The sequence below is a fragment of the Lissotriton helveticus genome, chromosome 3_2, assembly GCF_964261635.1.
Source record: "Lissotriton helveticus chromosome 3_2, aLisHel1.1, whole genome shotgun sequence".
NCBI classification, from domain to species: Eukaryota; Metazoa; Chordata; class Amphibia; order Caudata; family Salamandridae; genus Lissotriton; species Lissotriton helveticus.
Window position 1 is genome coordinate 370,855,210 of NC_136062.1, and position 144,179 is coordinate 370,999,388.

A 144,179-nucleotide genomic window follows, 5' to 3' on the forward strand; every position below is an offset into this window, starting at 1 on the left:
AACAGTGGAATTAAAGGACGAATGCAGTGGCCGTCTTTCTGGGTATGAATATAGACAGACTCGTATTTGTACAGACTTCAGGTCATGACAATATTCATGGGGATTCCATTTGTACACGAGTAACTCAGTAGTTTTAAAGCGTTCATAGTCAAGGAGGTTTTAGCCCATAGCTGTGTTCCAGGGGATGTTATCATTTAGGCCGATTTTGTGGGTAGAAAGTCTATAGACCCACCTCTGTTCCTTTTCAAAGAGACGTTGATTCAAATTAGCTCCTGGTTGGACTTGTTCAATGATGGTCCATTGTATTTGATCTGAGTTGTGGCCAGCCAACAGGTAATGTTCCGTTAGCTTGGTGTTGGTCTTTTTACACCTAATGGTGCTTCTATGTTCACCAATGCGTATTTTTATCTTCCTGCTGGTCATACCTATGTAATGTAGGTTGCAGGGACATGTCAATCTGTACACAACGTTCTCGCTATTACAGTTTGTGTGTCCTCTTATCGTCCAGGTTTTCGTAGCTTCCAGCTGTAGGGTCTTAGTGTTGGAAATGAACGGGCAAACACTGCAACTACCACATTTGTAGTGGCCAGTCACGTTGGGTAGCCCCCAGGCATTGAGGACCGTGTCATTTTGTACTGCATTTTTCTTTGGTCTGGTATTCACTACCGCATCTTTTATGCTGCGTGCCCTTTTATATGAGAAAAGAGTTTTTTTCCCATCTCAGGTTGCCAGTATTGAGTATACTCCAGTGTTTCCCTAATATTTTAGTTACTTCGTTAGAGATGGTGTTATACGTGATAACACAGGTTAGGGGGATATTATTCTCCACAGGTTTTGGCTTACACTCCAAAAGAACAGCTCTCTGTTGATTTCGAGCGTGTTTCTGGCTTTTCTATAGAATCTTGTTAGGATATCCCCGGGTCTTTAGTTTCTGAGTTAGATCTTGGGCCTGTTGTTTATAATCATCAAGCTCGCTACAGTTTCTGCGAACCCGTAGGTATTGTCCATATGGTAGGTTTTCACGCAGTGGTCTTGGGTGAAAGCTTTCAAAGCGCAGTAAATTGTTTTTAGCAGTTGGTTTATAGTGAGGGACCGTTGACAGTTTCCCGTTAGCTTTTGTTATGGTAAGATCTAGGAAGACCAAAGAGTTATGGTCCATCACGTAGGTAAACTTCAGGTGATCATCAAGTGTGTTGATCCAATTGAAGAAAGCTAGTAGAGTGTCTTCAGTGCCTTTCCAAATGGTGAGCACGTCGTCTATATATCTTCTCCACAGTAGGATATTAGAACTGTAAGGGTTCGTGTTGCTTAGGATATGTTTTTCTTCAAAGTCGTGCACATACAATCCCGCTACACTTGGAGCAAAAGTACTGCCCATCGATGTACCCCCAGTCTGGAGGAAGATCATGTAATCAAACTGGAAATAGTTCCTTTTAAGAGCCAGTCTCGCACACTCCAGAATGAATTCTCTTGGTGTTCTCGATGTCCATTCTTCTTTTTCAAGGGCCATTTTGAGAACTTCTAGAGTGGCGTCTTGGGGAATGCTGGTGTATAAGCTCTCAATATCAAAACTCACCAGTATGATATCATCATCTATGGTGAGTTGGTCCAAAAGTCGTAGCACACTTTTGGTGTCCTGTAGGTAGGGGCTCATTTTTTGTACCATAGCTTTAAAGAACACGTCACAGAAACAGGACAGGGGTTCCAAAAGGGAACCTAGACCTGAGACAATCGGTCTGCCGGGTGGGGGTATCTTGTTCTTATGCATTTTCAGGAGCGTGTAAAAGTAGGGGATCCTCCCCTCACTTTTATATAAGAAATCCACCTCTTGTTTAGAGAGGTATCCTTCTGCTTCTCCATGTTCCACCAGTGAAATATTCTCATTTCGGAGATCTTCTGTGGGATCCATTGGTAGTTGCCGATAGTTTCTATGATCTGTAAGCAGTCTGAGGCATTCAGTTTGATATGCTGATTTGTCAAGTTGACTATCCCGCCGCCTTTGTCTGCGGGTTTGATTATGATGGTACCAGACTTTTGTAGATTGTCAAGTGCGGTTCTTTCACATTTAGTGAGGTTCATGTACGGTTTTTTAAGGGAGGCATTTTCAACTTCATTGAAGACCGCTTGTTCAAATGTAGAACTTTCAACAGGGACCATGTGCGTTGGTGGTGTGAATGTAGATTTAGTCCGTAACCCAGTTTCATTTGTATCTGGGTTCTCCTCCATGATAGTCCTTTTTTCAAAAAAGGCCTTTAGTCTTAATTTCCGAAAGAAAGAGGCTAATTCGCAGTGGAGTTTGAATCTGTCCAATTTCGCGGTTGGTACGAAACCTAACCCTTTGTTAAGGACAGATTCCTCATCCTTGCTAAGGGGTCTAGTGGAAAGATTAGTTACTAGATTTTCCGATTGCTCGGTCCTGCCTGTTGCGGTTTGTTTTTGTTCTTGTTCAAGCTGGTGCTCGGATCTTCCGGTGCCCAGTGTACTTGGTTGCCTTGATTGGCTTGATTTTTTCTCCTTTCCGGCCTCTCCCTCCCCGGTTTAAAAAAGGGGGGCCATAGGTGTTTTGGGGAAAAAAAATTTGTTGAAAGGGTGGTTGCCACCCATACATCGGGAAGTTAGGTGGATGGTTGTATACATCCTGGAAAGTTTGCATGGGCATTGGATTAAAAGCCGGCCAGTTACCTTTTCCCCTGCCTCGTCCTTTACCTTTCTGTTTCATACTTCCACTACTGGAATTACTACTGGAATTGGAGGTGTTGCTCGATGCATTGCTTGAGGCATCAGAGTTATCGTCTCCTTTGGATGGTGGAGCATAATCAGGGTCTGAATGCCACTCTATGGCAGCCCAATCTTTTCGAAAGAGTTCATCTTCTAAAAAGATACGGGGAGCGTTAGAGACCAAAAGTCCTTTTGGTGCCATGTTGTTGCTCAGATACTGTTTAAGAATTGTCTAATGCAGAATCGTCCTGATTCTGTTCCTTTTGAGTTCTGTCAGGTTTTCCCAATCTTTAGTTGCAGAAATGCTTTGAGCTATGTCAACATCCGCAAAAATAGAAAGGTCACTCATCACCTCCTCGACCTCCTCCGAGGTGTAGGAAAGTCCTTGGTTTTCCACCATGGTTGTGAGTAAAACTATGTGTCGCTCTCGCAGCTGTGCGCTGCCTAATGTATATATATCAATAGAGAGAGTGAGGGAATTACACTAGCTATGTATGGAGGGAACTCCTGGTCCCCGGGGTTAGTAATAAGCAACAATGGAGGAGTACCCCTAGGAGAAAAACCAGAAAAGAGTATTTTCTGTGTCTAGAGCGTAAAGCTCAGGTTAGCACAGTCTGCCCCAACCCGTTCAAGGACAAAGCCTGTCCTTGAAGACACCACATGACACATCATGACACATGACACAACATGACAACATATGACACCACATGACACATTACACCACATGGCACCACATGACACATGACACCACATGACACATAACACCACATGACACCACATGATATGACACCACATGACACCACATTACACATGACACCACATGACACATGATGTCACATGACGACACATGACACATGATGACACATGGCACATGATACCACATAACACATGACAAATGATGGCACATGGCACCACATGATAATACATGACACATGACACATGACACCACATGAAACCACATGACAACATATGACAATACATGATACATGACTCCACATGATGACACATGATACATGATGACACATGACTGACAACACATGACACATGATGGCACATGATGACACATGATGACATATGCCACCACATGAAACATGATGACACATGATACCACATGATACCGCATGATGACACATGATGACACATGATGACACATGACACCACATGACTGACAACAGATGACACATGACGACACATGATGACACATGGCACCACATGAAACATGATGACACATGACACCACATGACACATGACACCACATGACAAATGACACCACATGACACCACTTGACACCATATGACACCACATGACATATAACTCCACATGACACCACATGACACATGACACATGACATCACATGACACATGACACATGACCATGTGACACCACATGACATGACACCACATGACACCACATGATACCACATGATACCACATGACACATGATGACAAATCACACCACATGACACATGATGACACATAACAACACATGATAACACATGACACATGATGACACATGGCACATGACACCACATGACACAGCATGACACATGACGACACATGACACCACATGACAGCATATGACACCACATGACACAAGACACCACATGACACATGACACCACATGACACATGATGTCACATGATGACACATGACACATGGTAACACATGGCACATGACACCACATGACATCACATGACACCACATGACACATAACACCAAATGACACCACATGACGCATGATGGCACATGACACCACATGACACCACATGACACATATTGACACATGACACCACATGACACCACATGACATATGACAACACATGACAACACATGATGACACACGATGACCATGGCACATGACACCATATGATACCTCATGACACCACATGACATACTACACCACATGACACCACATGACACCACATGACACATGACACCACATGACACATGACACATGACCATGTGACACCACATGACACCACATGATACCACATGACACATGATCATAAATCACACCACATGACATATGATGACATATAACAACACATGATAACACATGACACATGATGACACATGGCACATGACACCACATGACACATGATGACACATGACACCACATGACACCACATGACACAAGACACCACATGACACATGACACCACATGACACATGACACGTAACACCACATGACACCTGTGAGAAGTTGGCCTGATATATGATGTTTCCAATTCTGGAACCACCTTGTATCAGTCCAAACAACCCTTATGGTGTCTGGTTGTAAGTCAACCTTATTAGACAAGCTATCCTAGGGGTAGCATGGACTAAGCAGCCTTAAAGGCTTAACTTAAGAGGTCGTGTTAAGCGAGCTGTTTTACCACATACAATCCTGTAATATCAAATGAAAGGACACCACACAAGTATATATTATAAAAATATATGTATTTATTACTAAAAACGATCCCCAGTATTCTTTATGAATAAAGGGGCACAAGCGTTAAATCAAAAGCACAGTATAACATAAAAAGTTGCACAATTTGGATGAGGCCAAGGGGCCACTCAAACCATATACTAAAAAAATGGTATAAGAGGGACCATTCGATCAGTGGTTAGGCCTAGGGCCTAGGGAATCGCTGGGAGCAGTCGGGACAAGCAATGCTGAAGTCGGGAAAAGCCCGTGGGATTCGGGTGCAGTGCAGAAAGTACACACATGCATCAATGTTAACCAATGGTGCATAAAAGTTACAAAGTTAGAGTTTAAGGACACTTCCGCTGAACCTAGAGGAACAAAACTTAAGACACAGACCCTAGAGGTGTGTACCAGTGTGGGAACACCGGTGTTGCAATGTTACCTCACCCACAGGAAGTGGGTGCACCACCCACAGGAAGTGGGTGCACAGGGTCGAAGTTGAGTCAGATTTCGTCACGCAGGTTCTTGGTGCTTGAAGCTGAAAGGGCTGCAGGCGAGGTGAAGGAGAAGTGTCCGGTGGAGTCCAAGGGTGGACTCAAGTCGAAAAGCACCTGAAAGAAGAGGGGACAGAGTCTGGGTCACTCAGCAGTGACCAGGGTGGAACCAGGATGGAACCAGGCAATGTCAGGCGCAATCAGGTGGTTGTTGAGGAGTTTCTCTCTGCTGTCACGTGGGCTCTGGGGCATCTACGAAGTCCAGGAGCAGGTCACGATCTGTCCCACGCAGGCTCTCATTGTCGGCGCTGTCGGCTTCAAGATTGGAGCAAATAACACTTGGCAAAAGCAACCCACGCGGAACTGGAAGATTGATTCTCACTCGGACCAGGAGGATCAGAGTGGGGGCTCCTTTTTAGGGGAGCTGGTGCAAATCTGGAGCAACCAGAATCACAAGTCGAATTTCAAGTTTCATTGGCACAGGGGCCACAAGCCAGCTGGCAAGGGACTGGCCAACGCATTGAGCCAAAAGAAGCAGAAGGGCCCCACGCAGCACTCGTCAAGTGTGGAGGGCTGACCTTCGGTGCAAGAGTGTCTCAGGGTTGGGGCTTCTCAAACCCCATTGTACAGCTTCGAGGGTCACTCATGGGCTGCACAGTCAGTATCTTGTGGTCTTTCCAAGATGGCGTGCCTCACGCTTCCGGTCACCTCCACGGGTCTCAGCTCTGCAGGGACTGTGGATCGGGCTGTTAGAAGGCAGGAAAGCTTGATCTCGTTGATCTCTGTCGCTCGAGTTCTGGCGGGAACTGCGACAAAGCAGATGTCGAGGTGCTGGATGGTGCCTGTTTGCACAGGGTGGTCACTCCTTGACCACAAGGGAGATTCTTCAGTCTTCTACGTTGAGTAGGATGTCGAAGAGTCTAGAGTTTTGTTTCTTATGTTTCATCAGGATAATCTGAAGTGCATTGGCACTGCTCCCACTCTTATTCGAATCTGGGGGGCTGGATTACCTGCTAGGTCCCCTCCTATGGGTGGGACCCAGGAAGTGGGTGGATACACCCCCTTCCTTTGATCCTGGCCACGTTGGGACGGGGGCTGGAGTGCCCCAGAACCGGTTTGGCCGGATTATGCAAGGGGCAGCCTTGTGCTTCCCATGCAGTGTCTGGTTTCTTTCACACCTCCCTGCTACAATCCACTATCTCCTGTCTGGGGGGTTGTAACACCGCCCTGTGACAGAAACCCTTTGTCCAGGCCCCCATGGCTGAGTTTCAGTCAGCTGCAGGGGGTCAGACCTGTGTCTGTGTGCAGAAGCAACCATTTTGTGGATCTGAGGCCCTTTTAGAAATTAACCGCATTTAAGTAAAGTAACATGTCTTACCCCTCTAGAGGGGTGGAATGCTATCCCCGTCACCAGAACTGGCGAGGGGATAGTATTCCAAATAGTATGACACCTTACACGACATGTTTTGATAAAGCCAAACCAAAGTTGCTATATAACCGCGAGGATTATAATGCACTTAATAGTATATGGTATGGCATTATCCTGAAACAGCTTAGGGATTTGTTCCCGACGGCTGCAGACAGGCTCAGCTCATGCTAGAGCTCCATCTCACATTAAACCACGCACTCTGCCTCCAGGATTGATAAGGCCTTCCATAGGAGTGGCTCACAGGTTTATATGTGTGCTGATATAGGTTTAGATATAGGTATACTATATCTAAGCAAGGGGTGGTTACACCACCTTGCCACAGCTGAGTGAAAAGCCAGTTGTGTCAATTTAAGAACCAGCCAGGGGTGGCAAAAGATATGCTGCAGCCCCTGGTAGGCCTTGGTGGCACCTATGCCCTGAGCACCTATAGTGCATGGTACAGGGGCTAACAAGGAGTCCATTTCCAATTATGGTATGTACCTAGGGTACATGGAATCCATTTTACAGAGAGAGCAGATAGCCTGGGGCCCTGATTAGCAGGGAACCAGGCCAACTAAGTCAAAAACCAGCTAAACACAAGGCAAAAGATGTGTGGTAACCATAGTCAGGAAGCCACCTTCCTACATAACCCCACCCCCCAAATGAAAGGAGATAAGGCTATCCTTGGCCAGGTAAGCCTATATTGCCTGAGTGGCCATATAAGGAAGTACCTGCACTAGGATGGGTACCCCCTGTCTCATGGTCCACTAAGCAGTCCCTCACCCTTGGGGTATTAGAGGGTCTCCACCATAGGGAATCACTACCTTGGGTGTGTTTAGGCAAAGTTAAAGGCTGGTTTGGATATGGAGTATTGAAGTGAGGCTCCACTAATTTAGGGCTCAGCTTCCTCCAATTATCTTCCACCATGTGTGCCTTTCTTTCTTTAACTGAGTTGCACTGTGCTGTCAGGGTCAACCTCTGGCTACCTAAAGCTGGAGGCTGGGTCCCTCTGTTTGGCTTGCTGGAGGGACAGTTCAGGTTTGGGCCCTTTGGGTCCCAGGTTTGGCTGTGCCCAACAGAATCCATCTGTGGGAGGTCCCTAACTGTTTTTAAGGGGGCTCCCTCAGGAGTTTTTAAAGTTTTCACCTCACTAGGGCTACTAGTTTTGGTGCCCCTAATCTGTTGATGGGGGTGCTTTATTTGACAGGGGGACCTCTGGGTCTCACTTTCCTTCTTGTCCTCTGTAGCCCTGGGCTGGCTAAGGCAAGGGAGAGAGGGGCAGGTTACCTGCTCCAGACTGGGCCCACCTGAGAAGGGTCCACTGCCATCAGAGGCTCTGTCAGGCCAGGCCTAACAACCTCTGGGGCAGTTCCTTCATCAGGGGTAGGATCAGTTCCCTGAGGAGGCTGATCCTGTCCTAATGTCTGGTGAGGGGAAGATTTCTCTTCCTCCTCCATGCTCTCAGTTTGTGTGGAGTTATCCATCTTTTCAGGCTTCACAACACACATATCAGTTTGAGTTTGGACTGTGGCCATCACAGCCCCACCAACCTTTTCAGGAGGGGACTCAGTTTGGGTTTCTGCTGTTATCATAACAGCTTTGCTATTCTGTTCAGGAAGAGCTTTTGCTAAAGATGGGGCAGAGAGTTGCTCAGCCCTACCAACCTTTTCAGGAAGGACATCTTGAATTGGGGCTGTAGCCATTACAGCCCCACTAACCTTTCCATTGGAATTTACCATTCTAGAATGGGTTTCCTGTTCAACCTCAGCCCAGGCTGAGATTTCCAAATCATTACCAAGTAGGCAGTCTACAGGCAAGTTTGATGACACTGCCACTCTCTTTGGGCCAGTGACACCTCCCCAGCTGAGACTTACTACTGCCATGGGATGATTTGTTTGGATTCCTTCAATGTTTGTTACCTGGTATGTGGCACCTGGTAAAAGTTGCTTAGAGGGGACTATACAGTCAGCCACCATGGTGATGCTAGCCCCTGTGTCTCTAAAGGCTTCAACTTTCAAACCATTGATGATGGGTTCTTGTCTACATTTGCTCAAAGTATTTGGGCAATCAGAGAAGTTGGCAAACCCTATGCCAGTCTCATAAACAAGATTATTGGGTGATGGGGACCTGGATAGGCCAGGGTCCACCTGTGCTCCAAAAGTAAACCCACCCAGATTCCTGTGTGTGCTCCCACTTCCTGGGGGATTACTGCTGACAGTAACAGGAGGTGTTGGAACTGGCTTTGGATGTATATTTTCTTTATTGCCATTATGGGGACAACAGTTGTCTGTTTTGTAATGCCCAACCTGTTTACAGACATGGCAATAAGGCTTTCTCTGAGTTGAAGAAGTGTCTTGGGACCCACCCCCATTCTTGGAGTTTTGGGGCCCTGGGGAAGTCTTTTCCTTACTTTTATCATCACCCTTTTCTTGAGGCTTGGTTGACTCCTTCTTCTGGTTACTGTCCTGATTCTTAGGCCTAATCCTGGTTCTGACCCATTTATCTGCCCTCTTTCCCAATTCTTGGGGAGAGGTCAAATCTGAGTCCACCAGGTGCTGGTGTAAGAGCTGGTTCTGACAATTACTTAGGATCTGCTCCCTCATATTCAAATTATACAATCCTGTGAAGTCATGTACTTTGCTGCCATGTAGCCAACCCTCCAGAGCCTTAGTAGCACAATCTACAAAATCAGTCCAGTCCTGTGTCTGTGTCTTCTGGGTGTCTCTGAACATCAACCTGTACTGTTCAGTGGTTAAGCCAAACCCATCTATTAGGACACTCCTCAGGACTTTGTAATTGTTTGCATCCTCATGTCTAACAGTGAGGAGCTTATCTCTTCCTTTCTCTGAAAAGGAGTACCATAGGATTGCTGCCCACTGTTCCTCAGGAACCTGCTTTACCATGCAGGCTCTCTCAAGAGCAGTTATCCACTTGTGGATGTCATCCCCTTCTTTGTAGGGGGGCACCATCTTGGTCAGGTTTCTACTATCATAGGACCTGGGTTTCTCTTTAGGAATATTGCTGCCACCAGTGGCATCTAAGCCACACATTTTCTGTTCTCTTGCCAAGGCAAGTCTAGCTTGAGCCAGGGCTACCTCCTCCCTCTCTATCTGGAGTTTGACAGCCCTCATTCTTGCCTTATTGTGAGAAGTTGGCCTGATATATAATGTTTCCAATTCTGGATCCACTCTGTATCAGTCCAAACAACCCTTATGGTGTCTGGTTGTAAGTCAACCTTATTAGACAAGCTATCCTAGGGGTAGCATGGACTAAGCAGCCATAAAGGCTTAACTTAAGAGGTCGTGTTAAGCGAGCTGTTTTACCACATACAATCCTGTAATATCAAATGAAAGGACACCACACAAGTATATATTATAAAAATATATGTATTTATTACTAAAAACAATCCCCAGTATTCTTTATGAATAAAGGGGCACAAGCGTTAAATCAAAAGCACAGTATAACATACAAAGTTGCACAATTTTGGATGAGGCCAATGGGCCACTCAAACCATATACTAAAAAAATGGTATAAGAGATACCAATCGATCAGTGGTTAGGCCTAGGGCATAGGGAATCGCTGGGAGCAGTCGGGACAAGCAATGCTGAAGTCGGGAAAAGCCCGCGGGATTCGGGTGCAGTGCAGAAAGTGCACGCATGCATCAATGTTAACCAATGGTGCGTAAAAGTTACAAAGTTAGAGTTTAAGGACACTTCCGCTGAACCTAGAGGAACAAAACTTAAGACACAGACCCTAGAGTTGTGTACCAGTGTGGGAACACCGGCGTTGCAATGTTACCTCACCCACAGGAAGCGGGTGCACAGGGTCGAAGTTGAGTCGGGTTTCGTCACGCAGACTCTTGGTGCTTGGAGCTGAAAGGGCTGCAGGTGAGGTGAAGGAGAAGTGTCCGGTGGAGTCCAATGGTGGACTCGAGTTGAAAAGTACCTGAAAGCAGAGGGGACAGAGTCTGGGTCACTCAGCAGTGACCAGGGTGGAACCAGGACGGAACCAGGCAACGTCTGGCGCAATCAGGTGGTTGTCGAGGAGCTTCCCTCCACTGTCACATGGGCTCTGGGGCATCTAAGAAGTCCAGGAGCAGGTCAGGATCTGTACCATGCAGGCTCTCGCCGTCGGCGCTGTCGGCTTCAGGATTGGATCAAACAACACTTGGCAAAAGCAATCTACGCGGAACTGGAAGACTGCTTCTCACTCGGACCAGGATGGTCAGAGTGGGGCCTCCTTTTCAGGGGAGCTGGTGCAAATCTGGAGCAACCAAAATCACAAGTCGTATTTCAAGTTTCATCGGCACAGGGGCCACAAGCCAGCTGGCAAGGGACTGGCCAATGTGGTGAGCCAAAAGAAGCAGAAGGGGCCCTCGCAGCACTCGTCGAGTGTAGGGGGCTGAACTTCGGTGTAAGAGTGGCTCAGGGTTAAGGCTTCTCAAACCCCGTTGTACAGCTTCGAGGGTCATTTATGGGCTGCACGGTCAGCGTCTCGTGGTCTTTTCAAGATGGCGTGCCCCACGCTTCCGGTCACCTCCACGGGTCTCAGCTCTGCAGGGACTGTGGATCGTGCTGTTAGAAGGCAGGCAAGCTTGATCTCGTCGATCTCTGTCGCTCGAGTTCCAGCAGGAACTGCAACAAAGCAGGCGTCGAGGGCTGGATGGTGCCTGTTTGCACAGGGTGGTCACTCCTTGACCACAAGGGAGATTCTTCAGTCTTCTACATTGAGTAGGATGTCGAAGGGTCCAGAGTTTTGTTTCTTATGTTTCATCAGGATAATCTGAAGTGCATTGGCACTGATCCCACTCTTCTTCGAATCTGAGGGGCTGGATTACCTGCTAGGTCCCCTCCTATGGGTGGGACCCAGGAAGTGGGTGGATACACCCCCTTCCTTTGATCCTGGCCGCGCTGGGACGGGGGCTGGAGTGCCCCAGAACCGGTTTGGCCGGATTATGCAAGGGGCAGCCTTGTGCTCCCCAGGCACTGTCTGGTTTCTTTCAAACCTCCCTGCTACAATCCACTATCTCCTGTCTGGGGGGTTGTAACACCGCCCTGCGACAGAAAACCCTTTGTCCAGGCCCCTTGGGCTGAGTTTCGGTCAGCTTCAGGGGGTCAGACTCGTGTCTGTGGCAGAAGCATCCATTTTATGGATCTGAGGCCCTTTTAGAAATTAACCGCATTTAAGTAAAGTAACATGTCTTACCCCTCTAGATGGGTGGAATGCTATCCCTGTCACCAGAACTGGCGAGGGGATAGTATTCCAAATCGTATGACACCTTACACGACATGTTTTGATAAAGCCAAACCAGAGTTGCTATATAACCGCGAGGATTATAATGCACTTAAGAGTATATGGTATGGCATTATCCTGAAACAGCTTAGGGATTTGTTCCCGACGTCTGCAGACAGGCTCAGCTCATGCTAGAGCTCCATCTCACATTAAACCACGCACTCTGCCTCCAGGATTGCTAAGGCCTACCATAGGAGTGGCTCACAGGTTTATATGTGTCCAGATATAGGTTCAGATATAGGTATACTATATCTAAGCAAGGGGTGATTACACCACCTTGCCCCAGCTGAGTGATCAGCCAGTTGTGTCAATTTAAGAACCAGCCAGGGGTGGCAAAAGATATGCTGCAGCCCCTGGTAGGCCTTGGTGGCACCTATGCCCTGGGCACCTATAGTGCATAGTACGGGGGCTGACAAGGAGTCCATTTCCAATTGTGGTATGTACCTATAGCACATGTATCAGTAATTTAGAGAGAGAACAGCAGGCTGGGGGTCTGATTAGCAGGCACACAGCCTCAGTAGTCACCTTTCTGCACCTCTGTTCTTTTGCGCCTTATTTCTGCCCATTTCCCTTTCTCTCCCTCTGCTCCTTCACTCGTTTTTCCCCCTTTCTATCTTTCACCTTTCTGCACCTCTGCTCTTTTGTGCCTTATTCTTGCCCTTTTTCCCTTTCTCTCCCTCTGCTCCTTCTCTCGTTTTCACTCGTTTTTTTTACACTTTCTATCTTTCACCTTTCTGCTCTTTTCTGCATCTCTGTTCTTTTGTGCCTTATTTCTGCCTATTTTCCCTTTTTTCTTTATCCCTTCTTTCCTCCCTTTACCTTTCCCTGCCGCTGCTGCCCCCACGGCCCCTCCCCCCCCAGCACGACCGGCCCAATCCAGCTCCCCTCCCCGCTCCCGCCTCCCAGCTGTCCAGCCCTCCCCGACCCCTACTTAATGGCGGCCACTGCGGGGACAGGCGAGCAAGACCACTGACTCATTGTCAGTGAAATTGCTCTCCCACCCTCGCAGCTCCACCATTAAGTGAGGTGCCCCTGCACTCTTGAGTGTTGGTGATCGAGGCCCTCCTCCACCCGCAGGTTTCCCTGCGCCTCATCCCTGGTGGTCCAGTGGACCTCTGTCTCCTTTCTTTCTTTCTGCTCCTTCACTCGTTTTTCTCCCCTTTCTATCTTTCACCTTTCTGCACCTCTGTTCTTTTGCGCCTTATTTCTGCCCATTTCCCTTTCTCTCCCTCTGCTCCTTCACTCGTTTTCACTCGGTTTTTTTCCCCTTTCTATCTTTCACCTTTTTGCACCTCTGCTCTTTTGTGCCTTATTCTTGCCCTTTTTCCCTTTCTCTCCCTCTGCTCCTTCTCTCGTTTTCACTCGTTTTTTTACACTTGCTATCTTTCACCTTTCTGCTCTTTTCTGCATCTCTGCTCTTTTGTGCCTTATTTCTGCCTATTTTCCCTTTTTTCTTTATCCCTTCTTTCCTCCCTTTACCTTTCCCCGCCGCTGCTGCCCCCACGGCCCCTCCCCCCCAGCACGACCGGCCCAATCCAGCTCCCCTCCCCGCTCCCGCCTCCCAGCTGTCCAGCCCTCCCCGACCCCTACTTAATGGCGGCCACTGCGGGGACAGGCGAGCAAGACCACTGACTCATTGTCAGTGAAATTGCTCTCCCACCCTCGCAGCTCCACCATTAAGTGAGGTGCCCCTGCCCCTGCACTCTTGAGTGTTGGTGATCGAGGCCCTCCTCCACCCGCAGGTTTCCCTGCGCCTCATCCCTGGTGGTCCAGTGGACCTCTGTCTCCTTTCTTTCTTTCTGCTCCTTCACTCGTTTTTCTCCCCTTTCTATCTTTCACCTTTCTGCACCTCTGTTCTTTTGTGCCTTATTTCTGCCCATTTCCCTTTCTCTCCCTCTGCTCCTTCACTCGTTTTCACTCGTTTTTTTCCCCTTTCTATCTTTCACCTTTCTGCACCTCTGCTCTTTTGTGCCTTATTCTTGCCCTTTTTCCCTTTCTCTCCCTCTGCTCCTTCTCTCGTTTTCACTCGTTTTTTTACACTTGCTATCTTTCACCTTTCTGCTCTTTTCTGCATCTCTGCTCTTTTGTGCCTTATTTCTGCCTATTTTCCCTTTTTTCTTTATCCCTTCTTTCCTCCCTTTACCTTTCCCCGCCGCTGCTGCCCCCGCAGCCCCTCCCCCCCCAGCACGACCGGACCAATCCAGCTCCCCTCCCCGCTCCTGCCTCCCAGCTGTCCAGCCCTCCCCGACCCCTACTTAATGGCGGCCACTGCGGGGACAGGCGAGCAAGACCACTGACTCATTGTCAGTGAAATTGCTCTCCCACCCTCGCAGCTCCACCATTAAGTGAGGTGCCCCTGCCCCTGCACTCTTGAGTGTTGGTGATCGAGGCCCTCCTCCACCCGCAGGTTTCCCTGCGCCTCATCCCTGGTGGTCCAGTGGACCTCTGTCTCCTTTCTTTCTTTCTGCTCCTTCACTCGTTTTTCTCCCCTTTCTATCTTTCACCTTTCTGCACCTCTGTTCTTTTGCGCCTTATTTCTGCCCATTTCCCTTTCTCTCCCTCTGCTCCTTCACTCGTTTTCACTCGTTTTTTTCCCCTTTCTATCTTTCACCTTTCTGCACCTCTGCTCTTTTGTGCCTTATTCTTGCCCTTTTTCCCTTTCTCTCCTTCTGCTCCTTCTCTCGTTTTCACTCGTTTTTTTACACTTGCTATCTTTCACCTTTCTGCTCTTTTCTGCATCTCTGCTCTTTTGTGCCTTATTTCTGCCTATTTTCCCTTTTTTCTTTATCCCTTCTTTCCTCCCTTTACCTTTCCCCGCCGCTGCTGCCCCCGCGGCCCCTCCCCCCCCAGCACGACCGGCCCAATCCAGCTCCCCTCCCCGCTCCCGCCTCCCAGCTGTCCAGCCCTCCCCGACCCCTACTTAATGGCGGCCACTGCGGGGACAGGCGAGCAAGACCACTGACTCATTGTCAGTGAAATTGCTCTCCCACCCTCGCAGCTCCACCATTAAGTGAGGTGCCCCTGCCCCTGCACTCTTGAGTGTTGGTGATCGAGGCCCTCCTCCACCCGCAGGTTTCCCTGCGCCTCATCCCTGGTGGTCCAGTGGACCTCTGTCTCCTTTCTTTCTTTCTGCTCCTTCACTCGTTTTTCTCCCCTTTCCATCTTTCACCTTTCTGCACCTCTGTTCTTTTGCGCCTTATTTCTGCCCATTTCCCTTTCTCTCCCTCTGCTCCTTCACTCGTTTTCACTCGTTTTTTCCCCCTTTCTATCTTTTACCTTTCTGCACCTCTGCTCTTTTGTGCCTTATTCTTGCCCTTTTCCCTTTCTCTCCCGCTGCTCCTTCTCTCGTTTTCACTCGTTTTTTTACACTTGCTATCTTTCACCTTTCTGCTCTTTTCTGCATCTCTGCTCTTTTGTTATGTTATGTTATGTTATGTGTTTTTATTAGGCGCACAGATGCTCCAGCCAAGGAGCGTCCTGGCGCCCGACAAGGCAGCTGCACAACACAACGAAGGAATAAACAAACAGAATTAAACTAAGGAAATAAAAAGGTTTTCACCGCACGGCGAAAAGACAACAAATCCCCAAGGGCGCGAATCGCCGGGGGAAGGGAATTCCAGAGCACCGCAGCCCGAACTCTAAAGGAACGCCCCCCAGCTCTACTCCGCTTAAAACGCGGGACCACAGCCATTTCCAGATCCGCGGATCTTAGCGCTCGGGCTGGAATATAGTGGGCCAAGAGTGTCGACAGAATCTCCGCCGGGGACCCCTTCAGAATCTTATAGGCGACACAGAGGACCTTGAACTGAATCCGCTGGGCCACCGGGAGCCAGTGCAATGAGCGCAGCGTGCTGGAGGTGGGGCAAGATCTAGGTAATCCTACCACTGATCTTGCAGCGGCGTTCTGAATCCGTTGCAGACGTCCAATCTCAGCTTGGTTCAAACCTACCAACAGGGAGCTCGCATAATCCAGCCTAGAGATGACGGTGGCTTGGATCATGAGCTGCCTAGTGGAGGCGTCGAAGAACTTGAGCACTGGACGCAGCCCGCGCAGGATACCAAAACAACAGGCCGCCGTGCGCTTGGTATGACAAGCGAACGTAAGGGACGGGTCCAACCAGACCCCGAGGTTTTTAAGCTCGGCGACTGGGATGAGAACCGGACCCAACTCCCCTGACCACCATCTCTCTCCCTTATTTCTGCCTATTTTCCCTTTTTTCTTTATCCCTTCTTTCCTCCCTTTACCTTTCCCCGCCGCTGCTGCCCCCGCGGCCCCTCCCCCCCAGCACGACCGGCCCAATCCAGCTCCCCTCCCCGCTCCCGCCTCCCAGCTGTCCAGCCCTCCCTGACCCCTACTTAATGGCGGCCACTGCGGGGACAGGCGAGCAAGACCACTGACTCATTGTCAGTGAAATTGCTCTCCCACCCTCGCAGCTCCACCATTAAGTGAGGTGCCCCTGCCCCTGCACTCTTGAGTGTTGGTGATCGAGGCCCTCCTCCACCCGCAGGTTTCCCTGTGCCTCATCCCTGGTGGTCCAGTGGACCTCTGTCTCCTTTCTTTCTTTCTGCTCCTTCACTCGTTTTTCTCCCCTTTCTATCTTTCACCTTTCTGAACCTCTGTTCTTTTGCGCCTTATTTCTGCCCATTTCCCTTTCTCTCCCTCTGCTCCTTCACTCGTTTTCACTCGGTTTTTTTCCCCTTTCTATCTTTCACCTTTCTGCACCTCTGCTCTTTTGTGCCTTATTCTTGCCCTTTTTCCCTTTCTCTCCTTCTGCTCCTTCTTTCGTTTTCACTCGTTTTTTTACACTTGCTATCTTTCACCTTTCTGCTCTTTTCTGCATCTCTGCTCTTTTGTGCCTTATTTCTGCCTATTTTCCCTTTTTTCTTTATCCCTTCTTTCCTCCCTTTACCTTTCCCTGCCGCTGCTGCCCCCGCGGCCCCTCCCCCCCAGCACGACCGGCCCAATCCAGCTCCCCTCCCCGCTCCCGCCTCCCAGCTGTCCAGCCCTCCCCGACCCCTGCTTAATGGCGGCCACTGCGGGGACAGGCGAGCAAGACCACTGACTCATTGTCAGTGAAATTGCTCTCCCACCCTCGCAGCTCCACCATTAAGTGAGGTGCCCCTGCCCCTGCACTCTTGAGTGTTGGTGATCGAGGCCCTCCTCCACCCGCAGGTTTCCCTGCGCCTCATCCCTGGTGGTCCAGTGGACCTCTGTCTCCTTTCTTTCTTTCTGCTCCTTCACTCGTTTTTCTCCCCTTTCTATCTTTCACCTTTCTGCACCTCTGTTCTTTTGCGCCTTATTTCTGCCCATTTCCCTTTCTCTCCCTCTGCTCCTTCACTCGTTTTCACTCGTTTTTTTCCCCTTTCTATCTTTCACCTTTCTGCACCTCTGCTCTTTTGTGCCTTATTCTTGCCCTTTTTCCCTTTCTCTCCCTCTGCTCCTTCTCTCGTTTTCACTCGTTTTTTTACACTTGCTATCTTTCACCTTTCTGCTCTTTTCTGCATCTCTGCTCTTTTGTGCCTTATTTCTGCCTATTTTCCCTTTTTTCTTTATCCCTTCTTTCCTCCCTTTACCTTTCCCCGCCGCTGCTGCCCCCGCGGCCCCTCCCCCCCCAGCACGACCGGCCCAATCCAGCTCCCCTCCCCGCTCCCGCCTCCCAGCTGTCCAGCCCTCCCCAACCCCTACTTAATGGCGGCCACTGCGGGGACAGGCGAGCAAGACCACTGACTCATTGTCAGTGAAATTGCTCTCCCACCCTCGCAGCTCCACCATTAAGTGAGGTGCCCCTGCCCCTGCACTCTTGAGTGTTGGTGATCGAGGCCCTCCTCCACCCGCAGGTTTCCCTGCGCCTCATCCCTGGTGGTCCAGTGGACCTCTGTCTCCTTTCTTTCTTTCTGCGCCTTCACTCGTTTTTCTCCCCTTTCTATCTTTCACCTTTCTGCACCTCTGTTCTTTTGCGCCTTATTTCTGCCCATTTCCCTTTCTCTCCCTCTGCTCCTTCACTCATTTTCACTCGTTTTTTTCCCCCTTTCTATCTTTCACCTTTCTGCACCTCTGCTCTTTTGTGCCTTATTCTTCCCCTTTTCCCCTTTCTCTCCCTCTGCTCCTTCTCTCGTTTTCACTCGTTTTTTTACACTTGCTATCTTTCACCTTTCTGCTCTTTTCTGCATCTCTGCTCTTTTGTGCCTTATTTCTGCCTATTTTCCCTTTTTTCTTTATCCCTTCTTTCCTCCCTTTACCTTTCCCCGCCGCTGCTGCCCCCGCGGCCCCTCCCCCCCCAGCACGACCGGCCCAATCCAGCTCCCCTCCCCGCTCCCGCCTCCCAGCTGTCCAGCCCTCCCCGACCCCTACTTAATGGCGGCCACTGCGGGGACAGGCGAGCAAGACCACTGACTCATTGTCAGTGAAATTGCTCTCCCACCCTCGCAGCTCCAACATTAAGTGAGGTGCCCCTGCCCCTGCACTCTTGAGTGTTGGTGATCGAGGCCCTCCTCCACCCGCAGGTTTCCCTGCGCCTCATCCCTGGTGGTCCAGTGGACCTCTGTCTCCTTTCTTTCTTTCTGCTCCTTCACTCGTTTTTCTCCCCTTTCTATCTTTCACCTTTCTGCACCTCTGTTCTTTTGCGCCTTATTTCTGCCCATTTCCCTTTCTCTCCCTCTGCTCCTTCACTCGTTTTCACTCGTTTTTTCCCCCTTTCTATCTTTCACCTTTCTGCACCTCTGCTCTTTTGTGCCTTATTCTTGCCCTTTTTCCCTTTCTCTCGCTCTGCTCCTTCTCTCGTTTTCACTAGTTTTTTTACACTTGCTATCTTTCACCTTTCTGCTCTTTTCTGCATCTCTGCTCTTTTGTGCCTTATTTCTGCCTATTTTCCCTTTTTTCTTTATCCCTTCTTTCTTCCCTTTACCTTTCCCCGCCGCTGCTGCCCCTGCGGCCCCTCCCCCCCCAGCACGACCGGCCCAATCCAGCTCCCCTCCCCGCTCCCGCCTCCCAGCTGTCCAGCCCTCCCCGACCCATACTTAATGGCGGCCACTGCGGGGACAGGCGAGCAAGACCACTGACTCATTGTCAGTGAAATTGCTCTCCCACCCTCGCAGCTCCACCATTAAGTGAGGTGCCCCTGCCCCTGCACTCTTGAGTGTTGGTGATCGAGGCCCTCCTCCACCCGCAGGTTTCCCTGCGCCTCATCCCTGGTGGTCCAGTGGACCTCTGTCTCCTTTCTTTCTTTCTGCTCCTTCACTCGTTTTTCTCCCCTTTCTATCTTTCACCTTTCTGCACCTCTGTTCTTTTGCGCCTTATTTCTGCCCATTTCCCTTTCTCTCCCTCTGCTCCTTCACTCGTTTTCACTCGTTTTTTTCCCCTTTCTATCTTTCACCTTTCTGCACCTCTGCTCTTTTGTGCCTTATTCTTGCCCTTTTTCCCTTTCTCTCCTTCTGCTCCTTCTCTCGTTTTCACTCGTTTTTTTACACTTGCTATCTTTCACCTTTCTGCTCTTTTCTGCATCTCTGCTCTTTTGTGCCTTATTTCTGCCTATTTTCCCTTTTTTCTTTATCCCTTCTTTCCTCCCTTTACCTTTCCCCGCCGCTGCTGCCCCCGCGGCCCCTCCCCCCCCAGCACGACCGGCCCATTCCAGCTCCCCTCCCCGCTCCCGCCTCCCAGCTGTCCAGCCCTCCCCGACCCCTACTTAATGGCGGCCACTGCGGGGACAGGCGAGCAAGACCACTGACTCATTGTCAGTGAAATTGCTCTCCCACCCTCGCAGCTCCACCATTAAGTGAGGTGCCGCTGCCCCTGCACTCTTGAGTGTTGGTGATCGAGGCCCTCCTCCACCCGCAGGTTTCCCTGCGCCTCATCCCTGGTGGTCCAGTGGACCTCTGTCTCCTTTCTTTCTTTCTGCTCCTTCACTCGTTTTTCTCCCCTTTCTATCTTTCACCTTTCTGCACCTCTGTTCTTTTGCGCCTTATTTCTGCCCATTTCCCTTTCTCTCCCTCTGCTCCTTCACTCGTTTTCACTCGTTTTTTTCCCCTTTCTATCTTTCACCTTTCTGCACCTCTGCTCTTTTGTGCCTTATTCTTGCCCTTTTTCCCTTTCTCTCCTTCTGCTCCTTCTCTCGTTTTCACTCGTTTTTTTACACTTGCTATCTTTCACCTTTCTGCTCTTTTCTGCATCTCTGCTCTTTTGTGCCTTATTTCTGCCTATTTTCCCTTTTTTCTTTATCCCTTCTTTCCTCCCTTTACCTTTCCCCGCCGCTGCTGCCCCCGCGGCCCCTCCCCCCCAGCACGACCGGCCCAATCCAGCTCCCCTCCCCGCTCCCTCCTCCCAGCTGTCCAGCCCTCCCCGACCCCTACTTAATGGCGGCCACTGCGGGGACAGGCGAGCAAGACCACTGACTCATTGTCAGTGAAATTGCTCTCCCACCCTCGTAGCTCCACCAATAAGTGAGGTGCCCCTGCCCCTGCACTCTTGAGTGTTGGTGATCGAGGCCCTCCTCCACCCGCAGGTTTCCCTGCGCCTCATCCCTGGTGGTCCAGTGGACCTCTGTCTCCTTTCTTTCTTTCTGCTCCTTCACTAGTTTTTCTCCCCTTTCTATCTTTCACCTTTCTGCACCTCTGTTCTTTTGCGCCTTATTTCTGCCCATTTCCCTTTCTCTCCCTCTGCTCCTTCACTCGTTTTCACTCGTTTTTTTTCCCCTTTCTATCTTTCACCTTTCTGCACCTCTGCTCTTTTGTGCCTTATTCTTGCCCTTTTTCCCTTTCTCTCCTTCTGCTCCTTCTGCTCCTTCTCTCGTTTTCACTCATTTTTTTACACTTGCTATCTTTCACCTTTCTGCTCTTTTCTGCATCTCTGCTCTTTTGTGCCTTATTTCTGCCTATTTTCCCTTTTTTCTTTATCCCTTCTTTCCTCCCTTTACCTTTCCCCGCCGCTGCTGCCCCCGCGGCCCCTCTCCCCCCAGCACGACCGGCCCAATCCAGCTCCCCTCCCCGCTCCCGCCTCCCAGCTGTCCAGCCCTCCCCGACCCCTACTTAATGGCAGCCACTGCGGGGACAGGCGAGCAAGACCACTGACTCATTGTCAGTGAAATTGCTCTCCCACCCTCGCAGCTCCACCATTAAGTGAGGTGCCCCTGCCCCTGCACTCTTGAGTGTTGGTGATCGAGGCCCTCCTCCACCCGCAGGTTTCCCTGCGCCTCATCCCTGGTGGTCCAGTGGACCTCTGTCTCCTTTCTTTCTTTCTGCTCCTTCACTCGTTTTTCTCCCCTTTCTATCTTTCACCTTTCTGCACCTCTGTTCTTTTGTGCCTTATTTCTGCCCATTTCCCTTTCTCTCCCTCTGCTCCTTCACTCGTTTTCACTCGTTTTTTTCCCCTTTCTATCTTTCACCTTTCTGCACCTCTGCTCTTTTGTGCCTTATTCTTGCCCTTTTTCCCTTTCTCTCCTTCTGCTCCTTCTCTCGTTTTCACTCGTTTTTTTACACTTGCTATCTTTCACCTTTCTGCTCTTTTCTGCATCTCTGCTCTTTTGTGCCTTATTTCTGCCTATTTTCCCTTTTTTCTTTATCCCTTCTTTCCTCCCTTTACCTTTCCCCGCCGCTGCTGCCCCCGCGGCCCCTCTCCCCCCAGCACGACCGGCCCAATCCAGCTCCCCTCCCCGCTCCCGCCTCCCAGCTGTCCAGCCCTCCCCGACCCCTACTTAATGGCAGCCACTGCGGGGACAGGCGAGCAAGACCACTGACTCATTGTCAGTGAAATTGCTCTCCCACCCTCGCAGCTCCACCATTAAGTGAGGTGCCCCTGCCCCTGCACTCTTGAGTGTTGGTGATCGAGGCCCTCCTCCACCCGCAGGTTTCCCTGCGCCTCATCCCTGGTGGTCCAGTGGACCTCTGTCTCCTTTCTTTCTTTCTGCTCCTTCACTCGTTTTTCTCCCCTTTCTATCTTTCACCTTTCTGCACCTCTGTTCTTTTGTGCCTTATTTCTGCCCATTTCCCTTTCTCTCCCTCTGCTCCTTCACTCGTTTTCACTCGTTTTTTTCCCCTTTCTATCTTTCACCTTTCTGCACCTCTGTTCTTTTGTGCCTTATTCTTGCCCTTTTTCCCTTTCTCTCCCTCTGCTCTTTCTCTCGTTTTCACTCATTTTTTTACACTTGCTATCTTTCACCTTTCTGCTCTTTTCTGCATCTCTGCTCTTTTGTGCCTTATTTCTGCCTATTTTCCCTTTTTTCTTTATCCCTTCTTTCCTCCCTTTACCTTTCCCCGCCGCTGCTGCCCCCGCGGCCCCTCCCCCCCAGCACGACCGGCCCAATCCAGCTCCCCTCCCCGCTCCCGCCTCCCAGCTGTCCAGCCCTCCCCGACCCCTACTTAATGGCGGCCACTGCGGGGACAGGCGAGCAAGACCACTGACTCATTGTCAGTGAAATTGCTCTCCCACCCTCGCAGCTCCACCATTAAGTCAGGTGCCCCTGCCCCTGCACTCTTGAGTGTTGGTGATCGAGGCCCTCCTCCACCCGCAGGTTTCCCTGCGCCTCATCCCTGGTGGTCCAGTAGACCTCTGTCTCCTTTCTTTCTTTCTGCTCCTTCACTCGTTTTTCTCCCCTTTCTATCTTTCACCTTTCTGCACCTCTGCTCTTTTATGCCTTATTTCTGCCCATTTCCCTTTCTCTCCCTCTGCTCCTTCTCTCGTTTTCACTCGTTTTTTTACACTTGCTATCTTTCACCTTTCTGCTCTTTTCTGCATCTCTGCTCTTTTGTGCCTGATTTCTGACTATTTTCCCTTTTTTCTTTATCCCTTCTTTCCTCCCTTTACCTTTCCCCGCCGCTGCTGCCCCCGCGGCCCCTCCCCCCCCAGCACGACCGGCCCAATCCAGCTCCCCTCTCCGCTCCGGCCTCCCAGCTGTCCAGCCCTCCCCGACCCCTACTTAATGGCGGCCACTGCGGGGACAGGCGAGCAAGACCACTGACTCATTGTCAGTGAAGTTGCTCTCCCACCCTCGCAGCTCCACCATTAAGTGAGGTGCCCCTGCCCATGCACTCTTGAGTGTTGGTGATCGAGGCCCTCCTCCACCCGCAGGTTTCCCTGCGCCTCATCCCTGGTGGTCCAGTGGACCTCTGTTTCCTTTCTTTCTTTCTGCTCCTTCACTCGTTTTTCTCCCCTTTCTATCTTTCACCTTTCTGCACCTCTGTTCTTTTGCGCCTTATTTCTGCCCATTTCCCTTTCTCTCCCTCTGCTCCTTCACTCGTTTTCACTCGTTTTTTTCCCCTTTCTATCTTTCACCGTTCTGCACCTCTGCTCTTTTGTGCCTTATTCTTGCCCTTTTTCCCTTTCTCTCCCTCTGCTCCTTCTCTCGTTTTCACTCGTTTTTTTACACTTGCTATCTTTCACCTTTCTGCTCTTTTCTGCATCTCTGCTCTTTTGTGCCTTATTTCTGCCTATTTTCCCTTTTTTCTTTATCCCTTCTTTCCTCCCTTTACCTTTCCCCGCCGCTGCTGCCCCCGCGGCCCCTCCCCCCCCAGCACGACCGGCCCAATCCAGCTCCCCTCCCCGCTCCCGCCTCCCAGCTGTCCAGCCCTCCCCGACCCCTACTTAATAGCGGCCACTGCGGGGACAGGCGAGCAAGACCACTGACTCATTGTCAGTGAAATTGCTCTCCCTCCCTCGCAGCTCCACCATTAAGTGAGGTGCCCCTGCCCCTGCACTCTTGAGTGTTGGTGATCGAGGCCCTCCTCCACCCGCAGGTTTCCCTGCGCCTCATCCCTGGTGGTCCAGTGGACCTCTGTCTCCTTTCTTTCTTTCTGCTCCTTCACTCGTTTTTCTACCCTTTCTATCTTTCACCTTTCTGCACCTCTGTTCTTTTGCGCCTTATTTCTGCCCATTTCCCTTTCTCTCCCTCTGCTCCTTCACTCGTTTTCACTCGTTTTTTTCCCCTTTCTATCTTTCACCGTTCTGCACCTCTGCTCTTTTGTGCCTTATTCTTGCCCTTTTTCCCTTTCTCTCCCTCTGCTCCTTCTCTCGTTTTCACTCGTTTTTTTACACTTGCTATCTTTCACCTTTCTGCTCTTTTCTGCATCTCTGCTCTTTTGTGCCTGATTTCTGACTATTTTCCCTTTTTTCTTTATCCCTTCTTTCCTCCCTTTACCTTTCCCCGCCGCTGCTGCCCCCGCGGCCCCTCCCCCCCAGCATGACCGGCCCAATCCAGCTCCCCTCCCCGCTCCCGCCTCCCAGCTGTCCAGGCCTCCCCGACCCCTACTTAATGGCGGCCACTGCGGGGACAGGCGAGCAAGACCACTGACTCATTGTCAGTGAAATTGCTCTCCCACCCTCGCAGCTCCACCATTAAGTGAGGTGCCCCTGCCCCTGCACTCTTGAGTGTTGGTGATCGAGGCCCTCCTCCACCCGCAGGTTTCCCTGCGCCTCATCCCTGGTGGTCCAGTGGACCTCTGTCTCCTTTCTTTCTTTCTGCTCCTTCACTCGTTTTTCTCCCCTTTCTATCTTTCACCTTTCTGCACCTCTGTTCTTTTGCGCCTTATTTCTGCCCATTTCCCTTTCTCTCCCTCTGCTCCTTCACTCGTTTTCACTCGTTTTTTTCCCCTTTCTATCTTTCACCTTTCTGCACCTCTGCTCTTTTGTGCCTTATTCTTGCCCTTTTTCCCTTTCTCTTTCTCTGTTCCTTCTCTCGTTTTCACTCGTTTTTTTACACTTGCTATCTTTCACCTTTCTGCTCTTTTCTGCATCTCTGCTCTTTTGTGCCTTATTTCTGCCTATTTTCCCTTTTTTCTTTATCCCTTCTTTCCTCCCTTTACCTTTCCCCGCCGCTGCTGCCCCCGTGGCCCCTCCCCCCCAGCACGACCGGCCCAATCCAGCTCCCCTCCCCGCTCCCGCCTCCCAGCTGTCCAGCCCTCCCCGACCCCTACTTAATGGCGGCCACTGCGGGGACAGGCGAGCAAGACCACTGACTCATTGTCAGTGAAATTGCTCTCCCACCCTCGCAGCTCCACCATTAAGTGAGGTGCCCCTGCCCCTGCACTCTTGAGTGTTGGTGATCGAGGCCCTCCTCCACCCGCAGGTTTCCCTGCGCCTCATCCCTGGTGGTCCAGTGGACCTCCGTCTCCTTTCTTTCTTTCTGCTCCTTCACTCGTTTTTCTCCCCTTTCTATCTTTCACCTTTCTGCACCTCTGTTCTTTTGCGCCTTATTTCTGCCCATTTCCCTTTCTCTCCCTCTGCTCCTTCACTCGTTTTCACTCGTTTTTTTTCCCCTTTCTATCTTTCACCTTTCTGCACCTCTGCTCTTTTGTGCCTTATTCTTGCCCTTTTTCCCTTTCTCTCCCTCTGCTCCTTCTCTCGTTTTCACTCGTTTTTTTACACTTGCTATCTTTGACCTTTCTGCTCTTTTCTGCATCTCTGCTCTTTTGTGCCTTATTTCTGCCTAATTTCCCTTTTTTCTTTATCCCTTCTTTCCTCCCTTTACCTTTCCCCGCCGCTGCTGCCCCCGCGGCCCCTCCCCCCCAGCACGACCGGCCCAATCCAGCTCCCCTCCCCGCTCCCGCCTCCCAGCTGTCCAGCCCTCCCCGACCCCTACTTAATGGCGGCCACTGCGGGGACAGGCGAGCAAGACCACTGACTCATTGTCAGTGAAATTGCTCTCCCACCCTCGCAGCTCCACCATTAAGTGAGGTGCCCCTGCCCTTGCACTCTTGAGTGTTGGTGATCGAGGCCCTCCTCCACCCGCAGGTTTCCCTGCGCCTCATCCCTGGTGGTCCAGTGGACCTCTGTCTCCTTTCTTTCTTTCTGCTCCTTCTCACGTTTTTCTCCCCTTTCTATCTTTCACCTTTCTGCACCTCTGTTCTTTTGCGCCTTATTTCTGCCCATTTCCCTTTCTCTCCCTCTGCTCCTTCACTCGTTTTTACTCATTTTTTTCCCCTTTCTATCTTTCACCTTTCTGCACCTCTGCTCTTTTGTGCCTTATTCTTGCCCTTTTTCCCTTTCTCTCGCTCTGCTCCTTCTCTAGTTTTCACTCGTTTTTTTACACTTGCTATCTTTCACCTTTCTGCTCTTTTCTGCATCTCTGCTCTTTTGTGCCTTATTTCTGCCTATTTTCCCTTTTTTCTTTATCCCTTCTTTCCTCCCTTTACCTTTCCCCGCCGCTGCTGCCCCCGCGGCCCCTCCCCCCCCAGCACGACCGGCCCAATCCAGCTCCCCTCCCCGCTCCCGCCTCCCAGCTGTCCAGCCCTCCCCGACCCCTACTTAATGGCGGCCACTGCGGGGACAGGCGAGCAAGACCACTGACTCATTGTCAGTGAAATTGCTCTCCCACCCTCGCAGCTCCACCATTAAGTGAGGTGCCCCTGCCCCTGCACTCTTGAGTGTTGGTGATCGAGGCTCTCCTCCACCCGCAGGTTTCCCTGCGCCTTATCCCTGGTGGTCCAGTGGACCTCTGTCTCCTTTCTTTCTTTCTGCTCCTTCACTCGTTTTTCTCCCCTTTCTATCTTTCACCTTTCTGCACCTCTGTTCTTTTGCGCCTTATTTCTGCCCATTTCCCTTTCTCTCCCTCTGCTCCTTCACTCGTTTTTACTCGTTTTTTTCCCCTTTCTATCTTTCACCTTTCTGCACCTCTGCTCTTTTGTGCCTTATTCTTGCCCTTTTTCCCTTTCTCTCGCTCTGCTCCTTCTCTCGTTTTCACTCGTTTTTTACACTTGCTATCTTTCACCTTTCTGCTCTTTTCTGCATCTCTGCTCGTTTGTGCCTTATTTCTGCCTATTTTCCCTTTTTTCTTTATTCCTTCTTTCCTCCCTTTACCTTTCCCCGCCGCTGCTGCCCCCGCGGCCCCTCCCCCCCAGCACGACCAGCCCAATCCAGCTCCCCTCCCCGCTCCCGCCTCCCAGCTGTCCAGCCCTCCCCGACCCCTACTTAATGGCGGCCACTGCGGGGACAGGCGAGCAAGACCACTGACTCATTGTCAGTGAAATTGCTCTCCCACCCTCGCAGCTCCACCATTAAGTGAGGTGCCCCTGCCCCTGCACTCTTGAGTGTTGGTGATCGAGGCCCTCCTCCACCCGCAGGTTTCCCTGCGCCTCATCCCTGGTGGTCCAGTGGACCTCTGTCTCCTTTCTTTCTTTCTGCTCCTTCACTCGTTTTTCTCCCCTTTCTATCTTTCACCTTTCTGCACCTCTGTTCTTTTACGCCTTATTTCTGCCCATTTCCCTTTCTCTCCCTCTGCTCCTTCACTCGTTTTCACTCGTTTTTTTTCCCCTTTCTATCTTTCACCTTTCTGCACCTCTGCTCTTTTGTGCCTTATTCTTGCCCTTTTTCCCTTTCTCTCCCTCTGCTCCTTCTCTCGTTTTCACTCGTTTTTTTACACTTGCTATCTTTCACCTTTCTGCTCTTTTCTGCATCTCTGCTCTTTTGTGCCTGATTTCTGACTATTTTCCCTTTTTTCTTTATCCCTTCTTTCCTCCCTTTACCTTTCCCCGCCGCTGCTTTCCCCGCGGCCCCTCCCCCCCCAGCACGACCGGCCCAATCCAGCTCCCCTCCCCGCTCCCGCCTCCCAGCTGTCCAGCCCTCCCCGACCCCTACTTAATGGCGGCCACTGCGGGGACAGGCGAGCAAGACCACTGACTCATTGTCAGTGAAATTGCTCTCCCACCCTCGCAGCTCCACCATTAAGTGAGGTGCCCCTGCCCCTGCACTCTTGAGTGTTGGTGATCGAGGCCCTCCTCCACCCGCAGGTTTCCCTGCGCCTCATCCCTGGTGGTCCAGTGGACCTCTGTCTCCTTTCTTTCTTTCTGCTCCTTCACTCGTTTTTCTCCCCTTTCTATCTTTCACCTTTCTGCACCTCTGTTCTTTTGCGCCTTATTTCTGCCCATTTCCCTTTCTCTCCCTCTGCTCCTTCACTCGTTTTCACTCGTTTTTTTCCCCTTTCTATCTTTCACCTTTCTGCACCTCTGCTCTTTTGTGCCTTATTCTTGCCCTTTTTCCCTTTCTCTCCCTCTGCTCCTTCTCTCGTTTTCACTCGTTTTTTTACACTTGCTATCTTTCACCTTTCTGCTCTTTTCTGCAACTCTGCTCTTTTGTGCCTTATTTCTGCCTATTTTCCCTTTTTTCTTTATCCCTTCTTTCCTCCCTTTACCTTTCCCCGCCGCTGCTGCCCCCGCGGATCCTCCCCCCCCAGCACGACCGGCCCAATCCAGCTCCCCTCCCCGCTCCCGCCTCCCAGCTGTCCAGCCCTCCCCGACCCCTACTTAATGGCGGCCACTGCGGGGACAGGCGAGCAAGACCACTGACTCATTGTCAGTGAAATTGCTCTCCCACCCTCGCAGCTCCACCATTAAGTGAGGTGCCCCTGCCCCTGCACTCTTGAGTGTTGGTGATCGAGGCCCTCCTCCACCCGCAGGTTTCCCTGCGCCTCATCCCTGGTGGTCCAGTGGACCTCTGTCTCCTTTCTTTCTTTCTGCTCCTTCACTCGTTTTTCTCCCCTTTCTATCTTTCACCTTTCTGCACCTCTGTTCTTTTGCGCCTTATTTCTGCCCATTTCCCTTTCTCTCCCTCTGCTCCTTCACTCGTTTTCACTCGTTTTTTTCCCCTTTCTATCTTTCACCTTTCTGCACCTCTGCTCTTTTGTGCCTTATTCTTGCCCTTTTTCCCTTTCTCTCCCTCTGCTCCTTCTCTCGTTTTCACTCGTTTTTTTACACTTGCTATCTTTCACCTTTCTGCTCTTTTCTGCAACTCTGCTCTTTTGTGCCTTATTTCTGCCTATTTTCCCTTTTTTCTTTATCCCTTCTTTCCTCCCTTTACCTTTCCCCGCCGCTGCTGCCCCCGCGGCCCCTCCCCCCCCAGCACGACCGGCCCAATCCAGCTCCCCTCCCCGCTCCCGCCTCCCAGCTGTCCAGCCCTCCCCGACCCCTACTTAATGGCGGCCACTGCGGGGACAGGCGAGCAAGACCACTGACTCATTGTCAGTGAAATTGCTCTCCCACCCTCGCAGCTCCACCATTAAGTGAGGTGCCCCTGCCCCTGCACTCTTGAGTGTTGGTGATCGAGGCCCTCCTCCACCCGCAGGTTTCCCTGCGCCTCATCCCTGGTGGTCCAGTGGACCTCTGTCTCCTTTCTTTCTTTCTGCTCCTTCACTCGTTTTTCTCCCCTTTCACCTTTCTGCACCTCTGTTCTTTTGCGCCTTATTTCTGCCCATTTCCCTTTCTCTCCCTCTGCTCCTTCACTCGTTTTCACTCGTTTTTTTCCCCCTTTCTATCTTTCACCTTTCTGCACCTCTGCTCTTTTGTGCCTTATTCTTGCCCTTTTTCCCTTTCTCTCCCTCTGCTCCTTCTCTCGTTTTCACTCGTTTTTTTACACTTGCTATCTTTCACCTTTCTGCTCTTTTCTGCATCTCTGCTCTTTTGTGCCTTATTTCTGCCTATTTTCCCTTTTTTCTTTATCCCTTCTTTCCTCCCTTTACCTTTCCCCGCCGCTGCTGCCCCCGCGGCCCCTCCCCCCCAGCACGACCGGCCCAATCCAGCTCCCCTCCCCGCTCCCGCCTCCCAGCGGTCCAGCCCTCCCCGACCCCTACTTAATGGCGGCCACTGCGGGGACAGGCGAGCAAGACCACTGACTCATTGTCAGTGAAATTGCTCTCCCACCCTCGCAGCTCCACCATTAAGTGAGGTGCCCCTGCCCTTGCACTCTTGAGTGTTGGTGATCGAGGCCCTCCTCCACCCGCAGGTTTCCCTGCGCCTCATCCCTGGTGGTCCAGTGGACCTCTGTCTCCTTTCTTTCTTTCTGCTCCTTCACTCGTTTTTCTCCCCTTTCTATCTTTCACCTTTCTGCACCTCTGTTCTTTTGCGCCTTATTTCTGCCCATTTCCCTTTCTCTCCCTCTGCTCCTTCACTCGTTTTCACTCATTTTTTTTCCCCTTTCTATCTTTCACCTTTCTGCACCTCTGCTCTTTTGTGCCTTATTCTTGCCCTTTTTCCCTTTCTCTCGCTCTGCTCCTTCTCTCGTTTTCACTCGTTTTTTTACACTTGCTATCTTTCACCTTTCTGCTCTTTTCTGAATCTCTGCTCTTTTGTGCCTTATTTCTGCCTATTTTCCCTTTTTTCTTTATCCCTTCTTTCCTCCCTTTACCTTTCCCCGCCGCTGCTGCCCCCGCGGCCCCTCCCCCCCAGCACGACCGGCCCAATCCAGCTCCCCTCCCCGCTCCCGCCTCCCAGCTGTCCAGCCCTCCCCGACCCCTACTTAATGGCAGCCACTGCGGGGACAGGCGAGCAAGACCACTGACTCATTGTCAGTGAAATTGCTCTCCCACCCTCGCAGCTCCACCATTAAGTGAGGTGCCCCTGCCCCTGCACTCTTGAGTGTTGGTGATCGAGGCCCTCCTCCACCCGCAGGTTTCCCTGCGCCTCATCCCTGGTGGTCCAGTGGACCTCTGTCTCCTTTCTTTCTTTCTGCTCCTTCACTCGTTTTTCTCCCCTTTCTATCTTTCACCTTTCTGCACCTCTGTTCTTTTGCGCCTTATTTCTGCCCATTTCCCTTTCTCTCCCTCTGCTCCTTCACTCGTTTTCACTCGTTTTTTTCCCCTTTCTATCTTTCACCTTTCTGCACCTCTGCTCTTTTGTGCCTTATTCTATGGGCGCGCCGCTGGTGCACCGAAGGCGCATCAAAGGCAAGCACGTCTGCGCCCGTCTGTGACCCGTCCGCGACCAGCACCAGAAACCCTGGACCTCCGCCCCACCAACGCTACGACCCAGCAGCACTCCACGCACTCAACCCAGGCTGCAACAACAACTGCAAGCTAGCATCACCAGCCGACACCCATGGACCCTTCAGCTGTCACCGCTGCCGGCCCACCTGCAGCACCGCCAAGAACACGGATCCAGCACAACCCGCCCACAAGAACACAACCGAACTGAAGACCCTGCAATGCATCCACCTCAACGTCCGATCCCTCCACAAACACGCCACAGAAATCTGGAACCTCCTCGACAGCACAACCCCAGACGTAGCATTCTTCACCGAAACCTGGACCAACACCACCTCGGGACCGGACATCGCCATCGCCATCCCCCAAGGATACAAGATCTCCAGGAAGGACCACCCCATCCACCCAGGAGGAGGAATCGCCATCGTCCACAAATCCAGCCTCCGCCTGAGCACACTCCCTGACGAGTCCACAGAACTGATGGAACACCTTCACTTCAAGATACTGGCCAGCCCCACCGCCGCCCTTCGAGGAACCCTCATCTACCGACCCCCTGGACCCCGTGGACCCTTCGCTAACTCCATCACAGACATTATCTCCCCGCAGGCCATCGCATCGACCAACTACACCCTGCTGGGAGACCTCAACTTCCACCTCGACAATCAACTGGACCCCAACACCACATCCCTCCTGGACAACCTCCACAACATTGGACTCCCCCAGATCGTGACCGAGCCCACGTACTCAGCAGGACACACCCTCGACCCCCTCTTCACTACAGGAAACTCCATCACCTTCAGCCACACCACCGAACTCCCTTGGACCGACCATCGTTGCGTCCACTTCACCTTCAGAACACCCACCATCCACAGACACCAGCACCTGCTTCCACAAAGAAACTGGACCAAAATCACCGATGACCAGCTCACCTCCTCACTCAACAACTCCACCCCAACCATCGCGGAAAACGACGACCCCAACACCGCAGCCCAAACCCTGCATAGATGGATCTCGGACAGCACCAACACCCTAGCCCCCCTCAAGAAAAACAACAATACCCGTGCCAAGAAAGCCAGATGGTTTACCACCAAACTTTGAGAGTCCAGGCGCACATGCCGCCGCCTCGAAAGGGCCTGGATAAACACCAAATCCACAGAAGCCCACAACAACTTCAGAGCCGCCACCAACGCCCACCATCAACTCATCAGAGAAACGAGGAAAAAAGCGATTGAAGACAGAATCTCCACCCACGCACACAACAGCAAGGAACTCTTCAGCATCATCAAGGAGTTCGCCCAACCCACCAGCGAGTCTACCGACATCCCTCCCTCACAAGACCTCTGCGACAAACTCAGCACCTTTTTCCACCACAAAATCAAGAGCATCTACGACAACTTCGACGAAGACAACCAACACACTGAACCCTCACCAACCACCCCCGATACCCGGAAACCAGCGATTGATGACTGGACAGCCCTCACCACCGAAGACACACTGAAGATAATGAAGTCAATCCACTCAGGGGCCCCCACGGACCCCTGCCCCCACCACATCTTCAACAGAGCCGCCAACACCATCGCACCCATGCTCCGCCAAACCATCAACCGCTCCCTGGCGACCGCCTCATTCCCCGACGACTGGAAACACGCCGAGGTCAACCCCCTCCTAAAGAAACCCTCAGCGGACCCCACCGACCTCAAAAACTACAGACCCATCTCCCTGCTCCCGTTCCCAGCGAAAGTCATTGAGAAAGCCATCAACAGCCAACTCGCCACATTCATTGAAGAACACAACATCCTCGACTCCTCCCAATCCGGCTTCAGAAAAAAACACAGTACGGAAACCGCCCTTCTCGCCGCAACAGACGATATCCGCACCTTACTGGACAAAGGAGAAACAGTAGCCCTCATCCTCCTCGACCTATCAGCGGCGTTCGACACAGTCTCCCACCGCACCCTAATACACAGACTCTACCATGCAGGAATCTAGGACAAGGCCCTCGACTGGATCTCCTCCTTCCTCTCCAGCAGGACGCAGCGGGTCAGACTCCCCCCTTTCCTCTCGGACCCCACACCTATCACCTGCGGAGTCCCCCAGGGCTCCTCCCTCAGCCCGACGCTCTTCAACGTCTACATGGCTCCACTTGCCCCCATCGTCAGAACCTACGGACTCAACATCGTGTCATATGCAGACGACACCCAGCTTATCCTCTCCCTATCCAACGAGCCCAACACCGCCAGACGCAACTTTCGAGAAGGCATGGAAGCCGTCGCCAAATGGATGAAAAACAGCTGCCTACAACTAAACACCAACAAAACAGAAGTACTCATCATGGGCCCAAACCCCGACGCCTGGAGTGACACCTGGTGGCCCACCGCCCTCGGAAACCCGCCAACCCCCACAGACCACGCACGCAACCTGGGAATCATCCTGGACTCCGAGCTCAAAATGGACCGCCAGATCAACTCTGTCTCATCTTCCTGCTTCCACACCCTCCGCCTCCTTCGTAAGACCTTCAAATGGATCCCCTCGAACACCGAAAGACAGTCACTCACGCCCTGGTCACCAGCAGACTCGACTACGGCAACGCACTCTACGCCGGAATAAACAAAAACCTCATCCGCAAGCTACAGAACATCCAGAACGCCACCGCAAGACTGGTCCTCAACCTGCCAAAACACTGTCACATCTCCCAGCAACTGCGCACACTCCACTGGCTCCCCGTCGAGGCGAGAATCACCTTTAAGATGCTCACCCACGCACACAAGGCCCTCCACGGCACCGGACCAGCATACCTGAACAGCCGACTCAAATTCCACGCACCCCAAAGGACCCTAAGATCAGCCCAGCTTTCCTACGCTGTGGTCCCCCGCACCAGAAAGACCAGATCGGGAGGCCGCTCCTTCTCCTTCCTCGCAGCCAAAGCATGGAACGCCCTTCCGCTCCACCTCAGACAGACAACATCGCTCCCCATCTTCGCAAGAAACCTCAAAACCTGGCTCTTCGACAGACCCCCTCCTTGATGGAATGGAACCTGCACCCCCCCAACCCCCCCACCCCTAGCGCCTTGAGACCCTTACGGGTGAGTAGTCGCGCTTTAACAAACTCCTGATTGATTGATTGAGTAGTCTAAAAGCAGTGAAGCAAAAAGCAAAAATTTGGGGTGACCATAGGATAGCAGACCCTACTCTCCTACAGCACCACATGAAACATGATGACACATGACACCACATGACTCATGACACCACATGACACCACATGACACATGACACCACATGACACAACTTGACAACACATGACACATACCACATGACACAACATGACACATGACCATGTGACACCACATGACATGACACCACATGACACATGACACCACATGACACATGATGACACATGATACATGATGACACATGATGACACATGACAACACATGATAACACATGACACATGATGACACATTGCATATGACACCACATGACACCACATGACACATGACGACACATGACACCACACAACATATGACACCACATGACGCCACATGATACCAATTGAAACTACATGACACCACATGACTCATGACACATGACACCACATGGCACATGACACCACATGACGCGTGACACCACATGACACCACATGATATGACACCACATGACACCACATGAAACATGACACCACATTATACCACATGACACCACAAGATGACACATGATGACACATGACAACACAGGACACCACATGACACCATATGACTGACAACACATGACACATGATGACACATGATGACACATGATGACATATGGCACCACATGAAACATGATGACACATGATACATGACATCACATTACATATGACACTACGACACCACCTGACACCACATGACACATGACACATAACACCACATGTCACCACATGACACATGATGCCACATGACACATGACACGTGACCATGTGACACCACATGACATGACACCACATGACACCACATTATACCACATGACACCACATGATGACACATGATGACACATGATGACACATGACGACACATGACACCACATGACACATGACACCACATGACACATGACCACGTGACACCACATGACATGACACCACATGATACCACATGACACATGAGACTTGATGACACATGACAACACATGACACATGATGACACATGACAACACATGATACCACATGGCACATGACGACACATGACAACACATGACACCACATGACACATCACACCACATGACACATGACACCAATTGACACTACATGACACCACATGACTCATGACACATGACACCACATGACACCACATGACACATGACACGTGACACCACATGACACCACATGATATGACACCTCATGACACCACATGACACCACATGATGACAGATGACAACACATGAGATCACATGACACCACATGACTGTTGACACATGACACATGATGACACATGATGACACATGACATCACATGACACCACATGACAAATGACACATGACACCACATGACACCACCTGACACCACATGACACCACATGAAACATAACACCACATGACACCACATGACACATGACACATGATACCAACTGACACATGATACCACATGACATATTTATTTATTTATTTTTATTTATTTGAGATTTTTATTGCGCAACAATTACCCTTGGGTGTCTCGGCGCATGTGGTTAATCAGATAAGGACCAAATACACACCGGCTTACTGGTCAAATAACCATGTCTTAAGAAGCTTACGGAAGCCTACCAAGTTGGGGGCGGTTTTAATGCTGAGAGGGATGGTGTTCCATAGCTTGGGTGCAGCTACCATGAAACGCCTATCTCCCCAAGTCACTGTTTTAGTTCGAGGGACTGGGAGCATGTATATATTTGCGGATCTGAGCTGTCTTTTTGGGGTGTACAATTGGAAAGCCTCTCGTAGAAACCTAGGTCCTGTATTATGTATAGCTTTGTAGGCAATACATAATGCCTTGAATTTGATGCGGTTTTCCACTTTTAGCCAATGAAGCTGTCGAATTGCTATGGTTGTCGGATGGCGTCGGGGGATACCAAGCAAAATTCTGGCTGCCGCGTTCTGTATAGACTGAAGCTTCAGTAGGACTTGTTTTTGAGTATTCAGAAAGAGGGCATTCCCATAGTCCATTTTCGAAAATACCAAAGTTGTGATAAGGGTTTTCCCTGCTGATACTGGGAGATAGGGCATGAGTTTCCTTATTTTCTTCAAAACATAAAAGGCAGATGACACTACCTTATTTACGTGATGATTGAAAACCAGTTTACTGTCAAAAATGACTCCCAGGTTTCTGACCTTGGCAACAGGAACAGGCGGGGGGCCCATTTGGCTGGGCCACCAGATGGGTGACCATTCAGGGGATAGGTTGCCAAAGGTCATGACCTCGGTCTTATCTGAATTAAGTTTCAGACAATTTGTTGACATCCAGGCGCAAACGACCAGCATTGCTTCTTGAAATTTTGCTGCCACCACTGGACCATCTTTATGCACTGCCAGGACTAATTGGGTGTCATCTGCGTAGGACGTCAGACGCAACCCATGATTTTTTATTATCCTCGCTAAGTCCGCTACATAGATATTAAACAGCGTCGGACTTAGCGAGGAGCCCTGGGGGACCCCACATGGGGTTGCGGAAACAGGAGAGTAAAAGTTGCCCAACCTTACTGTCTGCATGCGATTGTTCAAAAAAGATGAGATAAGATCTCTTGCCACATCGACAATCCCTAGGGCTGTGACACGGTCGATCAAGATTGCATGATCGACCGTGTCAAAGGCCGCGGACAGGTCCAAGAGTATAAGGACTGCTGCTCCTCCTTGGTCCATGATGGATCTAATTTCATCAGATGCCTTTATAAGTGCAGTCTCGGTCCCATGGCCCTTTCTGAACCCAAACTGAGTATCGTCTAAGAGATTATGAGAGTCGACGAACTCCGAGAGCTGGTGGTTCATTAGGGCTTCACAGACTTTTGCTGGGAAAGGAAGACCCGCAATTGGTCTGTAATTGGCTGAGACTGCAGGGTCCAGAGATGGTTTTTTTAGCAGAGGTTTTATAACCGCATTCTTCCAGCCAACTGGATATATGCCAGTTTGGAATATAGCATTGCATATATCCGTGAGAGGGGAAGAGATTGCCTCATTTATGGCGTTCATCACCATCGGGGGACATGGGTCGAGCGGAGAGCCTGCCTTGGTGATGGCAATGAGCCTGCTAACCTTGTCAATAGTGACTGGCTGAAAGGAGGGGAAGATGGCATATCCACTATGAGCTTGATGACTTGTCTCCCTGTTCTCTCCTCTAGTGTTTACGGTAAAGGAAGAGTAAATATCCGCAACCTTAGTGGAGAAGAACGTAGCCAAAGAGTCACATAAGGTTTGTGAGGGTTCAATCCCAAGTCCTGATGGGGGGTTGGACAAAGTGTTTACCACCGAAAACAGCTCTCTCGCTGAATTGTGAGAAGTCTCAATTTGAGTGGAGAAGAAAGCCTTTTTTTGCGTAGTGATGGCCTTTTTATAAATTGCCAGAGCATCTTTATAAGATTGCTTTGCTACAGGGCAATACTGCTTGCGCCACCGCCTCTCCAAGTTCCTACAATGTTGTCTATGTAGCCTAAGCTCCTCCGTAAACCATTTTGCAGAAGGGGAGGTTCTGTTAGAGAAAATAAATTTCTCCGGGGCCACCTGATTAGCCGCATTCTGGATCCAGTCTTGGAACTGGGCTGTTAATACATCCGGACTATTGGAACCTGTAAGTGGGGAGGAGGTCAGAATATCCATGAACCGCGGAATATCTGCGTTTTTCCATGGCCTAATTCCTATCCTATTTCTTGGTCTACATTGAGGGGGATTGGGGGTCCGTGATTTTATGGTGAAGATGATAGCTTTGTGATCAGTCCATGCTAATGGCAGAACATCCACCATCATGATGTCGGGGTTGTTAGTAAACAAACCATCCAGCGTATGTCCGGCTTGATGTGTTGGGCCCTTCACTAGTTGCTGCAGTCCCAAGATTTGTAAATCATCAATGAGCTGCGCAGTATCTTTGTTCTCCTGATCTTCTAGGGGAAAATTAAAATCACCCAGAATTAAATAGTCTGGGGATCCTATAATATGAACATTAAAATCCGAAAGAGTGGCTAAAAATTTGTTCCGTGTGCCTGGGGGTCTATACAGGAGAATCCCTTTAAGGGCTTGCTTGTGGTTGAGATTAATAGTGAATGTTGCAGATTCGCAATCTAGGCTCTGGATGAGGTCAAGTCTGGAGCGGTATGTATCCTTATAAATAATGGCTATACCGCCCCCTCTTCTAGTTGTTCTGTCCTGCCTTGCCACACTATACCCTTCCGGGATTGCCTGGCAAAAATCAGGGCCTGAGGCATCGTCCCCCCAGGTTTCCGTGACAAAAAGCATGTCTAAGTCCTGGTCGAGGATGCATTCCCTGATGTGTAGACTGTGGCACGGGAGGGAACGTACATTAATGAGTGCTGCCCGATATATAACTTTATGTGGCAATTCCGATCTGTTGCAGGGAGGTTTACCTGATATGCCAAATGTAACGTTCTGAGCAAGGCTAGGGCATGGCAATTGGTAGGTGCACCCAAGGCAGATATCAGGGGTATAGTTTATGTTGGTGGAGAGGGGCCTGCGTTTACATCGCCAACTTATGGTACCTGGATCCAAGTCCCTCAGTTGAGAGGACGTATAATGTAAGGGGCGGACGTTGGCATAAGAAGGAGTAGCGCCAGGGGAAGAGGCCCTAGGCCCGGGCCAGGCGCGGACGGGCGCAGACGGGCTGGTCTTAGGCGCGTCTTCGGCGCGCGCCCGCTGCGCACGTCCGCTGCGCATCCTTACGAGCGAGGGCTAAATAGCTGCCTCTCGTTCTGCTTGTCAGAGGCTAGAGCGCGTCCCGAGCCGTCCCAATATGGCGGCTGTGCTCGTGGGCGGCTCTGAATACCCTGACTCCCTCCTCTCTGACGGGACTTCCCGCGGCGGCAGGGAGAGGGTTGTGCAAGTGGCAAGTGCAGTCACAGTATCAGACAATAAACACAGTGAGTGAGCCCAGTTTAAAAACACGTATTAATCACGTTTTTAAAAATACACTCTAGTAACACGTATTGGATCACGTTAAAAATAGTTATTAGCAGCAACAATGATTTTTAGCAGCAACAGATAGTTTAAAATTCTAATAGCAGCGGTATGTGTCTCCTAGCAATCAGGAACGTTTTACAAGTATGAGCGCGATGTGCATGGGTCCGCAAAGTTAATCAACTGCACCCAGCCTCGCTCCGCCTAAATAGCTGCCTCTCGTTCTGCTTGTCAGAGGCTAGAGCGCGTCCCGAGCCGTCCCAATATGGCGGCTGTGCTCGTGGGCGGCTCTGAATACCCTGACTCCCTCCTCTCTGACGGGACTTCCCGCGGCGGCAGGGAGAGGGTTGTGCAAGTGGCAAGTGCAGTCACAGTATCAGACAATAAACACAGTGAGTGAGCCCAGTTTAAAAACACGTATTAATCACGTTTTTAAAAATACACTCTAGTAACACGTATTGGATCACGTTAAAAATAGTTATTAGCAGCAACAATGATTTTTAGCAGCAACAGATAGTTTAAAATTCTAATAGCAGCGGTATGTGTCTCCTAGCAATCAGGAACGTTTTACAAGTATGAGCGCGATGTGCATGGGTCCGCAAAGTTAATCAACTGCACCCAGCCTCGCTCCGCCTAAATAGCTGCCTCTCGTTCTGCTTGTCAGAGGCTAGAGCGCGTCCCGAGCCGTCCCAATATGGCGGCTGTGCTCGTGGGCGGCTCTGAATACCCTGACTCCCTCCTCTCTGACGGGACTTCCCGCGGCGGCAGGGAGAGGGTTGTGCAAGTGGCAAGTGCAGTCACAGTATCAGACAATAAACACAGTGAGTGAGCCCAGTTTAAAAACACGTATTAATCACGTTTTTAAAAATACACTCTAGTAACACGTATTGGATCACGTTAAAAATAGTTATTAGCAGCAACAATGATTTTTAGCAGCAACAGATAGTTTAAAATTCTAATAGCAGCGGTATGTGTCTCCTAGCAATCAGGAACGTTTTACAAGTATGAGCGCGATGTGCATGAGTCCGCATATGATGACACTTGACAACACATGATAACACATGACACATAATGACACATGGCACATGACACCACATTAAACCACATGACACATGACATGATGGCACATGGCACCACATGACAATACATGGCACATGACACATGACACCACATGAAACCACATGACGACACATGACAATACATGACACATGACACCACATGATGACACATGATACATGATGACACATGACACCACATGACTGACAACACATGACACATGATGGCACATGATAACACATTTTATTTATTTATTTTTATTTATTTATAGTGTTTTATATAGCGCGAACAAGACCCGTGGGTATCAGAGCGCTTAACATAAAAAGATTACAGATTGACATTATAATAGCAATTATTACAACAAAACAGATATGAGGTAGAAGGCGATATGTTATCAGGGGTGATTAGATAAATATATTCCTAACGCCTGTGCAATTAGCATTAAGAGGTGCATAAGGCTTAGCTTGTGTCATAGTCATATAGTCAAGCTCGGTGAGGTAGGGTTACATAGCATTATCAGTACGATTACATGGGTATTTAGCAATAGGAGTTGAATAGGTTTAGCTTGTAGCAGGGATCATATAGATAAACAAAGTAAGGTAGAGGTTATATCGTTTTGGGTGTGAGATACAGTGTAGAGATCACATATATATGAGGTAGCAGTAGAGTGTATAGCCGAGGCTTGAACGGGTATCAGTCATTTGTCTTATTGATCTTCAAATTATTCATGATGAGTCCGATCCTCTTTTGGCGTAGTTGTTCATACCCATGGTCTGTAGGCATCTCTATGTAGGGTATTTACTCATCATGTGGCTCTTCAGTTCTCGTTTGAATGTTACAGTGTTTTGAATCTTCCTGATGTTAGGAGGGAGTGAATTCCAGACTCTGGGGGCGGCTCCTGAGAATGCTCGGTCATAGGTCTTTTTCTTCCGGAAGAAGGCCGGCCGCAATAGCAACTCTTTAGCGCTTCTAGTTGGTCTGTTACCTCCCGATAGCTTAATTTTCTTGGCTAGATATCTCGGCGTGTTGTAGTGAACCGCTTTGTGGGTAATACAGGCCATCTTCATTTTAATTCTAGCTTCGTAAGGTAGCCAGTTTAGTGCCTTCAGGTGGGGAGATATGTGATCGAATTTCCTCGTTCCCGTGATGAGTTTTGCCGCTGCGTTGAGACAGGCTTTTAGTGGTGCAGTGGATGTTTTCGGTAGGCCAGCTAACGTGGTGCAGCCATATTCGATCCTCGAGATAACTAGCGATTGGATAGCCAGTTTGAGATCCGCTTCTGAGATAAAGGGTTTCAGTTTTCTTAGATAGTTCAAGTGGAAACGGGCGCTCTTGGCCATTGAGTTGATGTGGTCTTTCATGTCGAGGTTCTCATCTAATGTAATTCCTAGTGATTTAGCTGAGTCAACTAGGGTCGGAGTACAATTTAGCGCAGTCACTAATTTAGCCCATTCCTTTACCTCTGGTTGACTCCTTGCCGGTGAGATTAGCAGGAATTCTGTTTTATTTGCATCAAGTTTCAGATGATTAGCTGTTAGCCATTGCAGCGCTCTCTTTAGTGTTTCATTCATTAGGTCAATGTCATCACGGCAGGCGATCTTCATATATATTTGCGTGTCGTCTGCATACATGTGATAGGAAATCTGTGATTTTCGAAGAATTTCCGTGAGAGGTTCTACATACAAGTTGAATAGATCTGGGGATAACGTTGAACCTTGCGGGACCCCGATTGCGTTAGGGCACGGGGAGGAGATTGCTTGGTTGACTAGGAATAGTTGAGTTCTGTTCTGTAGGAAGGAGTTAAACCATTTCAGTGCGTTTCCAGATAAACCCATCCTGTCTTGTAGCCTGATCATCAGTACTTCATGATTTACCGTGTCAAATGCTGATGACAAGTCTAGAAGGATCAGTAGGCACGCATGATTTTGGTCTAGGGCTTGTAAGGCGTCATCAACAATATGCAGGATCGCAGTTTCCGTACTGTGTCCTGTTCTGAAACCTGATTGGCAGTCATCTAGTAATGAGAACGTAGCGATGTGTTGACTCAGTTGGCCCTGCACGCATTTCTCAATAAGTTTGGCCAGTAAAGGGATGTTGGTCACTGGTCGATAGTTATTCGGGTCAATTGCACCCGCTGTCGGTTTTTTGATGATGGGAACTACCTGCCCAGTTTTTAGGCAGTCAGGGAGGGTCCCTTGTACAAGCGAAGCATTTATTATCTCAGTCCAGATCGGAACTAGAGTGTGGCTGATTTCTCTTACACACTTTGCCGGTAGAGGGTCTTGATAGTGGTTGTTCGGTCTAAGTTCCGCTAGCGTTTTGGCGATCTTTCCCTGGTCATATAGTTCAAATGTGTCCCAATTTGCCTTATTTTTTGTTTGAAGACCTTCAGTTGTCACATTAGCCTCATTTTTAGGTGAGGGAAGGGTCGAGAGGTTAGCCGCTGCACTTGTGAGCTCAACTTCTAGCAGTTTGGTTTTTTCCGTGAAAAATGAGGAGAATTCCTCGCAGCTTATGGGAGTTTTTGAGTTCTCTTGAGCCGTTTTGGCTAGTTTGTTTGACTGTTGTTTTAGGATCTCGAAGAGTTTTCGTGGTCTGTTTATGGCATTGTCCAGTTCAGCCCTTATAAATTCTTTTTTGGAGTTGATTATCTTTTTGTTATATTGTTTTCTGGTTTTTCTGAGGGCTTTCAGCTCGGGGGAGGAGGGATGTTGTCTCCATTTCCTTTCGGCCATTCTAAGTTTTCGCCTGTCCTCGTTCAGTGCCTCATTAAACCAAGGATTTTTTGGTTTTTCTGAGACTCTTTTCAGTTTTTGAGGCAAGGTGTCATTGACTATATTACCGATCGAGGTTATGTAGTGATCCGTCAGCTCATTGACATTCTGCCTGTTGTTACGAGGCTTCAGGTCCTTCTCACATCTTTCAACCAATAGTTCAATATTAGCTTCTTTTGTATCTCGGATCAGTTTTTTGAACTTGCGGGGTTGCACGGTCCTGCCCTTTTTCATTGTAGGTATCGCGAATGTTATGGCGTGATGGTCAGACCAATCACACGGGTCTATAGCGAGGATTGATGTCTCTTTGTTTCTTGAAATAATCCAGTCTAAAATCGCTCCTTGTGAGTGAGTGGGCTGGGTGCATGCTTGAGTAAGGTTAGCTCATTGAGGAAGTCTTTAATCGAGTTAACCAGTTTGTCATTGCCGTCATCCCAGTGGAGGTTAAAGTCACCTAGGAATATGTTGTTGGCATCCGGGTTAGAGTTGGCAGTTATGATCTCTATTAGTTGCTCTGTGAACTTTGCGTTATCTCCTGGTGGGTGGTAGAACGCATGCAGGTTGTAGCTTTGATTATTTAGTGATCTTATGTTAAGACCAAGGTATTCACAGGATTCTATGGGGTCGGATTGGAATTGGTTGACCTCGATCTCTGAACGGTGAATGCACGCTATACCTCCTCCCACTTTCCTTGGTCTGTCTAACCTGACAATGTTATATTGTGGTGGTACTAGGAGATCAATGGTAGGAGATGATGATTCATTGAGCCATGTTTCCATGAGGATGGCCAGGTTGATTTCCTTGTTAATGATGAGGGCGGCTATGTCAGATGCATGTTTAGTTGCCGAACGGCAGTTAAGTAATAGGCAGTTCAGGGCTTTTTGTGAGTTAACGAGGTTTCCATTTTCGGCTTTGGTTGCAGTTACCTGGATATGTTGTAAGTTGTGGTGGTTTGATTTCCTGTCATTCTTTCTGGACGTTCTATTAGAGTCAATAGGTACAATTTCGATATTCTCCTCCTTTCCCCGAGCCGGTTGTTCATAAGATCGGAGTAAGGCCAGGGCTTCTTCATTTGATAAGGGATTGGTCCTGTTTGGTCTGTTGGGTCGGAGTACAAGATTCTGGATGTGTGAGACCTTAGTGTGCGTATTTATCGTCGTCTCCCAGATTTTCCCAATTGTCTGTGAGACTTTCATCGAGTCTTGTGCCAGGTTGCCTATTAGTTTCTTGAGCTCCTTGACTTCTTTCTGTGTTCGGGATGAATTCTTATGTGAGATAGACCTGGCTGTTTGCGTTCTGCATTTTGCTCTCCTCCGTGAAAGGTCTGTTCTCATTACCACAGATCTTACCGTTGTATCCTTAGTTTGGTTGTGATTCCTGACTCTATTAGGAGTGTCCCCATTGTTTCCTATGTTGTTAGGTGTAGAGGGTGTTTTTGTGGATAAGGATCTATGGAACTCCAGACTCGTATTCGAGGGAGGTTGGGGAAGGTAGGTAGCCTCTACTATGTTCCTTTCGTAGTTATCTTCACAGGGGGTCTCACTCGGAGTTGAGCTACCCTCTTCAAGCGAAGTGGCATCGTGTGATAGCGGCAACGGCTCTTCCATTGGGGCCTGGTTCTTCTCTTTGTTTCCAAGGTTAGTAGACATCGTTATCCTTTCAATCTCATTCTCCGGTATTGCCATCGTAGTTTCAGGTGAATCTCCGGAGTTAGAGATTTGATTGTTCCGGCAGTCCGTTTGATTGGCATCTCTAGTGACAGAGTCGTTGTTGTCAGGTGTGATATCTGGTGGGGTCATGTTTTGTTGGTGATTTGGTCCTTCTATGGATTCCTTTAAGGTTTGGAAAGTTATCTCAAATTGCTCGAGTTCTTTGTTAGTTGCTTGTATCAGTACTATTCCCGTTTTATACATAGTAATGCATACTTCTGTATTACATCTTTTAGTTATTGAGGTCGTTATTTTTGTGCCATGTGGTATGTTTTTTACAGTTTTTGTGAACAGCATTTTTGTAAGGGCATTACGCCATTTAGCTGTTTTGGCTGTGTAGAATATCAGGTCATTCATCAGGACACCTTTAACTCTATCGAAATATGGGTCAGCGAACAGAGTGTCCGGGTTTTTTCTCAATGTGTTATGTTTGAATTTTTTGGCAGCATTTTTGGATAGAGTGGAAGGATATTCTATACTCTTTGCATGAGACTCAGTCGACCCTCGATATCTTCCCTCCATTTCCGCTTCACCTTCACGTTGTGGGTCTTCAGAAGCCTTTTGACTATTTTGTACTGTGTAGTTCCCTGCTGGTGTTTTGTACTGTGTAGTTCCCTGCTGGTATATCGTGGAGGATATAGGAGTCTAGGTAACTCCGGTACTACTGTTTCAAGGTGGTAGATCTAGTTTCTTTGTAGTTTGGTTTGCTCTTATTATGCCTTTGTAATCGTGGAAGATATCGAGGTTGGCGTGTCTTCCGAGCTACTATTTCGTAGTGGTAGGTATAGTTTCTCTGTAGTGTGTATCCTCTAATTAGACCTTTGTAATTATGTTACCTTATTCTAATCAATCCTTTGTAATTATGGTGCCATCCACAGTAATTAGTAATCCATAGCCTATCCCTATTAGTGAAAAACATTTGTCTAAAGAGTCTCTAAATTAATCCTTCGCAGTTGTGTTACCTTATTCTAATCGATTCTTTTTTAATTAAGGTGCCATCAACAGTACTTAATTAATTAATTGATTGACTATCCCTATTTGTGCAAAAGGGTTGTCTGGTGATAAGATAGCCAGTGCAGGATGTCAGCCGAATCTGCCCTTATTATTTCCTGGGGGTAAAGGACTTTCTCTCTTTCACCTCTTGAAGTTGTTTAGTCCCTTATCACTTTTCTTCATCCCTTCTCGCTTTTCAATCCATATTGGTTGGTCCCTTGTCACTGTTCCTTGTCTGTTAGGGGGGGTCTGGGATGTCTCACTTCCTTTCCTCAAGTCGCCAGTCCTCTTTCACCGTCTATGCCCCTGGGTTGTTGATCAGCAGATTCATTTCCGATTCAGATTCAGCAGACGTCTTACGTGGCCGCCATTTTAAGGTCAGGCACGCCGTTTCTCGTTCCCTTCGCTTCCAATATCCCGCGTTTTCCCCTTTGCGTGTCCTAGGCGCGTTGTGAGCTGGTGGGGCTGCGCAGGGGGAGAGGATGACCATACCTTTCCTGAGGTCACCGAGGTCTCTCAGCTTCGCCTTCCGCGATGGTCAGTCTGTGTCTACCGGCACCGGAGCTGCTGCCGATGACTCCTCCGAGATCCCCGCCACGCGCAAACCAGGGTGACATCCGATGGCTCTTTCCTTTATTTAAGGTCCGCTGTGGGTCCTCCCCGACCGCTCCACATCAGGCGGTTCGCATCATGCGGGGTCCGTCGTCCGAGGAGTCCGAGGAGCGGAGGCAGCCTTTACCACTGACCAGGTATCGGACTCTTTTTAGCGTCTTGCTTCTCCTGTGTTCCTTAGGCTTTCTATTTGCTCAGAAACGTGCAGCAGTGGTTCCGCTTCGTCCTGGGTTGTATTGAGGGTTGTTCAGGGGGATGACACATGGCACCACATGACACATGATGACACATGACACATGACACATGACACCACATGACACCACATGATGACACATGATGACACATGACACCACATGACTGACAACACATGACACATGATGATACATGATGACACATGGCACCATATGAAACATGATGACACATGACACCACATGACACATGACACCACATGACACATGACACCACATGACATCACTTGACACCATATGATACCACATGACACATGACACATAACATCACGTGACACCACTTGACACATGACACCACATGACATATGACACATGACCATGTGACACCACATGACATGACACTACATGACATGACACTACATGACACCACATGATACCACATGACACATGACACCACATGACACATGATGACGCATGACACCACATGACACATGATGACACATAACAACACATGATAACACATTACACATGATGACACATGGCACATGACACCACATGATACAGCATGACACATGATGACACATGACACCACATGACACCACATGATACCACATGACACATGACACCACATGATACATAATGATACATGACACCACATGACACCACATGACACATGATGACACATGACAACACATGATAACACATGACACATGATGACACATGGCACATGACACCACATGACACCTGATACCACATGACTCATGACATATGATGGCACATGACACCACATGACACATGACACCACATGAAACCACATGACAATACATGACACATGACACCACTTGATGACACCTGATACATGATGACACATAACACCACATGACTGACAACACATGACACATGATGCCACATGATGACACATGGTACCACATGAAACATGATGACACATGGCACCACATGACACATGACACCACATGACACCACATGACACATGACACCACATGACACAACTTGATACCACATGACACATGACACATACCACATGACACAACATGACACATGACCATGTGACACCACATGACATGACACCACATGCCACCACATGACACATGACACATGATGACACATGACACATGATGACACATGACAACACATGATAACACATGACACATGATGACACATGGCATATGACACCACTTGACACCACATGACACATGACAACACATGACACCACATGACAACACATCACACCACACAACATATGACACCACATGATGCCACATGACACCAGTTGACACTACATGACACCATATGACTCATGACAAATGACACCTGTTAGATCTGGGGGTCTCTGGTTGGCAGAGGTAGGTACCACTGTCCAAATAGGGACCCTTGCTTCTAGTCAGGGCAAGGAGATAACCCTCTCAGATAACCCCTGCTCACCCTCTAGGTAGCTTGGCACGAGCAGTCTAGGCTAACCAGAGGCAATGCGTAAAGTATTTGTACCAGCACTCACAGTAACACAGTGAAAACATCACAAACTGACTCCACAACAGTTTAGAAAAATAAAGGTATTTTAATCTAAACTACACAAGACCAAAACAACAAAAAGCCAACCATCACAGTTCAAGAATATGGTTTCAAAAGAGTTCCTAAGGTTGCGATAGAATTCTCTACGTTGCGATAGACTTCTCTACTGATGCGTGAAAAGTTCACAGTTCCGTCACGTTTACTCACAGTACCTTTTAGTTGCAACAAAGTTCCAAAAGCAGAAGCTGGTGCGGTGGAAAACAAGCGATGCGTTGCTCCTGTGACCCCGGGGAGGAGATGCGACAACCCCGCTGCAGCAGCGGGCGTGTTGCGATGAATCCGGTCTGTATGGGGAGGAAGGCCACTTGTATGGATTCCGGTGCGTAGGTTCCGTAGGAAGTCTGTTCTCGCAAAGGCATGATGCGACGATCTCGTAGGGGCTGCGACGATCTACGGGGCGACGATGCGTGGTCCAACGGACACATGGCACATGACACCACATGACACCTGATACCACATGACACATGACATATGATGGCACATGACACCACATGACAATACATGACACATGACTAAGCATGGGCGTAAAATCCGCTCCGCTCGCAGATTTTTTGGATTTTCGGCAAATTCGCAATCCGCGAACTCTCGCGAATTTGTCGTAAATCCGTGAATCCGCTCGCAGCGGATTTTTTGCTTGGTTGCGGCGCGCGGCGTGGTGCACGATGTTCACTTTCCGTCAATAAGCGTTTGCCGAGTTGTTTTTCTCGATCATATTTTGCGAGTGCCGCGCCATTTTGGATCTTGCTGCGTGATCCCGCGGGAGTTTGGCGCCCGCGAATACGTAATCGCGGCTTGCCACCTTGCACAGCACACCTCGCGAGAGTTCGCAATTGCGAACACGTAGTTGCGGCGGAAAGGAACAATCTCGCACTCGCGAAATAGAGATTTTGCAATTCTGCACAAGAAATCCACCAGCAAACAGGATAAACCTTCAGAAAATGATGATTTTTATCAGAATCACTCCTCAGGTTGACATTTGCATGGCCTTTTATTTTGCAAGGAGTCCATTTTTTGGGGGGGGGAGGGAAGGAAGTGCCCCACAGTCTCCAACTTCCTGTTCCTGTCCAGCAGGCTCCTCCCAGTGCTTTGTCCATCTCCTGGTCACTTTCATTTGGATCTGGAGCTGGAAGGATTACTTTTTGTGGGTGCTGCTGGATATTTGGATTTGAGGCCTTTTTGACTTTCTTTGGATCACTTTTGGATTAGAAATCAACTTTCACAAGTAAGTTTGTTTGGGGCATTACAGTTGCTGCAACTACAATTTTTGAACTTTTTCAGAACATTAAATAAATTATATTGTGGGTAGCCACAGTATCCAGTAGGACCAGGGTTGATTATGGGTGCATGATATAACTGTTTTGTTGAATTTAAACACCATTGAGGCCATGGATGGGCTGGGATTGTGCTGATTTTTGTTGTTTTTGTCGTTTTTTGGGGGCTGCTGGTGGGGCCCTTTGCCCAGGGGTGGTGAGTGTTGCATGGGCCTAGTCTTTCTGTGGGGTGTCTTCTTGAATTTAAACATCATTGAGGCCATGGATGGGCTGGGATTGTGCTTATTTTATTGTTTTTTGTCGTTTTTTGGGGGCTGCTGGTGTGGCCTTTTGCCCAGGGGTGGTGGTGCATGGACTGAGTGTGCCTGTGGTGTGGTCTCACTCTCTTTAATGTAAACATCATGGATGGCATTGGATTGTGGTGATTTCTGGCTGTTTTTCTGTTTTTTGGGGGTGTACTGTTGATGTGGACTGGCCATGTGGGTGGTGGTGGTGGCCATCTTGAGTGCTGGCTGGTACAGGCAACATGTGCTTGGGGTGCAAGGGGCCATTTTGAAGAGAGGCAGTGTCTGAGGCCTGCACTTATTTTGCCTACTTTTCATCCATTATGCCCAGGGGTAGTGAGTGTTGCATGGGCCTAGTGTTTCTGAGGGGTGTCTTCTTGAATTTAAACACCATTGAGGCCATGGATGGGCTGGGATTGTGCTGATTTTATTGTTTTTTGTTGTTTTTTTGGGGCTGCTGGTGGAGCTCTTTGCCCAGGGGTGGTGAGTGTTGCATGGACCTAGTCTTTCTGTGGGGTGTCCTCTTGAATTTAAACACCATTGAGGCCATGGATGGGCTGGGATTGTGCTGTTTTTTGTTGTTTTTGTCGTTTTTTTGGGGCTGCTGGTGTGGCCTTTTGCCTAGGGGTAGTGGTGCATGGACTGAGTGTGCCTGTAGTGTGGTCTCACTCTCTTTAATGTAAACATCCTGGATGGCATTGGATTGTGGTGATTTTTAGCTGTTTTTCTGTTTTTTTGGGGTGTACTGTTGATGTGGACTGGCTTGGGGTGTAAGGGGCCATTTTGAAGAGAGGCAGTGTCTGAGGCCTGCACTTATTTTGCCTACTTTTCATCCATTATGCCCAGGGGTAGTGAGTGTTGCATGGGCCTAGTCTTTCTGTGGGGTGTCTTTTTGAATTTAAACACCATTGATGCCATGGATGGGCTGGGATTGTGCTGTTTTTTGTGTTTTTTGTCGTTTCTTTGGGGCTGCTGGTGTGGCCTTTTGCCAAGGGGTAGTGATGCATGGACTGAGTGTGCCTGTGGGGTCTCACTCTCTTTAATGTAAACATCCTGGATGGCATTGGATTGTGGTGATTTTTGGCTGTTTTTCTGTTTTTTTGGGGTGTACTGTTGATGTGGACTGGCTTGGGGTGTAAGGGGCCATTTTGAAGAGAGGCAGTGTCTGAGGCCTGCACTTATTTTGCCTACTTTTCATCCATTATGCCCAGGGGTAGTGAGTGTTGCATACTTGCATGGCCCTAGTCTTTCTGTGGGGTGTCTTCAATGTAAACATCATGGATGGCATGGGATTGTGCTGATTTTTCTGTGTTTTGTCGATTTTTTGGGGTGTATAACTGAACTGATGTTCCTCTGTCTTCCATTGCTTTTAGGTGCACAAGACTCAAGAGAACCACCAGTGCCAGGAAGAAGTCATGCAGCGGTGTGTGTGTGCAGCATAACGTCACGCGATGTCACGTCTGGACACAGACAACTCTGCAACTCGTGCAACTGCTGCCTGCTGTTCTGACCTGCTCTGAAGAAGATGGCCCCAAAAAAGTTACCCGTAGCTCCTCTAGCAAGAAAGGTGCCAGTAAGGAGCAGAAGAAGCAAGTTACCAAGGAGACTGGTGTGCCGGCCGCCCCTTTTTTTGGGAGTAAAAAAAAAAGTATGCCTGCAGCAGCAGCGGGATCTGCTGGGGACCAAGCTGGGAGCAGCACCCCCGCTCCATTGGGCTCAGTGCCACCACCACCACCACGCCAACTTAAGTACAAGCCCTTGAGTGCTGCAGAGGCAGCCAGTATAGTTGTTCAATCACCATCGACCAGTGATGTTGGCTCATCGCAAGAAAGCAGCAGCAATGTCCCTCAATCAACACAGGTTGTTGTAGCTCATCTGATGAGTGTTGAACAACCACAGCCGCAACAACTATCACATGTGCAAGTACAAGCCCAAGTACATGTGGAAGGAGAGGCAGCGCAAGGAGATGCTCAAGCAGAGGTGCATGGAGGGTCACAAGTGCCCACAATAGTTGTTCCTCCCGAAGTAGGGGCACATCAGGAAATCGACAATCAAGGCGAGGTATCATTTGAGGAAGACACTCCTCCTGATGATCATTCATTGTCTTCCACACCCATAGCAAGGAAGAGATCAAGGGTGGTGTCTACATCTTCTTCAAGCACACCTCCTTCTGATGATACGGATCAAAATTGGGAACCAGCACCACTGCCGTTGAGAGTGAGGCACACCATGATCTGACAAAGGTAGTTAAGCATAAAAGGAAGCTCGTCCAAAGTCTCAGAGTTATGGAGTGTGATGATGAGGCTCAGCAAGAAGTGGCGGATACTGCTGCTGATGAAGACTCTGACAACGACGACCCAGTCATCATAAAGGTAACTGCAGCCCCAGCGGGCATGCAGCAAACAGACATTTTGACCCTAGCCCGAAAAGCTGCTGAGCGTGATGATGATGATGTTGTCGACGAGGAGGCAGTGGAAACACCACCACAATCATTGGAGTTAGGTAGTACACCAACTCGTACCGCTTCCATATTTCTTTCTGGCAAGAAGGGACCTCCATCCACCTCGACCTTAATTAGTGGCGGTGAAAGTGCACAACGTACAAAAGTTGGGCAATCCAGATCCTCCACTTCATCTGGCATTAGCAGCATGACCACCACCACCAGTATCGCCGCCTCCTCCAGGCCCCACAGACACTTCAAGTCACCAGTTTGGGACTTCTTTACTGTTTGCCCAAAAAGGGAAAAGTTCGCCATTTGTACCCTTTGTAAGGTTGCAGTTAGTCGTGGTAAGTCAGGTACCAACTATGGTACCGGAGGCCAGAGAGGTCATCTTAAGAGACAGCACACTGTCCAATGGTTTGCGCACCTAAAGGCGATCAAGGAAGCCCAAATTGGAAGTCAAGAAAACGTTGATGTTTCATCTGATGATGACGAGGAGGAAGAAGACGTGTCAAACACTTCACTTACACCCAGTACCCCTGTCAGCAGCACACCCCATGAGAGGCACACTAAGAGTGTTGGAGCGAGTGAGACACCAACGCGCAAAAGTTCACCAGCGAGCATAATTGCGTCAATGAAGTCATTATCATCCCGTAAATGCTTGGTCCAGGGCAACATTGGAACCATGTTTTCTTCAGACGCGCCATATGAACGCAACCACCCACTGACGCGTCTGTATAACACTAAGCTGGCTAAAATGCTAGCTGTGGACCTTCTCCCTTTTTCTTTTGTAGAAGCGGTAGGTTTTCTAGAATTAGTGGCAACGCTCTGCCCTAAATGGAAGGTTCCTAGCCGGTTCTATTTTGCCAGAGTTGCGGTTCCAGCACTACATGAAGATGTGCTGGAGGCGATTGGGGCAGCTTTGCAGAAGAGTGCTGTTCACACTATACATCTGACAACAGACATGTGGACCAGTGGCGCAGGCGCTGATTACATGTGCATCATTGCACACTGGGTCTCTTTTTCAGGTGTTAAAGCAAAGCTAAACGCAGGTGTTGACCCGGACCAAGTTTTTAAAGCTGCTCGGAAACATGCAACACTAGCCATGTTTGGCTTGGAGAAAAGTCACACAGCAGAAAACATTTTGGACGAGTTTAACAAAAAGGTCTTTCACTGGCTGTCCCCAAAAAACGCCAGATTGGTTATGTTTCCACGGATAATGGCGCCAATGTAGTTAAGGCCATGGCGATGGGTGCATAGTTCAGAGTGCCGTGTTTGGCGCACTGTATCAACCTGGTAGTTCAAAAATTCTTGAGTGATAGAGACAGTACAGCGTTCGAGGTAATGGCCACCTGCCGCAAAATGTGCAACCATTTCAGCCATTCTTTTAAGGCCTGGAAGCATCTGAGGAGGCTGCTACTTGAACGTCGAATGCCAGTGAAAGCACACAACCAGGAGGTGGCAACACGTTGGAACTCAACCTTCTACATGCTTGAGCATCTGTATGAGCAGTATACGGTACTCGATCACTATTTCTTAACAGAGGGTACAGCTCAGAAGGACCTGCGGATGGGTGCGGCGCAATGGGACATAGTTAAAAGCCTGACAGACATGCTTCGTCCTTTTGAGTTCTTCACGCGTGCAGTCAGCCAGGAGGACTGTAATTTGGGACTAGCTATCCCATTGTTGTGCATGCTGGAGCACCAATTGAAGGCGGTGTCTTCTGAGTTAGAAAAAGATGAAAAAAAAAAAGACCCTTTTATTTTGTCGGAGAAATTATTAGACCGCCTACGTGGTGATGAACGTCTTAAAAAGATCAACTCAGAACAGCATTACATTTGTGCTACTATTCTGGATCCACGCTACAAAAAGGCGCTGGCAGGCCAAGCATTCTTTCCTTTTGCTGATGAAGATGTTAAAAAGTACAAACGTTGGCTAGCCTGGTCAGCCAAGAGGTTTGAAAAAGAACAGCAGGATATTGAAGGAGAAGGCAGTACATCAGCATCAGCATCAGCAGGCCATCCCCAGTCAAAAGAATCCACTTCTGCACCTGTGGCTGTGGCACAAGTGACCTCTCAGCCATTAAAGACACCGGCAACTGGATCATCTGCACCACACACAACAGTAACAGTGGCTGCTGTAGAGGATTGGCTAACTTTGCTTGGGTATGGTTCTCGAAAAAATGTCACAGGCACAGCAAAAAGTAAGCAAAGTGGAGGAACCGTTGAGGACCTTGAGTCGATGGTGCAGGACTATCTGAATGACTCAACAGAGGTCTTTCTTAATGATGAGCCATTGCAGTATTGGCATGGGAAAAAACAATTGTGGCCACAGCTCTCCAACCTGGCTATAAACTATTTGTCTTGCCCACTCGCAAGTGTGTATTCTGAACGTGTTTTCAGTGCTGCTGGTGGTATTGTAACTCCCAAACGGAGCCGCCTCTCGCCCAAAAATGTGGAGCGGCTGACAATGATCAAGATGAATCAGCAACTCATACCACCAGATTACAAAGTACGAGAAAGCACGCCGCATGAAGACGAGGAGGAAGGCAACGTAGATGAGGGGATTTGTTCTCTGTTCGGTGACACTGACCTCATCCTGCCTGAATTCACAGAGTATGATGACGAAATCTTCTTCTTATTCCCTGACACCGAGCCCTGAAAATGAGACAATGAATCAATAACTTTCTTTTTCGTCCTTATTCACTTTTATTCCTGTGTATCTGTCTTTCTTTGTTTTCCACAGTTAATTTAATTCAAACTTTAATCACCTAATCCCAAAAACAAGCCCATCAGCAGAACTGTCTTCACTTGTTTGCTTATTGATTTAAAGGTGCCGCAGTCTACATTCCTCAGGTTCACAAGTTCAGAAGAACATGCTCCTCTATCCTCCTCCTCCTATTTCCCTCAAAGCAGAGGGCTGGATTACGCCCAATGAAGAAAGACTCAGCACTTGTGGGGGTGTTCTACTTCTTTGCGGGTGAGTTGACGGCTCTGGGCCCATTGCTGTGAAGCTCTAATAACGGATAAAAGTGTTTAGGACCAAATATGAGGCTGAAATTTCTTGCCGTTTTTGCTGACTTGCTTGCCTTTGAGGTGCTCTTTGGCGGGGTTCCGGGTGTTTGTGGGTGAGTTTTGGGGTCTGGGAGCACTGCTGCGACAGTCTAATCTTGATTTCATTTCCTTTTCAGGAAATCCGTGGTGGAAAACAGGAGTTATGATGATGATGACCCAGCTGCACAGCGCGTTTGGACCGAAGGCCGAGAGATATTGTAAGTATGAGATTTAGCTTTTTGGCTATTTGGGGGTGTTGTCGCGTGCTTTTTTGCGGGTGGGTTGGCGGGTCTTGGGGCATTCCTGGGAAGGTCTAATACCAGATAGAAGTGTTTTGGATAAAATCCATAAGGAAAAGCCTTTTTTTTGCTATTTCTTCTGACATCTTGCTCAATGTAGCGTTTTGGGGGGCTTCCTGGTGTTTGTGGGTGGGTTGCGGGGTCTCTGTCGAAGCACTGCTGTGACAGTCTAATCTTGATTGCCTTTGCTTTTCAGGAAATCCGTGGTGGAAAACAGTAGTTATGATGATGATGACCTAGCTGCACAGCGCGTTTGGACCGAAGGCCGAGAGATATTGTAAGTATGAGATTTTGCTTTTTGGCTGTTTGGGGGTGTTGTCGCGTGCTTTTTTGCGGGTGGGTTGGCGGGTCTCTTGGGGCATTCCTGTGAAGGTCTAATACCGGATAGAAGTGGTTTGGACAAAATCCATAAGGAAAAGCCTTTTTTTTGCTATTTCTTCTGACATCTTGCTCAATGTAGCGTTTTGGGGGGCTTCCTGGTGTTTGTGGGTGGGTTGCGGGGTCTCTGTCGAAGCACTGCTGCGACAGTCTAATCTTGATTGCATTTGCTTTTCAGGAAATCCGTGGTGGAAAACAGGAGTTATGATGATGATGACCTAGCTGCACAGCGCGTTTGGACCGAAGGCCGAGAGATATTGTAAGTATGAGATTTTGCTTTTTGGCTGTTTGGGGGTGTTGTCGCGTGCTTTTTTGCGGGTGGGTTGGCGGGTCTCTTGGGGCATTCCTGTGAAGGTCTAATACCGGATAGAAGTGGTTTGGACAAAATCCATAAGGAAAAGCCTTTTTTTTGCTATTTCTTCTGACATCTTGCTCAATGTAGCGTTTTGGGGGGCTTCCTGGTGTTTGTGGGTGGGTTGCGGGGTCTCTGTCGAAGCACTGCTGCGACAGTCTAATCTTGATTGCATTTCCTTTTCAGGAAATCCGTGGTGGAAAACAGGAGTTATGATGATGATGACCTAGCTGCACAGCGCGTTTGGACCGAAGGCCGAGAGATATTGTAAGTATGAGATTTAGCTTTTTGGCTGTTTGGGGGTGTTGTCGCGTGCTTTTTTGCGGGTGGGTTGGCGGGTCTTGGGGCATTCCTGGGAAGGTCTAATACAGGATAGAAGTGTTTTGGATAAAATCCATAAGGAAAAGCCTTTTTTTTGCTATTTCTTCTGACATCTTGCTCAATGTAGCGTTTTGGGGGGCTTCCTGGTGTTTGTGGGTGGGTTGCGGGGTCTCTGTCGAAGCACTGCTGCGACAGTCTAATCTTGATTGCATTTGCTTTTCAGGAAATCCGTGGTGGAAAACAGGAGTTATGATGATGATGACCTAGCTGCACAGCGCGTTTGGACCGAAGGCCGAGAGATATTGTAAGTATGAGATTTTGCTTTTTGGCTGTTTGGGGGTGTTGTCGCGTGCTTTTTTGCGGGTGGGTTGGCGGGTCTCTTGGGGCATTCCTGTGAAGGTCTAATACCGGATAGAAGTGGTTTGGACAAAATCCATAAGGAAAAGCCTTTTTTTTGCTATTTCTTCTGACATCTTGCTCAATGTAGCGTTTTGGGGGGCTTCCTGGTGTTTGTGGGTGGGTTGCGGGGTCTCTGTCGAAGCACTGCTGCGACAGTCTAATCTTGATTGCATTTGCTTTTCAGGAAATCCGTGGTGGAAAACAAGAGTTATGATGATGATGACCTAGCTGCACAGCGCGTTTGGACCGAAGGCCGAGAGATATTGTAAGTATGAGATTTTGCTTTTTGGCTGTTTGGGGGTGTTGTCGCGTGCTTTTTTGCGGGTGGGTTGGCGGGTCTCTTGGGGCATTCCTGTGAAGGTCTAATACCAGATAGAAGTGGTTTGGACAAAATCCATAAGGAAAAGCCTTTTTTTTGCTATTTCTTCTGACATCTTGCTCAATGTAGCGTTTTGGGGGGCTTCCTGGTGTTTGTGGGTGGGTTGCGGGGTCTCTGTCGAAGCACTGCTGCGACAGTCTAATCTTGATTGCATTTCCTTTTCAGGAAATCCGTGGTGGAAAACAAGAGTTATGATGATGATGACCTAGCTGCAGAGCGCGTTTGGACGGAAGGCCGAGAGATATTGTAAGTATGAGATTTAGCTTTTTTGCTGTTTGGGGGTGTTGTCGCGTGATTTTTTGCGGGTGGGTTGGCGGGTCTTGGCTGGGGCATTCCTGGGAAGGTCTAATACCGGATAGAAGTGTTTTGGACAAAAACCTTAAGGAAAAGCGTTTTTTTGCTATTTCTTCTGACATCTTGCTCAATGTAGCGTTTTGGGGGGCTTCCTGCTGTTCGTGGGTGGGTTGCGGCCGGGGTCTCTGTCGAAGCACTGCTGCGACAGTCTAATCTTGATTGCATTTGCTTTTCAGGAAATCCGTGGTGGAAAACAGGAGTTATGATGATGATGACCTAGCTGAACAGCGCGTTTGGACCGAAGGCCGAGAGATATTGTAAGTATGAGATTTAGCTTTTTGGCTGTTTGGGGGTGTTGTCGCGTGCTTTTTTGCGGGTGGGTTGGCGGGTCTTGGGGCATTCCGGGGAAGGTCTAATACCGGATAGAAGTGTTTTGGATAAAATCCATAAGGAAAAGCCTTTTTTTTGCTATTTCTTCTGACATCTTGCTCAATGTAGCGTTTTGGGGGGCTTCCTGGTGTTTGTGGGTGGGTTGCGGGGTCTCTGTCGAAGCACTGCTGCGACAGTCTAATCTTGATTGCATTTGCTTTTCAGGAAATCCGTGGTGGAAAACAGGAGTTATGATGATGATGATGACGTAGCTGCACAGCGCGTTTGGACCGAAGGCCGAGAGATATTGTAAGTATGAGATTTTGCTTTTTGGCTGTTTGGGGGTGTTGTTGCGTGCTTTTTTGCGGGTGGGTTGGCGGGTCTTGGGGCATTCCTGGGAAGGTCTAATAACGGATAGAAGTGTTTTGGACAAAATCCATAAGGCAAAACCTTTTGGCACTTTTTGTAACTTAGGGTTCGTTAGGGTTAGCCCTAGCAGCATGATTGCATGTGTTTCGGGGTGTTCTATTGCAACTCAGTTCTGGGGTTTTAGAGCACTCTTGGAGCGATGCTGGCTATGGATACTTTTGCTTGCTTGCAAGTGGTTTGAATACAATCCACGGTGGGTAAGGGTGTATTTGGGCCTACTTTTACTTTTAAAGTACGTTTTGTCACCATTTTTCTGCTAGGCCTCGTTTTTTGAGATCTGATTGGGGGTCTTCTACATTTGCGGCTGGCTTTAGTAAGGGTCTTGGTGGGAGCATTGCTGGGAAGGTCAAATTTTGTTCTAAAAAACAGTTTACAGTACACCTACCTTGAGGGGAAAGATCCGCTATAATATTTTGGCCATACTTATTTATCCTTAAAAAGGTGACTCTGACAGAGTACGCAATTTCAAAAATATTGTACTGTCTATTAGGGAAATCAAAGTGTGACTTTTTGCACCACACAGCGTACATACCTTATATTTATTTATCAGTGGTATTGTAATAGCACTTCCTGTTTTAATTACAGGCCGGGTTTCAGTCAACATCCGCCAGGCAGGCAGTGGACAGGGTGTCTTCTGTCAGTGGTCACCAACATTGATGGACGAAGCGTCAGCTGGAATGGAGGAGTGCCGCTAATAAGAGGAATTGTTTGCTGCATGCAACTTACTTACCAAATTCAACAGGACAACTCCAACAACATACAGAATACAGATACAGTATCCATTGTTTTCTTCTATGAGTGTGACTGCATTTGGTTAGCTTTAGTTTGTACCCAAAGATTTCTTTATCTTCAATTATTGTTTGTCCATGCTGTGCTTTTTTTTCTTCTCTCAACAAAACCTACCCAAAAAGAAACCCCCATTCCCATCCATTTTCCAAACCCTAACCCTCTTCCCCCGGGCTGTGTGGTTTTGCTTGATGTCTGACTAAATGACATCAATAATTCCACACACTTGCTGGGGAGGATAAGGTCATAGCAACAGGCTGGTGAAGGAATACGAGGATATATTCTAGACTTACTCAGCTTTAGTACTATTTCTTGTAGTAGTAGGAGCCAATGTCAAATAAATTCAACGCAAGTACTAGTTATACTTGCAATACTTTACCATTTGTTAGGCTACATTGTGGCACTGTTCTAGTGTACTGTCACCTGCTATATTCTCGAGCGTACCGTAACCGTTGTAATGCTACAGTAAGGACAAACCAGGTTTCGTTTTCTTTTTTTCCATAGGCATGCAACTGCCACTGTGTCACACCACTAGTACCACCGCAATGAGGAAATTTCATCCGCCAACCTTATTCCCCATTTCACGTGGAGCCAGCCCTGCGCCTAGCCCTAATTTCTAACACAAATTACAGGTAAGATAAGCGTTTGGTGGGAGGTAGTATAATGGAGTTTTAGGACTAGATGAGAGATTGACGGTAGTACTACTAAAGTCCTAGGACTCTTCAGGAAAACAAACTTACTGTTACACCCCCACCCACCAGACTGAAAAGCAGTAAAAAACAGGTAAGGTCAGATAAAGTTTAAAAAAGTATATTTATGTAGCCCTAACAAAATAATCTCCCTCAAGACCCTCCCTAACCCCAACGATTGTCTTTGAAAAGTCCCAAAAAGCACCCAACTCCCAAATCCCACCCGCCAAAAGTCTCTAAAAAAAGGGCAAGGGACACTCCACTACTGGAGGGTGCTGGTGAATTTTGCGGCCAGGGCATCATACTCCTTGCGGAGGGTGGCATGCTCGAAGCGGAGGCCCTCCACCAAGTTTTTGTACCTATGGACCTCCTGCTCCAGGTAGGACATTCTCACTCCTAGGCGGCGCTGGCGTGTCTTGCAGCTCCTGTGGGGGGCAGCTGGTCTTTTTGCTGCTTGGCGGTGGCGGTTGGCTTTGTTAGCCCGGCTCCGTACCGCTGGAGCACTGCGCTGGCTGGCAGCCCGTGGGGTCACGGAGGAGGATGCAGCTGTCCCAGTCGAGGATGTTGTGGTTGCACCGGTCGACTGCGTGTCCTCCGACTCCTCCAGGGCCACCAGCCGCCGATATTCTGCGACAGTGGCATCCAGCCTCCGTTGCCGGGCCATTCGAGCCTGCTCCCTCCGTGATGTCGATTTGGAAGGAGCAACTATATGAAGAAAGAAAGACATAGTCTGTAACCAATGCTCCTTAACATTAATAACACAAAGTGATTGAGCCGAAAGTTGTGTCACAGTACAAGTAGCAAATTGAAAACACAGTACATAACTATTGAGGACAGTATCTATCTAACCTCCCACTTCTGCATCCTTGCTCTAACATTAGTGGTAGTTTAATGAACAAATTCTACGACCACTATGGACTTCCATTACAGTCGACTATGACAGTACACCAGTCTTATTCTTCTTATTCTCTCTTGTTTCAGAAAATTGGTACGTTATCTTATGCAAGCCAGCAGAATGCCAGCACAGTGAACTTGCACCCGAGAAAAACAGACGCACACCATGATGAGTGAGACAGACTTGCGTTACTGTACCGGTCCAGTACATGCAGGTGGTGAAGCTATTACTTTTCTATTACGGGTGGCACTGAGAATACTCTGTTACAAGGGCTACTGCTTAATTAATTTACCTTTCACCCTACAGTGCAAATAAGTACTAGAAAAGGAAAATGAAGAAGCTAAATAATTAGATTATCTATCACTTCACATGGGATGTATTTGATGACATATGGGATGACTTTAGGTGCTTTGCTTATTATTGAGTGAACAGTGATACACCCACACATGAATGACGTACTACTACTAAACTAAAGTTATTAAGAGAGGTACGGAGTGTCCACCGTAATAACCGGATATATGCTGTGCTTGCAGTTGCAATACAAACTATTGCTACTATTCATGGTAGTATTGGACAAATTTACAATTTCTTTTCCTTGCCTTCCCTACACTGGAACGGACGTGCGGGTACGGTGTTACATGCTCTTCAAGGTAACACTTAGTTCATCCAGTGACCATCTACTCTCTCTAGATACACATGTGCTATCTAAGAGTCAGATAACACCATGCTCCAGGCATCCATCCATTCAAAGTATATGCATACATACAGTTTATGTTTCACCCACCCAGGCTGTTGTCCTTCCACCCATCCTTGCTTCATCATTGACCCAGCCATGCACCATACCATATTCTTTCCTTCCCAGCCACCTCGGGGGCCAAGCAAACACATATCATTCTTCTTTGCCAGCCATCATAAAATTTCTCGTCCTTCCACACTTACTTACACCCTTCTTTCGCTTTTCGAATATATAGCTTACCTGTGCCCACCACCACCATGTCAACCCTCACAGGCACATTGGTGTCGTCCGCCACTCGCACCGCCTCCTCCCCAGAAGAGTTGTCCTCCTCATCCACCACCTCCGCACTGGCCCCGCCACCAGATGTTCCACCTACAAAGTAAATTTTTAGAATGTTAGAATACACCACTCACTACTGTATAATATTTGGTCTAGGAGGAATAAAGAAAGTAAAAAAAAACGAAATACAATGTAATAATTTGTAACTGTATACTCTACAGTAAAAATGTCCCTTTTTTCCAGGGAAGGCTGTTGTCTTGCTGCACTTTTTGGCACAACTGATGAATGCTTGCTTTTTATTTTTAACACACAACACTTTTTCTCCTAACAGAAGCTTGACTTCTAAGAACACGATCAGGGTCAAGCTCAAGTTCAAACCAGGTGAGAGCTCAGCTCGACCACAAGAAATGTGTCCAATTAATCGTTAGCACTAAGCACTTTTCCATTTTCAGTTAAACGTTTACTTTTATGATTGATTGAAAAAGCATTATTCGAGTTACAAACTCATAAAAGCACAACATACATTTAAAATTCTTACATTTAAAACTCATTGAATAAATTCATATACATATAAAAAGACATTTTAATCAAGTGTGCAAGCTTTCACAAACAAATTTAAAATTCCTATAAAATTTCAGTTCATATTAAGAGATAAAGCCTTACGCCTAATGGACCATGCCCATCCCAGGTACTTTGCTGTTCCCAGCACAATGGGCATGTCAGTGGAGATACAAATAATTCTCAACCCCTCAACACCACTGGTTACCCCAAAATTTCTACAGACTGGAGCCAACCATACTCTCCTTGGATTTGCATAGGCCTCACACAGAAATAGAAAGTGGGCTATGCTTTCATTAGGGGCACCACACACCGGGCAACATGAGGTATTAGTGCTCCTCCACCTACCAGTCAGTGACCTAAGGGGGAGAGAACCTGACCTTAGCTGAAAAAATAGCTTCCTGTCTATCCGGACACTAATAATGTCCCAATACTTTTCAAGTACAGGTCTCGTTTTAATTTCCAGGAATCTACCCCCATTGTTTCTGATTGCGTACGTCCCCAAAGCCTTTCTTCTACATAATCCCAATAGATCTGCTTGATGGTAGCTTTACTTGGGAAAACTTCCCCAGATGGATTTTCCCAAAGGTTGGGAAGACCAAGCTCGCCAAGAACGACCCTGAGTGCTTTCAGCCATGGTATTTTGTGAAACATGTCTGATTTTATTAGAGCTAAAAATCCGGCAGCATAATGCCGGATCTCGGGGGTCGTCCAAAGCCGTCTCCAATAGAGGATAGGTCTCAGTCGAGCACGATCACAGACCGTTCTCCTCCCTAGATCTAAGGCAAGCGGGATTAGTGGCGCACTCTGGGGAAGACCCGTAATTCCCCTCAGGAACCTATTCTCAGATATTTGTAAAGTAGGAAGCCTCTCAAAACCCCATACTTCTGCCCCATATAGGGCCGCCCCTAAAGCTTTGGCATCATAAACCCTAATGACCGGCCTTATAGGCCTAGTCTTTGATTTGGCTTGCTCTACCCGGAGTGCCCCTGCAATCTGCTGATGTCTAAGTACAGCCTTTACTTTTATGACAAACTTGATTTTAATAAATGTGTTTAGTTTTAATAAAGCTTTTAAACTTAAATAGACTCTGTGGTTTTTGGTCCTCCAGACTAGCGTGGATGAGCTAAAGGTTTTGGAATTTTTGCAAGCATGAGTGCCTCTGACACTTCTTGACTGTGACTCCGTACTCTTGCCCTGCGTAGGATAATCTAATGATCATTGGGGATCAATCATCGGTGACTTAGGGAGCTAAATGACTCTGCCACACTATCTAGTCAGTAAGGAGATTGGGGGTTCTTCAAAGTCTGATATCACTGAGGTATGTGGAAAGAAAGTTTACCTGCGCCTATTATAATTGATAAACAATGCACTATTTAGTGTTCATAGTTCGGTTTGTGCAGATTTGTCCCTGCAACAGTAGTAGAATGGAGTGTCCCCCTATCCAAAACAAAAGTAAAGTTGTATCTTATTCTTTCTTGGTGGTCATTCACCTTTTTATTGTTGGCAATTGTCAAAGCATAAACATTTAGAAGACTTGAAAAGACATTATGGACAATCCCAGAGGACTGCACTCAGTGCATAGAGCTATTGCTGACTAGAATGGGAGTCCAATGGAATTGCCAAATGTGCAATCTTAGTTAGCTACACAAACAGACTAATAAGAATAATCTAGTAATACCACAGGGAGTCATAGTCGAGGCAGGATAAGAATTTAGATCCAGTCTACAAGAAGATCAAAGATGATTTAGAAAAAATCGAATGAGGAACGCTAGGAAAAAATAGGTACTCTTTATTAAAATTAAAACTTACTGGGGCCAGCAAAGGAGCCCTCGCCTGCCCGATCCTGGCCTGCATCCTCCTGAACAGCACCCTCCTCCTGTGTCCTCTTGCCCTTGGGGGGAGCTGATGTACAACATGAAAGAAAGAAAGACCAGAAAACATGGATGAGATTTGACAACCAAATCAAACATTTCAAAAGAACAATAACAAAATATTTTGGAGAAATAGCAAATAGATAGACAACTATTCCACAGGATATATTGACCTATCTCATATGGTATACTACGTTATTCGTATTGCCTGATTTGCGGACCGTTGACTTTCAAAGTTCCTATGTAACTCAATAAACAGACTACTAAAAAGGTTTGCCTAGGCCTGGCAGGCAGAAGTCCGCAGCACGCAAAGTGACAGACAGAGTCCACCCTGCTTGCAGATCAGTGAATACTCAAACAATCAATCCACCGACCACCACCACTATTTCTTCTTATAGCCATGTGTCTAAAGGAAGGACTGGACTTCAGTCTGTTGGGGCTGATTTAGAAGTCCCTTGCGGCTCATTTTCCTCCATTGTTGCGTGACTTTTGTGACGCAGCGGCAGAACAATAGAGTCGCCATGGTGCGACGTATATATTAAAAAAAACGCATATGGGAGATGCATCATGTTGTAAAGCCCTGCATCATCAGGGGGCGTTCCGGCGCAAGGGAGGGCGTTCCTGCGCAGGAACGAATCCTAAAAGTAGCTGAGGGAAATCTACAAGATGTCAATCAGTCACTTTTAGGACAATGATGCGTGACTCAAACCCCGCGCCTGCTTGAAGCCGACGTACGGCTTGATGCAGCATTGGGGAGATATGGCACCCCAGAGCATTGCTGGAGCTGCGCCATCGTTGGCACGCAACTCCAGCAATGCGCCGCCTTTACACCACAGATGCGTAAGGCTTCTGTGACGTTTTGGGCCAATGGGTGGTGGTGGCATGGAGCACAATTACTGCCGCATCCCTGCTACTTTGCAGGGATGCGCCGGTAATTGAAAATATGACCCTTAGTGTCTCATTACGCAGTTCTTTACACTACACTCATACATAATTTCTCAGGCCAATGAAATTAACACAAAATACAAAACAAATAGGCATAGTAGCAAGCAAGGCTACTGAGAAGGAGAGCAGTGCACCTGAAATGCATAGAAGATTTTGAAATATAATTTACCTAATGTAATCGGCAGCATTATTGCTCTTGGTAAAGAACAAAGATTTGCAAATAACAGAGCCGGATAAAACAGATTAGTGATGAAATAGCTAGAAATGGCTACTACTACTCACCAAGCCCGGGGACCTCTACGCCGAGCGCGTCCAGCAAGTCCCGTTCCCGGTCCATGACATCCGTCCAGCAGTGGGTGGCCTGGTTATAGGTGCGCCGGACCCCAGAGAGCTTAAACATGGCCCGTCACACCTTCTCCCACCGCTTCCGGCGCTCCCGGATGCCATAGCCGGTTGCGATCTTGCCGCCTCCTAGGATCGTCTTGGGGAGGCGGCGCTGGACGTGGAAGATGAGTGCGGCCACCTCCTCCGCGCTAAAGATCTCCCGTAGCATCACTTGCTCCCCCCTCAAACGCCCGCACGGGAGCCGGGCACGGGGTGCGGGACTCTTCCCCTACTCAGGGTGCTTCCCGGCTCCCTTTACCATGGTCTGGGCAGAAATGAGTTAAATAATAAAGAAGAAATAGAATAGGGAAGAAGAAAATAAAAGAGTTTAAAAAAGTAGTTTAAAATTAACAAAAAGTAGCAGAAAACACAAAAATATAGAGCTAGAAAAATAGAGGGATAGATAATAAGTAAAATAGATCAAATAAACTTAAAAAAAAGCAAAGGATGGCAGAGATTCAGAGAGGATACAGAAAGCATGCCCAGAACCATAGCAATGAAAGAGAAACAAGATGGCCGTGCCCATTCACGACCGCGTGGGTAAGTTCGCGTGAGATTTTCCTCGCGAGCACGTGCGAAATTGCACTAGCGAGCAGCACACTTTGCGAGATTACACATAGCGGCCGGAAACGGAATTACGTCACGCAAACAAGATGGCTGCGCCCGTGTACCACCGCTAGGGTAACTTCGCAAACGTATAGCTACAAGCGCCTTGCGAACACGAAAAAAATCACGCGAACATACACGCCGCAAAAAAAAAGTGTATTCGCTCGCATTCGCGGCTTCCGAAATCGATCTCGCACGGATTTGCGCCCCGCAAATGACGCGAAATTGCAGAAAAACGATTTTTGCTAAACTGAAAGCCATCAGCAGGTGCAAAAGTTCAAACTTAACATTAGTAACCATTCACTCTAGTGCTTCGTGAGGGCCCCTCCAGAGTTCAGTTGCCTATTTGCAACTATTCCATGACCCTGCTATGACCCAAACAGCAGGCTCATAGAATAGCTACAAGTAGACCATAAAGGTCCTGTGAAAAAAAATTGCACTGCAACAGAAAGCAAATTACAGCTAAGGAAGGAAGCAGGTGCCAGCCAGACTGGAAGTTTCAAAATTACTGACACATTAATCCCCCCCTAATTAATTCATGGCAGTTGAAGAAGGGCAGGTGTGCTTGCTTTCACTGCAACAGAAAGCAAATTACAGATAAGGTAGGATGCAGGTGCCAGCCAGACTGGAAGTTTAAAAATAAGTGACACATTAATCAACCCCAAATTAATTCATGGCAGTGGAAGCAGGGCGGTGTGCTTGCTTTTTTCACCCCCATAATCTACAGTGATAAACAAACCTAATGGGTGGCAGTCAGGATGTACCAGAGGGTGGCATGGGTGTACCAGAGGGTGGCAGTGGTGAAACAGAGGGTGCTGTGAACCTGTGATGATAAACCAGACGTAGAAACAACATAGTCGCGGCCGTTGCGAGCCGAAAAGTAAGTTCGCAATTGCGAAATGGTCCACAAATCCTCGCGAACGCTCGCCAACAAAAAAAAAGGAAAAATCCGCTAATCCGCGAGAGTTCGCTGATTTTGCGGATTGCGAATCCGTAAATCCGCAAATTCGCGTACGCGAGATCCGCTAGATCCGCCCATGCTTACACATGACACCACATGAAACTACATGACACTACATGACAGCACATGACACAACATGACACATGACCAGGTGACACCACATGACATGACACCACATGACACATGACACCACATGACACATGATGACACATGACAACACATGATAACACATGACACATGATGACACATGGCACATGACACCACATGACACCTGATACCACATGACACATGACATATGATGGCACATCACAATACATGACACATGACACCACATGACACATGACACCACTTGACACCACATGACAGCACATGACACATACCACATGACACAACATGACACATGACCACGTGACACCACATGACATGACACCACATGACACATAACACCACATGAAACATGATGACACATGACAACACATGATAACACATGACACATGATGACACATGGCACATGACACCACATGATACCTGATACCACATGACACATGACATATGATGGCATATGACACCACATGACAATACATGACACATGGCAAATGACACCATATGATACCACATGACACCACATGACACACTATACCACATGACACCACATGACACGACACCACATGACACCACATGATACCACATGACACATGACAGCACATGACACATGACACATGACACCACATGACACATGATGACACATGATAACACATGACGCATGATGACACATGTCATATGACACCACATGACACCACATGACACATGATGACACATGACACCACATGACAACACATGACACAACACGACACATGATAGCACATGACACATGACATCACATGACACATGACACCACATGACACTTGACACATGACACCACATGATATGACACCACATAACACCACATAACACATGACACAACACAACATGACATATGACACCACATGACACATGACCATGTGACACCACATGACATGACACCACATGATACCACATGACACATGACACAACATGACACATGAAGATACATGACACCACATGACACATGATGACACATGATAACACATGACACATGATGACACATGGCATTGACACCACATGACACCTGATACCACATGACACATGACATATGATGGCACATGACACCACATGACAATACATGACACATGACACCACATGAAACCAAATAACAATACATGACACTAGACACCACATAATGACACATGATACATGATGACACATGACACCACATGACTGACAACACATGACACATTATGGCACATGATGACATATGGCACCACATGAAACATGACACATGATACCACATGACACATGACAACACATGACACCACATGACACATGACACCACATGACACCACTTGACACCACATGACAGCACATGACACATGCCACATGACACATGACACATGACCACATGACACCACATGACATGACACCACACGACAAATGACACCACATGACACATGACACCACATGACACATGATGACACATGACAACACATGATAACACATGACACATGATGACACATGGCACATGACACCTGATACCACATGACACATGACACATGATGGCACATGACACCACATGACAATACATGACACATGACATCACATGAAACTACATGACAGCACATGACACATACATCATGACACAACATGACACATGACCATGTGACACCATATGACATGACACCACATGACACATGACACCACATGTCACATGATGACACATGACAACACATGATAACACATGACACATGATACATGGCACATGACACCACATGATACCTGATATCACATGACACATGACATATGATGGCACATGACAATACATGACACATGACACCACATGACACATGATACCACATGACACAACTTGACACCACATGACAGCACATGACACATATCACATGATACAACATGACACATGACACATGACCACGTGACAACACATGACATGATAACACATGACACATGACACCACATGACACATGACACCACATGACACATGATGACACATGACAACACATGATGACACATGACACATGATGACACATGGCACATGACACCACATGACACCTGATACCACATGACACATGACATATGATGGCACATGACACCACATGACAATACATGACACATGATACCACATGAAACTACATGACAATACATGCCACATGACACCACATGATGACACATGATACATGATGACACATGACACCACATGACTGATAACACATGACAAATGATGGCACACCACATGATACCACATGACACATGACACAACATGACACATGATGATACATGACATCACATGACACATGATGACACATGATAACACATGACACATGATGACACATGGCACATGACACCACATGACACCTGATACCACATGACACATGACATATGATGGCACACGACACCACATGACAATACATGACACATGACACCACATGAAACCAAATGACAATACATGACACATGACACCACATAATGACACATGATACATGATGACACATGACACCACATGACTGACAACACATGACACATGATGGCACATGATGACATATGGCACCACATGAAACATGATACATGACACCACATGACACATGACACCACATGACACCACATGACACATGACACCACATGACATACCACATGACAGCACATGACACATACCACATGACACAACATGACACATGACCACATGACACCACATGACATGACACCACAGGACACATGACACCACATGACACATGATGAAACATGACAACACATGATAACACATGACACATGATGACACATGGCACATGACACCTGATACCACATGACACATGACATATGATGGCACATGACACCACATGACAATACATGACACATGACACCACATGAAACTACATGACAGCACATGACACATACCACATGACACAACATGACACATGACACATGACCATGTGACACCACATGACATGACACCACATGATGCATGACACCACATGTCACATGATGACACATGACAACACATGATAACACATGACACATGATACATGGCACATGACACCACATGATATCTGATACCACATGACACATGACATATGATGGCACATGACAATACATGACACATGACACCACATGACACATGACACCACATGACACAACTTGATACCACATGACAACACATGACACATGACACCACATGACATATGATAGCACATGACACCACATGACACATGACACCACATGAAACCACATGACAATACATGACACATGACACCACATGATGACACATGATACATGATGACACATGACACCACATGACAGGCAACACATGACACATGATGGCACATGATTACATATGGCACCACATGAAACATGACACATGACACCACATGACACATACCACATGACAGCACATGACACATACCACATGACACAACATGACACATGACACATGACCACATGACACCACATGACATGACACCACAGGACACATGACACCACATGACACATGATGAAACATGACAACACATGATAACACATGACACATGATGACACATGGCACATGACACCTGATACCACATGACACATGACATATGATGGCACATGACACCACATGACAATACATGACACATGACATCACATGAAACTACATGACAGCACATGGCACATACCACATGACACATGACCATGTGACAACACATGACATGACACCACATGACACCACATGACACATGACACCACATGTCACATGATGACACATGACAACACATGATAACACATGACACATGATACATGGCACATGACACCACATGATATCTGATACCACATGACACATGACATATGATGGCACATGACAATACATGACACATGACACCACATGACACATGACACCACATGACAAATGACGATAGATGACACATGACACATGATACATGGCACATGACACCACATGATATCTGATACCACATGACACATGACATATGATGGCACATGACAATACATGACACATGACACCACATGACACATGACACCACATGACACAACTTGATACCACATGACAACACATGACACATGACACCACATGACATATGATAGCACATGACACCACATGACACATGACACCACATGAAACCACATGACAATACATGACACATGACACCACATGATGACACATGATACATGATGACACATGACACCACATGACAGGCAACACATGACACATGATGGCACATGATGACATATGGCACCACATGAAACATGACACATGACACCACATGACACATGACACCACATGGCACCACATGACACATGACACCACATGACACATACCACATGACAGCACATGACACATACCACATGACACAACATGACACATGACACATGACCACATGACACCACATGACATGACACCACAGGATACATGACACCACATGACACATGATGAAACATGACAACACATGATAACACATGACACATGATGACACATGGCACATGACACCTGATACCACATGACACATGACATATGATGGCACATGACACCACATGACAATACATGACACATGACATCACATGAAACTACATGACAGCACATGACACATACCACATGACACAGCATGAAACATGACACATGACCATGTGACACCACATGACATGACACCACATGACACCACATGACACATGACACCACATGTCACATGATGACACATGACAACACATGATAACACATGACACATGATACATGGCACATGACACCACATGATATCTGATACCACATGACACATGACATATGATGGCACATGACAATACATGACACATGACACCACATGACACATGACACCACATGATACAACTTGACACCACATGACAGCACATAACACAACATGACACATGACCACGTGACAACACATGACATGACACCACATGACACATGACACATGACACATGATGACACATGACAACACATGATGACACATGACACATGATGACACATATCACATGACACCACATGACACCTGATACCACATGACACATGACATATGATGGCACATGACACCACATGACAATACATGACACATGACACCACATGAAACTACATGCCAATACGTGACACATGACACCACATGATGACACATGATAAATGATGACACATGACACCACATGACTGATAACACATGACAAATGATGGCACATGATGACACATGGCACCACATGAAACATGATGACACATGATACCACATGACACATGACATCATATAACACCACATGACACATGATATATGATGGCACATGGTACCACATGACAATACATGACACATGACATATGACAACACATAAAACCACATGACAACACATGACACATGACACCACATGATGACACATGATGACACATGACACCACTTGACTGACAACACATGACACATGATGGCACATGATGACACATGATGACACATGGCACCACATGACTGACAACACATGACACATGATGGCACATGATGACACATGATGACACATGGCACCACATGAAACATGATGACACATGACACATGACACCACATGACAACACATGATGACACGACACCACATGACATATGTTGACACATGACAACACATGATAACACATGACACATGATGACACATGGCACATGACACCACATGACACATGACAACACCACATGATATGACATCACATGACACCACATGACACATGACACCACATGACACATGACGACACATGACACCACATGACACATGACAACACATGACACATGATGACACATGTCATATGACACCACATGACACTACATGACACATGATGACACATGACACCACATGACAACACATGATATCACACAACACATGATAGCACATGACACATGACACCACATGACACATGACACCACATGACACATGACACCACATGACACCACATGACACAACACAACATGACATATGACACCACATGACACATGACCATGTGACACCACATGACATGACACCACATGATACCACATGACACATGACACAACATGACACATGATGATACATGACATCACATGACACATGATGACACATGATAACACATGACACATGATGACACATGGCACATGACACCACATGACACCTGATACCACATGACACATGACATATGATGGCACATGACACCACATGACAATACATGACACATGACACCACATGAAACCACATGACAATACATGACACATGACACCACATGATGACACATGATACATGATGACACATGACATCGCATGACTGACAACACCTGATGACACATGGCACCACATGAAACATGATGACACATGACATCACATGACACGTGACACCATATGACACCACATGACACATGACACATACCAGATGACACAACATGACACATGACCATGTGACACCACATGACATGACACCACATGACACCACATGACACATGATGACACATGGCACCACATGACAATACATGACACATGATACCACATGAAACCACATGACAACACATGACAATGCATGACACATGATACCACATGATGACACATGATATATGATGACACATGACACAACATGACTGACAACACATGACACATGATGACACATGACACCACATGACTGACAACACATGACACATGATGACACATGGCACCACATGAAACATGATGACACATGACACTGGGAGATTATGCTAAGTGGTGTATGCCTCACGAGAATGTACCCTGCAAATGTGATGATTTTTCTGACCAGGACATATTGCATTTCGTGTTTTTCTGCCCCTTTTTTAAGGGTGGCAGGGATAAATGTATCAAGCCAATTCTAAAGGATAAAGAGTTTAAGCAGGTAAAACCGGCTCTATTGTACCTGCAGCTTATGGAATCACCACTAGTAATGTATGGGGTAGCTAACTTCTTGACAGTCTCTACGGTCTAGGCAAAATAGACTTCGGCCGTCTGTGGTTCTACATCATGGAAATGATGAATGACCAAAATAATTTTAGGTAATAGTTTTGTAACAACTGAACTGCAGTAAATATCAATTTATGAATTTTGCAAGGTTTGCACATTTTTTCTATGGTTGTCAAAAAAAAAAAAAAGTGAAACTGTGATTAATTGGACGTATAGTTACCCTGATCACCACTGAAGATGTGTATTCATTGAACCCTTGTTTTTAACAATTTTTAAAACTGTTTTTTAACAACTTATTGTGTTTTTGATGATTAAATGTGACTGCATAGCATACTTTTATGGTTTTAAAATAATCGATGAAAGTGTTTTTGACTCTGACTCTGACTCTGACACATGACACCACATGACACATGACACCACATGACACCACATGACACATGACACCACATAACACCACTTGACACCATATGACACCACATGACACATGACACATAGCACCACATGACACCACTTGACACATGACACCACATGACACATGACCATGTGACTCCACATGACATGACACCACATGACACCACATGATACCACATGACACATGACACCACATGACACATGATGACACATGATACCACATGACACATGATGACACATAATAACACATGATAACACATGATAACACATGACACATGATGACACATGGCATATGACACCACATGACACAGCATGACACATGACACATGATACCACATGACAACACATGACACCACATGACACCACATGACACAAGACACCACATGATACCACATGACACATGACACCACAAGACACATGACACGTAACACCACATGACACCACATGATATGACACCACATGACACATGACACAACATGACACATGACACCACATGACACATGATGTCACATGATGACACATGACACATGATGACACGTGGCACATGACACCACAGAACACCACATGTCACCACATGACACCATACGACACCACATGATGCATGATAAGACATGACACCACATGACACCACATGACACATGTTGACACATGACACCACATGACACCACATGACATATTACGACACATGACAACACATTATAACACATGACACACGATGACATATGGCACATGACACCATATGACACCACATGACACCACATGACACCACATGACACATGACACCACTTGACACCACATGACACCACATGACACATGACACCACATGACACATGACCATGTAACACCATATGACATGACACCACATGACACCACATGATACCACATGACACATGACACCACATGACACATGGCACATGATGACACATGACACCACATGACACATGACACATGATAACACATGACACATGATGACACATGTCATATGACACCACATGACACCTGATGACACATTGCACAACATGACAACACAGCCACACGACACATGATACCACATGACACATGACACCACATGACACCACTTGACACCATATGACACCACATGACACATGACACATAACACCACATGACACCACTTGACACATGACACCACATGACACATGACCATGTGACACCACATGACATGACACCACATGACACCACATGATACCACATGATACCACATGACACATGATGACACATGACACCACATGACACATGATGACACATAACAACACATGATAACACATGATAACACATGACACATGATGACACATGGCACATGACACTACATGACATAGCATGACACATGACGCATGACACCACATGACAACACATGACACCAAATGACACCACATGACACAAGATACCACATGACACCACATGACACATGACACATGACACGTAACACCACATGATACCATATGATATGACACCACATGACATCACATGACACATGACACCACATGACACATGACACATGATACCACATGACACATGATGTCACATGATGACACAGGACACATGATGACACTTGGCACATGACACCACATAACACCACATGACACCACATGACACCATATGACACCACATGATGCATGATAAGACATGACACCACATGACACCACATGACACATGTTGACACATGACACCACATGACATATTACGACACATGACAACACATGACACATTGTGATGTATTCCTATAGGTTCTGTATCGATCCCCCTATTCCTGACCCTATTCTGGTTAACAAGTTAACTAGCAGCCATCCCATGAGGCAGAAAACCCCCATGATGCAGGAACCGTTATCTGATTAAGCCACACTACGGCACAGGAACGTGTTATCTGATTAGGTCATAACGCTTGCCATCTAATTAGACAAGCGATATTCCTCCAGCCCCTGATAAGGCATACGGAGTTCTCAAAACAAATCAAACCTATGACAACCTGGGAAAAACCCTGCGGCCATTGTTTTGATTTCACCGAGAACTTCAGCAAAAGTATGTGCTAACGACCAGGTCGTATGACATCCTTATTGACGTATCTATGTCCATCCTTACGTCAATCTCGGCACCTTAAAGGTATAAATATTACCGATATTGCCCTATGCAAACACACGCGGTGGTGACGAGATCGGAGCAGCCAGACTTGCCGAAGCCCAGAGCAGAGCAGACCCCGCTGGCGCAGCCCCGCCTTCCTGACGCGCTGAGAACGAGACGCTGCTTTCTCCTGCCGAGAAATCCAGCTCTGGCGCTTCCGGGTAGCCCTCGCAGGCAGCCTGGAATATCGAGACCAGAGACGAGAGATACCATCCCTCATTCATCCTAGATTCCAGGTACAGAACTGAATAACCCCTTGCAGAGAATTCTTTAGTCAGTCACTTGGCAAAACAAACTTAACTTAAACTGCTACTTTCTATTCCCGCCCACGTATTAGGCTTAGGTCAGGTACATCTGGGGTAGGCGTAGTTAGAAACACCAGTTGAGTACGATTAGTCAAATGTATATATGTATGTATCTATTTTATCCATTTTAAACCACCTTATGGCTTAGAAACCATATAAATGTTTTTACAGTATTATTTTATACTTCTGCTTTTATTGTATGCACTTTACTTAACCATAAGTATTGCAATAATATCGATCCATTTCTCTTGTACGAGAAAAGACTGATCAATAAATAACATCTTTTATTGAATACGCCCGTCTCTTCCTTTTCTCTACAATCTGGTGAGACTAAGAATGCACGTACTGACTGAGTAAAATAAGTCGTCTTTTGTTTTCACACGACTCTAGAGATACACTCTTGATTAGGGGAGAGCAAAGTTGTCATGTTCTATGATTGTCAGAAACTAAATCCCTTCTTGTCTATCCAGGGAGGTTCAACTCCTCCTTGCCTATTTGAGAAAGTTTCTAGTGAACTCTGAGCTAGCTGGCAAACCCAAAACTTTAAGTCTAATATCGACAGTAGTAGACCTAGTTAACGTCTGGTCTAGGCCTATACTATTGAAGGTATTATTCCAATGCGCAGAGCCTATTGGGATAATAGGAACTACACTACATGGCGCCCAACGCGTTTGGATAGGCGATAAAACTAACGTAAGACATTTAGAGTAACTCAGTCGTGCTTTTTCACTCAGACCCCTTTTTTCCTATAATACTCCAAAGACGTCTGGAGTGGGTGAAAGGTAATATCCGCCAGACCTCGCAGGAGGAAACTCCTATGTATGGTCCTTGGTTTAGTCAACGTTGAAGGATACACTGTTCCAAAATATTGTGCATCTAATCTTTGTTTCCATAAGAACCTGATCTGCAAACAAACAAAATAACCTTCTGGACAGTACAATGTCAGACAGTGAAGGAGAAAGAGAGGCAGTTAGAATAGCAACTGAACTCGCAGCAGCTGATACTGCTATGCAAGAAGCAGACCCGGGTATAATAATCATCCCGGTCAACACAAGAAAATCTATAACTTTAAAACTTATAGAAAATGGACTGACACCTAGAGGTGGCACAGTCATATTCGTAATTGAGGCACACGAATATCGGCAGACAGAGGTGTTCTACACATGGATAAACTTTCCAGCAGCTAATGCTGTAACAAAGGTCTTCCACTATTACAAAACAGAGGAACCTCCTAATGAGTACACTCCTTTCGAGGAGGTGGAAGTACCACTTAAATTTCAAGAGCATCTGCTCTTATTTAATGGCGCCCTAAAACATAATAATCACATCACCAGGCTAGGTCCATTAGGTAGACGAGGAGCAACGTGGCCGGTTCTAGCCGGATACACACCACATCCAGACATCGATGGGATGTCTGCAGCAGAGCTTTTAACACAGCTAAAACAATTAATAAAATTACATAGACAATTAGTCCAATATGTGATGCGGACTTCAACAATTCAACCAGCAATTAAAATTCCACAGCTGACCCCTCATCAGGGGAACACAAATAAAATTACACCACAGAACATACAATCCTGCCTAGGTAAGGTACCAGCTAAACGGGAACAAATACCATTCTGGTTAGCACAAAAAATCACCCAAATAGAGGCGGTGTTTCCAGACACCACCCCGTTAGAAAAACACAGGATTCTGACTATCTGTCTTCCAATGGGAATCGCACCACACGTGGAGGACTGTGACAATTGGGGTACAGTCTTTGCTTCCATCTACACAAAAACGCACGGTGTTCCATCCATTTCGGTAATACCAGATGTGCTAAAACAAATTCAAGACGAATACGGTCCAGAACCCGCTTTAACTCTTGGTATGAAATTACTAAAAGACTTCAAGCAGGTCTCGGCTATATTATTAGCCAACATAAAGGGAGAAGCAGCAAACGTGGCGATCCGCCAGAGGTTAAAGGAGACAGATATAGCAGACCAACCAGCTGAAATTGCCAGAATTATAGAAAAATCCTATGAGGAACTAGGTAGAGATAGTTTAGGTGGAATACCAGTAAAACCACAACTGATTGAAAGTCCTTGAAAAATATTTTTTAATAATAATTCAACATCACAAAAAATGAGCTGGGATGGAAACAAACAATCCAATCCTAAAGAAAAGAAATTCCAGTCCAGAGGAAGGTCTCCTCGGCGGAGAGAAAAATCTCCGAACCAAAGACACAGGTCACCCCAAAGTGACCCCTCTGGGAAAAGATATAACCTTAGAAATAGGGATAATATAAAGAAGCCTGATAGATATCAAGACATTGATACACGTCCCTCTCAATCTTTTCAGACTTCCTCGCAGAAATCGGAAAGAAGAGGACGATCAGAACAAAGAGAAGAGCATGTCAAGTCCAAAGACAAGGAACCTGCTCATCCAAATAAGAAATTACAATTTCCAAAAAAGAAGGTAGCCAGTATTAAAGTAGTTAACAATGCCGAGAATACTGAGGACACAACTGAAAAACGGAGAATGGGCTCAGACAATGCTAGACAGCGCAGCAGAAGTGAGCATAGCTCGCAAAGTCCTTATGAATCATCTGGAGACAGTGGACACGAATGAATACCTTCAAGTGGAAACTGCAGACACCAGAGTTAGCAAACCTCACAAAATATATGAAATAACTTTACGTATAGAAGGGGATAAGACTAGAAAAATAAGGGGACTAGTTTGGGATAATCTCTCCAAGGGCTATGACATCCTTCTAGCTGAAAAAGACTGGCCACCAGAGTTTGTCAGGGAGTGCCCTCATGGCGAAGAAATAATTATGCCTGCCTTCTCAAATCATATCCCAATTCATAAAAAATACACACTTGCCAGAAAGTGGGCGGTAGCTCAAGCTCCTGCTTTATATAAAAATCATGTAGGATGGGATGAGGACTCTCCTCCTCACAAAATCCAGTTAAAATCACAACCTACTGCACAAAGGCAGTATCCAATCAAGCAAGAAGCTAAACAACAGGTAAAAGAAATTCTAGATCAATTAGAATACCAGGGGGTGATTGAAACTTGCACCTCACAAATGAACAACCCTTTGTTTCCTGTCTCCAAACCAGACAATTCATATCGTCTAGTTTTGGATTACAGACACCTTAACTCATGTTGCAAAACTTTTGCAGTGCAAAATTCGCATAGTGCTGCACTAATGAATAACATAGTGCGCAAAAAATACAAAACAACATTAGACATCTCTAATGGATTCTTTTGTCAAAACATAGCACCAGAGAGCAGATATTTGTCTGCGTTCTCAATAAATGGCACTCAAAAACAATTCTGTCGGTTAGCCCAGGGGTACAAGAATAGCCCAGGGGTATTCTCAGCGAGAGTAACAGAGTTACTATAAACATATGATGACGAAGCATTATCTAATGTTGATGACATATACCTAACAGATGATGACTTGGATACTCACTTGAAGAGAGTGAACACCATAATACTTGGGTTCGCAGCAGAGGGTTACAAATTCAACTTTAAAAAATCGAGAATTGCCCATCTAACAGTCCTGTTCTTAGGATATGAATTATCAAGTGAAGGCAAAAGCCTGGCTGACAATTTCCTAGAGAAATGTGCCGTACTCCAAGCACCTAGAATACTAAAAAACCTACAGTCAATTCTAGGCTTCCTAAATTTTGGAAGAACATACATTGCAAATTACGCAGAAAGGGTCAAACCCCTTTATGATCTAATAAAACCAGATTTTAAAAGAACCAATTGGACTCAAAAACACACAGAAATTCTGAGATCCTTACAAACAGACATGTTAATTAAAACAAACTTAGAAACACGTGATAACACACGCAATCTTGTGATTCGAGTCATCCCAGGAAGATGTGGATTCACATACCTGACCTCTAATGAGGGAGAAAAGGTACCAATTGCATTCAAATCACACTTGTACACAGAAGCTGAAAAGAAATTCAACATTAAAGAAAACATTGTTCATGCAGTTCAAACCGCAATAGCTAGAGAAAAAGATCAAGCGGACGGTAGACACATCACAGTCAGAACAGCAGAATCAGCCTTTGAGGCATTAACAACACCGTGTAATTTACCAACAACAACATTGAATCCGGAATGGATACAATGGGTGAATTCAATTACAACGGACAAAGTATACTACTACTTTGATCCAGAACTAAAGGAATTGAAAAATCTAGAATATGAAAGAACATTCCCTCTGCCAATCGACATTCTGCCCTTACGACAATACGCTTGTGTAATCTATACAGACGGACATGCTCAACCATCCGTTTGGGGAGAACAAGCATACAACCCCACATGTGAGATTACAAAAGAAGTGTGGCGCGGAGGTAATCTAAGACCTCTATTAACAAAAACACACTCAGTAGAAACTAATTCAGAACAACAGACTGAAATAATAGCATTGAAAATGGCGCTAGATAATGCGGATCGCGAATTCCCGACACTTATAGTGTCCGATTCATATTACTGCGTCAAATCATATAACAACGATTTACAGACATGGATTCAAAACGGTTACAAAGATGACACAGGTGCAACAATAAAGCAAAAACTGCTTTGGGAACAAATAGTTCTGTTACAAAAAGAACTACCAAAGACTCACGTTATACATACACTGAGTCATCAGCGTGATGGCGTTCACGTTGCAGGGAATTCATTGGCTGAGACAGCCACAGCGGTAGCAATTAAATCGGCTTCCGTAGCTCGAAAAAAGCGTACAGTGAAGTATATTGACGGTGAAACAGTGCTGGCGGTGAAAACGTCATCAAAAGGCGACTGCTCAGCGCTACCGATCAACTATCCACTCAATTATACATACATAATCGATGCAAACTCCGTCCCTTTTGCTCGAATCCCTGGAGTGGGGGATAGAGTGATTCCAAACATGGACAGGAGAACCTTGTTAATAGCAGATGCACATATGGGCGAGGGTCTCAGACACCTCAAACTAAAAGATTCTCTGGAAGAATTACAATCAAGGTACTGGTGGCCAGGCATGAGCCTGCATCATACCATGTTTGTAAAGAACTGCCCAAACTGTAACAGAAATCGCAGTGGTGAGAGAAACGGTGTAATACCGTGTCGTTTCACTCCAGAAAAGATCAACAGTAAAAAGCAAAGCGTCCGATTAACATATACAGGCTAGTTTCCACTTATAATGTAGATCACCAGCACTCGGCTGATGTCTGGACTGTTATACAAAGATTTGCGAGTCTAAATGGCATATACGCTAGAAGCATGCTACGTTTGACCATTGTTTTCACTCTAGCCCTCCAGCCTGAGGGGAAACATGGACAAATGAGCATAGCACAGCGGGACTCTTCTCACTTCCTTCCTGAGGGATACGGGATGGTGTAAAGAAAAAACCAAGGCATAAAGCTATCTATAACAGAAAGGATATTAGGTTCGGGAGCTGGGTGGGTCAAACATCTAATAAGTGTCCAACGTAGTCTAAATAATCTGCCAAGAAATTCTCTGAAGGGATTCAGTCCGTACGAATTATTGTTTGGAACTAGGATGTTAGTCTTAGACCTCGACAGTCAGACTTCAGTGGTGAAGGAAAAAAGCTTTGATATCAAAGATCGTTTGGCTATTTTGCAGGACTTAAACGAAACAAGAAAAGACCTGAGCAACATAAAGTTGAAACAGCAGCCAACAACCACTGAAGAACCACCACCTGTCCCAGCAAGACCTGTCTGGATTCCAAAAGTCGGGGATCTAGTCAGAGAAAAGATCGTGGTAAAGAAGGAATTTGGGCCTTCTTACAGAAAAGCAGTTCCTGTCTTGTCTATCAACGGGACAAGATCAGTTGTACTACCGCCGCTTGCTGGTAAAAAGGAGAACCGAGTTGTATCCATCGACCTGGTAAAACCACAATCATGTGGCCGATAACAAACAGTAGGCCAAGTGGACTCCCGATAAGTAGTAGAACACCAAGATTTGCTACCAATACAGAGGTCCAAACTAAGAGGCTAATCACATTCGAAACGCCTACAGAACTACAACAAGGACTATGCAACAATGCATTGGAACTTAAACCTCTGAAAACCCAAATAAAAACATTTAGCAGAGACACACCAATCTATAATGAAGTAACAAACGAATATGCAAGAAACAGTAATCCTGAAGCAATTGGAACAATTGACAGAACTGCATCCGGCTACTTCATAAACTTCGATGATTCCTCTGAAGACCTAAGTGAATCAAAAACACAGCCATCAACAAAAACCTTTAAAGATAAAGTTAAAGTACTTTTGAAACAACTGAAAGAAACATATCTGATTTCTCCATGGATTGAATTTTGGGTGGGTTTTGGTGCATTTATCCTCATACTCTGGCTCATCATGGTACTAACTTTGGGACGCTTCATTGAGGGAAAATATGCTAAAATGGACACAGCAAGTAAGAAAATCAACTTGATCCTCAAACCACACACATCTTCACACGTTGAGAAAAGAGAACTTTCTTCAGTCAACTTCACAGCCAATCCTATACCGGGTGGGGTAGCATGGGACAACACTGACTACGAAATTTATGGTCCGGTTGAAATCCTGAAATATCCACACCAAATTAAGATCTTGTTGAGTGACTTTGTAAAAGCAAGCTCATTTGCTGATGATTGGGACTTTGAAAGTATAAATAATATGATGTCTGACTTAGTGATGTCTGCTAAATTTACAAAACATGATTATTTGCAGGGTTCGACAAATTATGATAGTATGTACTGTTATAACCACTATTGTAACCATTTTCTACATAGATCTGCACAACCTAGAAATGTTTTAAATTATAATCAATGGGAACATTGTGCAACCCCTCCAAAAGGAAGCTCAAGAACCGTTTATGACAAATATTCATACTTTTCAGGTTTCAACTCAAGTAATGCTGAAACATTTTATTTCAAATTGTCAAATAAGACAGGGACAAAGACCATGATAACAAATACGAAATTGATATATTCAGACTCATTCTTTGAACAAATGAATACTTTTGGTTTTGATTATTGGGACAAAAATGTTGAAGTAAAGAGTGTTTGGGGTACAAAAGAATGGCAAGTACAGGGTATAGAATCTTTGTTTAGAGCCTGCATGATCCCAGAACAAATTATATTTTTAAATGACACTGTTCAACAAACTACCTGTCTCGGCCTAGCCAAAATCAAAGACTTAAATAAACCGTCTATTCCAAAACCAATAATGAACAGCAATAGCTCTACAGATGAAGAGATAGACGTAAATTATGTATTAAACCAAAACAGAACAAATCCTGATTGGAAAAAGTGGTTGATCTGGCCCACAGATACTAATAACTGTCAAGACAGATTCCTGAACAAAACACAGGGGTTCAAAATGACCAGGCCAGACCCTAGATATTCCCAAAGACAACACCCAGGGATAATAACCACCTACAGTGTGGGCAGATTATGCCTTCAGTGGCTACAAACTTCCACACTGGCAGAAATTAAGCAACACCTAACTTTACTTACTGATGGTGCTGACTTGCGTGATTTCATTATGGGACCACGCAAACAGCGTCAGAAACGTTTCATAGCAGCCTCTATATATGCAGCATACAACGAGGCCTGGAAGGTGACTCAAATTGAGACAGCAGAAAGTATACGGGAAATTGACCGTATTAATTTAGAAAAATCACTTTCTGTAGTGGACAATGGGTTAATGACTCTGTCCTCCAGAATTTTTTCTCTGGACAGCATTGTGTCTTCAGCAATCGACATATTATCGCAAGACTTACTGTTGTTACAACACGGTCAGTCCTAATTGCGTTCTATTGTACAGCTTGGCTGGACGTTACAAAATCTGCATTCAGGCTATGTGCCTTGGCGTTTAATCAACACAACGTCACTATTCAATATCTTTAACCTTACTGATAAACAAATCAGTATGGCACAGAAGGGTGCTGATTATACAATCCTGAGCATTGAGAAACTCGAGAGATTACCAGTGACAATGTCAGAACGACCTGTCAGTGAATGGATAATACATGGGATAATTAATATTCCAATATCTACCTTCAGGTTTCAATACTGCCAAAAATATATACAGGCTGGCATGTACGAAAAATTAGGAAAAGGGTACATTAAAACAACATGGAACTTGCCCTATTCACATGCTTGTGTCAGTAATAAAGGACAGAAAGTGTTTCTTAGTGGCAATAATTGTGCGATGTCACTGAGCGGTACACTTCTGTGTAATGGAATTAGTTTGCATGGAGCCTGTGAAGGGAACTCAAATAACCTTTCATGTCACCAGCTAGGCGCACCTGCAACAGAGATAGAACCATTCTTTCAAAGACTCTATAATGGGAGTTACGTTCTAATTGTGGACCGCAGATGTTGTAGTCTTATGCCCGGGACTCCTTATCTCGTAACTACGACTGCGAAGGTCAAGTGCTGTGGACGCTTATTGTTCCCCAGCTCCCCTCCAGACAGGGAGGCAAGGGCATGGCCCAACTTGAAAATTACTTCTATTCGAATAGATACTTTAAGCAGAATGAAAACAGTGCTTCTTCAGACGCCGACCAGGCTCACGTCATCAGAAGAAACGTATGATCTCCTAGTCGCAAGGACGACTGCAGAGATTCATTGTTATCAACTAATTCCCCCATACATTTCGCAGAAATCCTGAATGAAATCATAAATATTTCTGATACCAGTGGAGTCTCAAAAGTATTTAAGACAGTATTTTCGATGGCATTAACACCATTCAAAGCCATACTGGGTATTTTTCCAGATTTCGTCCATTCGATTTTTGGCGGACTTCCCCTCATTTTGGGACTAATTGCAGGAATCCTATTCCTAGTCCTTATATTTCGTTATGGCAAACCATGTCACAGACAAAACACCTGCGACAAGGGAAGAAACAATCCTAGCCATTGGATACCGGGACCGGATATCAAAAATCCTGGGACTATCCCGGCTTAGAGACCTGAACATGACTTGGTTTCTTTCATTTCGACCAATGTGGCAACGATGTGTTTTACCTGTATTAAGGTGCTTGCTATGCGGAGAAGAATGCGTGTTAGACACCTGTCTGACGCTACAATCGGATGCGCCAATGGATGCAGAAACATTGTTGAGTCCAATAAAGGCTCATGCTTTGTGCTGCCCTCAACGGCTACCAATCCTGATGACGGCATTCGTGGAAGCTTCACCACTACGATTAAGGGGTAGTGAAGTTCAAGATGAAAGCAGCATTGATCAGGTACGACCTTCTGTCAGCAACTCTAATCAAAACGTCAATGGAGGCAATCATGCGCACGAATGCATGGTTACACCTTTTTCCGAGTTAGTGGAACTCTCCCAGGAAGCTGTTGACAGCTTTTTCGACAGTCTAAATGATATGATGTTCTCACCAGAGCAGAAATAGAGACTTTTGAGCAAGCTCGCACACGGCGTTCCCTGAATTTGGCCTTCAACTAAAATAGCAAAATACCATGAACAATTTTCCCTCCAGTTCACGGACAGCAATTTTTTTCAGCAGCCCCAAAATATTTCTACATATTTTTCGGGACACTTATCTTCTGCTTAAAGTAAGAACTATTCTTAGAGAACTAAAATTTCTATTTTTAGATACTTTATAGACATTAGCTGCCCGCTGGTATGTTCATAATTATTTTATTCTGTGATGGAATGGTCTCGAACCTTTTTTCTGTATTAAGAGCCATTTCATGTGTAAATTCTCATATACAAATTAGTGATAATGTATAGATATGCGTGATTACTTTAGCATTATTCTACAGCTTGAGTGCATATATTACATGTGACTGTTTTTTCCGTATATTTGATAATTTCAAGATGCATTTTATGTATTTTGGGGTGGAAAGGTATACATGATACTCTACAGTCTGTTTTACTATGCATAGATTCGTAAATATGTCCATAGTTAGCGTGGAGTGGGTGTGATGTATTCCTATAGGTTCTGTATCGATCCCCCTATTCCTGACCCTATTCTGGTTAACAAGTTAACTAGCAGCCATCCCATGAGGCAGAAAACCCCCATGATGCAGGAACCGTTATCTGATTAAGCTACACTACGGCACAGGAACGTGTTATCTGATTAGGTCATAACGCTTGCCATCTAATTAGACAAGCGATATTCCTCCAGCCCCTGATAAGGCATACGGAATTCTCAAAACAAATCAAACCTATGACAACCTGGGAAAAACCCTGCGGCCATTGTTTTGATTTCACCGAGAACTTCAGCAAAAGAATGTGCTAACGACCAGGTCGTATGACATCCTTATTGACGTATCTATGTCCATCCTTACGTCAATCTCGGCACCTTAAAGGTATAAATATTACAGATATTGCCCTATGCAAACACACGCGGTGGTGACGAGATCGGAGCAGCCAGACTTGCCGAAGCCCAGAGCAGAGCAAACCCCGCTGGCGCAGCCCCGCCTTCCTGACGTGCTGAGAACGAGACGCTGCTTTCTCCTGCCGAGAAATCCAGCTCCGGCGCTTCCGGGTAGCCCTCGCAGGCAGCCTGGAATATCGAGACCAGAGACGAGAGATACCATCCCTCATTCATCCTAGATTCCAGGTACAGAACTGAATAACCCCTTGCAGAGAATTATTTAGTCAGTCACTTGGCAAAACAACCTTAACTTAAACTGCTACTTTCTATTCCCGCCCACGTATTAGGCTTAGGTCAGGTACATCTGGGGTAGGCGTAGTTAGAAACACCAGTTGAGTACGATTAGTCAAATATATATATGTATGTATCTATTTTATCCATTTTAAACCACCTTATGGCTTAGAAACCATATACATGTTTTTACAGTATTATTTTATACTTCTGCTTTTATTGTATGCACTTTACTTAACCATAAGTATTGCAATAATATCGATCCATTTCTCTTGTACGAGAAAAGAGACTGATCAATAAATAACATCTTTTATTGAACACGCCCATCTCTTCCTTTTCTCTACAATCTGGTGAGACTAAGAATGCACGTACTGACTGAGTAAAATAAGTCGTCTTTTGTTTTCACACGACTCTAGAGATACACTCTTGATTAGGGGAGAGCAAAGTTGTCATGTTCTATGGTTGTCAGAAACTAAATCCCTTCTTGTCTATCCAGGGAGGTTCAACTCCTCCTTGCCTATTCGAGAAAGTTTCTAGTGAACTCTGAGCTAGCTGGCAAACCCAAAACTTTAAGTCTAATATCGACAGTAGTAGACCTAGTTAACGTCTGGTCTAGGCCTATACTATTGAAGGTATTATTCCAATGCGCAGAGCCTATTGGGATAATAGGAACTACACTACAACATGACACACGATGACACAGGGCACATGGCACTATATGACATCACATGACACCACATGACACACTACACCACATGACACCACATGACACATGACACCACTTGACACCACATGACACCACATGACACCACATGACACATGACCATGTAACACCATATGACATGACACCACATGACACCACATGATACCACATGACACATGACACCACATGACACATGGCACATGATGACACATGACACCACATGACACATGACACATGATAACACATGACACATGATGACACATGTCATATGACACCACATGACACCACATGACACATGATGACACATTGCACCACATGACAACAAATGACACCACATGACACATGATACCACATGACACATGACACCACATAACACATGATACCACATGACACATGACACCACATGCCACCACATGATATGAAACCACATGACACCACATGACACATGACACAACATGACATGATATATGACACCACATGACAAATGACCCATGACCATGTGACACGACATGACATGACACCACATGACACCACATGATACCACATGACACATGATGATACATGATACCACATGACACATGACAACACATGACACCTGATACCACATGACACATGACATATGATGGCACATGACACCACTTGACAATACATGACACATGACACCACATAAAACCACATGACAATACATGACACATGATACCACATGATGACACATGATATATGATGACACATGACACCACATGACTGACAACACATGACACATGATGGCACATGATGACACATGGCACCACATGAAACATGATGACACATGACACCACATGACACCACATGACACATGACACCACATGACACCACTTGACACCACATGACACATGACACATGACCACGTGACACCACATGACATGACACCACATGACACATGACACCACATGACACATGACACCACATGACACATGATGACATATGACAACACATGATAACAAATGACACATGATGACACATGGCACATGAAACCACATGACACCTGATACCACATGACACATGACATATGATGGCACATGACATCACATGAAACATGATGACACATGACACCACATGACACATGACACCACATGACACCACTTGACACAACATGACACATGACACATGACCACATGACACCACATGACATGACACCACATGACATATGATACCACATGATACATGACACCACATGACACATGATGACACATGACAACACATGATAACACATGACACATGATGACCCATGGCACATGAAACCACATGACACCTGATACCACATGACACATGACGTATGATGGCACATGACACCACATGACAATACATGACACATGACACCACATGAAACCACATGACAATACATGACACATGACACCACATGACTGACAACATATGACATGATGGCACATGATGACACATGGCACCACATGAAACATGATGACACATGACACCACATGACGCATGACACCACATGACACCACATGACACATGACACCACATGACACCACATGACACCACATGACACCACATGACACATACCACATGACACAACATGACACATGACCATGTGACACCACATGACATGACACCACATGACATATCACACCACATGACACATGATGACACATTAAGCCACATGACACATGATGACACATGACAACACATGATAACACATGACACATGATGACACATGGCATATGACACCACATGATACCACATGACACATGACACCACATGACAACAAATGGCACCACATGACATATGCCACCACATGACGCCACATGATACCAATTGACACTACATGATACCACATTACTCATGACACATGACACCACATGACACCACATGACACATGACATCACATGACACCACATGACTGACAACACATGACACATGACGACACATGGTGACACATGATGACACATGGCACCACATGAAACATACTGACACATGACACCACATAACACTACATGACACCACTTGACACCACATGACACATAACACCACATGACACCACATGACACCATATGACATCATATGACACCACATGACACATGACACATGGCACCACATGAAACATGATGACATATGACACCACATGACACATGACACCACATGACACATGACACCACATGACACATACTACATGACACAACATGACATATGACCACGTGACACCATATGACATGACACCACATGACACATCATACCACATGACACATGACACATGATGACACATGAAGCCACATGACACATGATGACACATGACAACACATGATAACACATGACACATGATGACACATGGCATATGACACCACATGATACCACATGATACATGATGACACATGACTCCACATGATGCCACATGACACCAATTGACACTACATGTCACCACATGACACATGACCCCACATGACACCACATGACACATGACACCACATGACTCGTGACACCACATGACACCACATGATATGACACCACATGACACCACATGACACCACATGACACCACATGATGACATATGATGACACATGACACCACATGACACCACATGACTGACAACACATGACACATGATGACACATGATGACACATGGCATCACATGAAACATACTGACACATGACATCACATGACACCTCATGACAAATGACACATGACACCACATGACACCACTTGACACCACATGATACCACATGACACATAACACCACATGATACCACATGACACATGACACCACATGACACATGACACCACATGACGTATGATGACACATGACAACACATGATAATACATGACACATGATGACACATGGCATATGACACCACATGACACCACATGACACATGACGACACATGACTCCACATGACGCCACATGACACCAATTGACACTACATGTCACCACATGACACATGACACCACATGAAACATGACACCACATGACTCGTGACACCACATGACACCACATGATATGACACCACATGACACCACATGACACCACATGACACCACATGATGACATATGACGACACATGACACCACATGACACCACATGACTGACAACACATGACACATAATGACACATGATGACACATGGCATCACATGAAACATACTGACACATGACATCACATGACACCTCATGACAAATGACACATGACACCACATGACACCACTTGATACCACATGACACCACATGACACATAACACCACATTACACCACATGGCACATGACACCACATGACAACACCACATGACACATGACACCACATGATATGACACCACATGACACTTGATACCACATGACACATGATGACACATGACACCACATGACACATGACAACACATGACACATGATAACACATGGCACACAACACCACATGACACCACATGACACATGACACCACATGACACATGACATATAATGGCACATGACACCACATGAAACCACATGACAACACATGACAATACATGACACATGACACCACATGATGACACATGATACGTGATGACATATGACACCACATGACTGATAACACATGACACATGATGACACATGATGACACATTGCACCACATAAAACATGATAACACATGACACCACATGACACATGACACCACATGACACCAAATGACACATGACACATGACACCGCATTGCACATGACACCACATGACACATGACACCACATGATATGGCACCACATGACACCACATGACACAACACAACATGACATATGACACCACATGACACATGACCATGTGACATCACATGACATGACAAGACATGATACCACATGACATATGGCACCACATGACACATAATGATACATGACACCACATGACACATGATGACACATGACAACACATGATAATACATGACACATGATGACACATGGCACATGACACCACATGACACCTGATACCACATGACACATGAGATTTGCTGGCACATGACATCACATGACACATGACACCACATGAAACCACATGACAATACATGATACATGACACCACATGATGACACATGATATATGATGACACATGACACCACATGACACATGATGGCACATGATGACACATGGCACCACATGAATCATGACACCACATGACACCACATGACACATGACACCACATGACACCACGACATCACATGACACATGACACATACCACATGACACAACATGACACATGCCACATGACCACATGACACCACATGTCATAACACCACATGACACATGACACCACATGACACATGATGACACATGACACCACATGACACATGATGACACATGACAACACATGATAACACATGACACATGATGACACATGGCATATGACACCACATGACACCACATGACACATGACGACACATGAAATCACATGACAACACATGACACCACACGACATATGACACCACATGACACCACATGACACCAATTGATACTACATGACACCATATGACACCACATGACACATGATACCACATGACACATGACACGTGACACCACATGACACCACATGATATGACACCACATAACACCACATGACACCACATGATGACACATGACGACACATTACACCACATGACACCACATGACTGACAACACATGACACATGATGACACATAATGACACATGATGACACATGGTACCACATGAAACATGATGACACATGAAATCACATGACACCACATGACAAATGACACATGACACCACATGACACCACTTGCCACCATATGACACCACATAAAACATAGCACCACATGACACCACATGACACATGACACCACATGACACATGACACATGATGACACATGACACATGATGACACATGGCACATGACACCACATGACACATGACATATTATGGCACATGGCACCAAATGACAATACATGACACATGACACCACATGAAACCACATGACGACACATGTCAATGCAAGACACATAACACCACATGATGACACAGGATACATGATGACACATGACACCACATGACTGACAACATATGACACATTTTAAACTCACAGACACAGCATGCTTGGCCCTGATCTAAATCCATACCCCAGTAACACCAAATATTGCTCTATCGATGTCTCACTAGCTCCCTGGCCAAACACCTCTTAGACATGAATGGTCAGCGCCAAGATGCTCCGTGGAGTGTAAGCTGCGCTATACAAAAATAAAATTACATTACATTACATTACACATGATGACACATGGCACCACATGAAACATGATGACACATGATACCACATGGCACATGACACCACATGACACCACATGACACCAAATGACACATGACACCACATGACACCACTTGACACCATATGACACCACATGACACATGACACCACATGACACATGACACCAAATGACACATGACACATGACCATGTGACACCACATGACATGATACCACATGACACAACATGATACCACATGACACATGACACATGATGACACATGACACATGATGACACATGATGAAACATGGCACATGACACCACATGACACAGCATGACACATGATGACACATGACACCACATGACAACACATGACACCACATGACACCACATGACATATGACACCACATGACACATGACACGTAACACCACATGACACCACATGATATGACATCACATGACACATGACACCAAATGACACATGACACCACATGACACCACTTGACACCAGATGACACCACATGACACATGACACCACATGACACATGACACCAAATGACACATGACACATGACCATGTGACACCACATTACATGATACCACATGACACAATATGATACCACATGACACATGACACATGATGACACATGACACCACATGACACATGATGACACATGGCACATGACACCACATGACACAGCATGACACATGATGACACATGACACCACATGACAACACATGACACCACATGACACCACATGACATATGACACCACATGACACATGACACGTAACACCACATGACACCACATGATATGACATCACATGACACATGACACCACATGACACATGATGTCACATGATGACACATGACACATGATGACACATGGCACATGACACCACATAATACTATATGACACCACATGACATATGCCACCATATGATACCACATGACGCATGATAGCACAAGACACCACATGACACCACATGATACATTTTGACACATGACACCACATGACACCACATGCCATATGACAACACATGACAACACATGATCACACATGACACACGATGACACATGATACATGACATCATATGATACCACATGACACCACATGATACCACATGACACACTATATCACATGACACCACATGACACCACATGACACCACATGACACATGACCATGTGACACCACATGACATGACACCACATGACACCACATGATACCACATGACACATGACACCACATGACATATGACACATGATGACACATGATAACACATGACACATGATGACACCTGACACCACATGACAACACATGACACCACACGACACATGATACCACATGACACATGACACCACATGACACATGACACCACATGACACATGACACATGACACCACATGATATAAAACCACATGACACCACATGACACAACACAACATTACATATGATACCACATGACACATGACACATGACCATGTGACACCACATGACATGACACCCCATGATACCACATGACACATGACACAACATGACACATGATGATACATGACACCACATGACACATGATAACACATGACACATGATGACACATGTCACATGACACCACATGATACCTGATACCACATGACACATGACATATGATGGCACATGACACCACATGACAATACATGACACATGACACCACATGAAACCAAATGACAATACATGACACATGACACCACATGATGACACATGATACATGATGACACATGACACATGACACATGACCATGTAACACCATATGACATGGCACCACATGACACATGACACCACATGACACATGACACCACATGACACATGATGACACATGACAACACATGATAACATACGACACATGATACCACATGACACATGACACCACATGACACATGACACCACATGACACGACACATGACACCACATGACATAAAACCACATGACACCACATGACACATGACACACCACAACATGACATATGACACCACATGACACATGACCATGTGACACCACATGACATGACACCACATGATACCACATGATACCACATGACACATGCCACAACATGACACATGATGATACATGACACCACATGACACATGATAACACATGACACATGATGACACATGTCACATGACACCACATGACACCTGATACCACATGACACATGACATATGATGGCACATGACACCACATGACAACACATGACACATGACACCACATGAAACCAAATGACAATACATGACACAAGACACAACATGATGACACATGATACATGACACATGACACCACATGACACCACTTGACACCATATGACACCACATGACACATGACATATAATACCACATGACACCACATGACACATGACACCACATGACACATGACCATGTAACACCATATGACATGGCACCACATGACACATGACACCACATGACACATGATACCACATGACACATGATGACACATGACAACACATGATTACACATGACACATGATGACACATGGCATATGACACCACATGACATCAAGTGACACATGATGACACATGACACCACATGACAACACATGACACCACACGACACATGATACCACATGACACATGACACCACATGACACATGACACCACATGACACCACATGACACAACATGACATATGACACCACATGACACATGACACATGACCATGTGACACCACATGACACCACATGACACCACATAAAACATAACACCACATGACACCACATGACACATGACACCACATGACACATGACACATGATGACACATAACAACACATGATAACACATGATAACACATGACACATGATGACACATGGCATATGACACCACATGACACAGCATGACACATGACACATGATACCACATGACAACACATGACACCACATGACACCACATGACACAAGACACCACATGATACCACATGACACATGATATCACAAGACACATGACACGTAACACCACATGACACCACATGATATGACACCACATGACACATGACACAACATGACACATGACACCACATGACACATGATGTCACATGATGACACATGACACATGATGACACGTGGCACATGACACCACAGAACACCACATGTCACCACATGACACCATATGACACCACATGATGCATGATAAGACATGACACCACATGATACCACATGACACATGTTGACACATGACACCACATGACACCACATGACATATTACGACACATGACAACACATTATAACACATGACACACGATGACATATGGCACATGACACCATATGACACCACATGACACCACATGACACACTACACCACATGACACCACATGACACATGACACCACTTGACACCACATGACACCACATGACACATGACACCACATGACACATGACCATGTAACACCATATGACATGACACCACATGACACCACATGATATCACATGACACATGACACCACATGACACATGGCACATGATGACACATGACACCACATGACACATGACACATGATAACACATGACACATGATGACACATGTCATATGACACCACATGACACCTGATGACACATTGCACAACATGACAACACAGCCACACGACACATGATACCACATGACACATGACACCACATGACACCACTTGACACCATATGACACCACGTGACACATGACACATAACACCACATGACACCAGTTGACACATGACACCACATGACACATGACCATGTGACACCACATGACATGACACCACATGACACCACATGATACCACATGATACCACATGACACATGATGACACATGACACCACATGACACATGATGACACATAACAACACATGATAACACATGATAACACATGACACATGATGACACATGGCACATGACACTACATGACATAGCATGACACATGACACATGACACCACATGACAACACATGACACCAAATGACACCACATGACACAAGATACCACATGACACCACATGACACATGACACATGACACGTAACACCACATGATACCATATGATATGACACCACATGACATCACATGACACATGACACCACATGACACATGACACATGATACCACATGACACATGATATCACATGATGACACAGGACACATGATGACACGTGGCACATGACACCACATAACACCACATGACACCACATGACACCATATGACACCACATGATGCATGATAAGACATGACACCACATGACACCACATGACACATGTTGACACATGACACCACATGACATATTACGACACATGACAACACATGACACATTGTGATGTATTCCTATAGGTTCTGTATCGATCCCCCTATTCCTGACCCTATTCTGGTTAACAAGTTAACTAGCAGCCATCCCATGAGGCAGAAAACCCCCATGATGCAGGAACCGTTATCTGATTAAGCCACACTACGGCACAGGAACGTGTTATCTGATTAGGTCATAACGCTTGCCATCTAATTAGACAAGCGATATTCCTCCAGCCCCTGATAAGGCATACGGAGTTCTCAAAACAAATCAAACCTATGACAACCTGGGAAAAACCCTGCGGCCATTGTTTTGATTTCACCGAGAACTTCAGCAAAAGAATGTGCTAACGACCAGGTCGTATGACATCCTTATTGACGTATCTATGTCCATCCTTACGTCAATCTCGGCACCTTAAAGGTATAAATATTACCGATATTGCCCTATGCAAACACACGCGGTGGTGACGAGATCGGAGCAGCCAGACTTGCCGAAGCCCAGAGCAGAGCAGACCCCGCTGGCGCAGCCCCACCTTCCTGATGCGCTGAGAACGAGACGCTGCTTTCTCCTGCCGAGAAATCCAGCTCTGGCGCTTCCGGGTAGCCCTCGCAGGCAGCCTGGAATATCGAGACCAGAGACGAGAGATACCATCCCTCATTCATCCTAGATTCCAGGTACAGAACTGAATAACCCCTTGCAGAGAATTCTTTAGTCAGTCACTTGGCAAAACAAACTTAACTTAAACTGCTACTTTCTATTCCCGCCCACGTATTAGGCTTAGGTCAGGTACATCTGGGGTAGGCGTAGTTAGAAACACCAGTTGAGTACGATTAGTCAAATGTATATATGTATGTATCTATTTTATCCATTTTAAACCACCTTATGGCTTAGAAACCATATAAATGTTTTTACAGTATTATTTTATACTTCTGCTTTTATTGTATGCACTTTACTTAACCATAAGTATTGCAATAATATCGATCCATTTCTCTTGTACGAGAAAAGACTGATCAATAAATAACATCTTTTATTGAATACGCCCGTCTCTTCCTTTTCTCTACAATCTGGTGAGACTAACAATGCACGTACTGACTGAGTAAAATAAGTCGTCTTTTGTTTTCACACGACTCTAGAGATACACTCTTGATTAGGGGAGAGCAAAGTTGTCATGTTCTATGATTGTCAGAAACTAAATCCCTTCTTGTCTATCCAGGGAGGTTCAACTCCTCCTTGCCTATTTGAGAAAGTTTCTAGTGAACTCTGAGCTAGCTGGCAAACCCAAAACTTTAAGTCTAATATCAACAGTAGTAGACCTAGTTAACATCTGGTCTAGGCCTATACTATTGAAGGTATTATTCCAATGCGCAGAGCCTATTGGGATAATAGGAACTACACTACATGGCGCCCAACGCGTTTGGATAGGCGATAAAACTAACGTAAGACATTTAGAGTAACTCAGTCGTGCTTTTTCACTCAGACCCCTTTTTTCCCATAATACTCCAAAGACGTCTGGAGTGGGTGAAAGGTAATATCCGCCAGACCTCGCAGGAGGAAACTCCTATGTATGGTCCTTGGTTTAGTCAACGTTGAAGGATACACTGTTCCAAAATATTGTGCATCTAATCTTTGTTTCCATAAGAACCTGATCTGCAAACAAACAAAATAACCTTCTGGACAGTACAATGTCAGACAGTGAAGGAGAAAGAGAGGCAGTTAGAATAGCAACTGAACTCGCAGCAGCTGATACTGCTATGCAAGAAGCAGACCCGGGTATAATAATCATCCCGGTCAACACAAGAAAATCTATAACTTTAAAACTTATAGAAAATGGACTGACACCTAGAGGTGGCACAGTCATATTCGTAATTGAGGCACACGAATATCGGCAGACAGAGGTGTTCTACACATGGATAAACTTTCCAGCAGCTAATGCTGTAACAAAGGTCTTCCACTATTACAAAACAGAGGAACCTCCTAATGAGTACACTCCTTTCGAGGAGGTGGAAGTACCACTTAAATTTCAAGAGCATCTGCTCTTATTTAATGGCGCCCTAAAACATAATAATCACATCACCAGGCTAGGTCCATTAGGTAGACGAGGAGCAACGTGGCCGGTTCTAGCCGGATACACACCACATCCAGACATCGATGGGATGTCTGCAGCAGAGCTTTTAACACAGCTAAAACAATTAATAAAATTACATAGACAATTAGTCCAATATGTGATGCGGACTTCAACAATTCAACCAGCAATTAAAATTCCACAGCTGACCCCTCATCAGGGGAACACAAATAAAATTACACCACAGAACATACAATCCTGCCTAGGTAAGGTACCAGCTAAACGGGAACAAATACCATTCTGGTTAGCACAAAAAATCACCCAAATAGAGGCGGTGTTTCCAGACACCACCCCGTTAGAAAAACACAGGATTCTGACTATCTGTCTTCCAATGGGAATCGCACCACACGTGGAGGACTGTGACAATTGGGGTACAGTCTTTGCTTCCATCTACACAAAAACGCACGGTGTTCCATCCATTTCGGTAATACCAGATGTGCTAAAACAAATTCAAGACGAATACGGTCCAGAACCCGCTTTAACTCTTGGTATGAAATTACTAAAAGACTTCAAGCAGGTCTCGGCTATATTATTAGCCAACATAAAGGGAGAAGCAGCAAACGTGGCGATCCGCCAGAGGTTAAAGGAGACAGATATAGCAGACCAACCAGCTGAAATTGCCAGAATTATAGAAAAATCCTATGAGGAACTAGGTAGAGATAGTTTAGGTGGAATACCAGTAAAACCACAACTGATTGAAAGTCCTTGAAAAATATTTTTTAATAATAATTCAACATCACAAAAAATGAGCTGGGATGGAAACAAACAATCCAATCCTAAAGAAAAGAAATTCCAGTCCAGAGGAAGGTCTCCTCGGCGGAGAGAAAAATCTCCGAACCAAAGACACAGGTCACCCCAAAGTGACCCCTCTGGGAAAAGATATAACCTTAGAAATAGGGATAATATAAAGAAGCCTGATAGATATCAAGACATTGATACACGTCCCTCTCAATCTTTTCAGACTTCCTCGCAGAAATCGGAAAGAAGAGGACGATCAGAGCAAAGAGAAGAGCACGTCAAGTCCAAAGACAAGGAACCTGCTCATCCAAATAAGAAATTACAATTTCCAAAAAAGAAGGTAGCCAGTATTAAAGTAGTTAACAATGCCGAGAATACTGAGGACACAACTGAAAAGCGGAGAATGGGCTCAGACAATGCTAGACAGCGCAGCAGAAGTGAGCATAGCTCGCAAAGTCCTTATGAATCATCTGGAGACAGTGGACACGAATGAATACCTTCAAGTGGAAACTGCAGACACCAGAGTTAGCAAACCTCACAAAATATATGAAATAACTTTACGTATAGAAGGGGATAAGACTAGAAAAATAAGGGGACTAGTTTGGGATAATCTCTCCAAGGGCTATGACATCCTTCTAGCTGAAAAAGACTGGCCACCAGAGTTTGTCAGGGAGTGCCCTCATGGCGAAGAAATAATTATGCCTGCCTTCTCAAATCATATCCCAATTCATAAAAAATACACACTTGCCAGAAAGTGGGCAGTAGCTCAAGCTCCTGCTTTATATAAAAATCATGTAGGATGGGATGAGGACTCTCCTCCTCACAAAATCCAGTTAAAATCACAACCTACTGCACAAAGGCAGTATCCAATCAAGCAAGAAGCTAAAAAACAGGTAAAAGAAATTCTAGATCAATTAGAATACCAGGGGGTGATTGAAACTTGCACCTCACAAATGAACAACCCTTTGTTTCCTGTCTCCAAACCAGACAATTCATATCGTCTAGTTTTGGATTACAGACACCTTATCTCATGTTGCAAAACTTTTGCAGTGCAAAATTCGCATAGTGCTGCACTAATGAATAACATAGTGCGCAAAAAATACAAAACAACATTAGACATCTCTAATGGATTCTTTTGTCAAAACATAGCACCAGAGAGCAGATATTTGTCTGCGTTCTCAATAAATGGCACTCAAAAACAATTCTGTCGGTTAGCCCAGGGGTACAAGAATAGCCCAGGGGTATTCTCAGCGAGAGTAACAGAGTTACTATAAACATATGATGACGAAGCATTATCTAATGTTGATGACATATACCTAACAGATGATGACTTGGATACTCACTTGAAGAGAGTGAACACCATAATACTTGGGTTCGCAGCAGAGGGTTACAAATTCAACTTTAAAAAATCGAGAATTGCCCATCTAACAGTCCTGTTCTTAGGATATGAATTATCAAGTGAAGGCAAAAGCCTGGCTGACAATTTCCTAGAGAAATGTGCCGTACTCCAAGCACCTAGAATACTAAAAAACCTACAGTCAATTCTAGGCTTCCTAAATTTTGGAAGAACATACATTGCAAATTACGCAGAAAGGGTCAAACCCCTTTATGATCTAATAAAACCAGATTTTAAAAGAACCAATTGGACTCAAAAACACACAGAAATTCTGAGATCCTTACAAACAGACATGTTAATTAAAACAAACTTAGAAACACGTGATAACACACGCAATCTTGTGATTCGAGTCATCCCAGGAAGATGTGGATTCACATACCTGACCTCTAATGAGGGAGAAAAGGTACCAATTGCATTCAAATCACACTTGTACACAGAAGCTGAAAAGAAATTCAACATTAAAGAAAACATTGTTCATGCAGTTCAAACCGCAATAGCTAGAGAAAAAGATCAAGCGGACGGTAGACACATCACAGTCAGAACAGCAGAATCAGCCTTTGAGGCATTAACAACACCGTGTAATTTACCAACAACAACATTGAATCCGGAATGGATACAATGGGTGAATTCAATTACAACGGACAAAGTATACTACTACTTTGATCCAGAACTAAAGGAATTGAAAAATCTAGAATATGAAAGAACATTCCCTCTGCCAATCGACATTCTGCCCTTACGACAATACGCTTGTGTAATCTATACAGACGGACATGCTCAACCATCCGTTTGGGGAGAACAAGCATACAACCCCACATGTGAGATTACAAAAGAAGTGTGGCGCGGAGGTAATCTAAGACCTCTATTAACAAAAACACACTCAATAGAAACTAATTCAGAACAACAGACTGAAATAATAGCATTGAAAATGGCGCTAGATAATGCGGATCGCGAATTCCCGACACTTATAGTGTCCGATTCATATTACTGCGTCAAATCATATAACAACGATTTACAGACATGGATTCAAAACGGTTACAAAGATGACACAGGTGCAACAATAAAGCAAAAACTGCTTTGGGAACAAATAGTTCTGTTACAAAAAGAACTACCAAAGACTCACGTTATACATACACTGAGTCATCAGCGTGATGGCGTTCACGTTGCAGGGAATTCATTGGCTGAGACAGCCACAGCGGTAGCAATTAAATCGGCTTCCGTAGCTCGAAAAAAGCGTACAGTGAAGTATATTGACGGTGAAACAGTGCTGGCGGTGAAAACGTCATCAAAAGGCGACTGCTCAGCGCTACCGATCAACTATCCACTCAATTATACATACATAATCGATGCAAACTCCGTCCCTTTTGCTCGAATCCCTGGAGTGGGGGAGAGAGTGATTCCAAACATGGACAGGAGAACCTTGTTAATAGCAGACGCACATATGGGCGAGGGTCTCAGACACCTCAAACTAAAAGATTCTCTGGAAGAATTACAATCAAGGTACTGGTGGCCAGGCATGAGCCTGCATCATACCATGTTTGTAAAGAACTGCCCAAACTGTAACAGAAATCGCAGTGGTGAGAGAAACGGTGTAATACCGTGTCGTTTCACTCCAGAAAAGATCAACAGTAAAAAGCAAAGCGTCCGATTAACATATACAGGCTAGTTTCCACTTATAATGTAGATCACCAGCACTCGGCTGATGTCTGGACTGTTATACAAAGATTTGCGAGTCTAAATGGCATATACGCTAGAAGCATGCTACGTTTGACCATTGTTTTCACTCTAGCCCTCCAGCCTGAGGGGAAACATGGACAAATGAGCATAGCACAGCGGGACTCTTCTCACTTCCTTCCTGAGGGATACGGGATGGTGTAAAGAAAAAACCAAGGCATAAAGCTATCTATAACAGAAAGGATATTAGGTTCGGGAGCTGGGTGGGTCAAACATCTAATAAGTGTCCAACGTAGTCTAAATAATCTGCCAAGAAATTCTCTGAAGGGATTCAGTCCGTACGAATTATTGTTTGGAACTAGGATGTTAGTCTTAGACCTCGACAGTCAGACTTCAGTGGTGAAGGAAAAAAGCTTTGATATCAAAGATCGTTTGGCTATTTTGCAGGACTTAAACGAAACAAGAAAAGACCTGAGCAACATAAAGTTGAAACAGCAGCCAACAACCACTGAAGAACCACCACCTGTCCCAGCAAGACCTGTCTGGATTCCAAAAGTCGGGGATCTAGTCAGAGAAAAGATCGTGGTAAAGAAGGAATTTGGGCCTTCTTACAGAAAAGCAGTTCCTGTCTTGTCTATCAACGGGACAAGATCAGTTGTACTACCGCCGCTTGCTGGTAAAAAGGAGAACCGAGTTGTATCCATCGACCTGGTAAAACCACAATCATGTGGCCGATAACAAACAGTAGGCCAAGTGGACTCCCGATAAGTAGTAGAACACCAAGATTTGCTACCAATACAGAGGTCCAAACTAAGAGGCTAATCACATTCGAAACGCCTACAGAACTACAACAAGGACTATGCAACAATGCATTGGAACTTAAACCTCTGAAAACCCAAATAAAAACATTTAGCAGAGACACACCAATCTATAATGAAGTAACAAACGAATATGCAAGAAACAGTAATCCTGAAGCAATTGGAACAATTGACAGAACTGCATCCGGCTACTTCATAAACTTCGATGATTCCTCTGAAGACCTAAGTGAATCAAAAACACAGCCATCAACAAAAACCTTTAAAGATAAAGTTAAAGTACTTTTGAAACAACTGAAAGACACATATCTGATTTCTCCATGGATTGAATTTTGGGTGGGTTTTGGTGCATTTATCCTCATACTCTGGCTCATCATGGTACTAACTTTGGGACGCTTCATTGAGGGAAAATATGCTAAAATGGACACAGCAAGTAAGAAAATCAACTTGATCCTCAAACCACACACATCTTCACACGTCGAGAAAAGAGAACTTTCTTCAGTCAACTTCACAGCCAATCCTATACCGGGTGGGGTAGCATGGGACAACACTGACTACGAAATTTATGGTCCGGTTGAAATCCTGAAATATCCACACCAAATTAAGATCTCGTTGAGTGACTTTGTAAAAGCAAGCTCATTTGCTGATGATTGGGACTTTGAAAGTATAAATAATATGATGTCTGACTTAGTGATGTCTGCTAAATTTACAAAACATGATTATTTGCAGGGTTCGACAAATTATGATAGTATGTACTGTTATAACCACTATGGTAACCATTTTCTACATAGATCTGCACAACCTAGAAATGTTTTAAATTATAATCAATGGGAACATTGTGCAACCCCTCCAAAAGGAAGCTCAAGAACCGTTTATGACAAATATTCATACTTTTCAGGTTTCAACTCAAGTAATGCTGAAACATTTTATTTCAAATTGTCAAATAAGACAGGGACAAAGACCATGATAACAAATACGAAATTGATATATTCAGACTCATTCTTTGAACAAATGAATACTTTTGGTTTTGATTATTGGGACAAAAATGTTGAAGTAAAGAGTGTTTGGGGTACAAAAGAATGGCAAGTACAGGGTATAGAATCTTTGTTTAGAGCCTGCATGATCCCAGAACAAATTATATTTTTAAATGACACTGTTCAACAAACTACCTGTCTCGGCCTAGCCAAAATCAAAGACTTAAATAAACCGTCTATTCCAAAACCAATAATGAACAGCAATAGCTCTACAGATGAAGAGATAGACGTAAATTATGTATTAAACCAAAACAGAACAAATCCTGATTGGAAAAAGTGGTTGATCTGGCCCACAGATACTAATAACTGTCAAGACAGATTCCTGAACAAAACACAGGGGTTCAAAATGACCAGGCCAGACCCTAGATATTCCCAAAGACAACACCCAGGGATAATAACCACCTACAGTGTGGGCAGATTATGCCTTCAGTGGCTACAAACTTCCACACTGGCAGAAATTAAGCAACACCTAACTTTACTTACTGATGGTGCTGACTTGCGTGATTTCATTATGGGACCACGCAAACAGCGTCAGAAACGTTTCATAGCAGCCTCTGTATATGCAGCATACAACGAGGCCTGGAAGGTGACTCAAATTGAGACAGCAGAAAGTATACGGGAAATTGACCGTATTAATTTAGAAAAATCACTTTCTGTAGTGGACAATGGGTTAATGACTCTGTCCTCCAGAATTTTTTCTCTGGACAGCATTGTGTCTTCAGCAATCGACATATTATCGCAAGACTTACTGTTGTTACAACACGGTCAGTCCTAATTGCGTTCTATTGTACAGCTTGGCTGGACGTTACAAAATCTGCATTCAGGCTATGTGCCTTGGCGTTTAATCAACACAACGTCACTATTCAATATCTTTAACCTTACTGATAAACAAATCAGTATGGCACAGAAGGGTGCTGATTATACAATCCTGAGCATTGAGAAACTCGAGAGATTACCAGTGACAATGTCAGAACGACCTGTCAGTGAATGGATAATACATGGGATAATTAATATTCCAATATCTACCTTCAGGTTTCAATACTGCCAAAAATATATACAGGCTGGCATGTACGAAAAATTGGGAAAAGGGTACATTAAAACAACATGGAACTTGCCCTATTCACATGCTTGTGTCAGTAATAAAGGACAGAAAGTGTTTCTTAGTGGCAATAATTGTGCGATGTCACTGAGCGGTACACTTCTGTGTAATGGAATTAGTTTGCATGGAGCCTGTGAAGGGAACTCAAATAACCTTTCATGTCACCAGCTAGGCGCACCTGCAACAGAGATAGAACCATTCTTTCAAAGACTCTATAATGGGAGTTACGTTCTAATTGTGGACCGCAGATGTTGTAGTCTTATGCCCGGGACTCCTTATCTCGTAACTACGACTGCGAAGGTCAAGTGCTGTGGACGCTTATTGTTCCCCAGCTCCCCTCCAGACAGGGAGGCAAGGGCATGGCCCAACTTGAAAATTACTTCTATTCGAATAGATACTTTAAGCAGAATGAAAACAGTGCTTCTTCAGACGCCGACCAGGCTCACGTCATCAGAAGAAACGTATGATCTCCTAGTCGCAAGGACGACTGCAGAGATTCATTGTTATCAACTAATTCCCCCATACATTTCGCAGAAATCCTGAATGAAATCATAAATATTTCTGATACCAGTGGAGTCTCAAAAGTATTTAAGACAGTATTTTCGATGGCATTAACACCATTCAAAGCCATACTGGGTATTTTTCCAGATTTCGTCCATTCGATTTTTGGCGGACTTCCCCTCATTTTGGGACTAATTGCAGGAATCCTATTCCTAGTCCTTATATTTCGTTATGGCAAACCATGTCACAGACAAAACACCTGCGACAAGGGAAGAAACAATCCTAGCCATTGGATACCGGGACCGGATATCAAAAATCCTGGGACTATCCCGGCTTAGAGACCTGAACATGACTTGGTTTCTTTCATTTCGACCAATGTGGCAACGATGTGTTTTACCTGTATTAAGGTGCTTGCTATGCGGAGAAGAATGCGTGTTAGACACCTGTCTGACGCTACAATCGGATGCGCCAATGGATGCAGAAACATTGTTGAGTCCAATAAAGGCTCATGCTTTGTGCTGCCCTCAACGGCTACCAATCCTGATGACGGCATTCGTGGAAGCTTCACCACTACGATTAAGGGGTAGTGAAGTTCAAGATGAAAGCAGCATTGATCAGGTACGACCTTCTGTCAGCAACTCTAATCAAAACGTCAATGGAGGCAATCATGCGCACGAATGCATGGTTACACCTTTTTCCGAGTTAGTGGAACTCTCCCAGGAAGCTGTTGACAGCTTTTTCGACAGTCTAAATGATATGATGTTCTCACCAGAGCAGAAATAGAGACTTTTGAGCAAGCTCGCACACGGCGTTCCCTGAATTTGGCCTTCAACTAAAATAGCAAAATACCATGAACAATTTTCCCTCCAGTTCACGGACAGCAATTTTTTTCAGCAGCCCCAAAATATTTCTACATATTTTTCGGGACACTTATCTTCTGCTTAAAGTAAGAACTATTCTTAGAGAACTAAAATTTCTATTTTTAGATACTTTATAGACATTAGCTGCCCGCTGGTATGTTCATAATTATTTTATTCTGTGATGGAATGGTCTCGAACCTTTTTTCTGTATTAAGAGCCATTTCATGTGTAAATTCTCATATACAAATTAGTGATAATGTATAGATATGCGTGATTACTTTAGCATTATTCTACAGCTTGAGTGCATATATTACATGTGACTGTTTTTTCCGTATATTTGATAATTTCAAGATGCATTTTATGTATTTTGGGGTGGAAAGGTATACATGATACTCTACAGTCTGTTTTACTATGCATAGATTCGTAAATATGTCCATAGTTAGCGTGGAGTGGGTGTGATGTATTCCTATAGGTTCTGTATCGATCCCCCTATTCCTGACCCTATTCTGGTTAACAAGTTAACTAGCAGCCATCCCATGAGGCAGAAAACCCCCATGATGCAGGAACCGTTATCTGATTAAGCTACACTACGGCACAGGAACGTGTTATCTGATTAGGTCATAACGCTTGCCATCTAATTAGACAAGCGATATTCCTCCAGCCCCTGATAAGGCATACGGAATTCTCAAAACAAATCAAACCTATGACAACCTGGGAAAAACCCTGCGGCCATTGTTTTGATTTCACCGAGAACTTCAGCAAAAGAATGTGCTAACGACCAGGTCGTATGACATCCTTATTGACGTATCTATGTCTATCCTTACGTCAATCTCGGCACCTTAAAGGTATAAATATTACAGATATTGCCCTATGCAAACACACGCGGTGGTGACGAGATCGGAGCAGCCAGACTTGCCGAAGCCCAGAGCAGAGCAGACCCCGCTGGCGCAGCCCCGCCTTCCTGACGTGCTGAGAACGAGACGCTGCTTTCTCCTGCCGAGAAATCCAGCTCCGGCGCTTCCGGGTAGCCCTCGCAGGCAGCCTGGAATATCGAGACCAGAGACGAGAGATACCATCCCTCATTCATCCTAGATTCCAGGTACAGAACTGAATAACCCCTTGCAGAGAATTATTTAGTCAGTCACTTGGCAAAACAACCTTAACTTAAACTGCTACTTTCTATTCCCGCCCACGTATTAGGCTTAGGTCAGGTACATCTGGGGTAGGCGTAGTTAGAAACACCAGTTGAGTACGATTAGTCAAATATATATATGTATGTATCTATTTTATCCATTTTAAACCACCTTATGGCTTAGAAACCATATAAATGTTTTTACAGTATTATTTTATACTTCTGCTTTTATTGTATGCACTTTACTTAACCATAAGTATTGCAATAATATCGATCCATTTCTCTTGTACGAGAAAAGAGACTGATCAATAAATAACATCTTTTATTGAACACGCCCATCTCTTCCTTTTCTCTACAATCTGGTGAGACTAAGAATGCACGTACTGACTGAGTAAAATAAGTCGTCTTTTGTTTTCACACGACTCTAGAGATACACTCTTGATTAGGGGAGAGCAAAGTTGTCATGTTCTATGGTTGTCAGAAACTAAATCCCTTCTTGTCTATCCAGGGAGGTTCAACTCCTCCTTGCCTATTCGAGAAAGTTTCTAGTGAACTCTGAGCTAGCTGGCAAACCCAAAACTTTAAGTCTAATATCGACAGTAGTAGACCTAGTTAACGTCTGGTCTAGGCCTATACTATTGAAGGTATTATTCCAATGCGCAGAGCCTATTGGGATAATAGGAACTACACTACAACATGACACACGATGACACAGGGCACATGGCACCATATGACATCACATGACACCACATGACACACTACACCACATGACACCACATGACACATGACACCACTTGACACCACATGACACCACATGACACCACATGACACATGACCATGTAACACCATATGACATGACACCACATGACACCACATGATACCACATGACACATGACACCACATGACACATGGCACATGATGACACATGACACCACATGACACATGACACATGATAACACATGACACATGATGACACATGTCATATGACACCACATGACACCACATGACAAATGATGACACATTGCACCACATGACAACACATGACACCACATGACACATGATACCACATGACACATGACACCACATAACACATGATACCACATGACACATGACACCACATGCCACCACATGATATGAAACCACATGACACCACATGACACATGACACAACATGACATGATATATGACACCACATGACAAATGACCCATGACCATGTGACACGACATGACATGACACCACATGATACCACATGACACATGATGATACATGATACCACATGACACATGACAACACATGACACCTGATACCACATGACACATGACATATGATGGCACATGACACCACTTGACAATACATGACACATGACACCACATAAAACCACATGACAATACATGACACATGATACCACATGATGACACATGATATATGATGACACATGACACCACATGACTGACAACACATGACACATGATGGCACTTGATGACACATGGCACCACATGAAACATGATGACACATGACACCACATGACACCACATGACACATGACACCACATGACACCACTTGACACCACATGACACATGACACATGACCACGTGACACCACATGACATGACACCACATGACACATGACACCACATGACACCACATGACACATGATGACATATGACAACACATGATAACAAATGACACATGATGACACATGGCACATGAAACCACATGACACCTGATACCACATGACACATGACATATGATGGCACATGACATCACATGAAACATGATGACACATGACACCACATGACACATGACACCACATGACACCACTTGACACAACATGACAAATGACACATGACCACATGACACCACATGACATGACACCACATGACATATGACACCACATGATACATGACACCACATGACACATGATGACACATGACAACACATGATAACACATGACACATGATGACCCATGGCACATGAAACCACATGACACCTGATACCACATGACACATGACGTATGATGGCACATGACACCACATGACAATACATGACACATGACACCACATGAAACCACATGACAATACATGACACATGACACCACATGACTGACAACATATGACATGATGGCACATGATGACACATGGCACCACATGAAACATGATGACACATGACACCACATGACGCATGACACCACATGACACCACATGACACATGACACCACATGACACCACATGACACCACATGACACATACCACATGACACAACATGACACATGACCATGTGACACCACATGACATGACACCACATGACATATCACACCACATGACACATGATGACAAATTAAGCCACATGACACATGATGACACATGACAACACATGATAACACATGACACATGATGACACATGGCATATGACACCACATGATACCACATGACACATGACACCACATGACAACAAATGGCACCACATGACATATGCCACCACATGACGCCACATGACACCAATTGACACTACATGATACCACATTACTCATGACACATGACATCACATGACACCACATGACACATGACATCACATGACACCACATGACACCACATGACTGACAACACATGACACATGACGACACATGGTGACACATGATGACACATGGCACCACATGAAACATACTGACACATGACACCACATAACACTACATGACACCACTTGACACCACATGACACATAACACCACATGACACCACATGACACCATATGACACCATATGACACCACATGACACATGACACATGGCACCACATGAAACATGATGACATATGACACCACATGACACATGACACCACATGACACATGACACCACATGACACATACTACATGACACAACATGACATATGACCACGTGACACCATATGACATGACACCACATGACACATCATACCACATGACACATGACACATGATGACACATGAAGCCACATGACACATGATGACACATGACAACACATGATAACACATGACACATGATGATACATGGCATATGACACCACATGATACCACATGACACATGATGACACATGACTCCACATGATGCCACATGACACCAATTGACACTACATGTCACCACATGACACATGACACCACATGACACCACATGACACATGACACCACATGACTCGTGACACCACATGACACCACATGATATGACACCACATGACACCACATGACACCACATGACACCACATGATGACATATGACGACACATGACACCACATGACACCACATGACTGACAACACATGACACATGATGACACATGATGACACATGGCATCACATGAAACATACTGACACATGACATCACATGACACCTCATGACAAATGACACATGACACCACATGACACCACTTGACACCACATGATACCACATGACACATAACACCACATGATACCACATGACACATGACACCACATGACACATGACACCACATGACGTATGATGACACATGACAACACATGATAATACATGACACATGATGACACATGGCATATGACACCACATGACACCACATGACACATGACGACACATGACTCCACATGACGCCACATGACACCAATTGACACTACATGTCACCACATGACACATGACACCACATGACACCACATGAAACATGACACCACATGACTCGTGACACCACATGACACCACATGATATGACACCACATGACACCACATGACACCACATGATGACATATGACGACACATGACACCACATGACACCACATGACTGACAACACATGACACATAATGACACATGATGACACATGGCATCACATGAAACATACTGACACATGACATCACATGACACCTCATGACAAATGACACATGACACCACATGACACCACTTGATACCACATGACACCACATGACACATAACACCACATGACACCACATGGCACATGACACCACATGACAACACCACATGACACATGACACCACATGATATGACACCACATGACACTTGATACCACATGACACATGATGACACATGACACCACATGACACATGACAACACATGACACATGATAACACATGGCACACAACACCACATGACACCACATGACACATGACACCACATGACACATGACATATAATGGCACATGACACCACATGAAACCACATGACAACACATGACAATACATGACACATGACACCACATGATGACACATGATACGTGATGACATATGACACCACATGACTGATAACACATGACACATGATGACACATGATGACACATTGCACCACATAAAACATGATAACACATGACACCACATGACACATGACACCACATGACACCAAATGACACATGACACATGACACCGCATTGCACATGACACCACATGACACATGACACCACATGATATGGCACCACATGACACCACATGACACAACACAACATGACATATGACACCACATGACACATGACCATGTGACATCACATGACATGACACCACATGACATATGGCACCACATGACACATAATGATACATGACACCACATGACACATGATGACACATGACAACACATGATAATACATGACACATGATGACACATGGCACATGACACCACATGACACCTGATACCACATGACACATGAGATTTGCTGGCACATGACATCACATGACACATGACACCACATGAAACCACATGACAATACATGATACATGACACCACATGATGACACATGATACATGATGACACATGACACCACATGACACATGATGGCACATGATGACACATGGCACCACATGAATCATGACACCACATGACACCACATGACACATGACACCACATGACACCACGACACCACATGACACATGACACATGACACATACCACATGACACAACATGACACATGCCACATGACCACATGACACCACATGTCATAACACCACATGACACATGACACCACATGACACATGATGACACATGACACCACATGACACATGATGACACATGACAACACATGATAACACATGACACATGATGACACATGGCATATGACACCACATGACACCACATGACACATGACGACACATGAAATCACATGACAACACATGACACCACACGACATATGACACCACATGACACCACATGACACCAATTGACACTACATGACACCATATGACACCACATGACACATGATACCACATGACACATGACACGTGACACCACATGACACCACATGATATGACACCACATAACACCACATGACACCACATGATGACACATGACGACACATTACACCACATGACACCATATGACTGACAACACATGATACATGATGACACATAATGACACATGATGATACATGGTACCACATGAAACATGATGACACATGAAATCACATGACACCACATGACAAATGACACATGACACCACATGACACCACTTGACACCATATGACACCACATAAAACATAGCACCACATGACACCACATGACACATGACACCACATGACACATGACACATGACACATGATGACACATGACACATGATGACACATGGCACATGACACCACATGACACATGACATATTATGGCACATGGCACCAAATGACAATACATGACACATGACACATGACACCACATGAAACCACATGACGACACATGTCAATGCAAGACACATAACACCACATGATGACACAGGATACATGATGACACATGACACCACATGACTGACAACATATGACACATTTTAAACTCACAGACACAGCATGCTTGGCCCTGATCTAAATCCATACCCCAGTAACACCAAATATTGCTCTATCGATGTCTCACTAGCTCCCTGGCCAAACACCTCTTAGACATGAATGGTCAGCGCCAAGATGCTCCGTGGAGTGTAAGCTGCGCTATACAAAAATAAAATTACATTACATTATATTACACATGATGACACATGGCACCACATGAAACATGATGACACATGATACCACATGGCACATGACACCACATGACACCAAATGACACATGACACCACATGACACCACTTGACACCATATGACACCACATGACACATGACACCACATGACACATGACACCAAATGACACATGACACATGACCATGTGACACCACATGACATGATACCACATGACACAACATGATACCACATGACACATGACACATGATGACACATGACACCACATGACACATGATGACACATGGCACATGACACCACATGACACAGCATGACACATGATGACACATGACACCACATGACAACACATGACACCACATGACACCACATGACATATGACACCACATGACACATGACACGTAACACCACATGACACCACATGATATGACATCACATGACACATGACACCACATGACACATGATGTCACATGATGACACATGACACATGATGACACATGGCACATGACACCACATAATACTACATGACACCACATGACATATGCCACCATATGATACCACATGACGCATGATAGCACAAGACACCACATGACACCACATGACACATTTTGACACATGACACCACATGACACCACATGCCATATGACAACACATGACAACACATGATGACACATGACACACGATGACACATGATACATGACATCATATGATACCACATGACACCACATGATACCACATGACACACTATATCACATGACACCACATGACACCACATGACACCACATGACACATGACCATGTGACACCACATGACATGACACCACATGACACCACATGATACCACATGACACATGAAACCACATGACACATGACACATGATGACACATGATAACACATGACACATGATGACACCTGACACCACATGACAACACATGACACCACACGACACATGATACCACATGACACATGACACCACATGACACATGACACCACATGACACATGACACATGACACCACATGATATAAAACCACATGACACCACATGACACAACACAACATGACATATGATACCACATGACACATGACACATGACCATGTGACACCACATGACATGACACCCCATGATACCACATGATACCACATGACACATGACACAACATGACACATGATGATACATGACACCACATGACACATGATAACACATGACACATGATGACACATGTCACATGACACCACATGATACCTGATACCACATGACACATGACATATGATGGCACATGACACCACATGACAATACATGACACATGACACCACATGAAACCAAATGACAATACATGACACATGACACCACATGATGACACATGATACATGATGACACATGACACATGACACATGACCATGTAACACCATATGACATGGCACCACATGACACATGATACCACATGACACATGACACCACATGACACATGATGACACATGACAACACATGATAACATACGACACATGATACCACATGACACATGACACCACATGACACATGACACCACATGACACGACACATGACACCACATGACATAAAACCACATGACACCACATGACACATGACACACCACAACATGACATATGACACCACATGACACATGACCATGTGACACCACATGACATGACACCACATGATACCACATGATACCACATGACACATGCCACAACATGACACATGATGATACATGACACCACATGACACATGATAACACATGACACATGATGACACATGTCACATGACACCACATGACACCTGATACCACATGACACAGGACATATGATGGCACATGACACCACATGACAACACATGACACATGTCACCACATGAAACCAAATGACAATACATGACACAAGACACCACATGATGACACATGATACATGACACATGACACCACATGACACCACTTGACACCATATGACACCACATGACACATGACATATAACACCACATGATACCACATGACACATGACACCACATGACACATGACCATGTAACACCATATGACATGGCACCACATGACACATGACACCACATGACACATGACACCACATGACACATGATGACACATGACAACACATGATAACACATGACACATGATGACACATGGCACATGACACCACATGACATCAAGTGACACATGATGACACATGACACCACATGACAACACATGACACCACACGACACATGATACCACATGACACATGACACCACATGACACATGACACCACATGACACCACATGACACGACATATGACACCACATGACACATGACACATGACCATGTGATACCACATGACACCACATGACACCACATAAAACATAACACCACATGACACCACATGACACATGACACTACATGACACATGACACATGATGACACATGACACATGATGACACATGGCACATGAAACCACATGACACCACATGACACATGACATATGATGGCACATGACACCACATGACAATACATGATGACACCACATGAAACCACATGACAATACATGACACATGATACCATATGATGACACATGATACATAATGACACATGACAGCATATGACTGACAACATATGACACATGATGGCACATGATGACACATGGCACCACATGAAACATGACACCACATGACACCACATGACACATGACATCATATGACACCACAACACCACATGACACATGACACATACCACATGACACAACATGACACATGACACATGACCACGTGACACCACATGTCATGACACCACATGACACCACATGACACCACATAACACATGACATGTAACACCACATGACAACACATGATATGACATCACATGATACCACATGACACATGACACCACATGACACCACATGACTCATGATGTCACATGACGACACATGACACATGATGACACATGCAAAAAACAACAAGTGATGGACTGAATGTGGATCAATGTCACACACTCCCCCAGTCAAAAGATCTGGGCCCAAATCCATCGTTTTTTTTGCACTCCACACCACCCTGGGTCAGATAATGGCTTTATGCAAATCAGCTCTGACCCTGTTGCCCCATGGGAACAGTCCAGTCCGAACTACAACAGCCATATCTTTCCCAGACCGGAATCAAGCATCCGAGGACCGGACCGGTTTCGAGGTAACACCTCTCTTCAGCCCGGCTAGCTTGACTCCAAGTGGTGTGGAGTGCCTGGGACCCACGTCTGGGCATCCCCAGCGCACTTAGGGCGGCAATTGCAAAAAACAACAAGTGATGGACTGAATGTGGATCAATGTCACACACTCCCCCAGTCAAAAGATCTGGGCCCAAATCCATCGTTTTTTTTGCACTCCACACCACCCTGGGTCAGATAATGGCTTTATGCAAATCAGCTCTGACCCTGTTGCCCCATGGGAACAGTCCAGTCCGAACTACAACAGCCATATCTTTCCCAGACCGGAATCAAGCATCCGAGGACCGGACCGGTTTCGAGGTAACACCTCTCTTCAGCCCGGCTAGCTTGACTCCAAGTGGTGTGGAGTGCCTGGGACCCACGTCTGGGCATCCCCAGCGCACTTAGGGCGGCAATTGCAAAAAACAACAAGTGATGGACTGAATGTGGATCAATGTCACACACTCCCCCAGTCAAAAGATCTGGGCCCAAATCCATCGGTTTTTTTGCACTCCACACCACCCTGGGTCAGATAATGGCTTTATGCAAATCAGCTCTGACCCTGTTGCCCCATGGGAACAGTCCAGTCCGAACTACAACAGCCATATCTTTCCCAGACCGGAATCAAGCATCCGAGGACCGGACCGGTTTCGAGGTAACACCTCTCTTCAGCCCGGCTAGCTTGACTCCAAGTGGTGTGGAGTTATGGCTGTTGTAGTTCGGACTGGACTGTTCCCATGGGGCAACAGGGTCAGAGCTGATTTGCATAAAGCCATTATCTGACCCAGGGTGGTGTGGAGTGCAAAAAAACGATGGATTTGGGCCCAGATCTTTTGACTGGGGGAGTGTGTGACATTGATCCACATTCAGTCCATCACTTGTTGTTTTTTGCAATTGCCGCCCTAAGTGCGCTGGGGATGCCCAGACGTGGGTCCCAGGCACTCCACACCACTTGGAGTCAAGCTAGCCGGGCTGAAGAGAGGTGTTACCTCGAAACCGGTCCGGTCCTCGGATGCTTGATTCCGGTCTGGGAAAGATATGGCTGTTGTAGTTCGGACTGGACTGTTCCCATGGGGCAACAGGGTCAGAGCTGATTTGCATAAAGCCATTATCTGACCCAGGGTGGTGTGGAGTGCAAAAAAACGATGGATTTGGGCCCAGATCTTTTGACTGGGGGAGTGTGTGACATTGATCCACATTCAGTCCATCACTTGTTGTTTTTTGCAATTGCCGCCCTAAGTGCGCTGGGGATGCCCAGACGTGGGTCCCAGGCACTCCACACCACTTGGAGTCAAGCTAGCCGGGCTGAAGAGAGGTGTTACCTCGAAACCGGTCCGGTCCTCGGATGCTTGATTCCGGTCTGGGAAAGATATGGCTGTTGTAGTTCGGACTGGACTGTTCCCATGGGGCAACAGGGTCAGAGCTGATTTGCATAAAGCCATTATCTGACCCAGGGTGGTGTGGAGTGCAAAAAAACGATGGATTTGGGCCCAGATCTTTTGACTGGGGGAGTGTGTGACATTGATCCACATTCAGTCCATCACTTGTTGTTTTTTGCAATTGCCGCCCTAAGTGCGCTGGGGATGCCCAGACGTGGGTCCCAGGCACTCCACACCACTTGGAGTCAAGCTAGCCGGGCTGAAGAGAGGTGTTACCTCGAAACCGGTCCGGTCCTCGGATGCTTGATTCCGGTCTGGGAAAGATATGGCTGTTGTAGTTCGGACTGGACTGTTCCCATGGGGCAACAGGGTCAGAGCTGATTTGCATAAAGCCATTATCTGACCCAGGGTGGTGTGGAGTGCAAAAAAACGATGGATTTGGGCCCAGATCTTTTGACTGGGGGAGTGTGTGACATTGATCCACATTCAGTCCATCACTTGTTGTTTTTTGCAATTGCCGCCCTAAGTGCGCTGGGGATGCCCAGACGTGGGTCCCAGGCACTCCACACCACTTGGAGTCAAGCTAGCCGGGCTGAAGAGAGGTGTTACCTCGAAACCGGTCCGGTCCTCGGATGCTTGATTCCGGTCTGGGAAAGATATGGCTGTTGTAGTTCGGACTGGACTGTTCCCATGGGGCAACAGGGTCAGAGCTGATTTGCATAAAGCCATTATCTGACCCAGGGTGGTGTGGAGTGCAAAAAAACGATGGATTTGGGCCCAGATCTTTTGACTGGGGGAGTGTGTGACATTGATCCACATTCAGTCCATCACTTGTTGTTTTTTGCAATTGCCGCCCTAAGTGCGCTGGGGATGCCCAGACGTGGGTCCCAGGCACTCCACACCACTTGGAGTCAAGCTAGCCGGGCTGAAGAGAGGTGTTACCTCGAAACCGGTCCGGTCCTCGGATGCTTGATTCCGGTCTGGGAAAGATATGGCTGTTGTAGTTTGGACTGGACTGTTCCCATGGGGCAACAGGGTCAGAGCTGATTTGCATAAAGCCATTATCTGACCCAGGGTGGTGTGGAGTGCAAAAAAACGATGGATTTGGGCCCAGATCTTTTGACTGGGGGAGTGTGTGACATTGATCCACATTCAGTCCATCACTTGTTGTTTTTTGCAATTGCCGCCCTAAGTGCGCTGGGGATGCCCAGACGTGGGTCCCAGGCACTCCACACCACTTGGAGTCAAGCTAGCCGGGCTGAAGAGAGGTGTTACCTCGAAACCGGTCCGGTCCTCGGATGCTTGATTCCGGTCTGGGAAAGATATGGCTGTTGTAGTTCGGACTGGACTGTTCCCATGGGGCAACAGGGTCAGAGCTGATTTGCATAAAGCCATTATCTGACCCAGGGTGGTGTGGAGTGCAAAAAAACGATGGATTTGGGCCCAGATCTTTTGACTGGGGGAGTGTGTGACATTGATCCACATTCAGTCCATCACTTGTTGTTTTTTGCAATTGCCGCCCTAAGTGCGCTGGGGATGCCCAGACGTGGGTCCCAGGCACTCCACACCACTTGGAGTCAAGCTAGCCGGGCTGAAGAGAGGTGTTACCTCGAAACCGGTCCGGTCCTCGGATGCTTGATTCCGGTCTGGGAAAGATATGGCTGTTGTAGTTCGGACTGGACTGTTCCCATGGGGCAACAGGGTCAGAGCTGATTTGCATAAAGCCATTATCTGACCCAGGGTGGTGTGGAGTGCAAAAAAACGATGGATTTGGGCCCAGATCTTTTGACTGGGGGAGTGTGTGACATTGATCCACATTCAGTCCATCACTTGTTGTTTTTTGCAATTGCCGCCCTAAGTGCGCTGGGGATGCCCAGACGTGGGTCCCAGGCACTCCACACCACTTGGAGTCAAGCTAGCCGGGCTGAAGAGAGGTGTTACCTCGAAACCGGTCCGGTCCTCGGATGCTTGATTCCGGTCTGGGAAAGATATGGCTGTTGTAGTTCGGACTGGACTGTTCCCATGGGGCAACAGGGTCAGAGCTGATTTGCATAAAGCCATTATCTGACCCAGGGTGGTGTGGAGTGCAAAAAAACGATGGATTTGGGCCCAGATCTTTTGACTGGGGGAGTGTGTGACATTGATCCACATTCAGTCCATAACTTGTTGTTTTTTGCAATTGCCGCCCTAAGTGCGCTGGGGATGCCCAGACGTGGGTCCCAGGCACTCCACACCACTTGGAGTCAAGCTAGCCGGGCTGAAGAGAGGTGTTACCTCGAAACCGGTCCGGTCCTCGGATGCTTGATTCCGGTCTGGGAAAGATATGGCTGTTGTAGTTCGGACTGGACTGTTCCCATGGGGCAACAGGGTCAGAGCTGATTTGCATAAAGCCATTATCTGACCCAGGGTGGTGTGGAGTGCAAAAAAACGATGGATTTGGGCCCAGATCTTTTGACTGGGGGAGTGTGTGACATTGATCCACATTCAGTCCATCACTTGTTGTTTTTTGCAATTGCCGCCCTAAGTGCGCTGGGGATGCCCAGACGTGGGTCCCAGGCACTCCACACCACTTGGAGTCAAGCTAGCCGGGCTGAAGAGAGGTGTTACCTCGAAACCGGTCCGGTCCTCGGATGCTTGATTCCGGTCTGGGAAAGATATGGCTGTTGTAGTTCGGACTGGACTGTTCCCATGGGGCAACAGGGTCAGAGCTGATTTGCATAAAGCCATTATCTGACCCAGGGTGGTGTGGAGTGCAAAAAAACGATGGATTTGGGCCCAGATCTTTTGACTGGGGGAGTGTGTGACATTGATCCACATTCAGTCCATCACTTGTTGTTTTTTGCAATTGCCGCCCTAAGTGCGCTGGGGATGCCCAGACGTGGGTCCCAGGCACTCCACACCACTTGGAGTCAAGCTAGCCGGGCTGAAGAGAGGTGTTACCTCGAAACCGGTCCGGTCCTCGGATGCTTGATTCCGGTCTGGGAAAGATATGGCTGTTGTAGTTCGGACTGGACTGTTCCCATGGGGCAACAGGGTCAGAGCTGATTTGCATAAAGCCATTATCTGACCCAGGGTGGTGTGGAGTGCAAAAAAACGATGGATTTGGGCCCAGATCTTTTGACTGGGGGAGTGTGTGACATTGATCCACATTCAGTCCATCACTTGTTGTTTTTTGCACATGATGACACATGGCACATGACACCACATAACACCACATGATACCACATGACACATGACATCATAATATACCACATGATGCTTGATGGCACATGACACCACATGACACATGTTGACACATGACAAAACATGACACTACATGACATATGACAACACATGACAACACATGATGACACATGACACATGACACATGACACCACATGACACCACATGACACACTACACCACATGACACATGATACCACATGACACATGATACCACATGACACCACTTGACACTACATGACGCCACATGACACATGACACCACATGACCACATGACACCACATGACATGACATCATATGACACCACATGATACCACATGACACATGACACATGATGACACATGACACATGATGACACATGACACCACATGACACATGATGATGCATAACACATGAAACATGATGACACGTCATATGACACCACATGGCACCACATGACACCACATGACACATGACACCACATGACACCACGTGACACATGATGATACATGACAACACATGTTAACACATGACACGTGATGACACATGGCACATGACACCACATGACACCTGATACCACATGATACATGACATATGATGTTACATGACACCACATGACAATACATGACACATGACACCACATGAAACCACATGACAATACATGACACATGACAACACATGATGACACATGATACATGATGACACATGACACCACATGACTGACAACACATGACACATGATGGTACATGATGACACATGGCACCTCATGAAACATGATGTCAGATGACACCATAGGACACATGACACCACATGACACCACATGACACATGACACCACATGACACCACATGACACATGACACCATATGACACATGACACCACATGACACCACATGACACATGACACATACCACATGACACAACATTACACATGACACATGATATGACACCACATGACACATGACACCACATGACACATGACTCATGATGACACATGACACCACATGACACATGATGACACATGACAACACATGATAACACATTATAAATATTGACACTTGGCATATGACACCACATGACACCACATGACACATGATGACACATGACACCACATGATAACACATGACACCACACAACATATGACACCACATGACACCACATGACATTAATTGACACTACATGACACCACATGACTCATGACACATGACACCACGTGGCACATGACACCACATGACATGTGACACCACATGACACCACATGATATGACACCACATGACACATGACACCACATGACACCACATGAAACCACATGATAACACATGACACCACATTATACCACATGACACCACATGACACCACATGATGAAACATGATGACACATGACGACACATGACACCACATGACACCATATGACTGACAACACATGACACATGACAACACATGTTGATACATGGCACATGATACCACATGACACATCATGACATATGACACCACATGACACATTACACAACATGACACCACATGACACATGACACCACATGGCACCACATGACACATGATGGGACATGATGACAGATGGCACAACATGAAACATGATGACACATGATACCACATGACACATGACACCACATGACATGACATGATACATGACACCACATGACACATGACACATACCACATTACACAACATGACACATAACACATGACCATGTGACACCACATGACATGACACCATATGACACATAACACATGATGACACATGACACCACATGACACATGATGATACATGACAATACATGATAACACATGACACATGATGGCACATGGCATATGACAACACATGACACATGACGACACATGACACCACATGACAACACATGACACCACACGACATATGACACCACATGATGCTACATGACACCAATTGATACTACATGACACCAAATAACTCATGACACATGACACCACATGACAACACATGACACCACATGACATATGACACCACATGACGCCACATGACACCAATTGACACTACATGACACCAAATGACTCATGACACATGACACCACATGACACCACATGACACCACATGACACATGACACCACATGACACATGACACGTGACACCACATGACACCACATGATATGACACCACATGACACCACATGATGACAAATGATGACACATGACACCACATGACACCACATGACTGACAACACATGACACACGACGACATATGATGACACATGATGACACATGGCACCACATGAAACATGATGACACATGACATCACATGACACCACATTAAACATGATGACACATGACATCACATGACATCACTTGACACCACATGACAAATGACACATGACACCTCATGACACCACTTGACATCACATGACATCACATGACACATTACACCACATGACACATGAAACCACATGGCATATGATGACACATGACAACACATGATAACACATGACACATGATGACACATGGCACATGACACCACATGACACCACATGACACATGACATATGATGGCACATGGCACCACATGACAATACATGACACATGACACCTTAAAAAAGCCACATGGCATCACATGACAATACATGACACATGAAGACACATGATATATCCAATCCAAAAATTCTTTATTTCGGCCACATGGGCCATAAAAGAAGCAATAAAATACAATACAGATAAAAGACAAAATATACAATAAAAACCCAACTGAACCTGCAGTCTTTCTTAGGAAGCGTGGTAGAGGAAGTTTAGCCAGACATTTTCTTCCTTATTATCCATGCTGCCATTAGGAATTTGGAGACCGCAAACACAATGTGGCCCTGGGTATTAGTTTTCAGCACCCTGTAGGCTTGTACATAGTTGTTGAAGCCCAGATTTCGACATAGAGGGGCTAGCCAACGCCTCCTCGGGCTCCAATAAGCTTGGCAACAAAACATTATGTGCAAGTCATCTTCTTCCCTAACTTTACAGCATGGGCAGAGCTTGTCGCCCCCTAACGACCACTTATGGGTAAAGACTTTAGTAGGGAGCGTACCAAACCTCCATTGCAGGTAGAGTTTCCTCGCCAGAAGGGGATGAATAAAATCCATAAAAAGTTCAAAAAGATAGGAATTTTTGGATGCAATAAAACGATCCGTCAGGGTGCCATTGTCATGAGCGCAGTCCATGTCAGCAAGGGTTTTATTCTTATAGAGCTGTGCCAAGGTTTTACGAGGGATCCTTCTACAGGCCTGAGCAGGATCATCCCAAAGGTCTGGCAAGTTCAGGCTGGAGCACTCCGATTTGATGAGCGCCAGCCAAGGGATTTTACCGTTAACATCCAGCCTCAGGACATGTATGAGGTCCTGTCTGTAGTGGTGCAGCTCCTCAGTTGACCATAACCGGTGCCAGTACTTCACCGGCTTCGACCGCAGATCCTCTACGATTGACGGGAGGCCCAAGTCAAGTCTGAGGGGAAGGAGTGGTGTGCCCTGCGGGAGAGCAAGAAGACGTCGAAGAAAACAATTTTCCACCCCTGCCATGGCCTTCCCAGCTTTGTGGCCCCACAGCTCACTGCCATACAAGGCAGCTGCCTTCGCCTGGGTCCTATACATTTCCAGAGCCGGGCTGACAGGCTTAAAGGTGGACTTATTGGATACCCTCAGGAGTGCGCCCGATATCTGAGAGAGTTTCAGCCTAGATCTTGCCACCTGGGAATCCCAAGTCAGATTTTCTTGAAGTGAGACCCCCAGGTATGTAAAGGTAGAAACCCTTTCCAGGCTGATTCCCCCCAGTTTTGGATTGGGTCTGGTCCTGGCCGGTGGGTTGAAGATCATGAACTTAGTTTTCTCCGTGTTCACCTCCAACCCATGCTGTCTACAGAAGTGGCCAAAACCATCCACTATCCTCTGGATCCCCATAGGGGATTTGGAAAGAAGGAGGGTATCATCGGCAAACATGATTGCCGGGACCCTCCTTCCTGCCAAAACCGGAGCATCGTTGTCCCCGACAGCGTCAAGGTGTTCAATGACGCTGTTGATGTACAGACAGAAAAGTGTCGGAGCCAAAACACAGCCCTGTCTGACACCTCGGCGTACCGGGAATTTCCCCGACGGCCTGCCATTCCTCCCACACCTCACTACCGCAAAGTTGTTCTCATGCAGTCTGATGATGATACCAAGGAGATGGGGGGGAACTCCCAGCTTCTGCAATACCTCCCATAGCTTCCCCCTCGGGACGAGGTCAAAGGCTGACCTCAGATCCACGAAGACCATGTACAATCGACCTCCCTCTAGCGTAACCGTCTTCCAGTACAAAAGAAGGAGGCGAAAGATTTGGTCCATGGTCGACGTGTTCTTTCTGAAGCCAGCCTGTAAAGGGCTCAAGATGTCATTGGCCTCGACCCAATCTAGGAGATGATCCAGAATGAGGCGCGCAAAGATCTTTTGGGGCACATCTATAAGGCTTATAGGTCTGTAATTGGAAGGGAGCAGAGTGGAGCCCTTCTTGTGGATGGGCACAATCTCTGCCCCCAACCACGACCCAGGGATCGCCATACCTCCAAGGATGGCATTAAATAAAACAAGAAGGTATGGGCCCCAAATGTCCGGATGGTGCCTAAATAGATCCCCGGGTAACCTGTCCAAGCCTGGCGCCTTCCCCACTGCTAGGCGTTCTATGGCAAGCTCCACTTCCCCCAGGGAAAATTCCATTCCGGGCTCCTTGGTACCCAAAGGCAGATATAGCTCTGCGGCCGAGCAAGAACTGGCGTCTAGGTAGAGAGCCCCAAAATGGGACTCCCATACTTCAGGGGCTATATTAGGCTCAATTGCTTTGGATAGTTCCCCTGACCCATTGTTTACAAGGGCCCAAAATTGCCGGGGGTCCCTGGATTTGAGGGCATCGTAGAGGTCATGCCAGTGCTTCCAGTCCCACTCGGCCCTTGCAACCGCCAGCACTGATTTATGGTGGTTCCTTAGGTCACGCACTTTGGCCTTGTCTGACCCCTCCTTTATGGCTGCAATAAGGTCAGATTTTGCTGCCCTGCAATCTGGGGTGTACCAGGTGGGGAGGGGGGTCCTTTTCTTTCGAATTGGGACCTCCGGGTGAAATATCTCGGCCAAGTCCCTCACTAAGACCTGGTGGACGTTTCCAAGTTTCTCACAATAAACCGCAGTTCTTGGTTCGTTCAGGAGAGCCTCCACCTCCATAAGGCTTGGGAGCGCCAGCTCATATAATTTCTTAATGGACTCTTCCGACCTCACAAGCTTTCCCCACTTGACTCGGCGCCTGTTTGTGGTCAGAAGTAGGTCCCCCATTTCAGCCTCTTGACCAGCTGGGGATGGGTCCGTCAGGGGCGATGGGCACACAATATTTAAGCAAAGGGCATTATGGTCACTATCTGACCTCTTAATAACCCTAAAATCCAAGACTTTAGGCCAAAGTGAAATGTCCACCATAATATAGTCCAGCCTCGACTCATGGCCCCTCCTGTTGAAAGTGCACACCGAGGGGGTGTCGGAAGGAGTACGACCATTACACGCCCTCAGCGCGCTATTCAAGGTAAGGGACAGGAGTTGCAAGGCTAGAGGGGACCAGGCTTTAGGGTGAGGAGAAGAAGAGGGTGGAACCCCCCAATGGTCATCCTCAGCCGTAAGAGCACCATCAAGTAGGCCTTCCAGGGGCTCAAAGTGGCAATTGAAGTCTCCTCCAAGTACCACCTTGTAATCACCCGGAAGGTGGCCCAGGAAGGAAGCCAGATCATTTAAGGTGGGTGATTCACTCGGCGGGGCAACCGGGCGCGAGTAAACGTTAACAATGGCCCACGGAGTTTTGCCAGGCCAAGTGAGCCTCACACACTGGATGTCCTGCGAGCCCGTGCAAACTTGCTCCGCCTGACACCCAATGTGACTCGCAATCCAGATTGCCAACCCACCAGATGGCCTCCCCCTCCCAGCCCATTTAGCAGGGATTTCAAATACTTCAAACCCTCTCTTGACATGAGCGGCCCTCGCCCAGGTCTCCTGAAGGAGAAGGATATCAGTTCCACCCACCAGGGAATCCCAATCAGGAGAGCCCTCCTTGTTCGCAATTCCCGCCACGTTCCAGGAGAGAATTCTCAATCCTGGATCAGGTGGCAGGTTGCCCTGGTCTTCAACATGAGAATGCACGGTAGCCATGGGGCATCCGACATCTAAGGCGTCAGTTCCGGTGGCAGCGGCGGCAGCACAGGGAACCTGCTCTGCCGTCCCTGTTTGCGGATTATGGGCTGACCCGATATCCAGGGAGGGACTCAGCTGGCACAATTTATCAGTTGTATCAGGCCCGCGCTCATTGACAACCTGGGGCCGGATTAGTTCCAACAAAGGGGTCACACCCAAACCCACAGGGCCTTGCACCGCATCCCCCCTGTTCTCAGGGCGAAACAGGATTGACCTAGTTTGTGGTCAATCGACCTGATCCAGACAGGAAAACCTATTATGGTGTGAGAAGTTTGTCTGCACAGTTGATCGGGGAGGCCTTGATCTATAACGAGAGCCATCCACTGCAAAGCCCACCCTAGTCCATCCCTTCTCACTCTCTCCCACCGTGTTACTACCACTAGGATAGAAGTAAGAAAGGGGTACGAGTTCTATTGCGGACTTGTCAGGCCTTACAAGCCAGTTGCAGATGTAATTTGCAACATGTGGGCTCCTAAAGCTTAGGACAATGCAGTCCCCTGACCTGTTCTTTTTGGTCGGGCCGATCCACGGTATCCTCCTTACCATCAGGACCTCACCCTTCAAGCTTGGGGGCAGCGGTCTGTTGATATTGAGCCAGCTTACAACCTTATTACGCAGGGAGTCTTGTGACTCCCTACCACCACCCGCTAGCTCAGGAACTCCCACCATGATTGCCGTATATGGAACGGCTTCTGGTGGCAGATTGACCACCCTGCGACTGTCTGGGGGAGGAACACCACCATCACTTGGGGCATTTTTTGGACCCGTTGTTACCCCTGTCTGTGGCACAGGCCGCAGCACAGGGGGTGGCTTAGATCTCCTAGGAGCCGGAACAGGGGGACCAGGTACTAGTGGTAGCAAAGTGAGCGTCTGGGGGATAGACGCACCATTTGCACTGGGCACTACCCTACTACTAGCCTGGGGTAATGTGGAAAGAGGTAAGCTATTCCCTATTGATTCCCTGACGGTAACAGGAACGTTGGGAGCTACGCCAGGACTACTCCTAGCGAGAACATTTTCCCGGGACTGGAGTAGGTTCTCTATGGCCTCCAATCTAGCTGTGATGGGGGTTAACAAGTCTTTAATAATAGCTACGAGGGAATTAATTACTACATCTGAAATATTTGAGGCTGACCCACCTAAAATAAATGGGCCTGCCGCCACTGGTGATAGCACAGGAGTTGGCGAAGCCCCAAGATCCAACCCAGACCCAGATGAAGTAAGCTCGGGGGAGGCAGAAATATCAGTACTATCTCCAAGGGTTGATGCAGATGCAACAAATCTTGCCCTTTTTACACTCTCTATTTCAACAGGCCTTTTCCTTTTTATGGGCTGAGACACACCACTATCTGCAAGGACTATTGGCAGGGCCGGTTGGCCTGCTTCCAGCGTGTTTGTGCCCATATTGTCCAGGGTAGCAGAGTGGTAGGCTACCCCCGATGCCCCTGGGGAAACCCGATCCCTCTGTGTAACCGGAGTTCTTAACTGCCGGAGCACCGACTCAATAGTCTGATCGATACTATCCAACAGAGACATGTGGGTAGCGTCCGTGGTGATTGGTGTACTGACATCATTGGAGGCAGATTCTCCAAGTTCCAAGAACACGCTTTCAGGTTCCATCTCATGGTGGGAGTCCGCGGATGAATGGCACTTGCTAATTTGAGAGCATGCCTTGGGAAAGAATTTTTCCAGGGTGCTTGCACCATGTTGCACCGACTTGCTCCTTAATGCTCTAGATGCCATGATGAGATGGGTGTGGGACAGCTTAACGTGGATGTTAGAGGGGAGGCCCGGTCCGGTCTCTCCCGGCCTCTAACGGCCTAAAACGGCCCGCCCTTTGCCCGGGCTTAGCCCGGCGCCCGCCCGCGCGCGTCCCGCGATGCGCGTCGGGGGCGTTGTTGTATAGCCAGGAGTCTGAGGAGGCGTGGCCAGCCGGGAAGAGCCACCAGGTGCGGCGTGTGAGGAGCCGCTTGGATCCCTGGTACTCGCAGTCCCGCTGGTGCGCTGGTGAAACAAATCCGCCTGGTGAAAATCGCTGCTGCCTCCACAGTAGGCTCCCCCACGGACAAAGAGGGTAGGAACTGTCACTCCCAAAGTTCGAGCGGCACCCGCGGAGCGGGGGCCGCGAGTCGCGGTTTTAGCCTCCCAGGCAGGAGGCGCGGCCAGCCGGGAAGAGCCACCAGGTGCGGCGTGTGAGGAGCCGCTTGGATCCCTGGTACTCGCAGTCCCGCTGGTGCGCTGGTGAAACAAATCCGCCTGGTGAAAATCGCTGCTGCCTCCACAGTAGGCTCCCCCACGGACAAAGAGGGTAGGAACTGTCACTCCCAAAGTTCGAGCGGCACCCGCGGAGCGGGGGCCGCGAGTCGCGGTTTTAGCCTCCCAGGCAGGAGGCGCGGCCAGCCGGGAAGAGCCACCAGGTGCGGCGTGAAGACACATGATATATGATGACACATGACACCACATGACTGACAACACATGACACATGATGACACATGGCACCACATGAAACATGATGACACATGACAGATGACACCATATGAAACCACATGATGACACATGATGACACATGACGACAGATGATACCACATGACTGACAACACATAACACATGACGACACATGATGACACATGATGACACATGGCACCACATGAAACATGATGACACATGACACCACATGACACATGACACCACATGACACCACATGACACATGACACTACCTGACACCACTTGACACCATATGACACCACACGACACATGACACATGACACATAATACCACATGACACCACATGACACATGACACATTGCACATGACCATGTGACACCACATGACATGACACCACATGACATATGATACATGACACCACATGGCACATGACACCACATGACACGTGACACCACATGACACTGCATGACTCATGACACATGACACCACATGGCACATGACACGTGACACCACATGACACCACATGATATGACACCACATGACACCACATGATTTTTCACATTCGGGCGCCGCAGAAGGACGATAGGTCCAAGGAGGAACCAGACCGGCAATTCCGGTCTTTTTCTCTGCCAGGTGACCCAAGGAAGCTTTATACAGAAAAAAGACTGTCAAAGCGAGAGGGAATCCCCCTCTCACCCATACAGCACCTTAGAGAGTGCTACACATAGAAAAAATAACACAATCACTATAATTTTGTTTATTTATTTAACCTACACCTTTTACACATACTCACTTGGTCCTGAGGAAAGCCTGTTTCAAATTAAAAAAAAGGCCAGGCTGAAACATGTAGACCACACAGGACGCTGGAGGTCATAATCCATACTCCAATACGTCCGTCTGCCTTTTAAATAACCAACAGGGGCCCAGTAAATTAAAATATTGTTTTACCCTCGGGCACTGGGACCATCTGTATGGTTTTTTAACTTTCACCATCTCACTCACTACACTGCACAGTCAGCAAGTATACCAGCTCCGCAGTAATCTGGCGTTGAAGCACACCCGGGACACATTAGGTGTCACTGTGGTGGGCCCGATGATGAAGCATGCCACCAACTAGGTTGGTGGGTGAGGGCTTTTTGAAAAAACATACTGGTTTGCCGACACACGTACTCCATTGAGTCCCTTTCTCCTGTAACTTAGCTAGTCCTCTTTTGATTTTTGACCACATGACATTTGACACCACATGACACCACATGAAACCACATGATGACACATGATGACACATGACAACACATGACACCACATGACACTATATGACTGACAACACATGACACATGATGACACATGACAACACATGACACCACATGACAACACATGACATATGACACCACATGATACCGCTTGAAATCACATGATACATGACACATAACACCACATGACATATGACACCACATGACACATGACACTTGACCATGTGGCACCACATGACATGACACCACATGACACCACTTTATACCACATGATACCACATGACACCACTTTATACCACATGATACCACATGACACCACATGATGACACATGATGACACATGACACCACATGACACCATATGACTGACAACACATGACACATGACAACCCATGATGACACATGGCACATGACACCACATGACACATCATGACACATGACACCACATGACAACACATGATACTACATGACACATTACACCACATGACACCACATGACATATGACACCACATGACATATGACACATAACACCACATGACATCACATGATATGACATCATATGACACATGATGTCACATGACACCACATGACACATGACACCACATGACACATGATGTCACATGATGACACATGACACATGATGACACATGGCACATGATACCAAATGACATCACATGACATATGATGGCACATGGAACCACATGACAATACATGACACATGACACATGACACCACATGAAACCACATGACAACGTATGACAATACTTGACACATGACACTACATGATGACACACGATACATGATGACACATGACACCACATGACTGACAACACATGACACATGATGGCACATGATGACACACGATGACACATGGCACCACATGAAACATGATGACACATGACACCACATGACACCACATGACACCACATGATGACACATGATGACACATGATGACACATGATACCACATGACTGATAACACATGACACATGACGACACATGATGACACATGATGACACATGGCACCACATGAAACATGATGACACATGACACCACAAGACACATGACACCACATGACACCACATGACACATGACACCACATGACCACACTTGACACCATATGACACCATATGATACATGACACATAACTCCACATGACACCACATGACACATGAAACCAAATGACACATGACACATGACCATGTGACACCACATGACATGACACCACATGACACCACATGACACATGACATCACATGACACATGATGACAAATCACACCACATGACATATTATGACACATAACAACACATGATTACACATGACACATGATGACACATGGCACATGACACCACATGACACAGCATGACACATAACGACACATGGCACCACATGACAACACATGACACCACATGACACAAGACACCACATGACACCACATGACACATACCACATAACACATGACATGTACCACCTTATGACACCACATGATATGATACCACATGACACCACATAACACATGACACCACATGACACATGACACATGACACCACATGACAAATGATGTCACATGACGACACAAGACACATGATGATACATGGCACATGACACCACATGACACAGCATGACACATGACAACACATGACACCACACGACACCACATGACACAAGACACCACATGACACCACATGACACCACATGACACATGACACATGACACGTAACACCACATGACACCACATGATATGACATCACATGACACCACATGACACATGACACCACATGACACATGACACCACATGACACATGATGTCACATGATGACACATGACACATGATGACACATGGCACATGACACCACATAATATCACATGAAACCACATGACACATGCCACCATATGATACCATATGATACCATATGACGCATGATAGCACATGACAACACATGACAACACATGATGACACATGACACACGATGACACATGGCACATGACATCATATGACACCACATGACACCACATGACACCACATGACACACTATACCACATGACACCACATGATACCACATGACACATGACACCACATGACACATGACACATGACCATGTGATACCACATGACATGACACCACATGACACATGATGACACATGATAACACATGACACATGATGACACATGTCATATGACACCACATGACATCACATGACACATGATGACACATGACTCCACATGACAACACATGACACCACACGACACATGATACCACATGACACATGACACCACATGACACATGATACCACATGACACCACATGACACAACATGACATATGACACCACATGACACATGACACATGACACATGACCATGTGACACCACATGACATGACACCACGTGATACCACATGATACCACATGACACATGACACAACATGACACATGATGATACATGACACCACATGACACATGATAACACATGACATACGATGACACATGTCACATGACACCACATGGCACCTGATACCACATGACACATGAAATATGATGGCACATGACACCACATGATGACTCATGACACCACATGAAACCAAATGACAATACATGACACATGACACCACATGATGACACATGATACATGACACATGACACCACATGACACCACTTGACACCATATGATACCACATGACACATGACACATAACACCACATGACACCACATGACACATGACACCACATGACACATGACCATGTAACACCATATGACATGGCACCACATGACACATGACACCACATGACACATGACACCACATGACACATGATGACACATGACATCACATGATAACACATGATACATGATGACACATGGCACATGACACCACATGACACCTGATACGACATGACACATGACACATGATGACACATGACACCACATGGCACATGACATATGATGGTACATGACACCACATGACAATACATGACACATGACACCACATGAAACCAAATGACAATACATGACACATGACACCACATGATGACACATGATACATGATGACACATGACACCACATGACTGACAACATATGACACATGATGGCACATGATGACACATGACACCACATTAAACACATGACACCACATGACACAAGACACCACATGACACCACATGACACATGACACATGACATGTAACACAACATGACACTACATGATATGACATCACATGACACCCCATGACACATGACATCACATGACACATGACACCACATGACACATGACACCACATGACACATGATGTCACATGACGACACATGACACATGATGACACATGGCACATGACACCACATAACACCACATGACACCACATGCCACCATATGATACCACATGACGCATGATGGCACATGACACCACATGACACCATATGACACATGTTGACACATGACACCACATGACACCACATGCCATATGACGACACATGACAACACATGATCACACATGACACACTATGACACATGGCACATGGCACCATATGACACCACATGACACAAGACACCACATGACACCATATGACACATGACACCACATGACACATGACACGTAACACCACATGACACCACATGATATGATACCACATGACACCACATGACACATGACACCACATGACACATGATGTCACATGATGACACAGGATAACACATGGCACATGACACCACATGACACCACATAACACATGATACCATATGACACCACATGATGCATGATGGCATATGACACCACATGACACCACATGACACATGTTGACACATGAAACCACATGACATATGACATATGACAACACATGATGACACACGATGACACATGGCACATGACACCATATGACACCTCATGACACACTACACCACATGATACCACATGACACCACATGATACCACATGACACATGACACATGACCATGTGACACCACATGACATGACACCACATGACACCACATGATACCACATGACACCACATGACACATGACACATGATGACACATGATAACACATGACACATGATGACACATGATAACACATGACACATGATGACACATGTCATATGACACCACATGACATGACATGACACATGATGACACATGACACCACATGACAACACATGACACCACATGATACATGACACACGACACATGACACCACATGATATGAAACCACATGACACAACATGACACATGACACAACACAACATGATATATGACACCACATGACACATGACCATATGACACCACATGACATGACACCACATGATATCACATGATACCACATGACACATGACACAACATGACACATGATGATACATGACACCACATGACACATGATAACACATGACACATGATGACACAGTTCACATGACACCAAATGACACCTGATACCACATGACACATGACATATGATGGCACATGACACCACATGACAATACATGACACATGACACCACATGAAACCAAATGACAATATATGACACATAACACCACATGACACATGATACATGATGACACATGACACCAAATGACACCACTTGACACCATATGACACCACATGACACATGACACATAACACCACATGACACATGACACCACATGACTCATGACATATGACCATGTACCACCATATGACATTGCACCACATGACACATGACACCACATGACACAGGACACCACATGACACATGATGACACATGACAACACATGATAACACATGACACATGATGACACATGGCACATGACACCACATGACACCTGATACAACATGACACATGACATATGATGGCACATGACACCACATGACAATACATGACACATGACAACACATGAAACCACATAATAATACATGACACATGACACCATATGATGACACATGATACATGATGACACATGACACCATATGACTGACAACATATGACACATGATGGCACATGATGACACATGGCACCACATGAAACATGACACCACATGACACCACGACACCACATGACACATGACACATACCACATGACACATGACACATGACCACGTGACACCACATGTCATGACACCACATGACACCACATGACACATGACACCACATGACACATAACACCACATGACAACACATGATATGACATCACATGATACCACATGACACATGACACCACATGGCACCACATGACACATGATGTCACATGATGACACATATCACATGATGACACATGGCACATGACACCACATAATACCACATGATACCACATGACACATGACACCATATGACACCACATGATGCTTGATGGCACATGACACCACATGACACATGTTGACACATGACAACACATGACACTACATGACATATGACAACACATGACAACACATGATGACACATGACACATGACACCACATGACACACTACACCACATAACACATGACACCACATGACCACATGACACCACATGACATGACATGACATGACACCACATGATACCACATGACACATGACACATGATGACACATGACACATGATGACACATGACACCACATGACACATGATGATGCATAACACATGAAACATGATGACACATGTCATATGACACCACATGACACCACATGACACCACATGACACATGACACCACGTGACACATGATGACACATGACAACATATGTTAACACATGACACATAATGACACATGGCACATGACACCACATGACACCTGACACCACATGATACATGACATATGATGTTACATGACACCACATGACAATACATGACACATGACACCACATGAAACCACATGACAATACATGACACATGACAACACATGATGACACATGATACATGATGACACATGACACCACATGACTGACAACACATGACACATGATGGTACATGATGACACATGGCACCACATGAAACATGATGTCAGATGACACCAAAGGACACATGACACCACATGACACCACATGACACATGACTCCACATGACACCATATGACACATGACACTACAAGACACATGACACATACCACATGACACAACATTACACATGACACATGACCACGTGACACCACATGATATGACACCACATGACACATGCCACCATATGACACATGACTCATGATGACACATGACACCCCATGACACATGATGACACATGACAACACATGATAACACATGACACCACACAACATATGAAACCACATGACACCACATGACATTAATTGACACTACATGACACCACATGACTCATGACACATGACACCACGTGGCACATGACACCACATGACATGTGACACCACATGACACCACATGATATGACACCACATGATACCACATGACACATGACACCACATGATACCACATGAAACCACATGATAACACATGACACCACATTATACCACATGACACCACATGACACCACATGATGAAACATGATGACACATGATGACACATGACACCACATGACACCAAATGACTAACAACACATGACACATGACAACACATGTTGATACATGGCACATGATACCACATGACACATCATGACACATGACACCACATGACACATTACACAACATGATACCACATGACACATGACACCACATGGCACCACATGACACATGATGGGACATGATGACATATGGCACCACATGAAACATGATGACACATGATACCACATGACACATGACACCACATGACATGACATGATACATGACACCACATGACACATGACACATACCACATTACACAACATGACACATGACACATGACCATGTGACACCATATGACATGACACCATATGACACATGACACATGATGACACATGACACCACATGACACATGATGATACATGACAATACATGATAACACATGACACATGATGGCACATGGCATATGACACCACATGACACATGACGACACATGACACCACATGACAACACATGACACCACACGACATATGACACCACATGATGCCACATGACACCAATTGATACTACATGACACCAAATAACTCATGACACATGACACCACATGACAACACATGACACCACACGACATATGACACCACATGACGCCACATGACACCAATTGACACTACATGACACCAAATGACTCATGACACATGACACCACATGACACCACATGACACATGACACCACATGACACATGACACATGACACCACATGACACCACATGATATGACACCACATGACACCACATGATGACAAATGATGACACATGACACCACATGACACCACATGACAACACATGACACTACATGACACATTACATCACATGACACATGACACCACATGACACATGACACATAACACCACATGACATCACATGATATGATACCACATGACACATGATGTCACATAACACCACATGACACATGACACCACATGACACATGATGTCACATGATGACACATGACACATGATGACACATGGCACATGATACCAAATGATACCACATGACATATGATGGCACATAGAACCACATGACAATACATGACACATGACACCACATGAAACCACATGACAACGTATGACAATACTTGACACATGACACCACATGATGACACAAGATACATGATGACACATGACACCACATGACTGTCAACACATGACACATGATGGCACATGATGACACATGATGACACATGGCACCACATAAAACATGATGACATATGACACCACATGACAACACATGACACCACATGATGACACATGATGACACATGACACCACATGACTGACAACACATGACTCATGACGACACATGATGACACATGGCACCACATGAAACATGATGACACATGACACCACATGACACATAACTCCACATGACACCACATGACACATGAAACCAAATGACACATGAAACATGACACATGACCATGTAACACCACATGACATGACACCACATGATACCACATGACACATGACATCACATGACACATGACAACAAATCACACCACATGACATATGATGACACATAACAACACATGATTACACATGACACATGATGATACATGGCACATGACACCACATGACACAGCTTGACACATGACGACACATGGCACCACATGACAACACATGACACATGATACCACATGACACATGACATGTACCACCTTATGACACCACATGATATGACACCACATGACACCACATAACACATGACACCACATGACACATGACACATGACACCACATGACAAATGATGTCACATGACGACACAAGACACATGATGACACATGGCACATGACACCACATGACACAGCATGACACATGACGACACATGACACTACACGACACCAGATGACACAAGACACCACATGACACCACATGACACATGACACATGACACATAACACCACATGACACCACATGACACCACATGACACATGACACATACCACATGACACAACATTACACATGACACATGACCACGTAACACCACTTGATATGACACCACATGACACATGACACCACATGACACATGACCCATGATGACACATGACATCACATGACACATGATGACACATTACACCACATGACACATGACACCACATGACACATGATACCACATGACACCACTTGACACCATATGACATCACATGACAAATGACACATAACTCCACATGACACCACATGACACATGACACAACATGACACATGACACATGACACATGACACATGACCATGTGACACCACATGACATGACACCACATGACACCACATGATACCACATGACACATGACACCCATGACACATGATGACAAATGACACCACATGACACATGATGACACATAACAACACATGATAACACATGACACATGATGACACATGGCACATGACACCACATGACACAGCCTGACACATGACGACACATGACATCACATGACAACATATGACACCACATGACACAAGACACCACATGACACATGACACCACATGCCACATGATGACACATAACAACACATGATAACACATGACACATGATGACACATGGCATATGACACCACATGACACCACATGACACATGATGACACATGACACCACATGATAACACATGACACCACACGACATATGACACCACATGACGCCACATGACACCAATTGACACTACATGATACCACATGACTCATGACACATGACACCACATGACACCACATGACACATGACACATGACACGTGACACCACATGAAACACATGATATGACATCACATGACACCACATGACATCACATGATGACACATGACACAATACACCACATGACACCACATGATTGACAACACATGACACATGATGACACATAATGACATATGATGACACATGGCACCACATGACACCACATGACAAATGACACATGATACCACATGACACCACTTGACACCACATGACACCACATGACACATAACACCACATGACATCATATGACTCATGACACCACATGACACATGACACCACATGATATATGATGACACATGACACATGATGACACATGGCGCATGACACCACATGACACCACATGACATATGATGGCACATGGCACCACATCACAATACATGACACATGACACATGACACCACATGAAACCACATGACAACACATGACAATGCATGACATATGACACCACATGATGATACATGATACGTGATGACACATGACACCACATGACTGACAACACATGACACATGATGACACATGGCACCACATGAAACATGATGACACATGACACCACATGATGACACATGGCGACACATGACACCACATGACTGACAACACATGACACATGATGACACATGATGACACATGATGACACATGGCACCACATGAAACATGATGACACATGATACCACATGACACATGACACCAAATGACACATGACACAACATGACACCACTTGACACCATATGACACCACATGACACATGACACATAACACCACATGACACATGACACCACATGACACATGACCATGTGACACCACATGACATGACACTAAATGACACCACATGATACCACATGACACATGACACCACATGACACATGATGACACATGACACCACATGACACATGATGACACATGGCACATGACACCACATGACACAGCATGACACATGACGACACATGACACTACATGACAACACATGACACCACATGACACAAGACACCATATGACACCACATGACACCACATGACATATGACACATGACACGTAACACCACATGACACCACATGATATGACATCACATGACACTACATGACACATGACACCACATGACACATGATGTCACATGACGATACATGACACATGATGACACATGGCACATGACACCACATAACACCACATGACACCATATGACACATGACACCATATGACACCACATGACGCATGATGGCACATGACACCACATGACACCACATAACACATGTTGACACATGACACCACATTACACCACACGACATATGACGATACATGACAACACATGATGACACATGACACATGATGACACATGACACCACATGACACATAACACCAAATGACATATGACACCACATGACACCACATGACACATGACACCACATGACACATGACCACATGACACCACATGACATGACATCACATGACACCATATGATACCACATGACACATGACACCACATGACACATGATGACACATGACACCACATGACACATGATGACGCATAATAACACATGAAACATGATGACACATGTCATATGACACCACATGACACCACATGACACCACATGACACATGACACCACATGACACCACGTGACACATGATGACACATGAAAACACATGATAACATATGGCACATGACACCACATGACACCTGATACCACATGATACATGACATATGATGTTACATGACACCACATGACAATACATGACACATGACACCACATGAAACCACATGACAATACATGACACATGACAACACATGATGACACATGATACATGATGACACATGACACCGCATGACTGACAACACATGACACATGATGGTACATGATGACACATGGCACCACATGAAACATGATGACACATGACACATTATGACACATGATACCACATGACACCACATGACACATGACACCACATGACACCACATGACACATGACACATACCACATGACACAACATTACACATGACCACATGACACCACATGATATTACACCACATGGCACATGACACCACATGACACATGACCCATGATGACACATGACACCACATGATACATGATGACACATGACACCACATGACACATGACACCACATGACACATGATACCACATGACACATGACATATGACCATGTGACACCACATGACATGACACCACATGATACCACATGACACATGACACCACATGACACATGATGACAAATGACACCACATGACACATGATGACACATAACAACACATTATAACACATGACACATGATGACACGTGGCACCACATGACACATGATGACACATAATACATGATAACACATGACACATGATGACACATGGCA